The sequence below is a fragment of the Haliotis cracherodii genome, unplaced genomic scaffold (genome assembly GCF_022045235.1).
Source record: "Haliotis cracherodii isolate W230 unplaced genomic scaffold, xgHalCrac1.p SCAF_8, whole genome shotgun sequence".
NCBI lineage: Eukaryota > Metazoa > Mollusca > Gastropoda > Lepetellida > Haliotidae > Haliotis > Haliotis cracherodii.
This window is the reverse complement of record NW_027266341.1, coordinates 53579391-53701772: the sequence shown is the minus strand read 5'-3', so window position 1 is coordinate 53701772 and position 122382 is coordinate 53579391. Positions and strand designations below refer to the sequence as shown.

At 39.8% G+C, this 122382-nt stretch overlaps 6 protein-coding genes across 7 annotated transcripts; 2 read left to right on the top strand and 4 right to left on the bottom strand.

Annotated features, from left to right (window-relative positions):
- Positions 1-1169: 1169 nt before the first annotated feature.
- Positions 1170-28083, bottom strand: LOC139450145 (uncharacterized). Its single transcript, XM_071231811.1, has 4 exons — positions 28052-28083; positions 21490-22228; positions 3628-3838; positions 1170-3187 (listed from the first exon to the last, which is right to left on the bottom strand). The coding sequence occupies exons 2-4, from the start codon at positions 22221-22223 to the stop codon at positions 2390-2392; spliced, it is 1743 nt and encodes a 580-aa protein (XP_071087912.1). The 5' UTR covers positions 22224-22228; positions 28052-28083; the 3' UTR covers positions 1170-2389.
- Positions 28084-33682: 5599 nt separating this feature from the next.
- LOC139450009 (STAGA complex 65 subunit gamma-like) lies at positions 33683-56489 on the bottom strand. 2 transcript variants are annotated; one of them, XM_071231622.1, is made up of 10 exons: positions 56310-56489; positions 55315-55435; positions 53772-53890; positions 42410-42519; positions 40991-41112; positions 38992-39179; positions 37746-37837; positions 36439-36556; positions 35316-35468; positions 33683-34595 (listed from the first exon to the last, which is right to left on the bottom strand). In XM_071231622.1, the coding sequence occupies exons 1-10, from the start codon at positions 56462-56464 to the stop codon at positions 34586-34588; spliced, it is 1188 nt and encodes a 395-aa protein (XP_071087723.1). In that variant the 5' UTR covers positions 56465-56489; the 3' UTR covers positions 33683-34585. The 2 variants fall into 2 exon arrangements, with proteins under 2 accessions (XP_071087723.1, XP_071087724.1); XM_071231623.1 differs by having other exon boundaries at positions 53772-53887.
- A 197-nt stretch (positions 56490-56686) lies between these two features.
- LOC139449537 (tetratricopeptide repeat protein 29-like) lies at positions 56687-66959 on the top strand. The gene is made up of 10 exons (XM_071230975.1): positions 56687-56766; positions 58929-59139; positions 59475-59698; positions 61963-62148; positions 62399-62611; positions 63107-63192; positions 63308-63399; positions 64074-64197; positions 65089-65323; positions 66075-66959. Exons 2-10 carry the CDS (start codon positions 58931-58933, stop codon positions 66290-66292), a joined length of 1587 nt encoding a protein of 528 aa, XP_071087076.1. The 5' UTR covers positions 56687-56766; positions 58929-58930; the 3' UTR covers positions 66293-66959.
- A 795-nt stretch (positions 66960-67754) lies between these two features.
- LOC139451063 (protein ref(2)P-like) lies at positions 67755-86588 on the bottom strand. The gene is made up of 12 exons (XM_071232863.1): positions 86174-86588; positions 85040-85135; positions 83795-84021; positions 82632-82848; positions 82102-82404; positions 81498-81633; positions 73822-73876; positions 73427-73649; positions 71709-71804; positions 70666-70868; positions 70182-70362; positions 67755-69515 (listed from the first exon to the last, which is right to left on the bottom strand). The coding sequence occupies exons 1-12, from the start codon at positions 86346-86348 to the stop codon at positions 68581-68583; spliced, it is 2847 nt and encodes a 948-aa protein (XP_071088964.1). The 5' UTR covers positions 86349-86588; the 3' UTR covers positions 67755-68580.
- A 7842-nt stretch (positions 86589-94430) lies between these two features.
- Positions 94431-104835, top strand: LOC139449615 (sterol regulatory element-binding protein 1-like). Its single transcript, XM_071231089.1, has 17 exons — positions 94431-94550; positions 95349-96010; positions 96587-96940; positions 97403-97517; positions 97629-97739; positions 97933-98157; positions 98426-98610; positions 98944-99202; positions 99576-99742; positions 100541-100703; positions 100822-100912; positions 101748-101860; positions 102072-102198; positions 102589-102760; positions 103282-103458; positions 103633-103741; positions 104106-104835. Exons 1-17 carry the CDS (start codon positions 94442-94444, stop codon positions 104348-104350), a joined length of 3384 nt encoding a protein of 1127 aa, XP_071087190.1. The 5' UTR covers positions 94431-94441; the 3' UTR covers positions 104351-104835.
- Positions 104836-111483: 6648 nt separating this feature from the next.
- Positions 111484-120452, bottom strand: LOC139451062 (torsin-1A-like). Its single transcript, XM_071232862.1, has 5 exons — positions 120263-120452; positions 114671-114936; positions 112718-112893; positions 112373-112497; positions 111484-111707 (listed from the first exon to the last, which is right to left on the bottom strand). Exons 1-5 carry the CDS (start codon positions 120450-120452, stop codon positions 111484-111486), a joined length of 981 nt encoding a protein of 326 aa, XP_071088963.1.
- Between the last annotated feature and the right edge of the window lie 1930 nt (positions 120453-122382).

Here is a 122382-nt window from a genome sequence, read left to right as displayed (position 1 = left end):
AGATAAAATGCCCTTGTAATATTAAAACAGTTGGGAAATATGTACTAGCCCTGGCCTAGCTAACTGGTGTTAAGATCTAACCCTTAAAGTGATATAGAATCCATCTTTTTTCTGACAGTATCAAAGTAATAGATGTTACTTACTTTCACGAAAATACTTTTACTAATATTTCCCGTACAGTGCAAATGCCCATAATTTATCAGTCTACAAATTCTTAGCAAAAAGAAAAACAAAGTTCAGAATAATTTGTTTTAAAATGTATCAAGACTATTGGCTCTTCAAGGATTTTCAAGGAAAATTGTCGGAACGATGGAATACTACTCCCTGTACAACTAACTCCCGTGTCAAGCACTGTCTCTGGATTAGCTGAGTATTCTAAGTAATAAATATGCATATCTACGATAGTCTAAACCAAACGAAGAAAAAGTATGAGTGATCAACTATTTAATTCTCATGAAATCTATTTTTAATAAATATCTATGTACAATAAACTGAACACTAAGATGGCATCCATCGGTAATATACAAAACATGATGCGATGCTGGCACTCTGCAACTGATCAGTCGACAAGGCATAGACACGTTAAGGATGTCTGCTAATGACAATTTGTGTTAACTGCAGAACTAAAATTATGAATCGGTCCTTTAACAAAACCATTAGTGCAGCTGAGAATCAGTCAAAAGTCAATTCCTTAAAGTTTTGATGATAAAAAGTGACATAATTGTCATGAAAAGAATGTTTCTGCACATTACAAACTACAGCTACATAAATGTGGACAGTATTACACTTTTGCTAAAAAAGGAAAATCTAGAAATAATGATGTTATACAATTCAATGCACCCTTACCCCTTTTTTTCAAATTGAAACTTTGATAAAATCATATGGATATTAACATTACCTATCTCAGAAAAGAATATACTTCTGACTACAGAGAGCAGACATCCCCCAAAAAGCATTGGTTCTGATCATGTCAAGCACCACTTGAATCAGTAAAACATTCCTGCATAAAATCTTACTTCTGCTATTTGACAATACATTGATTAACACATCACAAGGAAGGTGGGTGGAACATGAATCATGCTACCAGTTTTCTCCATGACATTCATCTGCAATATTTGAGCATTGTATAGTTATATCAGACACTCCACGTTATCCACAAGTAAAATTACACCAAACAAGTTAGAATAACATGACAGGTATTGTTCAGTTAAACCTTGCCTGTACAAGTCAAATAATTTGTTGTATTCAGCGTCACTGGGCAGGAACTAAGATGAAATATGTTTAATTGATCATAGAGTTGTTAGGTGTGTTCATGATGATGAATTCATCCGAACATCTAATTTCAAAATTATTTACCTTTCCTTGGGGAGTGGGGAGAGACAAAAGGGTTGAGAGGAATGTAGGATGCGAGGACGTTCAGTGGGGTTTAATGTTACTAGCAGCATTACAGCAGAATCACAGCATGGGGATCAAGGGCTGGTTTCACACACTGTCTGGGAATCCAAACCAGGTTTTCGCTATGGCCAATGATTGCTAAAACAGTCTGGCTACTATGTCACCCTGATGTCACCAAGAAAGATCTGATGATAATAAACTAACATGTCAACACAAACAGTGATGAGTTCAGTGAAATTTTATACAGTTCTCAATTCAGGGATGAGGAAATTCAAGCACTTAAAGACTTATGGCAACAAAAATATCAAAATGTTATCATGGTTTCAAAACACTGAATTATAACCATGAAGATCTGTAATGATCTTCTCTGATGCGATACCACTCTGCATGAAGATCTGAAAACAGCACCAAAGGTTGCTTTAGGTGAAAGTGGAGAGAACTTTGACCACTCAACCTACCGGTAAATGAAGGATACATGTATTCTTGAGCCAATCAGATGTCATCTTTCTAAAACTATTTCTTGCAATCTTGGTTATTAAATTTTCATTTTATAACAAAAGAAAACCAAGAGAATACAAATATTCCTTCGATGGTACTCCCTTTAGGGTGAAGATGCAATGGTGCTCAGCAACATCACGGTGTGCAAAATATCCACAACAATAAAATGGTGCACCTTTATTATTCACATGTGTAACTTGCCCTTCACCTTCAGCTTCAAGATACAGCAATCAGATGTGCTGGTCTGTATTTTTTTCTCCCTCAAAAGGATTTACAGAAGCAATGATGCTGATTGGCTGATTAGAACGTACACCTGACTTGGTCTCAGATGGAGGTGTCCGCAGATCTTCAAAACTGGAGGTACTGTTATGAGTAAATGATCTAACAAGATCGTGACGTAAGATAAAAAGATCCATGGACTAAATCCGATCCGTGTCAGCACATCTACATCAAGGAAGAATGTATCATTTCAAATCACAGCATGGGTCTGAGGTGTTCATGTGAGATACTGCACCCGTTTTAAGTACTTGGCACGGATATCAGGGCTGTATTTGATGAAAGGTTTCAGTTCATCGGTGAGGGTGACCTTTCTGCCGTACGGCGACAGTCGGTTGTAGGACGGTTCACTCATACTGTCCACGTGTTCCATGTGACGTAAGCTGGCCCGGATCTGGTCCAGGGGAGGAAGATGATCGTACACGCTGTGGTGTGGATCTGGGCTGTTCATCGTCATCCGCTGGTTGCTATGGGAATACTGAGTCTGTGTACGGAGCAGCGGGGACATTGTATGCGCTGGTGTAAACTTGTCACCATTCACAGTGAGTTGAGGTTTCCTCAGCGCGGCTTGTTTCTGTTCACGTAACCTCTGCACTACCGATCCTTTTACAATTTTTTCTCGGTTGCATGCTGCTAGTTTTGCCTCTCGACTCGATGAGCTGGGTGGCCTCATCGCCAGGCTACCGGTCGCCTGTTGTTTTTCAACCCAGGCCAGGTTCTCTTGTTGACGAGGATTGAAGTTGGGTGTGCCCGGCCCACGATCGAACACAGTCATTTGTCGTTGTGTGATGGGTCGTCGAGTGACCGAACTACGCATGGATTCTCTTGTGTTGGAGCGTGAGGGTGGTGTCGAGGCAGGCCTGGCACTGGGTGTGTAACTAGAGACCCCGAGACGAGGGTCATACTTCGCCAGCTGAGCTGCTTGAACTGCATCACTGGGGTCAGTGGCCTTCCCCTTTGAAACTGATTTAATTGAGATCGGCTCAAAGTACACATTGCCATTGTAACCACGCCATGCCTGAAAGAGACAGTAAGATTATGTTTTTATTATTAATATTATTAATTAAACAAGAGTCATCAGAAAGATGACATATCCCCCCGGCAGCTGTCTGTAAAGTAACCACAAGTAAATGTGCAATTCTATATGTAATGAGTCAAGAATGTTCTTTAAGAAGCATACATTGTTTACCAACAAAAGATCCACCATGGTCGCATCCCACATGAAATGGTTAAACCATGTCATCGATCCCAATTGCATGGATCGATGCTCAGGATATGAATCACTGGATTGTCTGGTCCAGACTCGATTATTTACAGATTGTCGTCACATAGCTGGAATATTGCTGAGTTCGGGGTTAAACAACAAACCAACCAACCAACTAAAGGAATTCATTTTTGTATATGAAATCAAACCGCTCCCTATAAAATTAAGCTGATACTTTGTGATGGGTGATCTACCTTGAGGGGAGCCATGGGTGACGGCCGCCGCTGATGGATGTAGAAATACTCGGGCTGAGTGACCCCGAATGGAGGTTCCTCCACGCTGATCAGAGCAGACGGCATCGTGACGTCTGCTGGATTCTGGGTGACGCTGGTACAGCGGTTGGACATCAACGTCAAGGCGCGACGGAACACAGCTTCCCGCGTCTCAAGATTCCTTGTTGTGTCTCTGTAGGGAGAAATCATTATTTGTGTCACACGTAAACCAAGCTATTAAGATTATTTTCAATGACAAGTGGCAAAAAGAGATCAAAACAATGCCACACGCTTGTCAAGTATATTGAGGGATGCAGAAGTGCAAGGAAATCACCAGGCCCAGTCCTTCAGGAAAGTGGCGATTACATTTTTGTTGTCCATGGACAATAACAATTCTCTTGAATACAAGGTGGAATAGATAAACGCTGGTATTTAAAAAGGCAGAATACATCGGTACTTGCTTGTTTTTCTCACTGTAGTGCAAGTACTACCCTCCAAGAAAGGTACATGTTATCATTACAACAATTTCAGTTCTCGTAATGGAAGCAGGCACATCAATTTTACACTCAGTGCCAGATTTTCTCAGTTTAAAGAATGAAAAAACCCATCCATAGTTAGCCCAAGACTCTATATACTTAAGACTTCATTTGTTATTGGTACAATGGTTGCACTGATACCTCCATTTTCATGTCTGGAATTTGGACTCTTAAGAAACATTGGTAGTTTTCTCTCTAATCACATGAACAACTGTAAAACATCTCGTTCAACTTTCTTTAAAAAAACAAGCCATCATCTGAGTATTTACAATCTGACTACAACTCCCGTCATAGTGCTAGTAATCACGATAAACATGATTGTCCAATAAAGTATGATGACCGAAAACAAATGATCCAAAGATATATAAAGGCCCAGATAGATCCCTGTAGTTGTCTGTGTACCATCGACTGTTGAGGGGACAGTAACATCACCGTGATAATCATGGATTGGTTGGTTGGTTGGTTTGTTGTTTAACACGAACTAAGCAATATTGCAGCTATATGACGGCGGTCTGTAAATAATCAAGTCTGGACCAGACAATCCAGTGATTGATATCATGAGCATTGATCCATGCAATTGGGATCGATGACATGCATCAACCAAGTCAGCGAGCTGACCACCCGATCCCAATAGTCGCCTCTTACAACAAGCATAGTCCCCCTTTACGGCAAGCATGGGTTGCTGAAGACCAAATCTACCCCGGATCTTCACAGGTCCGATAATCATGGAACTTTAAACAGTTATGTAATAGGAACAAACATCAATTTGTTAAACCACACCTGGAACAGCAAATTCTAGATGTAAGAATTTTTCATTCATCTTCCAACAGTGGCCAAAATCAGTTGACATGATGATGGCAAAATAAAGTTGACCCATCTTATGACTCACCATTAGTTTCAATTGATCATTCTGTTACCTGTAGCTTCTTAGAAGGAAATATGGAAATATCCTCAACTTTATTTTTTACCTGTTTTGTTTTACGAAAATCGATTATATTCTTAATCTAAATGCCATGAGTTCATGGTTAATAGGATATTTGTTTGCTTAGGATCGGTTGGTCAGGCTTGCTGTCTTGGTTGATGCATGTCATTGTATCCCAATTACATGGTGGATGCTCATGATATCAATCACTGGATTGTCTGGTCTAGTCGATTATTTACAGACCGCCGTCATATAGTTGGAATATTGCAGAGTGTGGAGTTAAACATTCAAACAGGTTGAAACTCTGCCCCACAGGTGTCATTTGAGTTAAGGGAAAAGAGGGATATTGGTCAGGAGAGTTAGGGACACGAGTAAGTAATGCAAAACCCCATCTGCGGCATTAAACAACAAACACAAACAAAATCACTGGGGACCAATCCTAACCCGGGATTCAAACGGGCAACACGTAACCTTCCCAACGCTCCAGATCACCTGTGTATTTGTTTCACCTCTTGTCCCCCTGAGAGGATATCGAAGTCCATGTCATTCAAAGAATATATATGTCTCCTTCTCTTTTAATCGCAGAATATTTGTGATTTTAATTGTGGCTAATTTGAGTACAATCCAGTAATTGACGGTATGATGTAAATCCTTCTTGGGTCCATTCAGGTAGCCAAGGTACTGTAAGTCACCATGGTCCCTAGCATGGTGATCTACCTTCACCTGATGGTGATCAATAGCTCGTTTTTATATTGTGTTATGTTTAGTGAAATCTTTTTATGGTTACATACTATTTTCAAATATAAACTGTGATAGTCTAGTTACTTTACTGTCCATTGACACAGGTTTTTATAGTCCAAATATAATTTTTTTAATGTATAAGTTTCTCTCGTCATGATATGGCTGAAATATTGCCGATGTGACGTTAAATTTTAACTCACTTACTCACTCACTATTTCACTTCAGACAATTCAGACATGTTTCACTGCTGTGAGCTTATGCAACATGAGACACGTCAGGCAGCACAAAAACATGAAAATTAGAAGTCTTCTAAAACAGCAATTCAATTTTGAAAGGGGTATACCTTGTTGTGGAACTCACTGGTTAAAAAATACTGAATAGACTGGACCTAAGGTGAAAAAATATATTGACTACCCAAACAAAACTATCAATTCCCAATGTGAATGATAACATGCGAGTAAATATTAATTGCTCAAACAATTATCTAGAGTCTGCCTTCAAATATTACACAACATTTTTCATACACTTTACCTTCAAAATGTTCCAGGTATATTGTTAGTATCCAAAATCAACAAACATTCAGAGTAAAGTAGTCCCAAATCTTAAGTCAAACAATCAGCGGAGGTCCTGCCGAGATGTAGAACTGCCCATATCACCAGTGAGTTGCCTGGTACACTATCTCAAGTCTAGGAAGTATCCTAGCTACAGCACTGTACTCAGTCACAAGTGATAACCCACAGAATGCTGATAACCCCGGTCCGTCTCCTATCGATAACCTGTGTCCGTCTGCTGCCGATAACCAGAGTCTGTCTGGTGCCAATCCACTTTTATATACCCCAGACAGCTGCTTCAAACTCAAGCCATATATCACTTAATGTTCAGTCAATATTTTCACAACAACCTGAGTATCCTTCCTCATTGCCAGAAGAGTTACATAAGAGATCCTTGAGACCGTAGTGTCTCTTGACAACACTTTCCAAATTTGAATTCTATCAAAACATACGACGCTGTGGTCCAGGTTATCTCGACTGAACAAGTACGTCAATGCATGAATATAATTAAAATGAACGATGTCATAGATTTAAGGATCAGAGGGCTTGAAAACTAATATGTCAAAGATATTTTCTTATCTAAAGTAAATCTTAAATGTACTGGTACACTAAACTTTGAAGAAAGGTATTGTGATTCTTACCATTCCATTCAAGCTTATATCTACTTGTTTCGGTATACAGGTCATTTCACATGAACTAAGTGATTTTTCACTAGCTCAAGAGGACATGTGTGCCCATTCATTGAAGTCACTGCAACACACTGTGGAGAGTTGCATCCTTTGGGAATGATAGGTCACTTTTATCATTTTCAAAGAAGAAATGATCACATGGGTGTTAATGGTAATGTGTAGGGGTGGGTATTGGATATTTAAAGAGTTTCACAATATCTTACAATACACAAGACTGTATTGCGATACATATCACAATATATTGTAGAATTCAAAATTTTGATTGCACAAAACAAGATGCTTGAACAGCATCATGTTTACTCATTCAACAATCTCATTAAAATCCTTAGTTCTCACTACCGCACAACAAAGATCTGAGGACATCCCAGTAGGGGTCACGTCAGAACGACCTTTCATCCGACCAATCAGAGCGTCGTTTACCAGATCATGAAAGTGACAGTCGGAATGTGATTTCTAATCTTGCATCCTCGAAATCTTTAACACGGGTATTCCGAACGATAGTTACGGGTTTAAAGACTGAATCCATACAATCTAGACCATCTATTACCCATTTGAGAATGTTCTTTTGTTCAGGTTTCAAATGTTTAATCGAGAATTTGTCAACATATGTTTCAAAGCGTAGTCGCCAATTTGAAATTAGTGCCGTAAAGCACGAGAAAGCTGCCTTCTGATTGGTCATTCCATTGGCCGGTCAAAGTTCAAGCAACGTTGGCCCGTAATGGGATGTCCTCAGATCTTTGTTTAGCAGTAGCGAGGACTAAGATGTGATTTTAATGAGATTGCTCATTCCAAAAATATGTAAGGATGCACGCTCCGGGACAGTGATGACTTGGTGTTACACCACTGCCACAGAAGAACTCCAGAATGTAAACCTGCATTTTGGAACTACGGAAACATTTCGTACATGCATTTGGTGAGTGCATAACATTAAACACATGATAAAAGTCGCTATTTGAAATCACCCGCTATACCGAGCTTTAAGACATGATATTGTGATACAATTTACCGATATACCTGTAATACCGCACACCCTTAGTAATGAGACATACAGCATATAGAGTGAGGTCATAGTTTCAGTTCAAGGACACTTTATACAATATTGAAGGTCATGAAGATCCTAAACACACCACTTCGGTGACACCCACCACATGAGTACGGAGCTCGCGGTTTACTGTATCGCCTAAGACCACCAGTGTCCAACAGAAGAGATGATGACAGCAGAGCTCCACAGAGAGAGACCAATATCGATTCCACTGAGCTACACATCAAATGAGCTGTTGGGTAGCCTAGTGGATAAAGCGTTCGCTCGTCACACCAAAGACCCGGGTTTGATTCCAGATATGGATATAATGTGTGAAGCCCATTTCTGGTGTCCCCGGCTGTGATATTGCTGGAGTACTGCTAAAAGTGGTGTAAAACTATACTCACTCACTACACATAAACTTCACCAACTGTTCAGTCCATGTACAGCTTATCCTTCAGAGAGAAGCCCCCCACAGATATATAAACGCCTTTACACATCAACTACCAAGTGTCCAGTGTTGATCTGTCACACGAAGCTCCCTTCAGTGACACAATACACACCCAGTCATAGAGTCAGCTGTCGACACCGATACCATCACTGATCATATCACCTCAACACGAGGACCGTGGGATAAGTCCGAGCCGACCTCTCAATGCAACAATAAACATGGCGGTGATGAGAAGGATTATGACAGCTATGATAATTGATTACTACTTGTCCAGGTTATCCTTGTCAGTTTACTACAAGGTTGGGGATTTCGGGTAAGGATATAGGTCCTGAACAACCTATGCTTGTCACAAGAGGCGAATGATTGGAGTCATTTGGTGGTCAATCTCCGTTACCTGGTACATTGTGTGTCAACGTACCCCGATGGCGTGGATGGATGCTCATAATATCAGTCTCTGGATTGTCTAGTACAGACTCAATTAGAGGCCACCGTCAAAGAGCTGGAATATTACTGGAAGAGGCATAAAGCATTGCCAAAAACAGACAAAACTAAATGATTTGAGGAGACTTCAGGTGTACATTTATGATTATCATAACCATTTTTGCGGTTGAATCTTTCAAAATCTCAACGATAGAAACTAACAGTTTCAGTCCACTAGTCCTTATAATGATAATGAAAACCCTTAAAAATGGCAAATTTCTACTAGCCCTAAGGATACTTTAACTATTGGCCAGTTTGGTAAGGACTATTGTACTCGTGCCAATTTCTAACACAGAAGCTATTGCCTAAAAGGACAAAATGTACTTTCAACCCTTTGTTTTCTGAGTTTGGTGAAATTCATGGAAGAATTATATTGTTTTAAGTGAATTCACTCACCTCTCATGACAGCAGGACAACCCAGGCCAGTGTTGGGGACACGGGGAGACCTAGGGCTATATGATACTGTACCTATGATCTACTACGTTCTGTGTTGCTTACAACAGGCCTGTGTTGACACTTGAGTGTTATTTATTCAGTTAACAATCAACACCCACCTTAATAAATGTCACAGTAAACCTGCACGGCTGTTTAGCAGTGTTGTGCAAACACTGAATCTGGTAAGACTGTGACTAAATGTGATAACTACCGGTACCCACTTACAAAGGTAAACCATGTGGATGAGGGAGTCTTTACCATCCATTTGTGCCATTACCATTATTACTTTGTACTAAATAGATACAGACAGACCAACAGTGTTTATCTACATGCATCTGACTTCTTTAAGTGGCATTTAGAAGTTGGTGTGATGAAGTAAGACAAGTTCTATGGATGAACAACTTCTTTATTACAATTAGTGCGACGTTTTGGTGTAGATCCTAACACCTTTATCAAGCAAGTGATGGATAGTGCTAAACAACATAGGTATATATACTTATTAACATCAATGTTTATACACTAAATTGATTGATGGACACAGAGAGCTGATTAAGATAATTGGAAGCCAGTGGATGACTAATGGGACAGGGTAAACAACCACAGACGCTGATTGGGATGATTGGAAGCCAGTGAATAGGCTAATGCACACAGAGTTAGATACATGCATCTGTTTCAATATAATGTGTGAGTGAGTGAGTGAGTGAGTTAGTTTAACTCGATGTCGGAGGAAATCCAAGGGTGACAACATTGTTCATAGAACTCCGCTTTGAAGATTATTCCAGTTATATCATGGCCTGTTTTGGGAGGAAAGCCCGAAGTGATGCAGGTCTAAGATGTTTACCACTTTGGTGAAACCCATGAGCACGGGTATGGTGCTGACATAATCAAACCCATGATTATAGGTTTCTGGCATGCCTAAGGGACACAACTCTTCATAGCCAATTGAGGCACCTTAGACGACTGGGCACCAGTGCCCTCTCTAAAATATGAACACTAATCATAATACTTATGGAATGGTAGTTCGAAATTCTTGTACTCATTCTGTACTAGACCTGTGATATTTCTGGGTTAGAATTGGTCCCTAGCAACCTGTGCTGATCATTAACGTGACTTAATGGATCAGGCAGTCAGACTCAGTGACTTGGTTGATGGTTGCCAGCCTACCCTGATGGTGTGGAACGTTCGTCAAAATATCAATCTCTGGATTGTCTGATCCACCATGGCACAGCTAGAATATTGCTCAGTGTGGTTCTATTGGTTGGTTTGTTGTTTAACGCTGCACTCACCAATATTCCAGCTATATGATGGCGGTCTGTAAATAATCGAGTCTGGACCAGACAATCCAGTGATTGATATCATGAACATCGATCCCTGCAATTGGGACTGATGACATGCATCAACCAAGTCAGCGAGCCTGACCACCCGATCCTGTTAGTCGCCTTTTACGACAAGCATAGTCGCCTTTACGGCAAGCATGGGTTGCTGAAGACCTATTCTACCCCGGAATCTTTACGGGTCTCAGTGTGGTTCTAACAAACACACACATTCTGGAATGAAGAACACCCACTTTATGCCCTCAGCACGATATAGATAGCTGAACAAGTAATGTACACAAGCCATCATGCCTAACTAACTCCTTATTACAAGACCGCCTCCGTGGTCTAGTGGTAGACCGTCCGCCCGAAGAGCGGAAGGTCCGGCGTTCGATCCCCAGCCAGGTCATACCAAAAGAAGTTAAAAGATGGTACTTGTTGTTACCTTGGCACTCGGCATTAAGGGGCTAAAACAAGGACTGGTCGGCTCGGAGTCAGTATACTGTGTCTGAGTGGGATATTCATGTTAAACTGCGGCATGGTATCTCAGTGAGCTAGCACTATAAATTGGCATCAGTCCGGACTAGTACAAGCAGCCACACAAACACACACGTACATGCACGTCGCTATATAAGTGCAATAATCTTGGATGCGACGTTAAACCCCATTTCACCTCACCACCTCTCCTTATTACAAGCAACAGTTTAACAAATCAAAATCAACCTGGCATACCTTGAGATAAGATACATTCTTTCTAACATGGCAGAATAAATAAAAAACTTACATTGTCACAATCCTCCGACTCCTTCTGAGTAAAACTGACAAAAACGTCCTCACTTCAGAACGACCATAACAACCTTCCCACTCTCAGTCCTCCAGTCTACAATGGTCAACTCATACAAGAATATGTATGACCAAAACATATAAATAAAAAATCATCCTAATTTTATATAATCATGTAATTAAAATGAAAAAAACCCCAAAGGTTTGGTACATTTTCTGTGTAAAATAATCCTATAATTGAAATGTAGCAGGCAACTACATGTATACCCCACTATCAGGTTTCTGTCCACGGCATAGACTCTGCCATGTTATCACACTATCACTAGTTCACATACCACAGACACACACGGAGCAGTCCTTATCATGTTTATCCACCCTCATTTATTTACCTAGTCTCTGTATGTGTTTAACGCTTAAGAATAGGCGTCATTATCATGATTATGCAATATCTGGACCAATTTCAATAAGAAAATTCATATTTTTTTATTTCTCTCAAGTAGTTACAATCAACTGGCATTTTACCATGATCATGTTGAGAATCAGTCATTTGTACATAATTGGGGTGTCACAATACACACTTGCCTCAAAACTGAAAATAATGTAATTACAGTATTCGTATCAGATTTACCTGATAATTCTTCTCTGATAAGAAACTTTGGAGAGTCATTGTCAGATTTTTTAAACTCCATCATTGAGTTGTGATTCAAACAAGGAAATTACCATGTATGATAAGCATAATGCATTACAAATACCTTAGGTTGCTTTGAGGTTACCTGGGACCCCCATTCTATTGTCCCTAGGACTCACAAATAAAGCCAGGTATGTCTCTGGAAGCATCCTCATCATAACAGTAATTATCAATGTCTGAATGGAGCACTCGGATAATTCCAGCTATGTGACGACAACAACAAGTTGTAAATAACTGAGTCTTGTCCCAGACAAAACAGTGATTGATATGAGCAGCAATCCTGGCCATCAGGGTACAATGACATGCTGTCAACCAGGTCACCCATCCTGACAACACATTCAGTACATTTCGACTAGCATTCTATAGATCCCAGAGATTTATTCTAACTTCAAATCTCAATGGGGTAATTCGGAATGCAACAAACATGAAATTTCCAACACAAAAACATCCCATAGCTCCCCCCCACCCCCCTCCAAAATCAATATATCCAACATAGTAACACACTATGGCCTGATAACCAACATTTTCAACATAGTAACACACTATGGCCTGACAACCAATATTTCCAACCCAGTAACATACTGTGGCCTGACAACCAATATTTCCAACACAGTAACACACTGTGGCCTGACAACCAATATTTCCAACACAGTAACACACTGTGGCCTGACAACCAATATTTCCAACCCAGTAACACACTATGGCCTGACAACCAATATTTCCAACCCAGTAACACACTGTGGCCTGACAACCAATATTTCCAACCCAGTAACACACTGTGGCCTGACAACCAATATTTCCAACACAGTAGCTCACTGTGGCCTGACAACCAACATTTCCAACACAGTAACACACTGTGACCAGACAACCAATATTTCCAATACAGTAACACACTGTGGCCTGACAACCAATATTTCCAACACAGTAACACACTATGGCCTGACAACCAATATTTCCAACACAGTAACACACTGACCAGACAACCAATATTTCCAACACAGTAACACACTGTGACCAGACAACCAATATTTCCAACACAGTAACACACTGTGGCCTGACAACCAATATTTCCAACCCAGTAACACACTGTGGCCTGACAACCAATATTTCCAACCCAGTAGCTCACTGTGGCCTGATAACCAACATTTCCAACACAGTAACACACTGTGGCCTGACAACCAATATTTCCAATACAGTAACACACTGTGGCCTGACAACCAATATTTCCAACACAGTAACACACTATGGCCTGACAACCAATATTTCCAACACAGTAACACACTGACCAGACAACCAATATTTCCAACACAGTAACACACTGTGACCAGACAACCAATATTTCCAACACAGTAACACACTGTGGCCTGACAACCAATATTTCCAACACAGTAACACACTGTGACCTGACAACCAATATTTCCAACACAGTAACACACTGTGACCAGACAACCAATATTTCCAACACAGTAACACACTGTGACCTGACAACCAATATTTCCAACACAGTAACACACTGTGACCAGACAACCAATATTTCCAACACAGTAACACACTGTGACCAGACAACCAATATTTCCAACACAGTAACACACTGTGGCCTGACAACCAATATTTCCAACACAGTAACACACTGTGACCAGACAACCAATATTTCCAACACAGTAACACACTGTGACCAGACAACCAATATTTCCAACACAGTAACACACTGTGGCCTGACAACCAATATTTCCAACACAGTAACACACTGTGGCCTGACAACCAATATTTCCAACACAGTAACACACTATGGCCTGACAACCAATATTTCCAACACAGTAACACACTGTGACCAGACAACCAATATTTCCAACACAGTAACACACTGTGGCCTGACAACCAATATTTCCAACACAGTAACACACTGTGACCTGACAACCAATATTTCCAACACAGTAACACACTGTGACCAGACAACCAATATTTCCAACACAGTAACACACTGTGACCTGACAACCAATATTTCCAACACAGTAACACACTGTGACCAGACAACCAATATTTCCAACACAGTAACACACTGTGACCAGACAACCAATATTTCCAACACAGTAACACACTGTGGCCTGACAACCAATATTTCCAACACAGTAACACACTGTGACCAGACAACCAATATTTCCAACACAGTAACACACTGTGACCAGACAACCAATATTTCCAACACAGTAACACACTGTGACCAGACAACCAATATTTCCAACACAGTAACACACTGTGGCCTGACAACCAATATTTCCAACACAGTAACACACTGTGGCCTGACAACCAATATTTCCAACACAGTAACACACTGTGACCAGACAACCAATATTTCCAACACAGTAACACACTGTGACCAGACAACCAATATTTCCAACACAGTAACACACTGTGACCAGACAACCAATAGGAACACTTGTGATTTACTGCTGCATCATTAACCAACATTCACTCACTCATTCCAAGAGGGGAACACTTCAGGGACCTGTTGCCAGACAAGTATCTTCCATCTTCCCTGTCACACCTGGGTGTTGTTTCTGAACTCCCACAGGACTGTTTACTTGTGAGTCTACCAATGACGTATTGATTATAGAATATGGCCAGATTTGTTGTCACAACAACTCCCTAGTCCTCGTGCTCCACACAGCCGACAGATCAATGTAACGTCACTACTCCATCAATACAACCTTGACTCCGTATCACTGCCACTGCTACATTCCACAATACAGATCTATGTGTCTCGGTAATCACACACTTCATTCATCAATCCTACATAATCGCGGGACTTGAATTGGCGTCTGAGCACGGTGAGACTGAATTGAATGAGTATCTGAGCATGATAATACTGAATTGAATCAGAGTGTGAGACTGAATAGAATCAGAGTGTGAGACTCACTTGAATCAGAGTGTGAGACTGAATTGAGTCAGAGTGTGAGACTGAATTGAATCAGAGTGTGAGACTGAATTGAATCAGAGTGTGAGACTGAATTGAATCAGAGAGTGAGACTGAATTGAATCAGAGTGTGAGACTGAATTGAATCAGAGTGTGAGACTGAATTGAATCAGAGTGTGAGACTGAATAGAATCAGAGTGTGAGACTGAATTGAATCAGAGTGTGAGACTGAATTGAATCAGAGTGTAAGACTGAATTGAACAAGTATTTGTCACAAAGTGACGAAATGTCCCACACCATAGTACCAAATATGAAGACAATCCAGCGATTAGTTCTTGAGATATCGCGGCAACACCGTTTTCCAACTCCAAAAGCAGATTTGCCTGCTGTGACCTTGAAAATGGGGTCAAGGTCACCAAAACCGACTGGTGTCTGCGGAGTCTGTATATACACCATAGTTCCAAATATAAGGACAATCCAGTGTTTAGTTCTTGAGATATCGCGGCAACAAACAGGTGGGACGGACGTACGGATGTACGGACATACAGACGTACGTACGGACGATCGTGAATACTATATCAGAGAATGAGCATGGTGAGACTGAATTGAATCAGAGTGCGAGACTGAATTGAATCAGTGTTTGAGCATGGTGAGACTGAATTGAATCAGAATATGAGCATTGAATACTACAATTTGAATCAGCTTCTGGGAATTATGAGAATGTGAATTGAATCAGTGTCAATATGATAACCAATGTTATTTAGATACAAAATTGTAAACAGTCTGAAATACAGATTCCATTTTATAAAGATATGACACAACTTTGTTGTAATTTTAAGTTTATAAGAAGCATTACTTTGCATTTTGTTAACACTGTTTAAAGGTTATTCCCTGCTAAATTCTCCACTGCCTTGGCAGATTTTGAATAACATTTCTTCTTTTTCCTCCTGTTCTGTAAGAATATTTCAGTTTCAGGATGTTGATGAATAAGTCATTTAAGGAAACTGACCAAGCACCATGTCTCTTTCCAATTCATAATACTGTATTTGACGTAAAAAGCGCACAGGGCGCACTCAAGATTAGAAATAGGGGCGCTTATTAGAATATAATTTTGGTGAAAGGGTTGAAAGATTGTACATTTCGTGGTTTATGCTAACAGCCTGAAATGATACAAAAGAACAGTCTGTGCGTATTATACACGACAGATATATTTTTCAAGAATTTAATTGCCCATAACTAAGGGTGCATATAACACACGAGGGCATATTATACACGAATAAATAAGTCTTGTTTACATGGATCAATCGGAAGGGTTCTAATTGGGATTGTTCACAAGCCAATATATCAGCAAATATCGCCGTGGGTGCTTATTACGTCGAATACGGTACTTCAATTCTACCTTTCCACTCTGCTTTTAAAGACCACTCACACAAATTAAATGCTTTAGCAATAGCAACTTTATTGCTACCACTGGTCCAAAGGAACTGTTTAAACGTATAGAGGTATTAAAATAAGGATTGCCTCACCTAACCTACAAAATATAGTTTTGCAAACCTTAAATTCTTAAAATATTAATTCAACTTTTATTCACGACAAATAAAAAACAACAGTCTTGAATTTTTCATGTTTCACATTTTGATTTTGAATTTATTTTATTTTAATTTACTACTTACGTTCAGGCTACATGTCATTTTCTGTAGCCTTGGCATGTCACCGTGGATAATTCAAACTGCAAGAATTTAAAATAGGTCTGGCCTGACAAGGGTTTTATCAGCATATATGCCATATTGTCATTGATTTAGCAGTGGGAAGGGTTGAATGTCAACTGTAACTGATAAAAGCTGGCAAATGAGGCATGACAAATCTTCTGGTTCTCATAACCAGAATATGCCGAATAGCCAATTTGTTTACAAAATGTCAAAAGATTAACCTAGTCTGATAATCTTGTCCAGACTGGATTATTTACATGTCGGTGTCATATAACTCGAATATTGCTGGGTGTGGCAGTAAAACAAAAAAATATTTTGATATACATATTATAAAAACACCAAAAGTCCTTGAGTACCTGAGAGCGTATTCGCTTTTGACGACTGGCAGACGCCATTCAGAGAGTGGGCCTTCAAACACAACTTTCTTATCCATTTCCAAATGAAGCAATAGTCAGTGAAATATGTCTAGCACCACGAGGTCATGTCCTACAGATTAAACTCCATCAGAAACAGATACCCAGACACAGACACAGACACATCTGTCAGGAACGACACAAATGCTTCTGTTTGCAATGTTTGTAGCCCAACACAGACAAGGAATCTTCACAGCCTGCACTATTCCTTCTTAACAACATTTGTTACAGGCGAATAACTGGAATCTATTCATACATATTTGTCCAACTTTCAGCATTGTCGAGTCAGTAGTTTATAGTTCTGCCATGTCACCCATTTATATCCACGCTCATACAACTCCGCCAACTCTCTAAACCTTTACAAATCACTCCATTCATCTTTCATGTCTTTCCTGCAATTTCTATGGTAATCTAACGTTCACGGGTCTCTTCATTCTCACTGTGTTGTATAAAAGAATTACCGAGCTTCAAAGCTGTGATTTGTCAGCAGTCAGAATGCTTAATTTTCTTAGTTTCAAAGAAATGTTATTATGTATTACCATACATTGCATGAGGTATGACAATCTTTGAAGTGACTTCAGTGAGAAAACCATCCCGAACAAGCTACAGTTCTCATGACTTTAAGCCATATAGAAGAACTACTATTAATATATATGAGGCCTTGAAAGTACAATAGTCAATATGTCTTATTCACATTTTCACATGAAATGAAATATTAGAGTATTTCAACCATTGTTTGACTGCGATCATCAAATTTGGTAGACCTATTATTTAAACTACTGAAGTTATTTAGACTGAAATACCATTTTAATTGCAAAATATTAATATTTGACAATGATACGGCTATTTTATATGAGTCAACATTATCATGCCAGCATCAATTCTGTTTATTGCCTGCACCTTGAGTAAGTGGCATTAGAAATTGGCACTAGTCCTGTAGTCCTTGCCAAACTGCCCAATAGTTAAGGTGCCATAAGGACTAGTACAAATTTGCTCTTTGCAAGGGTTTCGCTATAGGTTATCATTATAAGGATTAGTTGACTAAAACTGTTAGTTTCTACTGCTGGAAGTGATTTGGAAATGTGTCTGAATTGTATAAATATATATATGATCAGGGAGAAAAGTCACCTCCGGTCAATGATAATTTCTTTTTCTTAAATAGATGTTTTTGGATGGAAACAAAAAGCAAGAGAAATTCCTTCTCACAAATTGTAATGGTTTCAGAATGTAACATGCTCGTGAGGTCTGTCATTTTGCAAATGTGCCTCACTAAATACAGCCATAATGCCAATGGTTCATTCTCCACTATGTGTGTTTATAACATAGTGGAAGCAAGATAAACTAAATTTCTTCCTGGATAGCTGTTTTGACCAGATGATTGACAAACATCACAAGTGAATCGATACAAAGAGTGTGTATCATACAGATGTTATTTAAAAAATAATAAATGATAAATTATTACCTCATTGTACTGTTTATCAGACACATATGCCCATGTTAAAGACAATAAAACTGAAATCAGTTATGAGAATTCAGTTAGACACAGAAAAATTTTGTTTCCGAAAAATATCTTTAATTGCAGGTTTTACATATATTAGGGCATTTGATGAATCAAGAATAAGTAACTATCTGTACTAGAGAGGTAAAAAAAAATAAAGGAGACCAAAAGGGCTTAGTATTTCTTAATGAGGAACTTCAGAAGAACTTATCAACAAACTGAAACAGGAAACAATCTCAGTAAAATTAGGTCTTAGTTCTCACTACTGTTAAACAAAGATCTTAGGACATCCCATTACGGGTCACAGTAGCAGTACCGAGAACTAAGATCTGATCTTAATGAGACTGAAACAGGAATGAGTTCATTGGCAACACATACTGCTCAGTTTACAAGCAACTTTTTGGTATTTCGGTGTCTGTTATTGTTTACTTATCTGAGAGTAAAATACTCATTGAATTAATACACACATTATTTCAAAATAATAATGATTGCAGTTCATACTGTGTGTTTTATGTTTAAGAAATGTTATTTGTGAGTGACATATAATATGTAAAGAGTATAAAAACACAGAAACAGATACGTTACCATAAATAACAGATAATGTAACAGATCATTTCAGACAGGCAGTTACTTCCTTTACAATGCATCAACAATCATACAAAGCATTTAGGGGCAGTCGGGTAGCCTAGTGGTTAATGTGTTCACTCGTCACACCGAAGACCTGGGTTCGATTCCCAACATGGGTACAATGTGTGAAGCCGATTTCTGGTGTCCCCCGCCGTGATATTGCTGGAATATTGCTAAAAGTGGCGTAAAACCATACTCACTCACTACGAAGCATTTACTTCTATTATTAAATGAGGAATAAATATCAGTGAGACCACTTTGGTAACGTTCTCGTGGTAATGTATCTACAGACACACATGACATTGATGAGAACTTATTACTTGTACAAGCCAAGGGTATGATGTACCAAGTGTTCGCAAGTCATGTCTGCTTTAGATACATTAGCACTGGGATGTGGAAGGAATCACTTTTGCCAAATGTGTGCCGTGTAGGGTAATGTTGCCAAATGTGTGCCGTGTAGGGTAACGTTGCCAAATGTGTGCTGTGTAGGGTAACGTTGCCAAATGTGTGCCGTGTAGGGTAACGTATCTGTTGCATATTTAAGTACCCAACTCAAGTTGCAAGCTTCAGCTGGCTTACTTCAAACTTTATGTTGTGACAAAGAGATATGTCTCAGGGTGGATTTGGGAAGTATACTCTACTCTACTGAAATAACATGAAATTTCACAGAATACATGCATTTTGTGTGGTATAACTGCTTCCTGAAAATCCTTATGACTTTAAATTAATGTTGCGGCCATAAAATGTCCGAGTCCTGCGATGGGATGGGATTCAAACCACGGACCTTCTGATCTGAGGTTGGATGCCTTGTCCACATGACCAATAGGTTAACTCCGTCAGCAAGCTGACAAGGTAAGGATGTCATCTGTGGGATGATTCCACATCCTGCTACATACTCCCCCATCAACAGAAGGCACGTCCCGGGCCGCATAGTAAGGTACTGAGGCTTATTTTGCTCATATATAATATGAATGTGCTCAGCCCCAGGTTGGGTGCCAATGTGGCGGCCATAAAGTTTCCGAGTCCCGTGATGAGATTCAAACCACGGACCTTGTGATCCGAGGTAGGACGCCTTGTCCACATGACCAAAGAGGTTAACCTCGTCAGCAAGCTGACAAAGTAAGGATGTCATCTGTAGGACGACTCCACGCCCTTATACATTAACATGGTATGAAAAACATATAAAACATCTCTATAAGAAGGACAAAATATTTTAGAAAGCCATTAAATTTGTCATCAATTATTCAGTGTATTAAGATTCTCTTACGAAAACAATCTGTGGAAATCTGACAGGGATAGAAATTCACCAAGAAAATCTACTAGCTCAAATAGTGATATAGCAATACCCCCCAAAATGGTTGAAATTGAACTAGCTCCGAGGATTTATTGATTGTATGTAGGCTTCAGTTATTCATAAACTCTACCACAGTGTATATTGTATAAAAGGCTACGTCTCGCTGTTGTGAGCTTGTGAGACGTATGACACACTTGGGGCAGCACATGAACAGCATCGAAGCAGATTTATGTCATAAAAGTCTCATTCGTTTAAAAAAATCTATATCCAAGGCAGTCAAAATATATTGAACACCGAAAGAAAACTAACAAATAACCAAAGTAAAGGACAACCTGTCTAAATACTCAATGGTTAAAAACTTTCGTTTGGAGATCTGGAGAATGAAGAGGTGGCGATGGTGACTTCTGTTCCTTATCAAATTGTAGAGAATCGGCCCAAAGTAATAGAAAGCAGATAGCACAGTGGGTTGTTGAAAAAGCTGTGCGTTATAAAAACTCTTAAATCAAGCAGATTTTCCCAACACCACTTTATCGTCCTCCAGGCCAGAGGAGCTATCCGTCTATGTAGGGCAAGGATATATCTAGGATTCCAAAGTAAGTGTCTATGGCAGAAAAATTGAAAGAAAAATATTTGTGATATTGTTTAAAACAGTATTTTTTAATTTTAAATTTTGAACTTTTACTGTCATTTGTTTCAGACTTGGGGCCGAATATCGGCCTCTGAGCAGGTGTAGATAAATCCCTTATGGTCTCTCAGAAATAATCAGGTCTCTCTCTTACCTTGACTCCAAATTCCTTATTTCCGCCGTCACATCTGTGTATGCGCTGATACTAGCCGGGGTGTTGACCTTCGCACGAGACAGCGGGGCATCGGTTTCACATCCACTAGTGGCTGGCCGCCTTCCATGTTGCGCAACATCCACAGTCATCACCCCATCCTCAACACAAGATGGCTGTGACAGTTCCTCAGCCTCATCTATATTGGACAAGGCTGATTCAATTCGACTTTTACGAGTGGATGTTGCAGATTTACTTCCTTTTCTGAGCATACTGTCTATCAGCTTTTCTTCCAGAATTTCTGGTTCAAGTTCAAGGTCAAGGTCAGCCACTGCTTCGTCAAGGTCAGATTCATCCTCATCTTCATACACCCCAAGGTCACACTCTTCCACACTCAACTCTGCACTGACCTCTGATTGGTTTTTGATAATATCTGATTGTCTGGCTGCAGTTTCCTCATAAACCTGTGATTCCGTAAGGCCCTTCTCGTCATTGTCAGTGGGTCTATTCTCATCATCAGGTAGCTCATCTTCAATTTCATTCATGTTGGCTGATTCTGATTGGTCAATATCCTGAATATTGGAATCTGATTGGGTTATCATGTTCATGTCTGGAGCTTGAGAATCCAATCTGTTTGCAGTAGCATTTTCCGAACCATTTTGAATAACTTTGGAGTCACCTTCATCTATGACCTTGACCTCAATTTCATCCCCATCCCTGCTTTTTCTATCATCCATGGTCCCTGTCATAAATAAAATCATGATTCCATTAATGAACAATTATGAAGCAGCTTCTGAAAAACATATTGAGAGAAAATGTTCAAAATACATACATAAATTCAACATGTAGAATCTGTTAATAAAAACACATAACCATATTTTCTTGAGACAGTGCACACTTTGTTCCAAAAAATACTGCCCGTGAAGATTCCAGGTTAGAATAGGTCTTCAGCAACCCATGCTTGCCATAAAAGGTGACTATGCTTGTCGTAAAAGGCGACTAACAGAATCGGGTGGTCAGACTCGCTGACTTGGTTGATACATGTCATCGATCCCAATTGCGTGATATCAATCACTGGATTGTCTGGTCCAGACTCGATTATTTACAGACCGCCGTCATATAGCTGGAATATTGCTGAGTGCGGCGTTAAACAACAAACCTACCAAAAAATACACTGCGTAGAGGGTGGGTACACATAACACACGCCCTGAAGAGTTTTGCTGTTTTTTCCCCCAACGCAAATCATTAAACAACAAAAAAACACAGAACATATATTGTTTTGGTGTACATACTTACAAAACCATATAGATCAATGTCTGTTGTAGGAGAGGTTTTATCATCTGCTTATAAACGACATGCAGTACTCCAGTGTGCCACCAGGGGGTGCTGTCGTGACAAAGTACTCCGTCAACTCACACTGTATTCAGCTTATCCTGTCCTGTATAGCACACAAGGGCCATACATCTCATCCTTCCCCTGTCTCGGAGATTACATGCATTATGCATGAATCTAGTGACCATGTTATGTGGACCTATACCTTTGCAAATCAATATGAAGTGCTAAGCATATACAGGGGTACAATGTGTGAAGCCCATTTGTGGAGTCCCCCGCCGTGATATTGCTGGAATATTGCTAAAAGCGGCGTAAAACCATACTCGCTTGCTCACTAAGCATATATCAGAGGTCCCTCTCTGGAAAACGTCTTGAGTTGAATTACCCATTAGTAAAACGGAACCCATTATGCAGCGATAAGGCCACACATTTTAATATTTTATCACATCAATTTTTCATAACCAATTAACTTGAAAAAATCCAAAAGAAAAAAACGTACATTTTAAAGTTTTATGATTTATTTTGTTTATTTGGCTTTGAGTTGTTAGGGTGTAGGTTTAGTGGGAATAAGTAAAACCTAATATTGTTCAGCAAGATGTTTAGCAATTTAAGAATTTTTAAATTAATATGTGGATTTATTTACTTGTTTTAAAGTTTGTTCTATTTACATGTATACATAAGAGGTTGGCAGAGAACAGGAACATCATACAATGCATTTAATGATTTATTATCAAAAGGTTAACATATGAAGTTGTATCTTTATATTTTCAATTAAAGTGGAGCAGCTTGAAATATAAGTCTATTTATATTTTATTCTCTGACTGTTGATTTTGGCTCCAAATGGTTGAATCTGAAAACAAAATCTTTTAAAAGTCTTGTAAACAGCCTTGTTGGTTATCAGAAACCAGTGAGGGATAGAAAGATTTTGTTTTCTTCCCCAAAGAACCCTTTGATTTAGATTTTTTATTAATTATGAAAATAGTGTATAGGCTATCAGCAAAAATAAACAACTTGTGGGAATTGGGTCAAACCTGATTTGGGTCACCTAAATCCTGGACCAATTGTCAATGCCTGTTATGTCTACCCTGACAAGTCAAGAATGTTAATGTTTATACATGTATAGACATTGAAAGAAGAAATATGTATGGAGAATATCAAAGGGGGAAATTTGAAAATTTGTGGCCTCAAAGATACTGCTCTGTAATGTGAGGTTTCAACATGTGTATGAAGAATATCATCGCCTGGAAGACATAACGTCAAGTTACAGACTGATAACTGCATTTGTACTTGAGACATCATCTGGAGATGTTTGACAGAGACACATCAAACAATGGAGAAAACTGAGAACCGAGCAGTGAGTGAGTGAGTGAGTGAGTGAGTGAGTGAGTGAGTTGGTTTAAACGCTGCTTTTAACATTATTCCAGTTATCGCACGGCGTGCAAGCTTAATGATGGAGGAAAGTCCAAAGTGATGAAGGTCTCAGACGTTAACCACTTCAGTGAAACCCTCAAGCACGGGTATGGTGCTGACAAACCTAGAAACATAACTGGGGCAAAGCGGGATTAGAACCAACAATCATAGGTTTCTGGACGCAACTCTGCACAGTGAATCACGGCGCCTAAGACGACAGACACCTTCATAAAAAGGACATGTCAACAATGCATACATGAAGAAACGAAAAGCATGTTGGGGACGACTGCTCTTCATATTCAAGTGTTAAATAGAAGCAAGGCAGAAGTAGCACAGAAGATGACCCTGGACTGGTCATCCTGAAGATGTCAAGTCTGACACTCAATTGGAGGCTCTCCACTGAATGGTTATGGCCGACCAATATGTTACAATTCAGAAGGTCACTGCCAAAATTGGGTCAGTTTGGGGTCAGAACAGACGTTGCAAATTGGCAAGAGGTCCACAAGATAGGTTCCCAGAATGCTACACCAGATCAGAAGCTGACACGACTGAACATATCCAGGAATCTTTAGACCAGTTATCAGCAGAATCCTATCATTTTCTATGCAAATTTTAACCTAGGATGAAACCTTGGTCCATCACTTTGATCTAGAGTCTAAACTTGTAAGCAAACAGTGAACCAAGTTGCATCTTGTCCACAACAGATGTACAAACGGATCGCATCAGTTGGCAATATGATAGCACGTTTCTTTGATAGCATCTCTCAACTGATGTAGTCCTGTGGCAGAGTATTGCCAATAGCCTGCTGTTGCATATAGCCAATAATGATTATCCCTTACTGTCCCAGAAGCCATGATATTGCCAACTGATGCTATCTGCTTATACATCTGTTGGCAATATCATAGCTTCTTACGGATGCAGGTTTTAAATATCATAAAAACCCTTGGACATGCTTTATCATACACATAATGTGTGAACAATTTTGATTCTGAACAATTTTCTTTGTGAGGCCTTGGACCACCTGATTTACACTTGTACATTACCTTTTGTATTTTACCGTCAACGTACCTACGTGTGGGAGTTTCAACAGGAAAGAGGTCCCCAGTAATAAATACTGGAGTGTCACAAGAAGGGATTAGATGGACCAATGATTGCTAAGCATGTTCAGGTCTTGGATGAGTGACCTGGCTGATTGCATGTCATGGTTCAACACTCACTACTATTCCAGGCCATATTACCTTATCTTGGGATCTATCTAGAATTCCACACCATATGCCTGTGGCATGCAAACTGGGAAAATAATAATAATAACATGATATAGGAAATTTTAATTCAGACTTGTTTTATAAAAGTTTTTTTAATAATCTTTTCCCGAAAATGTTGGAAAAAATAGTTTATCATCAGGTTTTACCCAAAACAAAAAAAATCATTCACTGTAGATGCTGGATGTTCTGAAAAATGAGGTGTTTGTAAATTTAGATGATTTTGGAAATTTAAGATAATTAGCGGTGTGTTTTGAACCACTGATTAAAATAAAATGTAAAAAAAGATTGATAATACAATACTTCATCAGTAAATACACCAGAGCTCCAGATAAGCTGCGTATCTGCATGAAATATGCATCAGAAATGCAGAAATAGGCAGTAAAATAAAATCCAAGCGTATCAAATACGCAACGAACATTACAGATAAGCTACAAAAATAAAACTTGTGCGTATCATCAAAATATTGTGAAGTAACCCTGTGTATTCGATTAGCAAATCAGCAAATTATTTTGAAATTATGAACGGGCATTCCGTCAACCTTGCCAAACTCCAAGATGACAGTTAAATCATGATCATTTGCCATCACACTTTCTTGTGGAAGTATCGTGGTATTTTTGAGTCCTATAAAGCTCTCGAACCCACACAACACCAGTTTGCAGGGACTAGATGAATAGTGTTTTTAAATATTTAACTTAAATACCCACATGTGTAAAAACTAGTGGGTAACAGAAATTTGAATACCCAGATAGAATTACTGATACCCAATGATTTTAAAATGCATGGGTAAAATACCCACAACACCAAAAGCTTATCTGGAGCTCTGTACACAATCAAATTTGACCCTGAAATGAGAATATTTTTTCCTATCCAGCCTCATTCATTCAAGCAGGTCACTCAAATCAAGGAGGGGATTAAAGATCTTTCGTGTCCATGAAGGATAGAAAAAAATTTGTTGTTAAATATTAGGTTTTCATTGAGCATGTTGAAAAAGGATCATTTGTAGGAAAGCTTTGTTCTGTCAAGGGTCTAATCAAGCACATATTGAATACATAGTATAAGGTGATTACATAAGGCGGACCACTGACACATATGTACACTATTGACTGATCATATCCCCAGGAGATTAAGTTATTAATGGATTATCAGCATGATCCCTTACACCTGCCCATACATGAGCCCTTGGGAAGTATTAGAGCTAACAGATCCGCCAGAGTGTTGGTTCAATACAATATGCCACTAATAGGTGTTACCTGTAGGAAATGCACTGATCTGCATTAACATACTGACCAACTGACCGCCAATACAAGTTATTTTTTGTATTAGTGCTGTGTAATATATCTTTGCTAAAAGTGCAAAGAAGTAAAAAAGAGAAAAGTTCGTAATTCTTTTTAAAGGGAGACTACTCTGGTTAATGCACTCATGGTGGTGGTGGTGGGGGTGGTGGGGGGGGGTGGTGGGGGTGGGGGGTGGGGGGGTGGGGGCAGTTGAGGGCAGTTGAAAAAAGTTTTATTTGAATCAAGTTGGGGACAAGTGATACTTGTACAAATATTTGCCCCCCCTGTCAAAAAAAGTTTACTAAGGCCTTGGGCACCCTCTCAGTATGGCACAAGTCACTAGTTACTATGTCTGAAATATACTTGACTGGGCATATGCTCAACACATGTTTATTACATGATGTATTATCATGATTATAGATGGGGTGGGATGGAAGTTGTTTTTTTGTTTTTTTTATACACTGTAATACTATCATCCGCGTACCAGATAAACATTTCATGTCATCCAGAATACCTCTTCACAGGGCTTGGCGTCCAGCGTACCAAACTTTTTGGTTTGGTTAGGTTTCTTGTTTTACGCCACACTCAGCAATATTCCAGCTATATGACGGCAGTCTGTAAATAATCGAGTCTGACCAGACAATCCAGTGATTGATATCATGAGCATTGATCCAGCAATTGGGATACGATGACATGCATCAACCAAGTAAGCGAGCCTGACCACCCAATCCTGTCACCTCTTACGACAGCATGATCGTTTCTTATGACAAGCATGGGTGGCTGAAGACCTATTCTAACCCCGACCTCGGATGGAAGTAATTAAAAATTTATGAGTCAACGACAACATGACAAGATCAGGGGAGGGTCCAACAAAAACAAAACATGTTGGGACGGTAATAAAAATAATGGACCAAATATGCTTTAACTGTTAAGGAGTTTTATATTATATTACATTCACACTTAGCATGGTCAAAATCTTCTGCAGTTTGCTTGATTTTGGACTGTAAAAAAAATGGACACGTTCTTAGGGTAGCCTAAGTTCGCCATTTCCCGCACGGTTAGTCATGTTAAAACTAAAGGGCATTGATATCAAGTCTGACTAAAATAAGTCCACGTCCATGTCAATAAGTCACTTGAAGTCAGTGTTATTTACACACAGCGATAACCACACATACTTCTTAGAAGTTGCCAATGTGTTATAAATGATCCAATTTACTCCATAGTATCGTAAACTCCACAAAGAAGTCGCCCGAGAGCTCTATATGCCAGGGTATCAAACTTTACCTCAGTTTGGGGGGATAGCGTTCCGTTCTGGATAACGGTATGTTGGTTAATGGACTGATAACCCCCCACTTTGTCAATCAATGACAAGCTCGCACCTGTTTCGATCCCTCTCGCTCACCTGAGTCGCGTGCAGGTCGCGGCGTCTTTGAAACACCGTCACCATCGGCATGCACTGTGCGCTAAACGCATGAATAACGGCACTTCGAGTGACAATGCGTGGAAAGTTGTATGTACCCACAAATAACTTACCCTGGCTGTCGTTAACCGCAGTTGTTTACTGTGGTGATATACCATAATGCAGTGCGAGTTTTTCCCGCCAAATTTCAAAGTGTCATGCCATTGATTTTTGGGCTAACTGGCATGCATGTATAAAACAAGTTTAAATTGATTTGTTTTTTTAATAAACCTGTAGTAAATGGTCTTTTCTTAAATAACGCGTACACCTACATTTACAGTTCGTGAATACTTCGTCGTCTATCGCCCATATAAAACATACGGAGCAATCGAAATATCGACAACTAAACACAAATGATATCGTTGGGTATTATGTAGGGACTGGAAATATTTTTTTATTTTTTTATTTTTTTGGGTGGGTGGTAGGGGAGATGTTCCATGTTTTAGGGGGTGTGTGCTCATGACGTTAATCACTGTAGTGTCGGAGATGAGGGGTCGGACCCCCCCCCCCCCCCCCACACACACACACACACACAAATCACACACACACAAGTCCCTTATAACACTTATGCAGACTCACTGCCGTCATATAGCTGAAATATTGCTGAGTGTGGCGTTAAACAACAAACAAACAAATATGCAGACTAACTCACCGTTGTAACTGTATTTCAGTTATGTCAAGTTTTAAGAAGCAGGAAAGACCAGAGTGAGTGAGTGAGTGAGTGAGTTGGGTTTAATCCCGCTTTGAGCATTATTTCCGTTGCAGGACATTGTGCCAGCAAATTTGATTTTAAATAAGTTTTTTTCGTTTTTGTGGTTGCTGTTGTTAACGCCGCACTCAACAATATTCCAGCTATGTCACTACAGTTTGAGCTCCGAGTCCAGGCAACCAAGTGAATGATATTATGTTTGAAATAGATGGTATGTCATCAATCATGTCGCCGAGATTGACCACTTGTCTGCTTAGTCACTGCTAACGACAAGCACGTGTATCTCGGGACACATGAAGATAGTTGATTAATAATATTCTAATTCAACTATACTGGTCTGGAATATGGTATAGGGCGGTTCGATGCACGTGTGGGTTTAGTGTGATTGAAATGTTTCGTTTTAGTGGTAGATTTTGGCCAGCATACATAATTCTTTTCTTTGATAGACTTGTCAATGACACCATACAGTGTCTGCAACGGTGTTTTGATGAAGCAGGTTTCATGTGTCCTTATTCTGTCATGATTTCATCGTACGAATGTTTTATGATAGTTTTATACCTACAAAACGACGAACATTGGGAAAATTAATGTGCAAGATGTGATTGTGACAAAGACAACTAACATCAGTCAGCTATATTCCAACCATACCACGTCGGGATATAAATATTTCACGTCTGGGCAGACACCCAGATGATCTACTAGTATCTATTATCTATAATGAACACATTAATTTGAAGTAAGGATAAGATATATAGATGAACAACTTTGTTATTACAATTAGGAGTGACGTTTCGGTGTAGGTTCTAACACCTTTATCAAACAAGTGATGTACAGAGTATGTTTGACAAGTATATATATACAGGTAGGAGGCAGTGTTTGATAGTATCGAGTAAATATCAGATGTACTTACACTGGTGTGGAGAAGCCTGTTATGTACACAAAAGGGTAGTAAACATATTGACCTGCGAAGTCAGTAAAAAAAACAAAAGGGTGCAGTGAGTAATATAAACAAAAGAATTATGACTGATTGGGGTCTTTGATGAGTTGATGGTAAGCCGTGGGTGACGGGCTCAACCATACTCTGTACATCACTTGCTTGATAACGGTGTTAGAACCTACACCGAAACGTCGCTCCTAATTGCAATAAAGAAGTTGTTCATCCATATATCTTATCCTTACTTAGTACTCCAACTTCTAAATGCCTCTCAAAGAACATTTATTTGAAGATACAATTCTGAACTTGTAATGCATTTCTGTAAGGTGGGCACTTGGGATCTGACGTCACCTATTGTGATATGACGTGATTGACGTCTTTACGTTACAATTATTTGGTTTGCTTAGTTCAAATTGTCATTTTTAACATACCAATAAGAAGCTGCTATCTCTATACCACTTCACTGGAGTCAGATGAAGTGGGGCATCACTTTTGAAACATCGTATACCTCTGCAGGAGATGTATCTGGTAATGATTCAGACAGGTCATAGCTGTTCAAATGCGATCACGTAACTTCTGTAAAAAGCGCATACCAATCGTTTTTGGAGTCGTCAGAAATCCTTTTATGAAGGATGTAATAGTAATTTATTCTCACTATGTTTGGGACAAGGATCTCTGTTGAAACATATAGATGAATAACATATCTTGCTGGAATAGTTAGCTATATAAAATGATTTCATCGTATACGGACATTTTGTGCTGCAATATGATATGCAGTATCAGTCCTTTGAAGAAATTTTTCGAAAACATGTTCAATTTCCACTACTCTGAACAATATTGATCCTAGCTAACATCACTTGGTATTTACGCTCGTACATTACATACAATTTATACATTTTCAATTTGAAATTTCTTCTTAAAATGGGGGCCACTGGTGGCCCAGTCGTCTAAAGCGCCACGATTCGCTGTGCAGAGTTGCGTCCCTTGGACATGCCAGGAACCTATGATCGTGAATTCGAATCCTGGTTCGCCCCGATTATGTTTCTATGTTTGTCAGCACCATACCCGTGCTCGTGGGTTTCACCGAAGTGGTAAATGTCTGATACCTGCATCACTTCGGGCTTTCCTCCCACATTTAACTGACACGCCGTGATATAACTTGAATACTGTTAAAAGCGGCGTTAAACCCAACTCACTCACTCTTCTTAAAATGTCGTTTAAATAAATATATTATCTGACTTGTTTGAGACAAATTCCAAAGGTTTCTATTGGATACCGGCCGACATTGTTTGTATACTACACACAGCTGTTTGCCATGCGTGACTGCGTCATATAGTTAAAATACTGTAAATGATTCCTTGTTTATTTTGCAATGGTATTTTTTTTTATCTCACGAGCAATTACTTTTAGTATTTGTCACTTCCAACTTGTTTTAAAACAGTAACTTTTTTTTAAACAGTGTGCTATGCAATTCGCATTCGCTTCCAGTCGTTTTGTCAGTATCACGGCATTGAAAACAAACGAACTGGTGTATGAAATTATTGGCGATACGTATAAAAAATGGAAAAGAGGTTCTTTATTGCATGAAAGTACACGTCTATTCAAGGCTTTGACGGTCTATACCAAATATTTGACAAATTAAACAAATGTCTGGTCGACTTTTGAGAGCAAGCTGAACCCGAAAACCGAAATTTAAGCACAATGTGGAAAAGGATCTAAGATTCACTGTAAATTTACGAACAAGGTAAAAATCGTCTACACAGGTTCAGATCTAGATAGATTCTTAAATAATATGTTTTTATTTATTAAATTAGAATGACAGATAGACCTGATCTTGGTCGACGATCTGCGACGTTTTTGTCATAGTCAAAGGGAGATAATTCAATCAATTTTATTTCCATGCGGGAAATTTTGTGGTCAAAGGGAAGTAACTAAGCTTTGGTAATTAGACTGTGCTCCTGTTGGGCTAGAAGCGCTAAGCTTCCAGCGCTTGCAGTGGAACCAGTTTACTTGGTAATTTCAAAGGTACAAACTCACTTCAGGGTCTACACTGCAACTTCAGACACTGCGTTGTACTTCATCAAAGGTAAATAATTTGTGTGCTATGCGCAAAACCCAACTAAGTTATGACGTCATTCGACCTTGCAAAAAGGGAGATAACCAGTAATTTCTAAGCTCCTTCTCAGTGCGTGAATGGGCTATCTTTGTGAGGAGCTTTCATTTCCAAATAGAACACGCAGAATTCCACAGGATGTGAGGAGTTTAAGTTAACACACTGTATGGAGCTCATACAAGGGACCTTACTCTTCTTAAGCATATAACACGATTATCTCCCTTAGACCATTAACTGCATTCTGCACTCTAATTCTGGACGTTTATTGGTGGAAATAAGTAACTTCATGGGACAGAACAAGGTCTTAGCTCGACTATATGTTGGGGTTTACATGTGTCCTGGCCCAGGCTCTCTTCACGGGGAGGTGTCCAGATCTCAACACTGCAGAATAAGCATGTTATTTAAATCAGTGTAAGGTAACAATTGTTTTTCCGTTTCTCATCTCTCACTGGTCCTCCATTATATATATCATGCCAACCCTGACAATGCTGGAAATTAGGGCTGGGACAAGTCCAAATTTACTACCCGGATACCCGATCCCCTATTACCCGACCCTACCCAGGTACCCACTACAGGTCTCAAGATGTCTGATTGGGAATTGTTTTACCGCAGCCCTGGCCAAAAAGTATTTAGATACATGTATCAAACGATCAGATCATGCATAAACTGAAATTGACTGAAGCTTTATCTTTACTCAAATATATATATACAAGTCCAAAGGAATGTGTGCTTCGTCAGAAAGAAATGAGAACATTAGCAACTTGTAGTGTAACCACTGAGCTATGGTGAGTTTTTGATATTAATCTGACTATAACCATATGGGTCTGGGTAGTCCTGTGGGTACCCAGGTCCTACTCAGGACCAACAGGACCCAAGTACCCGAGTTACTCGTCTCAGCCCTACTGGAAATAATAACAATTTTTCCGTTTCATACATAAATTTGCTGAAGAAATTTTGGTCCTGTCAGATCCTCTGTTGCTTTTTATTTTCAGAGCCCTACTATTTCCTTCATAACAGCTCTCAACTCGAATACAACTTGTTGTACTTTGACTATACCACAATAAGGTTCTCAACCAAACGTTGTTTTTTTATCTTTTTCTTCTGAATGCCCAGTCCCGAAGCTTGGCATCGAGTTGAGAAACGCCCTTAGTAATATAGGTGAGGTGAAATGGGTTTTCACCCCTCATAATAGATTATTGCATTTACATAGTGAGGTGCATGCATGTGTGTGTGGCTGCTTGTACTAGTCCAGACTAATGTCGGTTTTATAGTGCTAGCCCACTGAGATACCATGCCACAGTTTAACTTGTGTACCCTACTGAGACACAGCATAAGGACTCCGAGCCAGTCCTTGTTTCATATCACCTTATTGCCAAGGCCAGGCAGGGAAACAACAAGTATCATGTAGTATGACTGGGATCCAACCACCGACCCTCCCTCTAGCATGTCTAGGGCAGATGCTGTATCCCCTAGGCTACGGAGGTGGTCCCTAAATAATATAGATGACTTAACCAGAAATTAGTAAGTCTTTAAAAAACGCCAAACTTGATGAAATGAAAGTCATGTAATCCTGTAAGTTTGTGTGTTGGGTAATTGGCATGAGAGAGTGATGAAAAAGCCTTGTATTCCCCGTTATGCCAATGGAGTATTACACAATGGCACTTCCTCAAAATAACAAGCAGAAAATGTAATGGCCGGTACCTGTTTAATAGCAGTTGCTGCATACAACAAAATGAAGTAAATGAAACATTGAGTTACCTCCCTTCGTTTTGTCTGCATGTTTTACTTTTATAGTATTCTTACTTTGTTATTGCTATGCATAGGATACTTGATGGAAACCATGGAATCAGAAGAGATGCAATAACATGGCGAGATGGGGAATGACAATGATAACTTTGTTTTTTCTGTGAAGGAGATTTTGTGAAACAGTCAGTCCGTTCACAAGGGCAGATCCATATCTTTTTTTAAGTTAATATTTCTTTCACTGAGCAGGCCGAACCTATATAAACTCACTCACACTTTCTTATATCAAAAGTGCTGACCAGTAACCATGGTTACAGCATTGCCTCGATACCAGACTCTGAGTAGTCTATCATGGCTTATATTTTGATCATGGTATTCTCATCCTGGCAAACACTTTTCTCACAGACAAAAACGTATCAAACTTTTCTTATTCACATACAGTTTTCACATACAATATCATACTCTCTTTGCTTAACAAAGTCAAAACCTAGGACAAAAACCTCTTTATATATAAATATATATCAATATAGACCAAAGTTCTACTTTCCAGAAGTCTGTGGAAATGATGAATATCCTTCCAATGGAACCTTTCACTTCAATGTCAACACATATCTGTCACACTTCATGTTATCCTGACACACACAGTTGCCACCATCAATTCATTCCTCAGGTGGTCAGTGACACAAGGGAGATAACCCTGCACACCCACTGACACATCCATGTCCTGTATCTGAGCTGATGAAGCACCACACTGATGTCTCCGTGCTCGGGGTGATGGAGACGCTGCTGTCTGTGTTATGGTCCATGTCACTTCAACCATGCTTTCTTTCTATCAGCTATCTTCTCAGTCTCTCTTTTCCTCATCTCTTCCTGAAATACAAAACAAACACGACTATTTGAGTTAAATCTTCAGTAGATCAAAATAAAGCAAGGAAATACTGTTATTGTCCCTGTGGGGGATATAGGAACGGAGTGTCCGTCCGTCCATTTCTCAATGTGGACAAATTTTCTCAATAACAACTTTTGCCGATCCTTGCATTAAAATACTGTAAAGTTATATCATTGGGTGTGTCTTGACCGAATCACCGGTAGATTCCAAGAAAACGTGTGTACAGCTGATTGCTGTGTCCGGCTTAGTTTACGAGAAAATACACGAGGTAATCTTAATCCGTGTATATAAATCAATGCCTAGCTGAACAAAAAATACAATGTCCAAACATGTCTGGTGATTTTTTATCTCAAATTTCGAATTTGTACTGACAAAGTTTCTCATCACCCATTCGTTTGCCGGACTTCGCTGAAGGGGTGCGGTGTAATTTTTTTCTGCACATAATATTCAAATTTCTTTTTTTCAAAAATATTGAATCCACTAGAGGGGGGTGCGCATTATACATGGGTGCTCACTATACTCATGAAAATACAGTATTCAAGTTAGAGAAATGAAAGTTTACACATTGATGTAACTGGTCACAATCTCAAATGAGTTCGAAAATTGGTGTCGTACTTTCATTTTCAACAGAGTTATGTCCCTTGCTCCATGCTTTTCAACTGAGTGCATGCTGCGTGAAATGGGGACAAGTTGTTACTGACCTCTTCTTGGGCTTGCTTGGTTTGCTGGTGATGGAGGGTGGTGACAGGATGTCCGACACAGGGATGGAGCCAGGGTCGTTGTCATCACTCAGCTGGTCTGTCACAGTCTCCGATACACTCCCAACTTCCTCGTACCCATCCTCAGTCTTCACTCTGACACACAAGCATACAGTCAGTGCATGTCTCTGTCAGCAATACTACAGCTATGTCACAGCAATATACAATTATATATGAGTTAGTGAGTGAGTGAGTGAGGTTTTACGCCGCTTTTAGCAATATTCCAGCAATATCACGGTGGGGGACACCAGTAATGGGCTTCACACATTGTCCACGTCGGGAATCGAACCCGGGTCTTTGGCGTGATGAGCGATCGCCTTAACCACAAGGTTACCCGACCGCCCCAATTATATATGAAATAGGAAGGCCAGGTACACATGGTAGACACCTTCAGTTGAATCCAAATAGTCATTTGATATCACCCAGTCCAGATTTTCACTAGTCTCAGATTACACAAATATTACGTAGTTCACAAAGGGCAGTGAATGTGGCATGAGTAGCATGGTTTAGAAGTGAAATCTGTGAACGAATGACATGTCAAAGAGTTATTTCCCTTCCAATACTGAGTTTGAATGTTCTTAATTACTGAAGGGATGGAGTAGAAAGATGTGTTTATATGGATGAGAACTAGACTTTGTTCATTTCAAATATGAATGTTTTGTAACAAACTAAAAGCATAGATAAGGCTAAAATGTGTCAAAAAGGGTAAATTTAGAGGATTTTATGGAGTGTTTTTCAAGTACTTGAACATGAGCAAATCTTTGACCCAAACTGATTTTAATAGGAGATGTAGATAGAGTATAAACATATGGTAAAAATAAGAGATATAGATAGAGTATAAACATATGATAAAAAAAGCATGTTGTGTCACAGACCTGCTCAGTTCCATGTCAACCATTTCAATAATCTTAGCCACACTTGATTATTTTATGAGGTCGAAGTCCAATACTTCGGCCTAATGTCACCCATTGGAACATGTCAGAATATTTAGTATTCAGTATTTCACATTTTAGTATTTTGGGCCAATGAAGCAGACAAAAAGTCTAATACAAGAGCCGTTCCTTACTTGGCATCATTAGGATCTGATTTTCCCGCCATGGCCTGTGACCACTTGGACTCCACCTCTGTCGTCAGCCCCTCCGCCGTCTCCTGCTCCACAGTGATGGCAAACCCAGCAGCAAAACCTGCACACAATCCACAGCACAGTGAGTGAGAGTGGGTGAGTGAGTGAGTGAGCATGGTTTTACGCTGCTTTTAGCAATATTCCAGCTATATCACGGCTGGTGATCACCAGAAATGGGCTTCACACATTGTACCCATGTCGGGAATTGAGTGAGTGAGTGAGTGAGTGAGTGAGGGGGAGGGTGGGTGGGTGCATGAGTGAGTGAGTGAGAGAGTGGGTGGATGAGTGAGTGAGTAGGTGGGTGAGTGAGAGTGGGTGAGTGAGGGTGGTTTTACGCTGTTTTTTGCAATATTCCAGCAATATCACGGCTGGGGATCACCAGAAATGGGCTCCACACATTGTACCCATGTCGGGAATTGTGAGTGAGTGAGTGAGTGTGAGTGAGTGAGTGAGGGTGAGTGAGTGAGTGAGAGGGTGGGTGGATGAGTGAGTGAGAGAGAGAGTGGGTGAGTGAGTGAGTGAGGGTGGGTGGATGAGTGGGTGAGTGAGTGAGGGTGAGTGAGTGAGTGAGAAGGTGGGTGGGTGAATGAGTGAGAGAGAGTGGGTGGATGAGTGAGTGAGAGAGAGTGGGTGGGTGTGTGAGTGAGTGAGTTAGTGGGCGAGTGAGAGGGTGGGTGGGTGGGTGAGTGGGTGAGTGAGTGAGTCTTGTCAGAATTCAGTCACATCATGTGGGTAAGGCAGGGCTTACACATTTACCACTTTGGTGAAGTAAGGATATGGTGCTGACAAACCTACAAGCAAAATAAGCATGAATCTGGGATTCAATCCAATAATCACACCCAACAGTGCATAGTGAATTCCAGTGCCACCTGGTCTCATTTAGCATAGATCTTGAGCATAATTTCCTGTTCACACTGACTGACTAAATCAACTCTCTCATCCACTGGGATAGAATAATAACCTTCAGTGATGATGATGATAGTAGACATGGTGACTGTGTCGTCATGGCAACACTGAAGCATTATGGGGCAGTGAAGTCGGGTAGAAATGTATCTTGATCACTAGTCGTTATGATGTAAAGCTTCTTTGAATACCAAGACCCATTCTCACAAAACAATCATAGCGCCTCGACTCGAGTGAGTGAGTGATGTGGCTGCTAAATAAAACTTTATATGACATCCATTAGTTCAGAACTATATAAAGATTTGGCTGGTTGTGTGCGACATCATGGTGACCCCCCCAGACGGTACCTTCCAGCTGCAGCAGCTGCTCAGCTTCGTTCACCTCATCATTCTCATCCAGCGTGGGAAACTGGATTTCAGCACACGGCTCATCCTTGATTCTGGAAAATACATAAAAATATGTTCAAAGAAGATTCCCCTGTATCATATACACCGTGAACCAGGAATTGTGAATATAGCTTACTAAAAGTAGGCCATGTCGCAGTTTAACATGAATACCCCACTCAGACACAGTATACTGACTCCAAGCGGACCAGTCCTTGTTTTAGCCCTTTATTGCCGAGCACCAGACAGGGTAACAACAAGTACAATCTTTTTAATGTCTTTTTGTATGACATGGCTGGGGATCGAACCCCCAACTTTGCGCTCTCCAGGCAGACGCTCTACCACTGGACCACGGAGGCGGTCTAGAAAAGCATGAACAGCGCCTACCAAGAAACACTCGGCAAATGTTACTTCATCCCGACAACTTGGGATAAGGTGATAACAGTTACAAATTCAATGAATTGTACACTCATTCTGTGCTGCTGTTTCTCTAAGAAATACACTAGAAAATATGGACCGTCATGAAATTTACAGATTTTATAGGGGAGCCTCTTAAGATTCCTCACAGATTGTCTAGCAGTTTGCTTATAGGAGCAGGATGTATAAAATAGCGAATACAGTATATGTATTCCATGGTTGTAATATATTTGCTTAGAATGTTATGTGGAGGTCTCAAGTACAATAAAAACATGTCCTGGATGTTATACACTGATTCTTGGTTTGTCAGCACCCATGTTAGCAGGTTTACCGAGACGTGGGTAACATCCACAGACTGTCACAACGATAATGGTGATTTAACTGTCATAGTGTTAAAATTCACTCTCTTGCTCTCACAACCTGAAGGGAAGAAAAGGATTTAAAATGCTTTTCAGTTTAATGTTTCCCTTTTAATTTCTTATGGTTGGCAGATCAATAAACTCATTTACAAAACCATATGACCTAAAGGAAACGAACATCAGGTAAAGATGTCTTTCAATAATGTTTCAAATTCCTAAGCAGTCCTAAGTAGAAATTGGCACTAGTCCTGTAGTCCTTGCCAAACTGCCCAATAGTTAAGGTATCATAAGGACTATTAGAAATCTGCCCTTTTCAAGTGTTTGGCTAAATGTTCTCTTTATAAGGACTAGTGGACTAAAATTGTTAGTTTCTATCGCTGCTGACCGTGAAATCTCTAGAAATGCTATTTTGTTTTTTAAACTGTGTGATGTACCTGATGACATGGAAAGTGTCTGGCTGAGAATCCTTTGACTTTTGTTTGAGCTTCTCATATTCCGCCAACAGCCCGCGACATGTGTCCTGCATGTTCTGATGGTGTGCGATGACCCGTGTCTGGTAGAAGTCGTGTAGCGAAGTCACGCTTCCAATGCTCATCTCATGGAACACCTGCTCGACTATATCCTGAGATGTGTGAGGGAATATGGAACGTTATAGTCACAAAATAGACATACATCAGTCATTACGGATGAAGAGTTGATGTGAAAACCAGATCAATAAGCTTCTTGGAGTCTTCCAAGACAGGTTACTTGCAAACGATAAACATGACAGATTTGGTTGCTACTCATGTAGAAAACATTATGTATACTGAACAAACAAGTTAGTGATTATGAATGTTTTGAAGAAATTGTATACACGGACTTCACTACAAAAATAAATCCCCCAACATATTCATGATCCCGAATTTTCTTTGTTCTGTAAACTGAGGTCAAGAAACAATTCATAATATTATTTTTCTACTTGGTCTGACTGACGGAGTGCAGCTGTGAAAGCAGGTCCCTACACATTGAATCACCCATACTGGTTGAGTGCTGCTGTGTCTGCAGCTGATATTTACAGAGAATCCCCATACTGACTGAATATAGCTGTGTCTGCAGCTTATATTTACAGAGAATCCCCATACTGAGTGAATATAGCTATGTCTGCAGCTGATATTTACAGAGAATCCCTATACTGACTGAATATAGCTGTGTCTGCAGCTGATATTTACAGAGAATCCCCATACTGAGTGAATATAGATGTGTCTGCAGCTGATATTTACAGAGAATCCCCATACTGACTGAATATAGATGTGTCTGCAGCTGATATTCAAAGGGAATCCCCATACTGACTGAATATAGCTGTGTCTGCAGCTTATATTTACAGAGAATCCCCATACTGAGTGAATATAGCTGTGTCTGCAGCTGATAGTTACAGAGAATCCCCATACTGAGTGAATATAGCTGTGTCTGCAGCTTATTTTTACAGAGAATCCCCATACTGACTGAATATAGCTGTGTCTGCAGCTGATATTTACAGAGAATCCCCATACTGAGTGAATATAGCTGTGTCTGCAGCTGATATTTACAGAGAATCCCAAAACTGACTGAATATAGATGTGTCTGCAGCTGATACTTATAGGGAATCCCCATACTGAGTGAATATAGCTGTGTCTGCAGCTGATATTTACAGAGAATCCCCATACTGACTGAATATAGCTGTGTCTGCAGCTTATATTTACAGAGAATCCCCATACGGAGTGAATATAGCTGTGTCTGCAGCTGATAGTTACAGGGAATCCCCATATTGGTTGTGCAGCTGTGTCTGCAGCTGGTATTAACAGGGAATCCCAATTCTGACTGAATATATAGCTGTGTCTGCAGCTGATATTTACAGAGAATCCCCATACTGAGTGAATATAGCTGTGTCTGCAGCTTATATTTACAGAGAATCCCCATACTGAGTGAATATAGCTGTGTCTGCAGCTGATATTTACAGAGAATCCCCATACTGAGTGAATATAGCTGTGTCTGCAGCTGATATTTACAGAGAATCCCAAAACTGACTGAATATAGATGTCTCTGCAGCTGATACTTACAGGGAATCCCCATACTGACTGAATATAGCTGTGTCTGCAGCTTATATTTACAAGGAATCCCCATACGGAGTGAATATAGCTGTGTCTGCAGCTGATAGTTACAGGGAATCCCCATATTGGTTGTGCAGCTGTGTCTGCAGCTGGTATTAACAGGGAATCCCCATTCTGACTGAATATATAGCTGTGTCTGCAGCTGATATTTACAGGAAATCCCCATACTGAGTGAATATAGCTGTGTCTGCAGCAGATATTTACAGGGAATCCCCATATTGGTTAAGTGCAACTGTGTCTGCAGCTGATACTTACAGGGAATCCCCCATACTGGTTGAGTGCAGCTGTGTCTGCAGCTGATACTTACAGGGAATCCCCCATACTGGTTGAGTGCAGCTGTGTCTGCAGCTGCACGCAGGTGTTTTGTCATCTGGAGGTAATACTCATTCAGGATGTCAGTCAATGTCTCCAACACAGACTCAGGACAGGCTAAAAAAAAGAAGAAATTTCAGAACACTATCAACTGCACCAGTTTCCAGTTACATATCTGTCAATATTCATAAAATTCTCAAATTTTTAAAATGGGATGTTATCTATCATGCTCAATCAGGGCCAAGGTAATTACTTGTTGTTATCCCCAAAATACCCGAAGGCCATGAAAGGGAGGGGGAAATAAAATAACAGTCAGTACACTTTTCTTGTTGGGGTTAAATGGAGTTTTTTATTAAAATGTTTTGCTGGAGTTAATGGGAGGGAAAATCATAGTGCAAAAGTTAACAAATACAAATAGAATATTGACACCAAAGCAACAGTTTAGAAATCAATGATTAACAGAGTTCAAAATTAAGGAGGGACCTAGGGCCTTTAGTATTGCTTCTTTAGTAGCAATCAACATTTCATTTCAATGGAACCAAACACAGGAAATCATGCAGACCGCAAAGAATCGAGTGCACATGCACATGACATTGGGGTTATGACATGGACCCATTGATTTCCATGCTTAAATTCGAACACCAGCTAAGACCATGATTGTTACATGGCACTTCTCCCTTCTTTACCCAGGGGAACCTTCAAGACACACATAGTCGTAGCTGATGGAAAACTGATCAACTCAGCAGACAGAAAGGCCATTTCTTAATAAAGTAGATCTACTATCTAAATACTACATAATGGATGGCTTGATGAATTTTGTTTATCCCAATAATCAATGCTAGTTACTGACATGATGTATTGCTCCACGTGTCTCTGAGGCAAAGGAGTTAACTGACTATAACAGTGAAACTTCCACCCTTGCCGAACTAGGCGGGAATGTCTGGGTCGATCGTAGCGCCACTAGTGGCTATTTAGCTATTAGAGTTATGTCCCTTCTATGCCTCTCCTATTGACCAATCAGATTCCACCTCTCATGTCACTTGCATTTGCTTCCAACAAAATGGTGGCGCCCAGTCAAGACACTGATCAATAATCAGATCTAATTTGTGATAGAACGGGTCTTACATTGCGAAGTGCACTTAGATTAAAACATGAAATGATTTGGAAAATATCTGTTGACGCAGAGCTGGCGGTGCACTTGCTTTGCAAATCCTGCAGTCGACTGAAATCTGCATGACAGTTAACAAACCGGATGTTGATTTCGTCACGCGATTTTGATTGGACTATGCATAGACTCATAAGTCCAGCCAAAATGTAACTCCATAATACCAGCCTAGTTCGGCAAGGGTGGAAACTGGACATTTAAAATCAGGTAACTCCCTTGCCTCAGGAAGATGATCCCGCCAGTACTTACTATCAAATCCAACATGTGCACAGAGGGCAGCCACAGAGCGTCGGAGCAACTTCCTGTTTGTCACCTCATCTATCCTGGGAGGGGGCTGTCCCTTACCTTGGGCAAAGTCACTGCAGGGACAAAACTTTCTGTAAGTCATAATCCAGTTACCATGGTTACAATCAAGTAGGGGTGTCATTGACTGGAAATTTTAGTATTGTTTTATAGACTGAAAAGTATCACCATATATCAATTGATATGACTAATAATCGTAATTAATAATTTTGTTTGTGAAGATAGAGAACTTACTTATGTAGACCTGCAATTAATCAAACGCTAAATATGAACATGAGAACCATGGTTGATCCATTAAATGTTTCAGTTTGAATTTCTGCCTTCTCAACAATGGTAACCCTAATAAATGTAGGGGGCACGGGTGGCCCAGTTGTCTAAGGCGCCGTGATTTGCTGTGCAGAGTTGCGTCCCTTGGGCACGCCAGAAACCTATGATTGTGGGTTCGAATTCTGGTTCGCCCCAATTATGTTTCTAGGTTTATCAGCACCATACCCGTGTTCGTGGGTTTCACCAAAATGGTAAACGTCTGAGACCTGCATCACTTCGGGATTTCCTCCCACACTAACCTGACACGCCGTGATATAACTGGAATACTGTTAAAAGCGGTGTTAAACCAAACTCACTCACTCACTAATAAATGTAACCATTACATCAGAGGTGAATTATAAAGTTTGTACCTATATTATTATATTTGTATCAATATAGCATTGACATTAAATATTTACCGACACATCGATATCGTCATATACTATGGCATCCTTACAATCAAGTCACCTTGTCCAATGAAAAAAGAGCTAACAAACACAATCCACTTTTGTCTGGTTTAGGAAAATGTGCACTAAACAATGAAGTATGACTAAGCTAAGATGAAAATACTTTATTAGTTGTGTTTTGGGGTTGTCTGTTTTCGAAGTTAACCAACTCTCCTCCAGATGTATTACAGATCGTTGTCACAGTGCACTGGGTTATAACATATATTCAATCTTTTACTTAGCTACTGGGTATGTATAGGTCACAGTATGTGAACATAGATTAGTTTTGTTACCATTTATGGCCACAATAAGCAGTTTTTCTCCAAATCTGTTAAAACATACCCAAAAACATAACGAAAAAAAAAATAAAATTGAAAATCGCCAAAATTTATTTACTTATTATTGAATGAAATATTGAATGAAATTAATGAAATATATTACCATCATTAGTGCAGATATACAATGAACACTTTTCTTTATTGCCAGATAGTGTAACAACAGGATTAACTTCTGTAATTTAATGTGGATTTCATATATTTTGATCATGACGAGATGTAGGTAGGTTGGAGGTCTAGGTTATGTACCGGACATACCATTTTGATACAGATTTTGAGGATGAAGTTACCTCAGCTTAATTTTTTAAACAGCTTATTTATGTTCATATACAGTACTTTGGCATTCCAAAGAACATTCTGCATTGACTCAATATCAGACCATGTCACCATTACTACCAGGGCTCCAGAATCAGGAGTAGGTACTACTTATTATTTCAACAGACCGCCTCCATGGTCTAGTGGTAGAGCGTCCGCCCGGAGAGCGGAAGGTCCGGGGTTCGATCCTCGTCATACCAAGAGACGTTAAAAGATGGTACTTGTTGTTACCCTATCTGGCGCTTGGCATTAAGTGGCTAAAACAAGGACTGGTTGGCTCGGAGTATACTGTGTCTGAGTGGGGTATTCATGTTAAAACTGCGGCATGGTATCTCAGTGTGCTAGTCCTATAAATCGGCATGAGTCCCGACTAGTACAAGCAGCCACACACACACATGTGCATGCACGTCACCATATAAGTGCAATAATCTTGGACGTTAAACCCCATTTCACCTCACCTATTATTTCAATATAGGAGTACTGGCAAAACTAAAGTACTGAATGGGATTTAATGGATTTATCTTCTTTGAGTGGCATTTAGAAGTTGGAATGGTAACTAAGACAAAATTGTTATGGATGAGCAACTTCTTTATTACAATTGGGCGACGTTTCGGTGTAGATTCTAACACCGTTATCAAGCAAATGATGTACAAACTACTTACTTACTTACTTACTTTGGAGATTTAACGTGCGCTTTCCGACTGATGCGTATTTCGCACACGGGCCCGGCCAGGCCATTTAATGTGTTTCCGAAAGGGGCGAGGGTGGTCCGTGCAACCCAAGAGGGGGCTTTAGGGGTTGCTTATATAGAATTTGGGAATTTTGAGATTTGGAATAGATGCTGATGGGGTTGGGGAGGAGAACTAAGGGAGCTGGGTATGGTGGATGATTGTTTGTTTATGTGATTTTGATTTGGTAGGTTATTATGGTTTTAGATGCGTTTTATTAGTTCCGTTTTTATTAAGAATATGCCTAAGGCCTTGAAGTTTTCTAGTTTATTTTGTGGGTTTAGTATTGCTTCTAGAGTGAGAGCCTTGTTTAGATTGAGGGTGGTTTGTAATGCGGTTCGATGTGTTAGGTAGTGTGTGCAGTGGATGAGTGCGTGTTCTGGGGTTTCTGGTTGTTTGCAGTGTGGGCAGTTACCTGTAGTGTGTTTTTTAAAATTTTTTAGGTGGTTATTTAGGTTGGTGTGTCCTGTTTGGAGTTTAGTGATTACTCTGTCGATTTTTTTTGATGGATGGAGAATTTTTGGTTTGGTTAGTGGTTTGCTGAGCACTCTTTTGATTTTGCTATTTGAGTTTAGATATAGGTTATGCCATTTTTTTGTGATTTTTTGTTTGTTTACACTTTTAATTTCTGTTTTTGAGATGGGTAAGTTTAAGCTTATTTCTGGGATTTTAAGGGATAGTTTAGCTGCTTTATCGGCGTTTTCATTACCGTATATTCCTACGTGGGCGGGTATCCACAAGAAGGTTATTTGTTTGCCTGCTTTTGTTAGGTCGTTGGAGCTTTTAAGTATTTGATTTATTAATTTAGGTCGGTTTTTGGTATTTTTGTTTTGGAGGGCTTGTAGTCCACTTAGGGAGTCAGTAAGTATTAGGATTTTTTGGTTGTTTTTGGATTCTTGATTGTGGAGGGCTGAGGCCATGCCCATTAGTTCGGCCGTGAATATTGATTGGTTATTTGGGAGTCGGAAGGATTGTGTGGTTTTAGTTGGTTGTGTGGTATGGACTCCGAAACCCGTGTGTTTGGAGGTCGGATCTGAGGATCCGTCCGTGTAAATGTGACACCAATTTGGCCAATTTTTGTGTATGTATGCTAGTGTGGTAGTTTTAGCTATGTTTGGGTCGGTTTGTTTATTTATTTGGCTAGCTAGTGTTGTGTCTATTTTGGGTATTTTAAGTTTAGGGGTGAAGATATTTGATTGTTTGCAGTTTTGTTTAAGATTTTTAATTTGGTGTTCATTTAGGTAGTTTGTTATTCTTTGGGATATTGGGGTAAGTAAGGGGTGTTTACGAGCTAGAGCTTGGTTTTTAGGGCTGATGTTTTGGTTTAATAAGTTTTGGATGAGAGGGTTTGATTGGGACGCGGCCCAGAAATTTAAGCTTAGCTGTTCCCTGCGTAGACTTAGTGGCATTTCTCCTGTTAAGGCCTGAAGTGAGGTGTAGGAGGTGCCATGTTGGGTGCGTGTAATGAGTTTGAGAGCCTGATATTGTATTGAGTCAAGTTTTTTGGATAGAGAGTTGTTTAGGGTGTTGTATATGGCGCAGCCGTAGTCTAGTTTTGATCTAATTAGGGATATGTAGAGAGAGAGGAGAGTATCTTTGGAGGCTCCCCAGTTAGAGCCAGTTAGGCATCTTAGGGTGTTTAGGTCTTTACTGCATTTAGTTGTTAGGTTTTGGATGTGAGCATCCCAGGTGAGATGTTCATCGAAAATAAGTCCTAAAAATTTGGTTTGTTTTTGAAATTTGATTGTTTGGTTGTTTAGCTGGAGGATTGGGGAGGCGGGTTTCATGTTTTTATGTTTGAATACTATTCCTGTTGTTTTTTCTGAGTTAAGGGAGAAGTACAAACTAGGTATGAGCATGATATATATACATAACAATAGATAGATGTTTATATAACAGATAAGGTTGATGTTAAGGTGTTAATCCCATACCCATCAATCACTGTACACCAACCCTATCTCTTGTATAAACTTGTCTTATCATAACTACCTATCAATCAGTGTACATCAACCTTATTTGTTATATAAACATCTATCTATTGTCATGTGTATATATCATGCTCATGCATACCTAGTTTGTCGTACTCCAAGCGAGCAACACCTCCCAAGCCAGCACAGAGCATTGCCTGATAGCCAGCCCAGGAGAACTCCAACATCGGTAATTATCACGTTATCCTTTCAGCCTTATTCACATACTCTTAAAATCACTCTCAAATCGTTTGTTTGTTTGTTGTTTAACGCCGAAACCAGAAATATTCCAGCTATAATACAGCGGTCTGTAAAAAATCGAGTCTTGGCCAGACAATCAGTTGCAGTTTGTACCCCAAGCGAGCAACACTTCCCAAGCCAGCACAGAGCATTGCCTGATAGCCAGCCAAGGAAACTTCACCATCGGTAATTATCATCACGTTATCCTTTCATCCTTACTCTTATCACTTATCACTCTCACCAAATTAATCACAAAACCCCTAAATCCTTAAAAAAAACAACAACAACACTCAAACACACCCTTTAGTCTCAAACCAACACCTTACCCTCCCCCATCTCCTTAACACAGCACGCTCTCATTTCTATTCACTACCCACGCCCACCACTCAAACGCACCCTTTGACCCAACTCCTAAAAACAAAAAACACCTAATCCCCCCTTCTCCTAAACACAACGCACGCTTTTTCCTACTCACCACCCACGCCCACCACTCACCTATCACTCCACTCCTTCGACTAAATATTTCCTAATCCCAGCTTTCGCAGTTTGTACTCCAAGCTAGAAACACCTCTCCGCCATCCAAGCGCTCCAGCCACCAAGCCACCCGCACCCAGCCAAGCCTCCCAAGCCAGCACAGTACCCACTGTTAGCCAGCCCAAGTGCAAACCCTCGGTAACTATCACAACACACCCACACACACTAGTTCAAAACTACTCACACCCAAGCCAAGCTCAAACAATTAAAAACTTTAAAAACCCTTAGCCAAACAAACAAAAACCTAATAAAAAAAAAAACACTCCTAAACCCATCCGTTAATACATCTAAACACAGCTCACCAAACCTCCTCTCACCTGCCAAAGCACCCTCCTCCAAACACCCACACTCAACACCTCTAAACTCACCAAATCTCACTCACTTCCACCCAACCTCATCTACAACAACATGTCCGACGCACGTGTTATCATCCAGGCAGACATCCACCAACCCGACACCCCTACACCGGCCGAAGCACACAACGCTTCCAACCGGACACCCAACACCCTCATACCTCACGATTACGGCACAGAAACTCCAGCAGCTTCACCTCCCAAACCTGCCGAATCGCCTGCACCCATTACGAACCCTAAGAAACGGAGGCTGGACACTTCCAACACTACACCCGCATCACCCACCTTCCCAGCATCCATATTCACCTTCGCTCTGTACTTTTGCGCCGCCGGCCCCATAAACACCCTAAATAAAGTTCTCACAGCTAATAAAGTAGGCATTTGGTTCAAAAAACAAAAAATCAATTTCCATAAAATCAAAGAAGTAAATAAAGGATTCCAGATAATCTTCCCCGACCTACAATCCCTAAACGCAGCCAAAAAGATAACGCAAATCTTCCAATTTACAGTCACACATCAAACTCCAAACTGGCAGCTCTACACCAGAGGTGTAATTAGGGTTAACCCTAGAGAAACAGAAGGTGACTTAATAATGTACGCTAACGAAGCAAACGATAACACAGACACCTCCCCTCAACCCAAAATCACTAGCACTAGGAGGATAACTTCAAATAGGAATGGAAAGACCTCAAACACCCCTATCGTTATCGTCAACTTTCAAAAAACTGCTAAATATCCTGAAGCCCCAAAATTCATCTCTTTCGGCGCATCAACAAAACTAGAAGTAAAACCTTATATTAAACAGGTAAAACAATGCTCTAACTGCCTTCAATACAACCATACAGCAAACGGATGTAATTTTAAAAAAACCAAATGCAGGAAATGCGCCCAAACAGAATGCCCAGGGATTTGCGCACCATGGTGCATACACTGTAAAACAACAAACCACTCCTCACTCTCTAACAAATGCCCACACAGGCACACTCTCACACAACAGGACAACAGAAACATTAATATAGATACGGCCAAACACCAAACAAGAAAACTAACACAGCACACGAAACAACCACTCATACCCACACCGCAACCAAACATTCCCCGACATCTAAACTCCGCATGGGATGGTATCCTCCAGGAAGTACACCAAGCAATCACCACCCACACCCACTACCCACACCACCCCCAAACCTTCACCACCCCCAACCCTCTCACAACATCCACACCTGCACGCAAAACAAACCGCATTCCGCCCGCCATCACCCAACCTTCCACCACTCAGCCTACAGCCACCAGGGCAACAACAACCACACCCGAGCAGGCAAAACCCGAAAATCCAATCAGCAGCCAAGACACAGACACGCCCAGCACGCACACGCAAACACAACCAGAGACGCTACCAACCCCCATGGAGAGTGAGGAACTAAACAACGATAACTCAGACTATTACGAAGTAGAAACCGATGATGACGTAAACGAAATAACACGCTCAGCACCTAAAAGAACCAAAAAACTACAACGTAAACCCCAAACTCTCCCCAAAAACACGCTAAATAGTGTTACTCTCCTTCTAGCTTACATGCTAAAACAAATAAATCCAGATGCTAGCACTAAAGCCCTGCATAAAGTAGCATTCAAACTCAAACTCACCACCCAAAACTATAAAGACTTCAATACAGGTTACCAACTAATTATCTCAGATATATAAAATAATCCCATAAAACAACCAATCTCCAAACACTAAAAACCCAAATAATGGCAGGACTAAATATTTTTCAGTGGAATGCTGGCGGGCTTAACTCGCACAGCCACGAACTAAAAGCAAAATTTAAACTAAACAAAGGACCGCATGTAGCATGCATCCAAGAAACTAAATTCTCAAATAAATCAAAATTTAACTTAGCCAACTATAACATAGTCAGAACAGATCGTCCTAAAACCAAAACAACTAGAGCATCAGGAGGCTTAGCCATACTAATTAGAGAAGACTTAAACTATGAAGAGATCAAAATAAACACCCCAAACCTAGAAACCAACGGTATTCAAATCACCCTAAACAACAAAAAAATAAACATCATAAATATCTACCACTGGCATCAACAAAAAATCCAAGCAGAGGATCTAAACATACTTCAACAAATAGGCAAAAAGTCAACAATTTTCCTAGGAGACTTTAATGCCCACCACCCCTCCTGGGGCACGGGGGAAAAAATAGATAATCACGGTAAAATAATCTCTGAATGGATAGAGGCCAACGATTTCGTATTACTTAACAATAACCAACCAACCAGATATGATAAAAGCAATAGAGACATGTCGGCTATCGACCTAAGTATATGCACCTCAGACTTAGCCCAAAGCACTCAATGGGAAGTTCACGACGCCCCACTAGGAAGTGACCACTTCCCAATAAACATAACCATAGGAAATACCAACGTCCCCGACAAACCCGAAAACTCAGAACCCAAATTTAACTATAACCAGGCTAACTGGGATAAATTCCAAAATATCTGCAAACAAGCCAATCTAAACGAGATAGAACATAATGACCCAGAAACCTTCTGCAAAAACCTAACAGAATACATAATCACCTCAGCTAAAAATTCAATACCCTTTAGAAAAGCAAACAAATCAGGCAAACCCTCAGTACCCTGGTGGAACGAGGAAATAGAACAAACCAGACAAAAACGTAAAAAAGCCTTCAATAAAGCCAAACGCGACCATAACTACATACCTATAGCCCACAAACTAAACCATGAGGTCCAAAACCTAGTCAAAATAGCCAAAACCAGGGACTGGAAAAAATTTTGCGAGGGATTAAATAACCGCACAGATGCCAGGACGGTCTGGCGCAAAATTCATGCCATTAGAGGCCTAAAAAGACACAAAAAAACTCCTAATATAAATAACTCAACCAACCCCAGCGAAAAAGCAAATAACCTAGCTAAACACTTTTCGACCATCAGCAGTAACAAAAACTTCAGTGATAAATTCCAAACAAAACTCAAAACAGAATCCAAACCTACCAAAGAATTAAACGATAACCTAGAAATAAACCAACCCTTCACAATAGAAGAACTAAACTATGTACTCCAAAACAGGAAAAAGGGAACAGCCCCAGGACTAGACCTAACATCCTACCAAATAATCAAAAAACTCCCTCCCAAGCTACTCCAGTCACTACTCAAACTCTATAATCTAATCTACCTAAACGGCCAGGTACCAACCTCTTGGAAACAGGCTCTAGTTATCCCTATCCCTAAACCCGACAAACCTACAAACCAAGCTAACTCTTACAGGCCAATATCTCTGACCTCAAACTTATGTAAAGTAATGGAATCTATGACCAAAAATAGATTACAACACTACCTAACTCTAAACAACACCATAAATACAGACCAAAGCGGGTTCACTCCTGGCCGCTCAACTCTAGACAATCTCGCCCGGTTAGAACAGGAGATCAAAACAGGACAACTCAACAAACAATATACTACAGGCATCTTCTTTGACTTCTCAAAAGCATTCGACATGGTTTGGCACAACGGGCTAATTCAAAAACTTAAAAAAATAGGACTAAAGGACAAATCGTTAACTACATCCAGGACTTCCTAAATAACCGAAAAATCACAGTGGGTATAGACCAGGTTCTATCGGACCAGTGTCCCCTAGAAAACGGCACTCCCCAGGGCAGCATTCTTAGCCCAACACTCTTTAACATAATGATCAATGACCTCTTCGAGGGCCTATCCCCTAAAATTAAAACATCCAAATTCGCAGATGACGGAGCCCTCTGGATCCGCACAAAAAGTATGTCAACTTCCCAAAATCTACTCCAAAAATCCCTAAATAAAATACAGCAATGGGCAGACAAGTGGGGCTTCTCCCTAAACTCCGAAAAAACTACAGGAATAGTCTTCAAACACCGAAAAATGAAACACACCACCCCAAATCTTAAATTAAACAATAAACCAATTAAGTTCCAAAAACAAACCAAATTCCTAGGGCTAATCTTCGATCAACACCTAACATGGGAGGCCCACGTTAAAAACTTAACAACTAAATGCAGCAAAGATCTAAACGCACTAAGATGCCTCACCGGCTCCAACTGGGGGGCCTCCAAAGATACTCTACTCTCTCTCTACACATCACTAATTAGGTCTAAATTAGATTACGGATGTGCGATCTATGATACGCTTAGCAATAACCTAACCAAAAAACTAGACTCAATCCAATACCAAGCTCTTAAAATAGTCACACGTTCCCAACATGGCACCTCTCTCACTTCACTTCAGGCCTTAACAGGAGAAATACCACTAAACCTACGTAGGCAACACTTAACCCTTAATTTCTGGGCCTCGTCCCAATCAAACCAAAACCTCATAAACGAAAATATCCGCCCTCGTAACCAGGCTCTAACTAGGAAGCACCCTTTACTTACTCCAATATCTCAACGAATTTCAACTACCTAAACGAAAACCAAATAGATAACCTCCAACAAAACTGCAAACCATAAAATATATTTACCCCAAAACTAAAAATCCCCAAAATAGACACATCTCTGGCAAACTCAATAAACAAACAAACCGATCCAAACATAGCTAAATCCACCACACTAGCTTACATACACGAAAACTGGCCAAATTGGTGCCACATCTACACAGACGGATCTTCCGATCCGATCACAAATCGCACTGGTTTCGGAGTCCACATAGCACAACCAAATAGGAACACTCAATCTTATCGACTCCCAAACAACCAATCCATCTTCACTGCAGAGTTAATGGGCATAGCATCCGCCCTCCATAACCAACATGCTAAAAAAAATAAAAAAATCCTAATACTCACAGACTCACTAAGTGGACTACAGGCCCTCCAAAATAAAAACACCAAAAACCGCCCTAAACTCATTAACCAAATACTCAAAAGCGCAAATAACTTAACAGAGGCAGGCAAACAAATAGCATTTATCTGGATCCCAGCCCACGTAGGAATATATGGAAACGAAAACGCCGATCAAGCTGCCAAAAAATCCCTCAAAATTACTGAAATAAGCCTTAATCTACCAATATCTAAAGCAGAGATCAAAAGCATTAACAAACATAAAATCACCCAAAAATGGCATAAGACATACCTAAAAACAAACACACAGATAATCAAAATCCTCAAAAAACCTCTAACCAAACCTAAAATCCTCCATCCATCCAAGAAAATTGATAGAATAATCACCAAACTCCAAACAGGTCACACTAAACTAAACAGTCAACTCCTAAAAATAAAAAAACACGCAACCGGAAAATGCCCACACCTGGAAACAATAGAACATGCACTCTTACACTGCACGCACTACCAAACCCACCGAGCAACACTCCAAACAAATCTAAAACTAGATAAAGCCATAACCCTAGAATCAATCCTAAATCCACATAACAATATAGAAAAATTTAAAGCACTAGGCGTATACTTAACTAAAACCAATCTAATGATCCGCATCTAAAAACACTCAACCACACCACATAAACAAACAAACACACACCAACACACTCCCTTAGTACACTACCACACCCCTAGGCATGCATTCCAAATTTCAAAATCTCCAAAACTTATATAAGCAACCACTAAAACCCCCCTCTGGTTGCAACACCTTTATATTCCCTTCAAAACCACGCTAAATGGCCCGACCGGGCCCGTGTGCGAATTACGCTCCAGTCGGAAAGCGCACGTTAAATCTCCAAACGTAAGTAAGTAAGTAACCTAGTTTGTACATCATTTGCTTTATATCGGTGTTAGAATCTACACCGAAACGTCGCCCAATTGTAATAAAGAAGTTGCTCATCCATAACAATTTTATCTTAGTTGGATTTATCTTGCATTTCATTTTAGATATGCACCACATCAAGGCTCCTCTCGTGTAAACAGGTCAACAATAAATAATACTTCTTTCGTTGTACACGTATGTCTATTGCATAATGCGCACCTCCCTCTAGGGTATCACTGGACATGATGATTTACTGTTTAAATTGTATTTCCAGTTCTACTAGGCAATGTTTTATATGCAGAGATTATGATTACTGCGTGTCACGATGGTACCTGTTGAAGTCCCTCGCCATGAAGGGAATTGGTTTTTGAAGCTGATGTTTTTGTTCGGGTCCTTCAAACTCTGGGATGGATGGTGCTGTTGGAAATGTAATGTCCCCTTCACTGTTCTTCTGAAAATAACTTGAATGATAAAACAGTTGAAGTAGGAATCCCACACAAAGTGAAAAACTGTTTAACAAAACACATAGCCGAGAATAGCCGGACAAGTGGCTACAAAATTAGGGTCACAGTGAGTGAGTGAGTGAGTGAGTGAGTGAATATGGTTTTACGCCGCTTTTAGCAATATTCCAGCAATATCACGGCAGGGGACACCAGAAATGGGCTTCACACATTGTACCCATGTCGGGAATCGAACCCGGGTCTTCGGCGTGACGAGCGAACGCTTTAACCACTAGGCTACCCGACCACCCTTAGGGTCACAGATAAAAGTAAGAAACAGAATACAGTACTCAACCACAAGTGACGTAAGATTGCACATGCTCAAAGGCTGTTAAAAAATAGATATTGAGTTTGCCAATTGAAATGATTCTGGATATTGCATTTTCAAATGATTATGTAGAGATATTATTCAGTAGAACCAAATTATGAAATAGCAGCACAAAAATTATCTGTATCCTAGTGGATGTACTCTGTATTTTTGTGTGTCCAAATTCAATTCTTATGCATATAGAACGCAGGATTTCAGATCCGGTAAATCCCTGATTAGAATAATCATGTCAATTGACAGACAGATATTTCACAGACTATTCGTACCTACCATCAAAACAACACTACCTTCAATGAATAAGCATTTGGTTCATAATTCATTACTCATGTAAAGCAGACACTATGCATTTACAGAAGAATCTGTCCAATATGGACTTGTGTGATTGACAGTAATCCATTGTAGGCAGTGGTACGGATTGGTGAGGTTTTAGCAAGAGTTTCTTCCCTTGATGTCCAGATAAGAACATGCATGATAGAAGATAATATTCAAACACAAGTCACTTCCCTCTATCGAGGATGTTTACAATGCCCTGACAATACTGGTAATCTTTTTGTTTAAACGCATGTTTTGTGGAAAATATGAGCATTAACTTTGAGAAAGTGTACAAGTTGTAAACATAAATTGAAAATTATCATTAAATTTCGACATGTTAAATGGACATATATCATAAGTTAGGAAAGTATTTTTGATCAATTTTAAGTGAATAAAAGTGTTGACATTTCTTGCAAATGTAACTTCTCCCACATATCAGATCATGTTGATGTGATCTCACTTAACTGGCAAAGATTGTAAAAGGTTCCAAGTTACACAAGTTAGAACAATGCTTTCTTGGCAATACCCCATAATCATTCATAATTGATGAAAATAACCATGACAACTTCTTTATGGTCTTCTGTTCTTGTCTCAGTGTCTGTATCATTAGCATGATTAGTGAAAGCAGAGACTATATACAGATATATGGCATATGGTCTCTGGTGAAAGAGTTTTGGTAAATCATGTTGAATAAAGTACAGTCACTGTTAACTAGTTCATGTAGATTGGACTGACATTTTCTATTTGTTGTTGTTGGACACTGTGGATGAGGGGCCGCATCTTCTTTGCATGGTGTATCAGCTGTATTGTGTGAAGTGTTACAGGGTCCATCTGGAAGTGGTCTGCAGGTAGGGGGCTGTAAAGAAGAAATAGTTTGATACATCAGAGTTTTGTACTGTATTTATCTGCAGTTACTGTATTTCAAAATGTGTACATTGTTTTATATCATTTATTCTTCTGGGGGCTGTGGATTGCCCTATTAGAAAAATCTGCCAATTAGCACTATAGGATTTACAGCATACTCTGACTGACTAAAAATCACAAAATGTTTACACCAACTTTTCTGTTATCTCTGACAATACTTTTCTTCATCAAAACTGAACTTTGAATAAACAGTACAGGTTTGGGAGATTAAAGTGAGAGTAATCAGTTCTGTGTGTTTTTTTTTAAATTATGCATGAATTGAAATTATTTCTGAGTGTGATGTCACATGCCTGATTCAATTCTCAAATTATATTTAATAATGAGAGATGAGGGGATATGTTACTACAGTTGCTACTCTATTATGGATCTCATCATCAAATGCTTCAAGCCTACCAGCTCTGTGCTGATTGACCATGTTGACAGCAGATTTTGTGCACAGATATCGAGCCTCTGCCTGCAGGTGACTTATCTAGTACTGTATGATCATAAGGACCTTGACCAGTGCATATTGTATTTGAATGACAATTGACTGAGATAAAGAAGAAATCCGTCAAAATTGCACTCATACGTGAATACAATCATAAGTTTTAATGACAAGAGGAAAATATGGCTATTAACACGAAAAGGGCCACTACGTTTTCTTCCTCGGGAAGATATTTAATTTAGTTTGAAGGGACTGAATTGAAGATGTTTAAGATTCCAAGCAAGACGATGTCGTTCTCGCAGTAAACCTGAAGAACGGTTGCGGAAACCTCAAGCATGTAAGACAAATGTTTTCGAACATGTCGAGTAAGACAGGATCTTACTCGTTCGAAGGGGGATAATGTCGACTTGATGGTTGATGAAGTCTCGGTCCTTCAACTTCCATTGATCTTGGTTTGGTCATCTGCTCTCTTTCTAAAGCTATTATTCCAGAGTCAGCCTCTGGGACAGACGGAATCTCGCCCCAGTGAGTATTCATTTTCCTTCTTTCCCCAAACCGGAAGTTTACAACAAAGCCATGTTTGCAGCTACGGACATAATGATTGAAAGCTCAAATTCTGAATTAAACATAAGAAAATAAGCAGATATTTCATACATATATATGTTTTATTTATGAATGCGAAAAGGATTTGTTTAATGTCAAATGATTATATTAAGTACTTACTTTAGATCATGAGAATTATGTGCGGCATTGTGTTGTCAAGGCGATAGAAAACTAATGGCTGCCGTTTCACTCAAGTTAGTGTAAACATCACACGGTAGAGAGAGGACACATAAACAGTGAGTTTGATAGGATTTGATATGTGTGGCATAGTTAGCAGTTTTACTAAATCTTCATCATGTTGTACACGTATCCCCCGCATGTGAAAAGCCGAGTCATAATAGGACATTTGACCTTCTATCTGTTGTCATATTGTCCGACATTGACACCGTTTCAATGATGTTTGTTAATATCAAACAAGGGAACCGAATAACAATAAGAATTAGTTATATTCAACCCGATGTTGTGCTCAAGTATTAGTGTGAACTACGATGACCAGAAGAATTCGTAAATGTGGGACAAAAAAGGTTAATCACTGACTATAATAAATGACCTGTTTTGAACCATTGATGATAGGTTGGGGTCACCTAGTTGGGGGTGGCAGGTGATTCTTAATCTTTCTCTTGATGACTTCCCAAAATATTTGTCACGTTGCCCGTCCTTATATATTATACTGTAGGGTTACTAGATATCATATAATAATTTATTAATTAGTTTGGCGAAACCACATTATTGGTGGTTCGAGAAGGGCACTTACTCTGTTTGCCTTATCGAAAGTTCGAGGTGGGCCCATATTCGAAAGTAAACGCACTTGTCATTGAGAATATGTACTACGTAAACAAACCCGCATTTTGAACTGCTATTGTCTATGTGAAATAAGTATTATGACTTTTAATTGGATTCGAATGTGCAAATGCGAAGACACTACAGCAGAACTCACTTATACGAACATCGCAAAACTAGGTCTTGGGGTCATTAATATTCATGAGTTATTCCTTTTATGGAAAAACAAAAATTCTCGGGAAAAATTGAGGTAATAGGCTTGTATTATGTCTGAGTTCAAGTCAAGAGTTGACATATTTTCAGGCTTATATCGCCACCAACACCTATGGTTTAGATTGATGTGTTATACTGGAAGAAGTAGAATGAGTGGTATTGCCTCTGTGAATTTAATTTGTTTGTTGCTTTGTAACTATTTTTGCAAGAATATTGATGAAAGATTGTGGTTAGCTATGATGACGTTATTCAACTTCAAAGACTTTGTGTGCCTTTCGTGTGATTAACGTCACACTCAATAATTTACAAAGACATTTCCCATCAATATAACAAAATGAGAATAATATATAATGCTACATACTCATACAAAGTAATGACAAATGTGAGCCCACTGAATGACTTTGTCAACCCAATGAAGCCAAGCGATTTACAAATGTGGGCCCACCTGTTTCGATCACTATATGACAGAAGAAGTGGGCACACGTTTTAGAAAATGGTTATAAGTAAGCCAAGCTAATGAAGCTTAGCGATTTATAAAGGTGGTCGGACCCTTCCTGTTGCAATCACTATGACGGAAGAACATCTACCCACTAGGCGATATACAAATGTGGGCCCACTTGTTTCGATCACATATATATGACCCCATCTCAAAACTAGATAATATTTGTTGGTATCAAGGAGACATCTCTGTGAACAACTGAATGTAATAACTGTATTGTAACTCTAAAAAAATGTGATATGCGATACACACACATTTTAGTGGATATCTATATCTGCAATTTTGATGCTATGAAATATAGCAGCATGCAGAAAGTTGTCTATTTCAAAAAGCGCAAGCTAAGCAGAAACAATTGCTTCCATGCATTTGTATTGTTTAAGATGGCGATACTTGGAAATGTGACTATTAAATCACTTAAGAACCAAAATAAGTAGATATCATTTTTGAAACACTATCTGAAAATAAAAGTTGTACAGCATTAGAAACTGGCACTAGTCCTGGACCCTCTTGCACAAAGCGATCTTAGTGCTACGATGATCGTAACTCCCATACTCTAACATAGACTGAAGACAGTCGTAGCGCTAAGATCGCTTTGTGCAAGTGGGCCCTGTAGTCCTTGCCAATCTGACCAATAGTTAAGGTATCATAAGGACATGTAGAAATTTGCTCTTTTTGAGGGTTTTAATATATCTTATTATAAGGACTAGTGGACTAAAAATGTTAGTTTCTACCACTGTTGTAAAGATTGTGCATCAACCTCATCAGTTACATCCATCACCAGACTCCAGTTGTGCTACTTTGATTATAGTGGGTTTCAGAGATCAATATAGGTTAGAAGCATGTTGCAAGGAGTTTCATGTAAATTGTGTGTAACTTTAACATAACTTTATTTTTCTGCTGTTTAAGGTATGGCGGCCATTTTGCCGCCTATAAAGGGGGCTGTCCGGACCGGTAAGGGTCAGCAACAAACTGAGTATATTCCTAGCCCACCACGAACTGGTCAAGCATCTGGCCGGCTTGTACCACTTAAACATGGAAACAAGGAACAGCGCATGTTTGAACGTCGTATGCAGCTAAGAGCAGAACAACCTCCGCTGAATAAACAAGAAACATCTGTGTAAGTTGGTCTATTGTCATTTCTCAATAAGAAAATGGATGACAATTCTGACAGTAGTTGAGTTCTTTAATATTTGTGTATCTTGATGTACTTTGGCATTTGTCTTCTATGATAATCTTGGACAAATGTAAAGCTGATTAGTGTTATTTTGGGTTATAAATGGGTTAAGTGGATAATTGATTAATATTTCACTGCACATAAAGATTGAACAAGAGATAAATATTTCCAAAAATATTTCAATGTATATGTTTGGGCCATTTATATTTTGTCTTTTCCAGCATTCTCTGTCATTGTCTTCATGTTGTCATGATTTCATATTTCTTTTTAACCCCCAGATATCGCAACACTTACAAACATAACTTATGTCTGGACATGTTAGAGGAAGGATTCCACATGTCTTTCCGGGAGCTGTTTGCTCTGATAAAGCAACAAGAAGATGACCGCCAGAATGCTGGTCCGGAGTCGGTCATGTGGTCGCAAGTGATGCTGAAGGATGAACATGAAAAACTTGATATGCTGAAAATAAACCTTACAAAGTCTGAAGCTGCAGATAGGAAAGGTGTGTGATATTTAGTTTCTCTTTAACAACTGACTAATTTATTTCATTATTTCGCAGATGAGGCCTAAATTTTTGCACAACTGTCAAGTGGAAAGAAATTGTGAATTTTAAACTTATCCTGTCTCACACTATGCATTTCTTCCTTTTTCTTTCAATCCTTATGTGGAATTGTGCTTGAACAAGGTTTCCAGCTTCTAAAAACATTTCACCCGAACACATCCCAGCATCACCATGGTCCCACACAAACAAGTGTGTCACGCACTGGCCGAACCCAGTGATCTTTGTTGTGATTGTCACAGCCTTTGTGCTATGGACCACAGATGTTTCCAGTGTTCTCAACTCTCGAAGGAAGCTTTCCACATATATTTATGCAGATGCCATAAGCGTGCTATTGACTGCCGTTTGAAATCTAAGGATGAGGAGCAAGGGCCTTCCTCTACATTGAAGCAGCCTGCAGCCTCAGATGTCCGCACAGTCAATTCTAAGGACAGCTCGTCCACCCAAACTGAGTTGCTTATCTTCCACCGCTCCTCCACGTGATGTTCAAGTGGTCACCAACCTGACCACTCCATCACTGGACACAGTCGTTCCAGAGGCCCAACACTGACAGTACAAGTTCGCACTCTACTTCTACTATGGGATGAAAGAGCCGGAATTGCTCTCGCACCTCAGATACGGATTGTCTTGTTACATCAAAGGATCACTGTTTGAAAGATCGCCATTTGAGGGATCGTCGTTCTTTGGATAGATCATCCAAGGATTGACATGCGAGGGATCGACGTTTCAGAACTGCGGGTTGCCGTTTTCAGGATCAACACTCACAGTATTGACGTTTTAGGGATCGACCTTCTCAAGATTGAAGCTCTACTGATAGACCTCATGACAAAGCTGCTGATATGTCATGGAACTCTCCATTTCAACAGGATGATCTCTGTCCTTCTGAGGATGAATATTATACAGATTCTGTGGATAAATTATTGGGATGATAATGACAGGATTGTTCCCATTCTTACGACTCAGATTCACAGCGACATCACTATCAGCCTTTGTCCACAAATCACCAGTGACATAACGAGGACAGGAATTATCATCATGGCTGGGATCAGTACCCTGCTGCTATGGATAGATATTGTCACATGCCTAATTACCCTTTAATGCCAATTGGAAGATCATCATGGAGGGTTATTTTGTAAGTCTGACACTGTCTTCCCTTCCCACTATAAACCCTTCTTACTATCACAATGACATTTCAGTCACAGATGTTCAGGGTTTCCACCAATTTGGCCCCTTGGTCCTGGCACAACAGTTGACAACTGCACACCATCTTGTGGTTATGATTGATAGCTTGACGAAGTGTTGAAAGATATGCCAAGCTGGCTCATCCTGTTGTGTGAAGGAAATAGTGGTTTGGTCTGTCTTGTAGAACTGATTGACTGGAGACCCCTTCCAGATTGTTATAAGTTATATGCTGAATAGACCCCAATTCAAAGTATGTGGTAGTTCGTATAACGATGCCCTACAACACCTGTTATGGTGTCTTTTTACCAACTCACAAGTGTTATAGCATATATGATTGTATCACTGGTTAGCACCAGCTTCCTCGTGTACGTCTCACTGTTGAAGTCTATACAGGCTAGAATATCTGCGGTGGGATAAATGCAAAGTGTGAGATAGATAAGTTTTAAAATTTTTAAATTTTACATTAAATTGTATGTTTAAAGTACTCAAAATTTGTAAATTTTACATTAAATTGTATGTTTAAAGTACTCATCCTATCTCAAACGTTATATGCCTGTCCATCCATCCCCATGTCACACCTCCCCTAGCCTGTCAGCTCAAAGAAAGAGAATGATGTGGAAGGGGTAGTCAGGTGATCAAGTCATGTAAGGTCACAACGCACAAGATTACAGTGTGCGACCCATTTTTTTTTTAGGTGACTATGGTGATATTGGGATGTGTTCGGGCGAAATGTTTTCAGAGGTTTGAAAGTTCAAGCACATTTCCACACATATGGATCAAAAGAAGAAATGCATAGTGTGAGATAGGATAAACATTGTAAATATACAATTTAATTAAAAATTCGGGTGAATAAAACAATAGTGCTTTTTGGATTTTATTAACCACTTTCTATAAGTATAGGTCAGCGGAATCTGTCAGCCAATTTTTAAAACAATAAGTCTTGCCTAATATTGAAATGGTAAAAAAGGTTTGGAAAGCAAACTTGCAATTACAAAATGTGACCCTGTTTTTTCCCTTGACTATAGGTATCTATGCAGATGTGTATAAAGCCCGCTACCAGCTCGCTCAGTACTTTTCTTCAACTGGAGACAAATGGTTGGCAGATCATTTCTTCCTGACATGTCTGCAGACCAGCACCATGGTGGAAGATGATGGTGGTCGGACGAGGGCAGAAGCATTCTGCAACATGGGACTGGCACTCGAAGAAAGTGGTATGGGGATGTCGTCTCTATTAAAAGTAGTGTACAATCAATTAAATTAAGTCAATACAGAGGCCCTGCCCTATAGATCTTAAAGTTATGGATTTTTTTGCTGACAAATATTTATCTGCTCTTTCAGCATGGAGAGAACATGTTGTTTTAAGTAAGTCATGCGACTGTCACCCCAACAATATCTTGCTTTGATAGTTCAGGAAGTTCATTTATGGATCAACAGTTTCAATGTATGCATTGTCTTTGACAGGGGACTACTTGGATGCATCAGAACATCTAGAGGCCTACCATGCTCTGTCATCAGAGAACCATGGCTGGATGAAAGATAGTACTCTTACTTTCTACACCGATGCATGTGTTAACTTGTATCGTATTTACACCATGATTGGCCGGCGCATCGAGGACAGTGACCCTGAAGCTGCTCTCGATCTTCTCTTGAAGGCCCTCAACATGTCCAAAGACAGTGAGTGATTTACTAGCTTCAAACATCAAGATGGCCTTCTCTCAAGAAACACACTGTGTTCATATTTTATTGTTCCTCTAGCAGTGTCCAATGCTATACGTTAGTTCACATTTACACCTTATGTCAGATGTTGGAAAAGAATTGTCCTGATTATGAACTTTGGTCTGTCAGCACCATATGAGTGGGTTTTACCGAAATGGTACAGTCTGAGCCATATATAACATATTTATTTCCCCCTTTTGTGACAGGGGAAATGGTTGGCCCGGTAGTCTAAGACGATGCAATTCTCTGTGCAGAGTTGTGTCCCTTGGACCATCACTTTGGGCTTTCCTCCCACATTAAGCTGACATGCCATGATGTAACTGGAATACTGTTAAAAGCGGCGTTAAACCCAACTCATGTTGACTTCTTCTTTCCATACGGCCGTGATATTGCTGGAATATTGCTAAAAATGGTGTAAAACCATACTCACTCACTCACTCTTCTTTCCATTAGGTGAAGACAAGCATCTGGAGGGTGAGGCTGCCTACACTCTGGGTCTCGCATACGAGAGAGCTGGTGATGGAGAAACAGCACTATTGGTAAGTCTGGTGTCACACAGTTATCAAATGTCATGTATATAACTGTACTAAATATTTATAAATAGTCTGTACTTTTCACCAGAAGTTTAATCATTTTGATTATTTGTCATTACAGCATCTGAACAGCTTCCTGCGTACATGTCGTCAAGCAGAGGACCACGAAGGCATTGGGAGGGCATGTGATGCTATTGCTAAGGCTTATGCAAGGTGATAATTCCCCTCGGGATTTATGATTATACAATTACATATATAGACTTCATATTAGGGCAATACCTGCACAGTGAAGATCCGGGGTAGAATAGGTCTTCAGCAAACCATGCTTCTCGTTAGAGGCGACTAATGGGATCGGGTGGTCAGGCTCTCTGACTTGGCTGATATATGTCATGGTATCTAAATTTTGTGGATCGATGCTCATGATATCAATCACTGGATTGTCTGGCCCCGACTGGATTATTTACAGACCTCCGTCATATAGCTGGAATATTGCTGAGTATGGCGTTAAACAACAAACAAACAAACAAACAAACAAACAATACCTGTGTTTATGGACCCGCAATTTATTATTAATATTACCTTTACATGGGATGCGGTGGGGTAGCCTAGTAGTTAAAGTGTTTGCTCGTTATGCCGAAGACCCTGGTTTGATTCCCCACATGGGCAAAATGTGTGAAGCCTATTTCTGATGTCCCTGGCCGTGATAGTGCTGGAATATTACTAAAAGCAGCGTAAAACCATACTCACTCACTCACCTTAATATAGGCTAATGTAAGCAAGACATTCTGATGTAAAGGTATTCTTTTGTGAATGTTTGAGATGACATATAATGTGAGAGATATTGACAGGATACCTGATGCTTATTTTGTGTTTGTTTGTTCGTTCAGACAGGGCAAGGTTGATGAGAGCATAGAGTACCTGAAGCAGTTTGTGGATACAGCCGAGCAGAGCGGTCAGGAGACTGCGTTCAGTAAAGCATGTCACAATCTTGGCAGTGTCTTCAACTCACTGGTGAGTTACCTTCTGCATTTGTGATTCTGAGCAAATAGCTCAATAGCCGACAAAATTGAAGTTTGGATGGATACACTGTGCGACCTGGCTGATCATGTGTCAAAGTATGAGCACTTTGCTCATACTATCAACCACTGGTTTTCCTGACTCATTCTTGATTGTGTACAGCCATGAGATATTGATGTGTCATTTACACACTCTTTTCTTTATTGAAGTAACACAAAAAAGTATGCTCCAGTTTACATTGTCAAAAGCGTGCCAGACCAAAACACGGATTATTGATAAAAATCTGACCAACTGGATCAATTCTTAAAAGTGTGCCCTAGTGTGAAATCACTGCGCAGCAATGCACAGGCATGCAAAAAGCCTATGAATGGGTTTGAATCCAGATCCACCCTGATTCTTGTTTTGTAAACGCCATACTCTTGGCTGTACTCTTGCTGAAGTGACCAGTGAAGATCCGGGGAAGAATAGGTCTTCAGCAACCCATGCTTGCCGTAATTGGCGAAGGTGAAAACTTTGCCTCGGGAAGATGGTCGTAAGAGGCGACTAACAGTATCAGGTAGTCAGGCTCGCTGACTTGTTTGATACATGTCATCGACCAAAATTGTGTGGATCGATGCTCATGATATTAATCACTGGATTGTCTGGTGCAGACTCAATTATTTACAGACTGCCGTCATACAGCTGGAATATTGCTGAGTGCGGCGTTAAACAACAAACCAACCAATCTTGCCGAAGTGGTAAACATCTAACACCCAAATCATCTTTGTCTTTCCTCCCACAGCAAGCTGGTATGTCGTGAAAGAGCTGAAATATTGTTTAAAACAGTTGAAATATTGTTTAAAGCATAATCACTGGCTCATAAATGGTTATGATTTCTAACTACAGGGTCGTTATGATGAAGCAAGTGAGTACTTCAGCAAGGCATACAACATTTCCCGCTCTATGGGTGAAGCCAGTGCTATCCATGTTAACCGGGTGCAGTACGGCATCTCACTGGCACACCGGATGATGTCACGGTTTGCCAAGCATGTGGAGGAGGGGAATCGGTCGTGTATGGAGAGACTAACGGAGTGGAAGAGTGCCCGTGCCGATGACTTTGACAAACCCATGCCAGATCCAAGTGAGTCTCATTAGATATTGTGTAACCTTTGGATACTTAACACAGACAGCAGTGCAGAATTGAGCTGCATTTTGAAGTTGGCCGTGAATGTTCGTAATGATTGTTCTCTAGTTCAAGTTTTCAACAATTCATACTATTGTATGTCAGCACTGGAAAGTGTAATGCGGGTGTATAGAAGCTGTCAGGCTCTGTGTTACATATACTTAGCATGCTCAGGAAGACAATGTATTTTGTGCAAGATCAGACCACTTGTTTCTCTGGTGATGGTTATTAAAACAGAAAATGTTCATTTTCTTGCTTAGTCTTAATGGAGAAAATAAGTCATGATGTTTTTTTTTAGGGAAACAAAGAATATCTTGCACATCGATACTGATCAACATCAGTTTGACTATAGTTGACTTGCACTATCTTACACAGTTATAACAAAAGAAAATGTACCTTGTGTGTGAGCCTATGTCACAGCTCAGGGTACAGCTTCCAGACAATCAATTGTACACATCCAGAATATATGTCTTCAGTTTCACTGAGTTAGCAAAACTCATAGCAGATGATGTGAACAAACCAAGTTACTTCCCTTTACCCAATGCATTCGGCTGCATGAAATTTTTACCCCGCCTGGAGGCAGGCTACTGGTACCTGGAACATGATTGCCAGCTCTTTAACCAGAAGCTTAATCAGAAGCTAGTATATTAATGTAAGGTGAGATAAACTGTGATGGATCAGTACTGTATCCGACTACTGTATCCTCCAGATGCTGAGACTCCTGCTGAGGCTGTGAAGCTGCCTGCCATCGACAGTGCAGAAGAAGAAGAGGAAGACAAAAAACAGTCAGCTTTGGAGGAGGAGGAGGATGGGGAAGATGGGGAAGCACAGCCCGAGGGGGAGGTGCAGCCAGAGGGGGAGAAGGAGGTGACGCAAGCAAGCACCCTGACCACAACCACAGAAGACACTCAGAGCCTGGCAGAGTAGTTCGGGGTACAACACGTCATGATTGGAAGGGAGAGAAAGTATTCGCTATAACAAAACAAGGGGTGGTGATTTCAAATGATAGCATTTAATAGTGTGAGTTGAAAATTGGTGATTTTTATATCTATAAAGGGATACTACATGTACAAAAAAGTTTCTTTGTTTTTTTTTTATGAAAATGTTTTTAAAATATTGCTGCATTAAAATAGTATTATCCAGAAAATAAAACCAATCCACAAAAAGGGAATGACTTGTCAGGTTTGACCCTGAAACAGTTGTTGTTCTGGCAATGAGCATGCTTCTTAACAACACATGATCAATATGCATTGAAATGTTGTAAACTGTCGTTGCAAAAGAAAAACAAGTTTGAATATTCAGCATCTGTATTTCTAAATGGACACCAAATTTGTTCTAGAAGTCATTCCTGGACACGACCCACATTCTGTGATATAAGCTTAGCCTTGACTGATAGATGTCACTGCATAGAGTTCCAAAGTATTTTGTACATAGCTTTACTTGATTCCGTCCGGGTATACACTTGTTACGTTGTGTCTTACTTACTTCCGTATATATTGTCTTGGCATCACCAGCCATATCTGGATGTCTGATGGTGTGATTTATGTTACAGTGACAACCTCAATACCAGATAACCATCAATTGTCCAATAAAACCTGTGTTTTAAATATCTATGTTTGTCGGTTATTATTAGTTTTACGTCACCAATGGCCCTGATGTTGGTGATGATGTGGATTTGTGAGACATGCCGGTTATTGAAATTGGGGATACAAGTTGTCACAATGGCCATACTGTATTCGCTGTAATAAGCGCTCTAAACATTTAGAAAAATGACATGGGGATCCACATTCACAAGTCAAATTTGTTGTCAGACTGTGCTGTTTTCTGTAATGAAAACTGTAAAATACAGGACTGTAAATTTTCAGTGCGCTTGTAAAGATTACTCAGATTGGTCTAGAAGTTCATCAGGGGCACTTAATATGGCAAATATGGTACTACAGCGACTGTATGGATGGGCAACTGTCAGGGCAGATAACTCTCTGCAGTACCTTGGTTCATTTGTGTTGAGGATCACCCACTCACTGAAGAGGAGTAGTCTAAGGTCTCTCTCTCTCTCTCTCTCTCTCTCTCTCTCTCTCTCTCTCCTTTGCACATTGTACTAACATGGTGGATCATTGCTCATGCTATCAACCACTTGTTATTGACAAGGACTAGGGTGCCGTTGTCCAAAGCGATCTCAGTGCTAAGATGATCATAACTGCTATATTTTCTTAGCATAGATACACGAGTCATAACACTAAGGTTGTTTTGTACAACAGCACCCAGGCTCTTAATATTGACACATCACCTTGAATAGTTTCAATATTGTTGATCATGGCATAAACAACATCCATTCGCATGGTGTTAGCTACTTGACCTCATTCAAATTCAAGTACAACATTAGAGTTGGTGTTGATCATTAAGTTTATTGGGTCCTTTTGAATCTTAATTCCTATTAATACACAGGCAAGAGATCATCTTCATAATTAAACACATCAATATGTATATCACCTAGAGAACACATAGAGTCCAACATACAAACAACTATCACAGTAAATCATAAATACCAGAGTATGCTCAGTTTCTTAGCATATCTGTAAAAATATAGAACTATTCATAAACTCTTAAATATCACCATGTGGTATTGATTAGACTCGACATGCAAGATGGTTTACGAAAAGAACAAAATTGTTCTAATAAAGGAGACAAGCAAAAATTATTCACAGATACTAGGATCCAGGAAGTATTGTCAGGTTCATATTTGTTTTATCAGACTAAAGCATTTGTATACATTACATGTTCAGTAACTGACTTTTTTCACACAGGACAGAAAGCATGATCAGTCGTAATTATATACATGGTCTGGAAAACATGTAAGTAGTGATCATGATAAATACAAGTGCACAAGCTAGATATATTATTTATTTGGCCCCAAGTGCTTTGTGCCATCAATGTATTCATGCATGGTGTTTGTGTGAAAATGGAATTTGTTAACCGATTTTAACTAATCAGTATCAAGCATTCTTCAATGTAATAGTAAAATGGGTATAAACCTTCACATGATACCTACATGTAACCCACATAATCTGGGATGACAAATCCAAATCCTCTAAACTATTTACCCAGTGCTACCATATGTTTCAGCCTTAATCAGTGTGCATGCTGCCCAGTGTTAATAAACTATCTTGACAGGATCTAAGTACTGGGATTAAGAAATGCATGTTTACGTGTTCTGTTCAAGCCAGTCTGCATTCTGGTGGTGCTGAAACAGTGTTGCGTTGTTCAGGCTTGATGGTGTCAAGAACCTGCCCAATATCTCCATTCTTGGACTCTATGAGTTGCGTCAGCCAGCCACCTTCATTCTTGAAGCCCATAGCCAGCATCTGTTGCAAGGCCTCTCGGATACGGGGATCTGATGGGAGGGGGGTCTCCTCCACATCCTGCCCAGCAGAACGGTTCGTGTCGGTTGAGGAGTTGGTGTTAAGGGGCACGGGTCTGGTTTCAGAAGGGTTTGGTTCAGCAGCGGTCTCAGACTGACCTTCAGATCCAGGGACGTGGGGGTAGGGATATCCTTGGAAGTGGTGGGGTGGGGGGTATCCTGGAACATGGGGATGTGGGGGGTGTCCTGGGAAGTGGTGGTGTGGAGGGTGTCCGGGGAAGTCGTGGTGGGGAGGGTGTCCGGGGAAGTCGTGGTGTGGAGGGTGTCCTGGAAAAGGAGGTGGAGGGGGATGTCCTGGGAAGTTGAGATGAGGCTGATGATGCATGAAGGGTGGTGGCAGATGTCCAGGGTGGGTGTAGCCTGGCTGGCTGTGACCATGGAATGGGTGGAGACCAAATCCTGGAGGGTAGCCAGGCTGGGTTCCAGCTGATGCATGAGGGTAGCCAGGTCCAGGCTGGCCATCAACCACATCTGTCCTGGTGTGGGCAGTTGTCAGAAGTGTCCAGTCCTCACTGGTAGTGGGGCTTGTCGTTTCCTCCTCCTTGACCTGTGTCATTTCCTCTGGTTTTTGTACAGCTCCAGGGCCCTGGTAGCTTGAGGAGGAGGAGGTGGAGAAGGAGACAGAAGAAGAAGATACTCCATTCCTTGCTCCATCAGTTTCCTCAGGACCATCAACTGTTAGGTTCATGTCTTCTTCACCTTTCTTTGTAACCTTCAAATGAACTGCACCACCTAGAACAGACAGGATAATTTAAGTCATAAAGAATGAGTGAGTGAGTATGTTAATAACACCCCTTTGACAGTTTTTCAGTTATACCTCAGCTTCATTAGGAGGAAAGCCCTAAATGGTACAGGTCTCCGACGTCAGCAGCTATAATGAGCAGGGGTACTGACAAACTTTTGAAATATTCCCAGGACTCATCTGGATTGACCCCATGATCATAGGTTTCTGAAAACCCTAAACGGTACAGGTCTCAGACTTTTACATGGGGGGAAGAGTCGCGTCCCTTGGGCACGCCAGAAACCTATGATTGTTGGTTCGAATTCCGGTTCGCTCCGATTATGTTTCTAAGTTTGTCAGCACCATACCCGTGCTGGTGGGTTTCGATGAAGTGGTAAACATCTGAGACCTGCATCACTTGGGGCTTTCCTCCCACATTAAGCTGACACGCCTCAATACAACTGGAATACTGTTAAAAGCGGCTAATCTGGAATTTGACCCCATGATCATGCATGTTTCTGACATGCCGCAGGAAATTGCTATTGAAGAGAGTGTGTGTATGGGAATTCATTTTATGATCTGTAATCTCAAAAAATGATAGATATGTTATGATATGTTATTATGATACTCATATAGGAAATATTTTCATTTGCATCAACTATTTGAATGAAACTTACTGGAGGTGTCAAAGACTGCTGCCATTTCCTCATTCATGTTGGCCAGAAGTTCTTCTTCAGTTATCTCCCCCTCCTTTCCTTCACCTTCAGCAGCGGAAGAAACACCACTATTTGGGTGTCTACTCTGCCAGCGTCTCATGAAACGCTGCATCCACCGTCGAATATGAGGTGGAACAAGTGCCTGTAGAATCAACGTTGTATTGATGAATATAACATCCAAAGTAATATTTTGCAGGGGTCTTGTCCTTTGTCTTGATCACATCAGTTCAAGTGGTAGTTTGCATATGTAAGTGGTCACCTTAGAATCATTTGTCCCCCCGGGAGTTGAGTATAAAAACTAATCATTTGACTAACGTGATAATTGTATTCGACATGAGCATGCATTGTGTGAAATTATTATTATTATTATTATTATTATTATTATTATTAGAGACCATATACCGATGTATATGGTATATGGTTTCTGTTATTATGATATACTAACCCCAGGTTTGAGGTTGTCCCTCGGAGCCACAATCTTCCACATGTCATGGTGGCTGTGAACGCCATCCGCCTCGCAGCGAGAGCACAGGTCGTAGCTGGTGCAGTCACAACACTTGTAGCGCGCACCGGACACCGTCCCCAGACAGGCGTTGCAGATAACGTTGGGGTGGATCTGGCCGGGTGTGTGACGTCGATCACGGGGTACTGCAACCACAGCAAAAAAACAAATGATGACCAAACTAAATTTGGTAAAAGCTTAAAGCTGCATCAAAAAGATAGACCATTCCGATAGACAATATAACGGTAACTGTCAGTTGTATCACAGACGTTTGAATTCCTAAAGTACAGGACCTATTTCTCTTTCATGAGACACTATACACCTGTTTGGTGAGTGAGTTAATGCGCCTTTCAGGAATATTTCAGTTATATCACGGCAATGCGACAGAAGAAATCACTTCACGCATTCTACCCATGTGGGGAAGCGAACCCGGCCGCCGGAGTGACGAACAGATGATTTAACCATTAGGCTACCCCACAGGTCCACATAACTATGTTTGCCGTAAAAGGCGACTATGCTTGTCGTAAAAGGTGACTATGCTTGTCGTAAAAGGCGACTAACGGGATCGGGTGGTCAGGCTCGCTGACTTGGTTGATGCATGTCATTGATCCCAATTGCTTGGGTCGATGCTCATGATATCAATCACCTGATTGTCTGGTCCAGATTCGATTATTTACAGACCGCCGTCATATAGCTGAAATATTGTTGAGTGCGGCGTTAAACAACAAACCAATCAACCAACATAACTATGCAAGTGTCATTGCTCTTTATAAGGTAATTCATACAAACATTTCGCCAGATGCTAACAATAAGGTCTCTATGTAGTTGATATGCTGATCTCAAAACAAACCAAACCCCACCCGGCCCATCATGAAAATCAACATCGTTCCCTAGGTAAGGGAGTTAACTGACTATAAATGTCCATTTTACAGCCAGTTAACTCCCTTGCCTCGGGAAGATGGAAAATCAAGTGGTTACTCCCTTACCATTTATGTGGACACGTAGGACACCATCTGTAATGGTGCTGACGGCTTCTTGCAGCTCTGCATCAGTTGAGAAGGTCACAAGGTCGCCATCTCTGTCTGTAAAATAAACACATGAAAATATACAGCCTGTTCAGCTTGTCCCTTTAGGTAAATGAGTTTGACATATTTCCTAACGCTATGTACCTTCGCTTGCTGTGATAGACGATAAACGAAGACCAATACACTTTGGTGCATATACAAGCCTATCTTCCGCCTGCATGTGTACATAAAACACATTTTTTCCAAATTATTATGATTTACTTTTTGAGACTATTTTCCGTATATTTCTAAATATTTTATATTAAAAATAACGTCATGTCTCTCAACTGAGGACACATTTAAACTGTCTAACTTCCTGATATCGTATTCCTTGAGTGTAACCAGTAGATACCCCCGTGAAGATCCGGGTTACAATTGGGTCTTTATAAGACTTGTCGCATGTCACTAGATTGTCTGGTCCAGACCGCCGCCATGTAGCTGGAATATTGCTGAGTGCGGCGTTAAACAAGAAACAAACAAATCAGAAGATAAAAATTGTTAGTTTCTTCACATCCCTTGTTTGACCTATTTGTCCATTATAGCAACAAATATGTTTTATAATGACAAATAAAATACTATATTATGTCTCTGCGGACTATTACTTCCCTTAATCGTACACATGCGACTAGTCCTGCACCATGACCGTGGAATATATTTATTTTATGAAAAAATAATAATCTAGAAATGCATACAAAAGCAAGTCTAGCCAGCTCAAGCTAGCTCTATTCAGCATTGGGATTTTTTTAATTTTTAGAGTCAAGAAGGATATTGTGTAATATAAGATTTCAGAGACTAAATGTTAGTCTAACATGCGACCTACAACGACAAAATATATTCAAAATATTTTCATGAACCTCCGAATTTTAACTTGGATTATTTACTTAAACTTCCTACACACAGCATGGGACATATTTTGTAATATCTATCCGGGAATACAATATAATTTTGAAACAAATTTCGGGGTGATATGATATGATGTGCAGTGTTTACAGAGACTAGTATATCCTCTTTCTCTCCATCGAGTTGATTAACGGCCAAGTTTACATAAACACAAAACAGAAGCGTTCAATATAGCACAAACGTGCCAGCTAGTCACTTTCCAAATATAACTCCAGATCATGGTGACCTTGACAGCGTATTGATTGTGAAGGAACAGCTCGTCTCCAACAAGCAACAGACCTTGTGATAATGTCGATATTAACGACGCAATTACTAAACGTTCGGTCAGTATCGCAAACTGCTGTCTCTATACAAAATGCTAATATGCTAATATACACATATTTAACTGAAGTAATTTCCTGAAAATTCATGTATAATAATCACTTCGTTAAATCTACACCCTGATTGTTAAAACCATAACCTCGTATCATTTTTAAAGAAAACATATATTGTGTAGAATTTCAAGCGAATTTAGAATTACACATTGGCACTTGATAGTTGCAGTAAATGAGAATGTACAGTAAATTAATACGATTATTATGTATGGTTATAACTTATCCGATTAAAGATACATATACTTGTCTGACAATAGCCAATTAACCACAATATCTTTAAATAATACCAAACATGTTTACCTGCGGCTGGTGGTAATGATTTTATTGTAAAATATAAATGTTCGCAATTTAAAAAACCCGACTCACCTGTCCATTGTAAAGAGAAGTCCTTATTGTGCAGGGAAGGGAATGCTTCCTTTACTCTTTGCCGTACTAAATTAAAGGAGGTTACATCAGGGGGGACCCCGAACCGTCTTATCTCTGGTTGGGACCCCGCTTCTTTCGCCAAGTACGCTTTGATCGTGAGAGCCATCACTTGATTGTTCGTGGCTTGGTTGTCGGTAGTTATGATTGACGTGTCAGCGGTCTGCTTTTAAATACTCCTCGAGCAGATTTAGGTGACGTCAGCGTATAACGTATATTTATAGTAATAGAGGCAGTCCCTCCAGTGATTGAGTCAGGCCACGTGATTGTGTGTTGTGACGTCCCTTCTCAACTTTGACCTCTGGTGTCAACCAGTAGATTATCGCGTAGCAGGTCACGTGCAAGAAGGAAGCTTCGAGAGTAAACATGGTGATGTGTTTCATCGACGCACTCCTTGTGACAGATAGGGAAGTGTTGTAACTGTTTTCGTGAGTTACAAAGCGTGTCTTTTCCGTAGGACTTTTCGAAAACGTTTCGTCAGAAAAAAACTCCTCATAATGTATAGTTTTCAGTTTCATATGGAAATATTCATAGAAATCTTTATGATAATATTGAGTGAGTGAGTATGGTTTTACGCCGCTTTTAGCAATATTCCAGCAATATCACGGAGAATAATAAATAACATCCAAAACGGACCTATAAGATCTTTTCAATCTTTGAAGGACATCAAAATGTAATATCAATGCTTTCGGAAAAATATTTTTGTCATTTATTTTCTTGATAAATGTAATAGTATATATTTTATGCACGTATAAATCAGTGAGATGTATTAAACAAACCTATGACATGATTTCGATCTCTAAAGACCGATATTTAAATATAGACTCAATGCGACAATAATTGCATTGATGTGTTTAAATGAGATAATGGGTCCACTGAATTTTAATATTATAGATTCCTGTTTTATTTATAAGTTTTATCATAAAAACTGTGCTCCATTTTCGCGACCGGTCATTTCCGGGTCACTCCAATACCACAAAGGAATCGTGACTGTTAAGAGGAAATTAAGAACAGAAAATAAATATTTGCCGCAAAATTGTTTTATCAAAATATTACAGCAAGGTTATTTATGTTAAATCACGAAATTTTACTTTGGATCAGTTAAGAATAATTTCACACGAGACTTTATTTACGTAGATGTCCAATCTCATTAAAATCAGATCTTAGTTCTCGCTATTGCATGCTAGATCTGAGGACATCCCATTACGGGTCACGTCAAAACGATCTATCATCCGACCAATCAAAGCGTCGCTTACCAGATCGTGAAAGTGACAGTCGGAATGTGTTTTCTAATCATGCAACCTCGAAAACGTTAACATGGGGTATTCCGAACGACAGTCACGGCCCCTACGACTGATTCCGTCAACATTATTGTCTATCTCTCGCCTCCGTGGGATAAACATTTGAACGGAGGCGGCGTTGCGCAGTACGTGGAAAGCACTGCCATACAATCTCAGCAATATATTAGACATTCTGGAACGTTCGTTTGATCAGTTTTCAAAATTTTAATCGAGAACTGTGTCAACATATTTTTCAAGCGTATTCTGAAATGGAAGTCGCCAGGTTGAAACAAGTGCTTTAAGCTCGAGAAAGCTGCTTTCTAATTGGCTGATGTCGACTTCTTGTTAGTCATTTCAGTGGTCGGTCAAAATTCTTGACAGATCTTTCTGACGTGACCCGTAAAGGATATCTTTGAACATTATTTAGGAACTGGTAATTTATTATAGTGTGGCTGGGGGTCTTCATTTTCGGCACTTCCCGGCAGCGCTGTGCGTGCGCGCGTGTGTGTGCACGCGCGTGCGTGTGTGTGTCTTTGTGTCAATGTGTGTGTGTGAGAAAATTGTTTCAAACACTATTTTAAAATATAAATTTGAACATTATTAAGGGACTGGGAATGTATTATAGAATGGCTGGGGGTTTCATGTACCAGTATTTTATTCGGTGTGTGAAAAGATGTTGCAAAACATGGATCGAGGCTGGTTTCGGGGCGTGTGTCAACATATAATACTGTCCAAAGGGGTCATATAGGGATATTGTGGAAATACACAACCCTCTCCTTCTATGAGGATGTGTATAACGTGTATTGGTCTGAATTTGTCTGAAGATGTCTTACAGAACGTATCAGTGTAACCGGGTTTTCTTGGCTTTATCCATTATTTTAAACAGATGACACCAAGACGGCTACGGGGTGTGAGGCTTATGTTTATTGATAATCACGATAGACACCCCTATGTGTGGCACAAAGGTGTGAAACGTGACACCCTTCAAATGTCACCGTTCATGATATGTCCTTTAGAGGTGATCTACAAACACTGCCAGTGCAGTGCATAGTGAAGGTGGCAATATGGAGTTAGTCAGAGCAAGAAGGTAAAATTTGAATTTGGCCAATCACAGGATCGCTTGGGATGTGATTGATCAGTAGAGAACTGGACAAAGAATGTAGTAGGGCTTGGGTTGTGATTGATCACTGAGGCCTGGACTTAGAATGATGGGATAAAACAAACACACACCTCTGTTGAATAAAGTTCAACAGAAACAAAACTTGAAATAGATTTATTTACAAAAAGACTAAAATACAAATATATACACCTGCTACATCAGTATCAGTGTTGTTTATTCACAAAAGGTGTTAGGCCGTAGGCCTATTACACAGAACTATTTACAGAGAGAGGGAGAAAAAAGAATTACCACTATTTTACATATATATCCATATCCATACACATTCATACACATACACATGCATATATACAAATAAATATTTAGACTGTATGCAATGAACGAAGTCGAAAAGCTTTGTAAACGTAGACTGCTAGATTTCGTATGATTTTAAAGTTAGTGGATGACATAAGAGCATTAAATTTATTCTTAGAAGGAGTTGTAAAATATTTAGGAGGAATATATTCAGCTCTTAAATCACTATAAGCATTGCATATAAGCACAAAATGATATTCGTCCTCAATAAAATTCTGGTTACAAATCAAACACAGTCTCTGTTCTCTAATTTCCTTAATATATCGACCGGTCTCAATACGCAGCCGATGGGAGGAGCATCTCAACGTATTAAAAATAAGAATTGAAACAAATATAGCTTTTGTGCTCTTTACCCAAATTATGCTGGAATATCTTGTTATTTATATACACATACGATATGTATACGGTTTTTTTAAAGGGAAAGAACATTGTAAGTGTGACATTGTTTTATAGCCGAATACGCTTGAAACATGCATCACGTTTCCGTGTACGTAAAGTGCCGGCCAAAGAAAGTATACACTTGAAAACTGGATTTGACGAAACATTACAAACGTTATCAAAGTATTGAGGCTGAAAATAGTCCCCGAAACACCGTATCAAAAATATCACCATCCAATAAGCATCTCTTGTTTGTTTTATTTGAGCTACTATCAACCATTGGTGTATACTTGTCCGTCAGTTTAGTATCAGCAACCACACTGATGACAGCCACACGATCATGTTGGTTGTTGGTTGGTTTGTTGTTTAACGCCGCATTCAACAATATTCAAGCTATATGACGGCGGTCTGTAAATGATCGAGTCTGGAGCAGACAATCAGGTAATTGACATAATGAGCATCGATCCAGAAAGTAATTGTTCGCAGTTGACAATATTGTGTATATTGTCCTTGGTGACATGGAAACAACAAAGAAAGAATATAGTGTATTTTGTGAATATTCCATTTCACTTGTTTATTTTGATTGTCTATACTTTTCGCAATTCTTATCTGTTTGAAAACTGATCAGTCGCCTCTTACGATAAGCATTACATGTTAAAGATTGGTTCACCCCAGTTGTGACCAAACTACCAAACACCCACGGGGTCGGGTGGTCAGGCTCGCTGACAAACTTGGTGCATGTCATCGTGTACCAGTTGTGTAGATCGATGCTCATGATATCAATCACTGGAGTGTCTGGTCCAGACTCGATTATTTACAGACTACCGTCATATAACTGGAACATTGCTGAGTGCGGCATTGAACAACAAACAAACAGACAACTCTTACAAATGCGAGCATTAGTACAGGCTTGTAGCTGTTCGGGAAGTCCATTTCAATATAGCAGGCTTATGTAACACTCCGCGTTTTCAGTAGTCCAATCCAGAAGTCAGGATGTGAGTCAACTCTTTTGACTACTTTGAACACGGTTCGTCGAGTTGGTGGGAACTGACCACAAATAAGCACCAGAAGCAAAACACTTCCTGGTGTATGTTTCACTTACAATTTGTCTGTTCAGAACACACTAGATGATATTTATGATAACATAGTGTTAGTTTGAGAGTATTTCAGTTATATGGCATAGGTATTTAGCAATGTATATTTGATTTTGATTATTTGATTGCCCTGTGTGCAGCTGAGACATTGTCTGTGTGTAATGATTGCCCCGTGTGCAGCTGAGACATTGTCTGTGTGTAATGATTGCCCTGTGTGCAGCTGAGACATTGTCTGTGTGTAATGATTGCCCTGTGTGCAGCTGAGACATGTCTGCGTGTAATGATTAGCCTGTGTGCAGCTGAGACATTGTCTGTGTGTAATGATTGCCCTGTATGCAGCTGAGACATTGTCTGTGTGTAATGATTAGCCTGTGTGCAGCTGAGACATTGTCTGTGTGTAATGATTGCCCTGTGTGCAGCTGAGACATTGTCTGTGTGTAATGATTGCCCTGTGTGCAGCTGAGACATCGTCTGTGTGTAATGATTAGCCTGTGTGCAGCTGAGACATTGTCTGTGTGTAATGATTGCCCTGTGTGCAGCTGAGACATTGTCTGTGTGTAATGATTAGCCTGTGTGCAGCTGAGACATGTCTGTGTGTGTTATAATTGCCCTGCGTGCAGCTGAGACATTGTCTGTGTGTAATGATTGCCCCGTGTGCAGCTGAGACATTGTCTGTGTGTAATGATTGCCCCGTGTGCAGCTGAGACATTGTCTGTGTGTAATGATTGCCCTGTGTGCAGCTGAGACATTGTCTGTGTGTAATGATTAGCCTGTGTGCAGCTGAGACATCGTCTGTGTGTAATGACTGCCCTGTGTGCAGCTGAGACATTGTCTGTGTGTAATGATTGCCCTGTGTACAGCTGAGACATTGTCTGTGTGTAATGATTGCCCCGTGTGCAGCTGAGACATTGTCTGTGTGTAATGATTGCCCTGTGTGCAGCTGAGACATAGTCTATGTGTAATGATTAGCCTGTGTGCAGCTGAGACATCGTCTGTGTGTAATGATTGACCTGTGTGCAGCTGAGACATGTCTGTGTGTAATGATTGCCCTGTGTGCAGCTGAGACATGTCTGTGTGTAATGATTGCCCTGTGTGCAGCTGAGACATGTCTGTGTGTAATGATTGCCCTGTGTGCAGCTGAGACATGTCTGTGTGTAATGATTGCCCTATGTGCAGCTGAGACATTGTCTGTGTGTAATGATTGCCCTGTGTGCAGCTGAGACATTGTCTGTGTGTAATGATTGCCCTGTGTGCAGCTGAGACATTGTCTGTGTGTAATGATTGCCCTGTGTGCAGCTGAGACATTGTCTGTGTGTAATGATTGCCCTGTGTGCAGCTGAGACATGTCTGTGTGTAATGATTGCCCTGTGTGCAGCTGAGACATGTCTGTGTGTAATGATTGCCCTGTGTGCAGCTGAGACATTGTCTGTGTGTAATGATTGCCCTGTGTGCAGCTGAGACATTGTCTGTGTGTAATGATTGCCCTGTGTACCGCTGAGACATTGTCTGTGTGTAATGATTGCCCTGTGTGCAGCTGAGACATTGTCTGTGTGTAATGATTGCCCTGTGTACAGCTGAGACATTGTCTGTGTGTAATGATTGCCCTGTGTGCAGCTGAGACATTGTCTGTGTGTGATGGGGGTAATCATTGACTGCTAGATTGACATACATCCCCCATTACGAGTGCACTCAGAAATATTTGGGTTTTGATGACTTGAACTAAACCTGCTTTGAGGCAACTTACCTGAGCTTTGTCCTCTGTTAAAGTTTCCCAGACTCATTACCCAAAATATACATGTGGAGGGTGAGACAGATAGGTTTTAGCCTGCTTGTAGCAACATTCCAGCAATATCATGGCAGGGACCACCAGAAATAGGCTTCACACGTTGGACCCATGTTGGGAACTGAACCCAGCCCTGTAACAAGTCAGTGTTCCTCTACTGGGCTATCTCACCCCACACATGAGGAGGGAGGCTTCCTTAATACCATGATATAACTATATTGTACACAGGCCTGTAATGTGAGTAAAAAAACACTGTATATAACAACACAAAAGATATCTGTGAAATAATGAAAATGTTTAATTGCATTTTGTCAAAGTGAAAAACAACGTCCCATGGTTAGGAGAGTACAAAATGGTTTGTATATACAATATGTTCTCCAGCTTTCCATTTGTATAAAAAAATAATAAGATTAAATCACTCATACATACATATGTCTTCTTTAAAATATTATATACAGAAAGTACTTAAGAATCATGACTACACTAAAATAATCCCCCAAAATGTAATCTATTCAGGAAGTGACACTTCTCTTACATATGTTTGAAAATAGAAATATTGGTATCCACAAATGAACAAATGCATTCCTATTAATTTGACATGAAAAATAAAAAATAGAGAAATTCATGTTTTCTGACAAGTCCCTGTTTGAAATATACCCAATGGGGGGAGATATATTGTGTGCATAATATCACTTCCTTATGTACAAACCTAATTACTCTCCCTTCACATTGTCATATATTGATTATAACAATCACATATAGTGTAAACAACATAAGAAAATAAAAGTAACAATTGCCAGAGATCTCAACACCTCATTATGTGAAGTCAGCTATACTCATCTCCACTGGAATATTTAAAGCAAATCAAAATAATTCTCTTTGCTGTAATGTACAAAGATGGTCTCTTTGGTAATTGTGGGAATTATCCAAAACTAACCAACATCAATACTAATATTACAGTCCCCCCTACAAATAAATATTCTGCATCCAAATCTGTTAAATCATAGACAGGGGATTATCTAGGATTTGATAGAAACAGACTGGGAAAACTTAATTCAACATTTAATGCAATACTTTTAAGTAAAGCATTATTGGTCCTGTTACTTGTGACATACAAGTCAACTCGACCAAACCATCACATTAGTTGTAACTATATTAAAATACATTCTCATCACTTCCTGTATCTATGGAAACCAGATTGAAGATACAGATTTTTTTAATGGATGACAGAAATACTGAAAACACATTGCAGGAAATTAAACATATTGTTTTGTAGATACATGTTTAACCATACAAGGAATGTGTTACACATGTGTTAGTCTGCATCATTTACTGAGTACACTTCTGTCCAGATTAATGAGGTTTCAGTGTAGTCCACTGTCGGCAAGAAGTCATATCAGTAGGCATTCAAAGGAACATCCTTATGTACAGAAAGAGAGAGGTTTTACGCCAATGTTAGCCTTTCAGAACTAGTTGGTTTTTGTCAGATGTTTAATGCTAAAATTCAATAATAAATTAGGTTCCCCTATTTTTTCTCTCGTTTGTTAAAATAAATAAATATGGGGACCTTATTTCTTATTAAATTTTAGCATTAAACATCAGACAAATACAACCAGTTCTGCAGGGCAAACACCAATTTTAGGAATATTGCAGCAACAGCCTGTCAAGGGACGATGCCCAGATTTGCTGTCACAGGTTGTACACCTGTGGACTCCCAACTTGGGTTTATGCATTCCCTCTTTCCACAAGCCTACAAGACCTGTACAGCACTTACATAGGTAATGCAATTCAAAGTACATGACAATAAACACTGTGAGAAACCCAGGTACACTCAGCATAGTGAAGCAAGCATAAAGAAGAGTGACTGGTTTTAGTTTATTACAATCGTAATTAGTTCCCCCACATCATAAACTTGCATAAGTATTCCAACTCGCACTTGTATCACACTCTCAAAAGTTTATATCACACCGTTGTGACCCATGTTTCATCCTCTAGCCAATGAGATCACTCTCTGTTTGGTTTGATTGCATCCAGCACCTGGCTGATGTCTCCATTCTTGGCCTTGAGGAGACGGGAGAGCCAGCCTCCGTCGTCAGAGAATCCCATCAACAACATCTGCTGGAGAGCATCTGCAATACGTGCATCTGTGAATACAACAGAGAATCTAAACTTGCTGTCTCATAATGGTAAAAAATGAGGATCATATGGTGATATCAAATTTTCAATACCAACAACAGAATCTGTCAAATAATATTATGAAATCAATATCTAAAATATCTAATTCATAATTACTGTACAAGTTTGGAAACCAAAATAGTTTAATAGTTCATGTATTTTGCAGGGCCCTGTTGCACAAAGCCATCTTAGTGCTAAAATGAACGTAACTCCTATACTTTAACATAGGCTTACGATAGTCTTAGCGCAAAGATCACTTTTAGCAGAGGGGCCCAGATAAACCAGTCTACAATGAGTAAATGACATAAACCTGACACAAATCTGTCTGTTACATTAACATACAATGTATAAACAAAAATCTTCAGACCCCAGAAAAACCAATTCTTCTACACTGCAGATTAAAGATAGAACTGTTCTGACAAAAAAGCGTAACTCACCTGGATGACTTGCCTGGGGGGAAGGGTCTGCCGAGTCCCTGGGGGAGGCACTTGCAGAGTCGGAGAGCAGGGTCCAGCCATCACCTGATGTGTGTGGCTTCTCTTGGGAGTCTGTCTTAGTGGCCTCATCAGCTGGTTCTTTGTCGGAGTCCTTCTTATCGGCTCCTTCTGTTGATTGGTTACCTGGTTGCCCGGGGCACTGACCAAACATCTGGGCGAGATTTCTGAAGAACTGTTGACCTGCTTGGGGATTCACACCCTGGCGACGTCCATTGTGCTCAACATCAACGTCAACATCAATCCCTGAAAGTTTAGAATTTAATCAATTTAAACAAATAACAACTTACCCAAATATTTCAGAAACATCTAAATCTAATAATGCAAACATATTATAACGGAATATTCCATTGATTGCTGAGTGACATAAGCAATATTTACATTTTATCAATATTAATAGTGTTAACCAAATGATACAAATGATGAACTTGAAACTAAGGTGTAATTTTCCAAACAAGAAATTAACTCCATACCGAAAGGAGTAAGGAAAGCAGCAACAGATTGTCCAATATTTTTCAGATAGGCCTCCTCTGGAGTAGTCTCCCCCTTTTTGTCTGTATCAGTCTTGTTTTGTTCATCACCACCAGATGGAGCCTCTTCTTTGTTGGCGCCACATCCAGGATGTTGGTTTTGGAACTGGCTCATGAAGTGGTTCATCCACTGATGGCAGTGGGGTGGCACCATGAAGGGCTGTTCAGTGGAAATAACGAAGTGTGTGTCAAGGTTTCACTATCTATACAGAGCTCAGAACTAACAGGCTTCACAAGCTATACCAACATCAGCACTCAAACCAGGTCTCTGACATGACAAGAAATGCTTGAACAATTAAGCTAACCTGTTTCACCAGAACATTTGTATTAATTACAAGAAATAATAGCATCCTCATCATTGACATAACCGCCTTCTCAAAGTTTTGTGAAGTAGTATTACCAGAGACCATATAATCTATTATATGGTCTCTGGTATTACACAGCTATTGATGCAAGTTCCAGTAACTGAACCTTGGAAACTAAAGTTAATTCCTGTTTCTTATTGAATTGATGAAAGCCAAAACTTAATAAGTACGAAATGAGTCACACGTACATCCACATGTCTTGGGTGATGTATGTACAAAGTTCAATACAGAAATACTGATTATTCTTTGTCAGTTCACCTCCAGGACTGAACCTCACACAATCAATTGAGAGATTTTTATGACTTTCTTAAATCCAAACGTGAAAGAAACAAAATTGTGACTCGCTGACTTTTACACTGAGATCGAGAGGTATACACTTCTGTAGTGTTTTACATTGCACTTTCACTTTGTGATTTTGAATGAAGGAGTTACCTCCATTGGATCAGAAAATAAAGAGCATGGCTGAAGTATTGCCTCTCTCTGTTCAACCGAACATACATCGACATGCATCAACGTACAAATATAAAGTTAGTCCTTTTTCACAGAGCCTTCTACACAATGCATGAAGATTTTCATCATGCGACTGTTCATCTTTTCCATACACAAAAATATCGTCACTGATATTCACGACTCCTGGTAATCCATTGATTGCCTGTCGAATGCATTTGAGTAAATGTCTTGATGAAGTACTGTAAACTTATTTCAGCAATACTGAAAATTTATGAACAAAATAATGCTCACCATTCTGGCACCAGCACCACACGTGGCAGACTTTGGAGAGACAATCTTCCACATGTCATGTTGTGGGTGAGTGTTCTGTGCCTCGCACTGGCTGCACAAGTCGTAGTCCGGGCATACCAGACACTTGTACCTCACACCATACACAGCTCCTTCACAGCCGTCACAGATCACGTGAGGGTGCAGTTCCCCACTGCCACACTTCGGGCTTTGGCTCTGAGGGGCATGCTCTACAAACACCAGTTCAATAGATTAATCATACAGTGAAGTATTATCATAACAAATAAACAGGAACTGTAAGAACAAAACAGCACGGCAAAAGAAAATATACATCCATGTTTGATGGTGGATAAAAATAAAACAAACAGGAAATGTTATTTGATGGTAATGTATTTGATACGGGTATAATAGTTGTGTTTTGGACCTTAAAGAATGCAGTGTTTAGGGCCTGTTTTCAGGCTAGTAACATTTTGATAATGCCAAATCCAATTTTCAAGTGTATACCGGTACTTCATTTTGCTTGGCAGTTTAGTTTGCTTTATTGTCAGTTAATTAAATCATATTGGTTGTAAAATTAGTATTTGAAAAACATGAGTTTGTTACATGTATAAGTGTGTTTGATCTGCAGTCTTTAGAGTATGTGGCAGTTTATTATTACATCATTGTCTTGTTTCCCCATAAAATTATATTTGTAAAGTGTGGTTGGTTTCAGTATTTGTCTACACTGTAATAATCATCATACCAATACCATGAATTATATATATATCTCATAAAGTAAAAATAATATGCCCTCTGTGAAAGCTATCAATAAACAATAGTATATACTTGTAGTTTTCATGGATCACAATGACATCATAAACAACAATGTTGTAAAAAGGTCAAAAAGATTTACAATGCATTCTCTTTCATTCTTGATAAGATGATACACACTGTATCATATTTCAATGTTACATATAGCTTTACAGTGTAGACACAAGCATGATAATATCCACATTTATCGCATAGCTAAATCTAACACTGTCTTGAGCACATATAAATTGGACACAAATATTGACAATGGTGTAACGTTTGAAAGATATGTACAATAAAATATTTTCAACAAAAGAAGACCTCAACTCACGATGACTTTACACAAGACTGGAGGTTTTGGGTTCTTTACATTTTGAATAGAGGTGATTTCCCCCTGTTACAATTTCTCATAAATGGATATTTTATGCATGGACAATACCAATTTGGTGACAGACTCACTTTTAATGTGAATTCGGAAGACAGAATCTGTAACAAATCCCAGAGCCTCCAGAAGTTCCTCATCAGAAGAAAATGATACTAGGTCACCATCACTATCTGAAAGAACAAATAGATTAATTTCAAACTATTTCCTTGTCATTTATATAGATATTGTCAGCTCATGTTTTGTGATAAATCGAGCAACTGAGCCTAAAGTAGCTGCTTATCCAGTTTGCCACAAGTCCAGCTAGGGTGTTCCCAATTTTGTAGCACTTACAAAACTTCAAATAAACTTTAATACGAAGCCTAGAAGTTAAATTAACATACAAGGAAGAAATAAATAGTACATATAGTAACTGTACATGTTTACAACAAGTTCAATATTTATATGCACCATTTACAAAGACGTATCTTATTAGGTGTTTTTTGCTCATATGTCATTTACTCAGCAAAAAAACCAAATCAGATCAGTTGCTATCAGCTGACATCCACTGCCCACGTGTGTGCAATTTCTTTTGTAGAATAATGAAATGAAATATGTCATGGGTGACACAGAGGAATAAGGAAATGATTTACTCACACGGCTTTTCTGTTACCATGTTCCTAGTTATCTACTTTCAAATTAGGACAAATGTCACGGTTCAACTAAACTAGCTACTTATCTGTTTATTTTTTCTCTACGTCCATTTCCTATTTCACATGATTCAACTTAACAGTCTTCTGATGTCTAACTAATTTCTCAGTACTCTCCTCAAAAAGCTTATCTAGATGTGCAAATATTCACAAACATTTTCTAAAACAAACTTCTACAGTGACACACTAGAAACACAAAGGGTAATCCATGGTCTAGAATCACCATTTCATGAAAATCCTAACCAAGTACGTATTCTGGGCCGAATTGGTCTACTGTACCCCCCAACCCCTACTTGGACTGGCAGTTCAACTGAGCTGGCTGAGCTAGTGTGTCATCGTACCCCAGGCTGACGTTTCCCGACACTTGGGTTATTGAAATTTCTTACGGCTACTTACTAAATGCCCTTTTCTGATACAAATCCCAAATAATAAATATATTCACGAACTATCTTTTGAGAAAAAGATGGAGGTCACAGTTTTAATGAAGTGCGTAGAAGCGTCATAGATCCATATGCTATTTACCTTTCCAGTAGAGGTTAAAGTTTCCTCTGACAAGTCCGGGAAAGACTTCCGATATTTTCTTGAAGAGGTAGGTGAAGCTGGCAGAAGCATCAGACGGAACGCCGAAACGGCGAATCTCTGGTTGGCTTGAACTCTCTCGCTCCAGGGAGGCCTTGATGACAACCGAGTCAGACATGACAGCGAGTTTACTTCGGAAATTGCAGCGGCGATGTGTTGACGGCAGGTTCGCTGTTGTTTTCTAGCAGACGATGAGGTGGCTGTTGTTGTTTGCAGTTGAGTTTCCGTGTGTTCAGCGTCGTATGGCGTTGTCAGAAGGATAGATGCCCGCCTCACATCTACCCAGACTTTTATATAGATTGAGGCGCACTGACAATGTCAAAATTTATCAAAGTTGCAAGTAACGCTGATTTAGATTTGTTCAAATGTTGGTTCACTACGCAGCTTCCGGCGGAACGTAAACAAAATCTTCCTTTGTAATCGCTATAAATAGCTACACATCACCGTAAATCCTTCCTTCTGTTCGTTCAAGAACAGTCTAGATGGATTTCATCAGAGTGAAATTACCTGTAAATTGTTGCCTTTAGCGTATATTCATCTAGAAATAATAACATTTACCTGGAAAATATATTTTGATTATGGACTGGTCATTTATTATATAGGGGATGGGGTGGGTAGGGTTGGTTGGGTGGATGGGGGTGTTGTGATTAATTAAGAGGTGGTTGTTTTGAAAAAAAAATACACATCGAAAGGGTGGAGTCGTCAACATTTATCCAAACTATATGGGGTGGAGCTTTATTCCATTAACATAATTTTTTTAAAAACTTTTAACATTATTTAACGACTTGTAGCAGGGTGGGCACGGCAAGAAATGTTACATAAATTAATTATTTATTTTATTTTATCCATTATTTTGGGGGGTGGGGGTGGGGGGTGTAGAAGGAAGGGGGAGTCATGGTCCCAAGTGTATGATACGATTCTAAGACAGATAAGACCTAATAAACAATTTAATTGTCAATCGCTCAATTGAAAATCATTACCAAACACCTTGTCCAGTGCATGCTCAAAGGGAGGTAATCGGCGTTTTGTGATACGGTCCGTATATATTTTTACCATGAAACTATCATCTAATTAGTTAGTACTGAGAGAAGGAATAATAATAGCTCTAATATTCCAGCACTTGTTTTGACAGATGAAAACAGTCAATTTAAAAACAACTCACTATAATCTGCTTTAACCACAGTGGCGGAATCTACTTCACAAGTCCAATATCATTACTTTCATGTTTTAACAAGTCGCATGGGGTCACGTGGACCTATTCTGCCTTTGAATCCCCACTTAGTTTGGCTTAGTAGATAACATAATACAGGCTTTAAATGTTTTTGTTTGTTTGTTGTTTAAAACCGCACTCAACAATATTTCAGCTATATGACGGATGTCTGTAAATAATCGAGTCTGGACCAGACAATCCAGTGATTGACATCATGAGCATCGATCCACGCAATTGGGATCGATGACATGTATCATCAACCAAGTCAGCGAGCCTGACCACCCGATCCCGTTAGTCGCCTCTTACGACAAGCATAGTCACCTTTTACGGCAAGCATGGGTTGCTGAATTCTAACCCGGATCTTTACGGGTCACCTTCGTCTGAACATACTGGTGAGAAATGTTGCCTTGGAAATACGAAGAGTGTCACGTAGAAATTTTGAATGAATGACTAATAAAAATTTTAATGCTCAAGAACCGAACCCACCTTCATTTGAACGAAGCCTGATTTGTTTTATTGGGGACGCAAAAAAAGTATAAAATGTATACAAAAGCCCCAATAGTAAAATCCACTTCAGTGAGTGAGTTAGTGAGATTTTTACGCCGCTTTTAGCAAATTACCGCAATATCACGGCGTGGTACACCAGAATTGGGTTTGCATCAGTTCAGTGCTTGCCCCATGTGAATCTTCTTCCCAAGGCAAGGGAGTTAACTGACAATAAAAGTGGAAACTGGCCTGTTACAGTCAGTTAACTCCCTTTACTCAGGAGGTGAGGTGAAATTGGGTGTAACGTCGCGTCCAAGATTATTGCACTTATATGGTGACGTGCATGCACGTGTGTGTATGTGGCTGCTTGTACTACCATGCCGCAGTTTAACATGAATACCCAACTCAGTATACTGACTCCGAGCCGACCAGTCCTTGTTTTAGCCCCATAATGCCGAGCGCCAGACAGGGTAACAACAAGTACAATCTTTAAACATCTCTCGTTATGACGCGGCCGGGGATCGAACCCCGGACCTTCCGCTCACCGCGAGGACGCTCTACCCCTAGACCACGGAGGCGGTCCTTTCCTCAGGAACATGCAGGCGTGTATACACAGTGCTATGAAGAAATATTGAACAGTTTATGAGTAATGTTTCAGACAAGAGCCCTATCGTCCTTTGGACCAAAATCCAACTTGTAGCATTGGAAGCGTCAAACCACAAAAAAAAAATATATATATAAAATTAATATAAAAAAATAAAAATGAAAAAACAAAAAAGTTCTGAAAGGCACCTATCTTAGCAATTATCTGCTGTGCAAACACACTGTTAAGAAGATATGACTTTTTATGAGTGATGTTCCGGAATAGAGAGGCGAAGGACGAAGCCCCATACCCCACTTCAACATTCGTTTGTGCAGGGAGTAAGTAGGTATCTGAATAACATTGTATATTGTGGAATATATTGGATGATACAACGTCCCGTTCAATCAGGCGGCGTCTTCAACCCACGATAAGTGGATCCCGACGGCTAACTAAGGCACAGCGAGTTGTAAGGCCGGTCACGCCATAGTGATAACGTACGATAATGATAACGATACCTTGTTAAAAATCGCCATGAAACATTTATTTTAAGGTTGGGTCACACCACAGCGATAACTACATGGACATTTAGTTAATTATTTTTCGGCTGTAGACAGTTTCACCACATGCTGCTTATCATTGTGAAATACCGGGTTTGTGATCCAGTTTGTTTAAGTGAGTGTGTATGGTTTTACGCTGTTTTTAGCAATATTCTAAGGGTATCCAGGTGTGTTTAAAAGAATGAAATGAAAGAAAAACTTTATAAAGGTGTGCTGTATAATTCAGCACCAAAGAGAAATTGGGCACGAAAGCACATCGTTGCCTGTATTACAGATCTCAGTGTATATATCTAACAATCACCTCATTCTATCACCATCCTCTTCTCAGCTCTAACAGCCTATACTCGACTAGCAACTCTAGGAAGTTAGGAGACTTGGGGGTTCCCCAATACTCGAGGGCTCCCTGAAGTTACGAGAATTGAGGGTTCGGGGGTTCCAGTATGACATTATTTTTATTTAACGTACACATAACTTTATTTCAGGGATTCATTGTTAGACTAATTTACATCCTCTTAATGAGCTTGAGCAGGGTAACTCCGAATAATGGTATTACCTCCCTTAGACCACAAAATCGCTTCGGGTCAGATTATTCAGGAAGAGTATTGCCCAGGTTATGGGAACACTGAAAATACCTTTCTATATTCCCCGAGTAGCTTTGTGTCCATGATGCAACGTGAGAGGCATCATTGTGAAGACAACTCGTATTCTGATTTTACTGTGCAGAGTTGCGTTCAATTTGCGTGGCGGAAACGTAAGAATGAGGGTTTGAATTCCAGATTCGCCCTGAGTATGTTTCTATAAGTTTGTTAAATGAAACATTCACATTTCATCAAAGTGGTAAACGACGAAGACCGGCATCACTACGGGCTGTCTTCGAACACCAAGCTGACATAATATACCTAAAATACTATTGAAAGCGGCCTAAAACCAACTCTCACTGATTTCACTCTCACTCTGTTGTAGACGTTATTCCGTCCGACGCTTGTGCACACCTTCTGGTTCCATCAGTTGTGTTTCAGAGTTGTATGTAAACGGTCGGTAAAATTTCACTTATATATTTCGGCTTTTATCATACAGTAGAAAGAACAGAAACTGCCGAAGAATGAGTTGTAGTTGGGTTTAACCCTGTTTTGGAAAGTATATGTTAATATATTTAATATGAAGGCATATCAACTTAGTGCTGGGGGAACTCCTTGGTGACGTAGGTCGTATTTAAAGCATGAGAATTGGTGTTTGAAGACCAAGGATAATAATCAAGTGAATCTTGGATTCGAACACACATATGCGGATCCTGACACGGATCAAGCTCTCGTCTCCGTAGAGCACGGTAACTATATTGTTCTTCTTAAAGATACGGTAAATAAGGCCGTTTTGACTAGACAAGAGAACATATTACTCAGTGTTGTAATGTTGAATTTGAATCATAATATTTGCTCGAAAAAAGAGTTGCATATCATTTCAGCAATATCATTTCGGCCGTAATTATAGAATTGGTTCAATCACAATTTCCAGACCATTCTTAGCATGCTGAAAGTATTAAAATGCTCGAATATACATGAATTGTGGAGTATGTACCACACATTTTATAGACATGTTAATGGATGAGGTTGTGATGCCAAAAAAGGGCTGCATATGATATATGCACGCAGGGACAACTTCAAACACACGCTCACAAACATAACTCATCTAAGTCCCATACAAAGGGCTATACCTGTATGCCCATGCACTCGGGACCCAGTTGGGGGCTTGTACAAATGCGAATGGGTCCACAAAATAGGGCTCCCCTGTAAGGGCCCATTCCCCACCCCATAATATAACAATTCAGTGCGTGGGCCCAAACTATTTGTGTTGGCTTGGTTGCGGTGTTTTAGTCCACTGGGATATTAAACCCACAAGTACCCACAGACTTTAGAAACCAATATGAACTGTCGGGCAATTGAAACACTTCACACACTTTAAATTGGGTTTGACCAAGAAATTACATACATTTTCAAAATGTTAATAGGCTGAAAACAGTCGCCGAAAAACTGCAACCAAACTTCAAGCACAACTATGTAACCTGTATTAAATACATCACCGTCGAATATCCCTTTCTCGTTTGTTTAGCCACCATCAAACTTGGGTGTATACCTTCTTTTCTTCTGTAGTTTATATATCGAAGAAGTTTGTTAGTAACGTACATTTACAATATTTATTTGTCTCATCGGATTGAGCAGCAAAAGTATTTGATGTACTTCATTCCAATGCATTTTTAATTAAAAAGGTAAAATATGAAATACCGTCACTTATTTATACACTAGTCTGTCTTACAGACCCTGGTACAAATATATATCAAATACACCCATGCAAGTCTATAATGTTTGGCAAGTCTAGATTACTGCAGTATCAGGTCTGAAAATGAAGAGAGTCACTGGGCTCCCTTTTATTATATTTTTATTAAGATAACTGAACAACTGTTTTTTCTGTACGATATGTTCATTTCAGAGACTAGATGTTAGTCTAATTTATACACGTGTGGGGACTAATAGCTAGACAATCGTTCATTGTGATGGCTCCCCAGACCTTTGGCTGTGTTTGTACACCTGTCACCCCCATGTATTGCTGAACACAGCCTTCAAACCTTATCTCCAGGTTACAGTCACTTTGTTTATAAAATGACCACATCCTTATCAGATAACGTGGAGGGGCTGCTGATTTAGGGTTTTATTGGGTATGGTATGTTTTAAGTAGTTTCAGATTTTTCTGAATATAAACACGTTCATGAATGTGTGACAATGTATAAGAAAACGTCACCGATATCCCCAGCCCTTTTAAGTATGTATATAAAATCACAAAATGTATGTCATATACCTCATTATACCAAAAAGGATTAATCCTAAAGCATGAGCGTACAGCTGACATCATGATGCATGACTAAACCAAATAATTTCCTCAACTCTTTAAACGTTGATATAATACGTTTCATGATGTATGAATTGATGTATGCTCTTTTTAAAAACCAAAAAAAACCCCAAAACCCACTGCATTATGACCAAGTCTCTCTCTGTCAGGGCACGATGTCACATAATCAACCATGTCACAAGACTGACCTCCCGATCCATTTAGTCGCCTCTCAAAACAGGCCTAACTTGTTCGGGACTTATTTTAACCCGGAATAATCCCAACAGTTTGATGTATGTTTTCTGATGTGCATACACAGATTCATCAAGAATATTGAATGGTACATTCGTTATACTCCACAGAATGAAGCCCTCATTCGAGACTGAGGAAACTTGAACAACCAAAGGCATCAGTTCGGCACTTGTCTTGTGGGAATACATGGTTTTACATAAAACTGTTAAACAGTTTATGAATTATGCACCTGAAATTAGCCCCACCCACATTGCCCTGGAAACACAAAATAGGAAATTTAAATATTCCAGTGCCAGTCCAGTGTAGCCAAATGTTTATATGTTACAGTCAGTGGGTAAAATGTGAATTACCTTGGAAATGTTCAAAATGCCTGAATATTTCAGTTATTTTACAAACTGTCAAAAGTGTTATAAAAATATTAAGAAGTTCCAAAGGGCTTACAAATGTCACAAAAGAATAATTATCCTTGGATTAGAAGCCAAAAAATATACTGTCTGTTATTCTCTGTCCCAAAAATAAAACAAATATACATTGACTTTCGTTTTCTTTTAATCCTATCATTTTCAGCATCAAAATTGTTGGAATTGGTTATCATAATAAAATAATGGAAAGCTAATTCTAAAAGACTAACATAATTAGGTGTTTTGTAAATTGCTGAAGTGAAAACTTCTGTCAGTTTACACATTGACTGTAACATATACAAAGTTTCATAAAGAAATATTGGAGGATTTATAAATACACTCCGGAAACGACTGCGACGGCCTGTGACGGACGGACAGAACACTTTTCATTATCCGGTCAAAACTTTGTTTGGACAGGGGTATTTATACATCTGTGATGTAACTAAACATCATACTCACAGGTGGATCTTGGCCTATAATTGACAACACAGGCTTCTTTGGAGACTTTTCAATTGTGTTGCAATATGTAGAATGTATTCATAAATCTGAAATTGGATTGCTAAATTTCATATGTTGATGTTCAGTAGATCTTTAGTAGATACATTAATTGATGAGGGAGAAAGATTTTACGCCTATTTTAGCAACATTCCAACAGCTGCCATAAATTCCAGTTATAGTTACATTAGAATTACATGGCTGGGTCCGTAAACCACAACCAAAGTATAATTAGTCTGAAGTTACACCTTATGCAAGTTCATGCGTCACAGTACATGTGTCACAGTTATGTCCTTATGTATTGTATTATTTCCAGATAGACATGTTGTGTCATTTAATCATTATTTACACATATATACATTCATTTTTATGTTTATTTTAATAGTGTGAACTATTTTTCAGTAAACTTTGTTTTTACACAGGCAAAGAAATGGTGTCTAACGAACTTGTCCAAGACGACTGGTTAAAATAACAGTAGCCCCTGCTCCCAAACCTGTAAGATGGAACATTTTGCGTCATCTGTGGTGGGGGTGGGTGGGTGGTAGAGAGTTGGGGGAGTGGTCGTTTGAGTGTTTGATGATCACTTTGTTTTGGCACTAGCAGCTGGTCAGGTGGGAATTAGAGAAGGTATTTTTGAGTTGATGCGTATGTTCTCATTAATGTGAATAGTGTAGTTTTAACGGCTCTGTCTGTGCTGTAAAAATGACCTATTAATAAGGTCGATAGAGCTCTCTCTCTCTCTTGTAGGCAAATCGCTCCATTTCAAAATTATCCTTCTGGCACATATTATATGGCAAACAATATTTCAATTCATAAACATGCAATCGTTTCAACGTATTTGAAATCAATATACCTGATTAGTATGGAGTGGAAAAGATATATCTATCTAAAACCTATATACATTTCATTTGGTGGTGAGTTCAGTAATACTTGTGGATAATCTTTGCTAACATCCATGCTCAACCTCCCGCGTAAATATTAATTAAAAATTGTGATTTTGTTTTTTTTCCCCGAAGGCTAGTGTAGATGCAATGAAACGGGCACCTGCACGAATAATCCATGTATGGGTAACGTCACGTGACACAAGTAGAGACGGTAAACAATCAGCAAGTGACCTCAGTATGGCGCGTTGTAATGTTGTAACTGTTTCAGCTCTTTGCGCATGAGGTGTGACCGACCAGCGTTCCCAACATGTGAAGGAAAATCTATATATAGTGCGACCTACCTAATGTGAATACGTCGGGTCATCAGCATAATGGATGAAAGTGGGTGATGACGTAAAATCACCCGATCGCCTGCTTGCTGCCGATTGGCTCAAGTCTCGTGGTGAGATTCACTCACAACAAAATGGCCGACAACCTGAACTGGCCGATCGGTCTGGATAATTTGCCTGACCTAGGACCAGACTTATTGGCAACAAATGATCTTGAAAGTGGAGGACTGGGGAGCGTTGATGGTAGAGTATATTTTGACCAAATTTGAACTTTCTATCACTTTTCGTTCCAAAGATATCATGACATGTATCTTCACGTCTGAGCGCGGCGAAATCCACAATATTTTACTACGACAGTGATTAGCGTAGCGTATTCCTATGTTTTGAGCTCGAACAGGCATATGTCAGCGACATAGGTTCGTTTACTACTGCAAATCTCGTTAAGAATTATCATTAAGCTATTTCTTATCCTCCCACACGCTCGTCAAATTGTGCTGTCATGTACAGAGTAAAGCGTTACTTGGGCTCCTAGTGTTTTCGGCACCAAGTTGAGCGTGAATCCTCAGGACGAGAAAACCTCGGAAAATTGGAAGTAATTTTTCTTATTTATCATCAGAATGTCTGTGTGACTGTTGACTTAAAACGGGGTTTGATTTTGAGTTTTGAGTGTTCGAGTGAAAATGTTCTTCTTGTCCACCATTGTTTTCTGGAGTCCGTCTTCGAAATTCGAAAGAATCTTGTCAGTAAGGCGCATATAGGCCTATATGACCAGACAAGTCTGATGTGACAATTGCCCAGTGAAATCACAGAATCTGGAATAATCCTTAATCTCCCGTTCTCCAAAGAGATATCTGATAAGTGTATTTCATCATCTAATTTATGTAACAAGTTCATTTTACCATTTCTGGTGATCCGAAACATACCATTCAAATCTCCCCTTTGGATATGATTACATTCATTGCTTTAATATATGGACTGCAAAAACACATTCGACTCCATTTGAGTGAACAAATTTGGAATATTTGTCGTCTTACATTTCAGACATTCTGAAATATATCAATGGAGATAACCCAACAGGTGACCTATTTGACCTGCCATTGGTGAAGCAGGAACCAGAGACATTGATAGCTGAAACGCAACCAGTGTATGTGGAAGCACCAACAGCAGCAGCACCAACAACAGTTGAATTGGTGCAACCTGTACAAGCTGTTAAAAGTGAAACCCAGCTTGAATCAATTAGTGAACTGCTGAATCAAAATGCTCTCAAAACCTTGCTTGAGATTAATGACAACACATCGTTCGGCAGTCAGTTGCAGCAGGTTGCTGCTCGCATGCAGGCTATGCAGAAAGTACAGAGACTTGCACAGCAGCAGCGACAGCAGCAGCAACAACAACTTCAGCAACTACAGACACAGACGGTACAGATTCAGCCACAGGTGCAGATACAAACCCAGCCACAGGTGCAGATACAAACCCAGCCACAGGTGCAACAGCGTTCACCTCAGCAACAGCTGAAACTGATTTTGCAACAACCTTTGGTTACGACGACAACCCAGGCACAGCCTCGTACCCAGGTGCAGCAGTTAATACAACAAGCAGTGTCTTTGCAATCGGCACCTGCACCTGCTCCTGCACCTGCTCCAGCACCTGTACAGCAGACAACAACCAATGTCAGTCAGCTGAGTTTGCAGCAACTACAACAGGTTTGATATTCCTTCTCATTTATATGTCGGTCTTTGTTTATTACTGTACTGAAATGATGAAAACTCATAATCAACTTTAACTCTAAATCAGAAAAGAAAGATGTGTTTTTGTTTCAAGGCCATCTCCTAGTACATCAAAAGAGATTCGAATCGGTACAAAGACTTTCTTATGCTTGATTATCTCATACCTAAATGCCCAAAACACCTTAATTCGATTTTATGGCAATCTTCAAAAAATCGAATATCTGTTTCCGAAGTTGTTGGTATACATGAAAAAAATATCCTTAAATTTGTTCAGCATGTCAGTCATGTTCAGTCATATACCTCTTGCTAAGTGGTTGAAACATGCTATGCTAAGTACATGATCAAACAATATTCAACTTCAACAGTTCACGACTTGAATTTTAAAGGAAAAATATTCATGCTGAGAAATATGATCGAGGCACTGTTTTACTATGGTTTAAAGCATGCTATTAACATGATCAATAATAAGTTTATATTATTTAAAAAAAAATCACATTGATTCGAAATATTTGTCTTTATCCGAGTTGCTCACATAAAGTTTGTTTATTTTAGTTGCTGCTTCAGTCCCAAGTTTTGAAGACGACCACTGTGAGTGAACCAACACCAACTGTTGTGTCTATTTCTTCTCCGGTCACTACAATCAATAATGCGAACACTACTGTTAGCAGTGTAACATCATCACCCGTGCAGACGATAGTTGCTGGGGGCAACACCATACTCACCAGTATTCCTATCCAAGTTGTAGATGGTGACAAGGTACCCATCAACCGACTCAACACCATGCCAAAGAAAGCGCACAAGGGTGAAAAACGAACAGCACACAATGCCATTGAGAAGCGTTACAGACTTAGTATCAATGACAAGATTGTGGAGTTAAAAGATCTTGTAGCAGGAACAGAAGCAAAGGTAAGGCACACTTAGGCATGTTAAGAACATGAATTACCATGTATGTTGGTGAAATCATCATGATCAATGTTTTAATTTATGCTTTCCTTGGTCCTTGGCTAGTGAATAGTGGAGGAATTAAGACAGTGTATGAGCTTGGGCTAAACATGAAGTTGGTACTTGCATTTCAACATGTTCAAGTTTTTTATTTGATGACCAAATTGCATAAGTGACTTGTGTAATACAATAAAACATTATCTGTTTAAGATACTGGGATGCTACTATATGTAGAATGTATAAACATTACTACTGACACACCATGCACTACTGCTTCACTCAGAATGAAAACAAAGAATTCCTAGTTCTGAAGAGTGATATCAGTTGCCACACAAGACGAGTGGATGCAATGTTGTCTGTTGAAATCATTAGAGTAAGTCATTAGAAATTTCACTCTCTTATCAAATGTTTTTTACTTTGCTTCAGCTGAACAAATCTGCAATTTTACGGAAGGCGATTGATTTCATCCGATATCTGCAAAATAGCAACAACCGTCTAAAACAGGAGAATATGGCTCTCAGGATGGCTACCAGCAAACAAAGTAAGGAGTTCACTCTGTAATAAAAATTAGAGTGAGCATGCTTTATTTTGTTGAAGATTATTATTTATTGACAGTCCTATTACCATGATTACCTTTCTTATCTTGTTTTAGATCTGGAGGAGTTACTTGCAAGTACGAAGGAAGCAGGTGCATTCCCAATGACGCCCCCAGTGTCGGACAACTCGGAGCCTGATAGTCCTCTCTCCAATGACAGTATGATGGGTAAGGGCTTTGAAACTCCAAGCGTGAATTTTATCAGTCAAATTATAGTCATTGCCTTGTGATAATGCCAGTCATAGTCCCAATGCTGTGATTGGTGAAATAATCACCTGTGTTAAAAAACATGATAGGACTGATGACTTGCAAGAATAGATTTCTTTTGTATCAGTATGTAATGTTCTTATTTCTTTCACAGATGATTCAGGTGATGAAGAAGACAGTCAGTTTAGTATGACAAGTGGTATGCTGGATCGATCTCGTATGGTGCTCTGTGTGTTCATGCTTGGCGTTCTTGCTTTCAACCCATTCAATTCAATACTTGGGGGTAGCAGTAAAGTCAGTATGGAGGCACAAGTGGGGCTTGGACATGGAGCTAGTAGACATCTCAACTCACTTGGAAACTTTTCACAAGAATCCAGAGGTGGGTTTTCAAAATAAAGGAAGTATCTCATGAGATGTATCATTTATCTCAGAAATTAAGACACTAAGACACTAAGCTTCTGTTGAATTGGTTTGAACTTGGTTTTCTGTGTAACTAACCAGAAATATGTGACCTATGCTACAGTGGAAGTATCCTTTGATTTTTCAATGTGGAGCTCTCAAATGTGTCCATAAAAACAGATTTTGCCTGAATACATGCCTAACGACAGGTGGACTTTTTTCTGATGTCTGAAACTGATGTATTTCAGGTGGTTATGGAGGCTGGTTTGACTGGATGTTCCCGACACTCTTCCTATGGCTGATGAATGGTGTTATTGTTGCTGGTGTACTTGCAAAGTTACTGATCTATGGTGAACCTGTCACATGCAAGAACTCCAATGCATCAGTGTCCTTCTGGCGTCATCGGAAACAAGCTGATACCGATATCATGAGGGTAAGAGCTTTGAGGATTCATTTTGATGATTTTGATAGTGATGGCACAATTAACATGAGGGATTAAATTTGTGACCAAATTTGTTTTCTATTATGTATAGAGATTGTTCTCAATTACTGGCCAGCTCAGACATATTATGTTAATTACAGGGTTAACATGGATGGACATATTGAGTTGAATCCAACTGGACTACTGATACATTTTGGATAAGTACACATAAAATGACGGGAGTTATACATAATACAGGCTGTAGTTCCAGATTTTTACTTGTCTGTGGACCAGTCTTACCCGAAGAATGTCCCTCTTTCACTGACTTATCTCATCTTCTTCCAGGGAAGCTTTTCGGCTGCTTCCAACCAGTTGCGACAATGTCTACAGGCTCTTGGTCGACCTCTTCCTACTTCTAAGTTGGACATGCTGTCTGGTGTTGCCTGGCAGTTAGTTCGCCAGGGACTCCACCGTGTTTACCTGGGTCGTTGGCTGTCCAGCAAAGCTGCCGGTTGGAGGAACAACATCAAGAGTAGTGATGTGAAGGAATCTGCTCGGGATGCTGCTCTTGTCTTCCACAATCTCAACCAGCTTCATCTGTCAGGTTTGTTCTTTACCTATTCCGCTTGAATGTAAACCTGATTAAAAATTAACTGATTTGATTTCATATTTAACATCACTTTTATGTGTATGTTGTAACATGTGTAATGTTGGGACATAATATTTGTTCTTACTTGGATTTACATATAACAGAAAGTACTACTGGTATTTGTTAGTTTGGTTTTAATGCCGCATACAAAGAATATGAATATGAATACAAAGTCTGGTGCACAATTAGCCTGCTTATTATTTTATATTTACTCAGTATCTGTGTGTAATAAAATATCTGCTTTTAAAGATGCCAAAAGACTACGTAATCCAAGCAGATCAGATTGAAAACATTTTGACTCTTTGTGTATGAAGTTATTGCTGTTCAGGTGAATCTTGTGGTGGATCTCTCTGGGGTTTGAACCTGGCTCTGAGTGCAGTCAACACTGCAGAAGCAGCCAGAGAAGCTATGTCACGGACCAACCTGGTGGAGATATATGCTACAGCTGCTCTGCAAGTCAAGACTTCATTGCCAGAGAAAATGCACTTCCTTGCTGTGAGTATAGTCATTTCTGTAATATTAATATTGAAGTCCAACTTTCAATTGTCTGGGTGAAATAGGTTTTCCATAGAAATCATATTTTTAATATACATTATTTTTTACTTATCCTGCATTACTCCTCAAACGTAGTAATGCAGGATAAGTATACAAATGTAAAAAAATATTTAGATTTTACTAAGATTGATGAATGTGAGGAGTCCAAATTGTCTATCAGTATCTTGATCAGTATGAGGGGTAAAGGGATCCATGGGATATTTCTTTTTCTTGCATATGATGTATTCAAATATTCAAACAGTTACACTTTCATACTCGTTCACTGAGATGGGGGTAAGGGAGGGAGTCATGGTTGGCCCAGTCATACAAGGCACCACAATTTGATGTGCAGAGTTGTGTCCCCTTGGCATGCTAGAAATCTGTGATTTTGGGTTCTGATCTCAGTTCACCCCGATGATGTTTTGGGGTTTGTCAGCACCATACTCATTCTTGTGGGTTCCACCAAAGTGGTAAAGGTCTGAGACCTGCTTTACTTCAGGCTTTCCATTAAGCTGACAAGCCATGATATAGCTGGAATACTGTTCAAATCGGTGTTAAATCAAAATCACACATTCACTGAGCATGTTTGGATCTTGTGATTTGTTCTTAACTTCACAAGGGTCACATGTGGCTCAGTTGTCCAAGGCACCTCAACTGGCTGTACAGAGTTGCTTCCCTTGGGCATGCCAGAAGCCTTTGGTTGTGGTTGGGACAAAATTTTGTTCCTTGTAAATGAATGTTCTTTTCCATGTTTTACAGCGCTACTTCCTAAGTCGGGCCAGGCGAGTATGTGTGAAGTATGGAGATAGAGTTGGACCACATGTTCAGTGGTTGGCCCACCCAGAGGGACACCGTTTCTTTGTGGACTCCAAACTGAAAGTTGAATCGACCGACACATTTCTCTCAGCTCTTGACAGCCAAGGTAATTACATGTAAATGTTGATTTGCAAGTCTTCTAAAAGCACATCTAAAATGCAGAGCTTTACAATGAATATGCTGTGAATGAATAAGAGTCTAAAAGTTACAAATGTCTTTTTCAGTTGACCCCCTTGCTAAAGTTACACAGGCTTTCCGGGAGAACTTGTTGTCACAGGCCTTGTATTCCCTAGTTGCACCTGAACACCCGAACAGGTGAGAATAGAAACTTTGGTATTGTACTACTTTATACTTTGTTTAATGTTGCACTGAGTAATATTCTATCTGTATGAAGATGGTTTATAAATAATTAAGTCTGGACCAGACACTGCATTGATTGACATTATGAACATTGATTCACACATGTGGGATATGATGATACACAGCGGAAGAAACTAACAGTTTCAGTCCACTAGTCCTTATAATGATAACATATAACAAAACCCTTAAAAATGGCAAATTTCTACTAGTCCTTGTGATACCTTTACTATTGGGGAGTTTGGCCAGGACTACAGGACTAGTGCCAATTTCTAACCCTGATACACAGTCAATCTAGTCACCGAGTGTAACCATCCAATCCATTTAGTTGCCTCTTACGACATACTGTGGAACTATATTCTTTCCCGGAATCATCACAGGTCATACCTCGAGCAGGAGCATGACTTAAATGAAAAGTGATAACTGCTATGACTTTACCTCCATGGGGAATGGGTGGCATCTAAGTTGCCAGAAGTTGATTTTTAGCAGAGTTAATAAACCTTAGTCATGCCAGAAACCTATGCTCATTGGTTTTTTTAGTCATCAACTCAACCATGCTTGTGACTTTCACCAAAATGGTAAACATGTAACACATGCTCCTCTTTGGGATTTCCTTCAAAATTTGATGTACTGTGATATGACTGCAATGCTAAACCAAACTCACTCACTAACCCTCTTCATCTTCTACTATTGTAAAGTGATTTTGTGAAAATATTTTGAACATGGTGAAAGTATGTAGTATGTTAACTGATATTGAGATATCTGTTTATCAAATAATAATTGTTATTTCCAGGAAGGATTCCATGTCTGAAACAATGCAGTATGCACAGTTGTTGTGCAACTCTTCATGCACTAAAGATGGCCACCCCTCTGCTGCCATTGGAGAATTTGGTGTGAACAATGCTGGTGAGGAAACAAGTGTTTTTCTGAATAGCAAAAGAAAGATGGTTGTTACAAAATCTTGTGATATCTCTCTTAGAAAGAAATGCTACAAGTTAATATGACTGCCTTGTATATTTGACTGTGTTGCTATGATAATGTGACTAATATCATTCGGATTAGTTAAAATTTCCACTGATTTTGATCATAACATGTTAAGTATGTAACCTACTTTCAGATGAGGTTTCTCTCTGGTGGGCTGGCATCGTCAGTGTGGCCTTCTACTGGCTGAAGGGAGATGATGACAATGCCAAGGACTACTATAGTGTGCTTGATGTCTTCCCCAAGAAGCTGCAGGCAATTGAGTAAGTCCTTGTGATGTGACGTGTGTTATCGTGTATCATCGTGTATCTTAGTATAATGGGGCATAGGTTGGTGACCCAGTTGACAGGGGCCCTTGTGCTCTGTAGAGCAGAGTTGTGACCTTTGGGCTTTCTCTCAGACCCCAGCCATAATATGACTGAAATACTGTTCAAATTAGCCTAAATATAAGTCACAATCTTGGTGTCAGAATATTTATTTATCTGAAGTCCTGATTAATGATAATGTTTCATAGGCCATTTTCTTATAACTGTCTGTTTCAAAGCACAAATGAAATATTCTAGGTAGGATATGGATTGATTATCCAAAACGTCCTAATGTTTCTAATGTCTTGTGAAATATTACTTAATTAAACTGGTTTGTGTACTTCACAGTGATCCACTGCCAAGAGCTGTGATGTTTGCCTACAAAGCTAGAAAGAGCCTATTGGAGCAGAGAGAGAACTTTAACAGCAAGATGTGCATCAGGCAGTGTGACCGTGCAGGACGTTCGCTGCGGGAGAGTCTGAAACTTGTGTACCCACAACAGAAAGCTGGAGCTGTAAAGGTGAGCACCAGGCCCCTTCTCTCCTCTCCTCCCCACCCACCCACCCACCCACCCACCACCATGTAAACAACAAAGTGTATGTTTATAGCTGCTGAAAGCTGAAGATTCTGCTGGAGCTGGTCTTGAAGGAATCCAACATCCTTGTGTCTGTGGTGCATTGTAGTTGCATTGCATTAGGTAACAGTTATGCAATGCATCTGCAGTGCAAGCACAGCTGCAGGTTCAACATCAGGAGGTAGATGCTGAGGAAAGGAAACACTAATAATCAAGACACCACAATAAATTTGTGTCTTGTCAGAATTGCAACATGCAATGTGACTACAACATACAGTGTAATTGTTTGAGTGAGGTGTGAAATGTATATTTGAAATCCAGTAAAAATATGGTTAGTCTTTTTAATTATTCAAATATTTTTTGAGGAGCGAAACTAATTTTTTAGGGATCATTTCTATGTCATTTTCCTCAGCATCATAGAATGTTTAAGCAGAAAAATATTGATTTGGATTGATTTATCATTGCAGGCCATCCAACTGCTTACTTGTGATTGGTTGCTGACAACCCGGTCCCAAGTTTGGGAGATGACACACGATTGGCTGGGCACTACCAAGCCCGTCTCTCAAACAGAACTCATTGCCTTCCAGCAGGATCTGGCCAGTCTCCGCAAACTATCACAGAGCATGAAGACAGCTTTGCCAAAAGTAAGTAAACACTTTCGTAGACATGTTATGTAACATAATAAATTTTAGTGGAATTTCGCAAAACATTGCTGAGATTTGTTTCAAGGTACTTCAAGATCATTAAAACTTGCATTTTTAAATGGGTAATGTTTGTATGATAGCACCTACATTATTACTGACTGTGTTTGTGTCCAGGTGTTCCTGCACGAGGCAATGGCTCGAGTGATGGCTGGAGCCAGTCCTGCACGGACGCAGCAGCTGCTGGACAGGAGCATCCGGAGACGAGGTGCAAAAACTGCAACATGTAAGTATTATCATTTGATGTACCCATACAAGAGTGAAAGTACTGAAGCAGTCTTATGTTGATATCTAAGTACATGTTTAGCAAGTTTTACAAATTCTAATTGACTTCATACTCATTGGTTGGTCAGATCATTGCTTGTGCCTTACTTATGTAAGCTTTCATTGTGTAAAACCAAAATGGATTCGTGATGATTTTCTTTCATCAATTTTCATTTCATAGAGAATTTTTTTTTGAAATTGTTTACCATCTTCAGCTGTTGTTTACAGACGACATGTATTTAAAACATTTATGATAATGAAAGATCTACCAATAGACTACGGTCACATAACATTGCAGTACATGTGTGTCTTGTCTTGTCTTGCAGATTGTGATGACACATCAAACAGTGACATATCTGAGAGAGAACAGGCCTCTGCCCTGTTGTTAGCAGGACGCCATCTGCCTGATCCCCTTGTCAGCAGTGTTGGTGCCAGGGTTGGGATGGTCACTCAGGCCAGTCAGCTGTATGAAACCATTGGGGACAGAAAGTCAGTTCAGCTCTGTCGGAAAACGCTTCTTCAGATGGAAGAAAGTTCACACAAAAGCACAGATGTTGCAATAGAATGCTGAGAGTCCCATTTCATTTCATTGTAAATAATCTCTGACTTTGAACATAATTTCAAGCCTTACATAGTTAATTCTGTTTCTGTTTCAATTCTGTTTGTTTCGATTCTACAAGACTATTTTGTTCTGTAGGAATATTCAAGTTTGTTTGATTTTTTAATTTTGATCTGTTGACTGTTACTCATTTGTTGTTATTTGATATTGTCATATGTTATGTCAATAACCATGGAAAGATTAGACCTAAATTACATTGTTATGGAATTTCATTACTGGATATGTTGCTAAAAGTTTTGTCTCCTTTCGTAAATTGAAATGAACACTTACATTTACAGATGCATTTGAAGTTTGTCTCATCACATGTTTATGTAGTTTTGATACCATGTCATAGAAAAAAAGATTGTATATGCTGTACATAAGTATTATTTAAGATGAGGCAAGAATGTGAGGTGTGTGTGTGTGCGTGTATGTCAATAAATATTTTAACTCCTTAATATTGCACCTTGTGTTCTTTTCCCAGGGATGTGCTGTTATGATAATGGTTATATCCCAGTAATTTGAAACTGCATTGCTTTTAGGTTGTGTTGGATGTGTGAGGTGTGAAGTGGCGTTAAAGAGTATCACTTGCATAGCAGCGTTGTGCATGCGTTTGTCCTTGTGTGTACTTGTTCGGACTAAGGACGATTTTTATTGTGCTAGCCCACTGAGATACCACATCTAATTTGAACATAGATACCCCACCAAGAATACTAACTCTAGCACCAGGCAGGGAAACAACTGGTACCATCTTTTAACGTCTTGGTATAAAGGTGTAGGGGTTGGACACTCAGATCTCCTGGCAGCCGCCCTATCCACAAGACCATGGGCAGTCTTTGGCAGAATTTGACCAGGTCTGTTGGTGATTTTGCTCATGTCTACAAAATATTAAAGATTATTAAGAAGCCCCAATGTATAGGTGATGCTTGCAATTTTTGTCAATTTGAATAAGATAACACCTTATTATCCCGAAGGAAATTTGGGATTTATATCAGCACAAGGTCTAACATTATTGATAAACATAAAAATAAATAAGAACATCACAAACGTAATTAACATTAAATGTGGCACTAGCGAATAAATACTCAAATTAGTTATCACAAAACTCAGAACCTGGTAGTAGCTTGCATGAATAAATATTTTGGGCCGTTTGATCTTAATGTCGGCAGTCATAGTTGCTGGCCAGATCGAACCAGTACATGTTCCGAATATAAAACATTCGAGATGGCGCTTAAACCTTTATGTGCTATTTGGTGCTCACATTTACTGCCGATGTCCCGTAAAGTGTAAAGTGATGCCTGTGATTTTATTCGCCTTGTTACAGAGTATGAAGAGTATGTGTTTGTTGCGAACAGAAAGCCAGTGAAGTTAAAAGTCAGAATACTTAAAATAAATGTTCCATAAAACATGGACATGATGGCAGACAATTTGAAAGTGTCCCAGAAGACGAAGAAATACCTCTGTTGACCTTTGTTTTAATCCAATTGTCATAATTATTGATGAAGAGGTAATAGAAGTATATTATCAGCAACTGTTGGAATATATAATATAAGTTATCTTTCCAAAATTCTTTGACCTTTTCCTTTGTTTTCTTGACATTTAAAAAACATTGTTTACCGTTCACCAACATTCAAAATTAGAAATTTCATTTCTGTATTTTTGTTCTGAATCTTTGATACGACCTGCAAGCGCAGCTTCATCTGCAAATTTGGCGGTATCACAATTTACAAAACATCTTGTACAGTCATTGGTGTAAATTAATAAACTCAAACCTTGAGGGGCTCCTGTCGACGTGGGGATAAGAGATGAGCTGTTGCCGTTTACAGTGACGAACTGTGGCCTGTTTATAATAACATATTTGATCCATTTGACCAAATTAACGCCAAAGTTATTAAGCTTTTGCATAATTATCAGGCGCTGTAGGGTATTGAAAGTGGATGAAAAAATCGACCAATATTCTTAACATCCAATTTCCTATGACTGTTTTTGAAACAATGCATTGCTTGGACATCTTGGGGATGTCATTCCGCGTGCATCTCCTTTGTAGCCGAGAAAGATTTACTTAAGGTCAGTGAAACTTTAACATATCATCCTTTGGCTCGGGCCCAGATTGGAAAAGGTTGGTGACCTAATAGGCTAAATATAAAGTCAAGGTTGCAGTGAAGGTCATCAGTAAAGTATTGGTCGTTTTCACAGAAATGTCGTTTTCTAAAATTAGGTTTTAAGTCTTGTGCGGTTATATTATTTGAATATTTATGAGAAGTATTGCAATCTTAGATATCAGTGGCAGGACACGGTGACCCACTAAATGAATGACATATGCTCTACTTTTAGCCCACCTGACTCAACGTTTAGTGAGCTTATGTCGTGGCCTGTTTGTCCGTTGTTCGTCGTAAACATTTCAGAAGCCACTTGACCAATTAAACTGAAACTTCACATGCTTGTTTCCACCAATGATCGAAGCCCAGTTTGTTGAAGAGGTTTGAACCCGATAATATAAATCTATCAGCCATATTGAAACACCTCTATGGTCAGCTATTCAGCCATTTGCGTTTAAAATGTTATGAAGTCAGGTACATGTATTTAGTAGTGGGCTCAATATTATCTTTTTACTTTCTTTGCACTTAGACAATACCGAAAGTTGAAATTTCTTTTGGCTATTTTGTCGACAATCTTCCTTAAAAAATAAATTATATTTGGTACTTGTGTTATTGGTGAAGCTCAACACTGACATTACTTAAAACTTTACACTTTGACCATAGTCCTAAACTCTCAAAATGAATTTCCTTACACAAGAATCTCCACCCAAGTCACTGTACCAATGAATCTGAAACTTGACATGCTTGTCCCCACCTGAATGTGTTCAAGAAGTTCAAGACCAGTTGTATTCAATATTGCCGCAACAGCCTAATTGAAAACGTTATTTATGGCCATTCCTCTGTTACTTTTTACAAACTGTAATGAAAGTTGACATTGGTTTAGTTGTGGGATTCAACATTACATGTTCCATTTCCTCAATATTTTACATTTTGATTTGTTTAGATCATGCTGTTAAATTTTCTCATACACATATTTGGCCCTGTAAACGTCTCTGAAATTTTCCAGACTGAGGGAGCGGAACTTTGGCATGTTTGTTTATACTTACGACATGATATTTTGTTCAGTTCATCAGTCATTAGTGCTATTCTTTGGTATATGCAGAAAATGTTTGAATATCAAAGCTAACAGCAATGGTTACATATCCAGGTGAGTCATAGTGCAGTGGCACCTGGCGCATCCTATAGTGTTCATATTCTCGACAGCCCGTTGGTACCAGCAACTGATATTAAAGCTCAAATTCGTTTTCAAGGTCATGCAATCAAACTATTATTATTCACAAAACACAAGCAGACGAGTGTTCACTGTAGTTGGACGAATTGTGGTACACATCCGTAGTGTGGGCCACTGAAGTGGCAAGCGACCTTCACTGAAGGTCAAGGTCACTAGAATGGTGATTGTACGATATTTCTGCTTTGTGTACTGAATCAATGCCCTGTGTTATGATGTTTGTAAGAGTGAGTGAGTGAGTAAGTTGGGTTTTGTGCCGCTTTTAACAATATCCCAGCAAAATCACGGCAGGGGACACCAGAAATGGGCTTTACACATTGTACCCATGTTTGTAAGAGCTAGCACCAATGTTTCTAAATTGAATTAATCAAGCATGTGATTGGCTGAACTTGATGGTCAAGATAACTAAACAGAAAATTCATTCAACTTTCTTATGTTGGTCTATCCCAAATAGAAATAAAAGATCGTTTGGTCCTGATTTGTTGACTATGAAATATACGCAATGGTGACCAACACGTATCAAATTAACCACAACATTACTTTCTAGGCCTGTGTTGTGCACCATCCAAACATACATACACTATCACATGTACATGTGTAAATAGGGACCAACTAGGACTGTAAATGTGTCTTGTCGCAAGATGATTGTGATTGTTCTTGTTTCAGCCTCGCAGGATTTGCAATTGAACGTGACAACAATGCTCGGACAACGGAGTTGTCTCAAAACTATAAATAGGGTTATAGCCTGTGAAGTCTATAAAATCTGTATTGGTATTGTTTGGTGTTTATGATATTGTTAGAGACTGCCCACTCTCATTTGTTTAAAAAACACACGATTTTCCGATGGTTCATACTCGTATCTAATAAAATCTATTTGTAAAAGCCCCAGAACATTTCTACTTCTATTTCAAATATCTAGAGTAGCTGGTTTAAAACCAGCAGTGTATATGCAAGTGTTAATCGAAAGTGTGTGTTCTCGCGTAGAAAATCGTTCAGAATCAAACAGTTTCCCAGAATTTGGTCAATATAATCACATCTGACGTCATTATACTTGGTGCAGTGATGTCAAGATGTGTTATCCCTGTTATATAGATAGAAGTGTTTATCTTGGACCCCCACCCTGACAGCCCCGTGAAGATCTGGGGTAGAACCCATGCTTGCCATAAGAGACGACTATACTTCGTAAGAGGCGACTAAGGGGATCGGGTGGTCAGGCTCGCTGACTTGGTTGATGCATGTCATCTTACCCCAAGTGCATGGATCGATGCTCATGATGTCAATCACTGAATTGTCTGGTCCAGACTCTATTATTTACAGACCGCCGCCATATAGCTGAAATATTGCTGAGTGTGGCGTTAAACAACAAACAAACAAACAGGTTGAAACTTGTGAAGTGTGCAAGGGCATTTGGCATAAAACAGTAGCACACCTGTAGCGAGCTTTCTTCCACGTTTTTCCTTGATAGCTTCTCACAGTATTGTGCGTCATTAGTGCATGTGAGGCCAAATATTTCCACTTTTTGCTTTGAAGTTTTGACTCGGGATCAAAGTGATGGACCAAGGTTTCAACCTGGGTTACCATTCGATTAGACGTTTTATCAGGATTCTGAAAAAAAGGTTTCGGATATGTTCAGTTCAGCTTCTCATCTGGTGTCAATATTCTGGGTAGTCTACTTGCGGACGGCTTGCTCGTGTGGAATGTGCCAGATAAGATCGACTTTACTGACCAAAACAGATCCCAATAGTGTCCCCTATATGCTGAAATGTTAAACTAATTAGAAACCAATTCCTTCAAAGGCAGTACAGCAGTAGTTAGGCTCTGGACCTTTCAGTCATCCTGGTGGGCTTCGTCCTCGAATAAGTTAACTCCTTGGCCAGAACCTGTGTGTGGATTTACTTCAAATTTGGTGCCAAGGCGTCTTAGGGGTGTTTGCAGATCCGAGTTGAAAATGCTTGACCTTATTACCTTATATTCAAGTTCACGGGAAGCATTTACATTTAATCCGTGAAGATCGAGTGAGTGAGTGAGTGAGTATGGTTTTACGCCACTTTTAGCAATATTCCAGCAATATCACGGCGGGGGACACCAGAAATGGGCTTCACATATTGTACTCATGTCGGGAATCGAACCCGGGTCTTCGGCGTGACGAGCGAACGCTTTAACCACTAGGCTACCCGACTGCCCCTAGTCCGTGAAGATCCGGGTAGGACTTCAGCAACCCATGCCTACCATAAAAGGCGACTATACTTGTCGTAAGAGGCGACTAACGGGATCTGGTGGTCAGGCTCGCTGACTTGGTTGATGCATGTCATCATATCCCATTTGCGTATATCAATGCTCATAATGACAATCTCTGGATTGTCTGTCCCAGACTCAATTTTTCACAGGCCGCCATCGTATAGCTGGAATATTGCTGAGCGCGGCGTTCTACAACAAACTAACAAACAAAAGCATTTACATTTGTTTGTAAGAGAAATCGTGAATGGTATTTCTAAATACATATGGATGTGATTAATAACAAATAACTTTATTTCAGAAATCATTTAGCAAGAGAACATGATACTCAGTAGTTTTCATGTCTCATGTCATTTGAGGTCAAGGCCAATGTCACGAGATACACAAGGCAAAAGGTGAGCAGGGCTCACTAATACCCCCTCCCTTGACATCCAACATAAGCTGAAGAACAACTTTGATATTGGAGATATATTGTTGAGCCGGTTTCTCTTAAAAAGCACAATAATATAACATAGCAATGGCATGATTCAAAAGTAAAAAACATAAAAACACTATTATATTCAGAAAATCAACCCACGGAAGGAATTCTTTTGAATGTTCAACAGTTCATTAGTTCAATGGTACATTCGAAAGGGAAAGTAACATTTGACGCTGTTTCCACCACCCATATCTTAGCACTGCACCTCTCTTAGTTGAATAGAAAGTTTTCCCAACTAATAGATTGCATAATTTATTTGCAGGCCAACAGTATTTTTTCCCAGAAAATCAACCGACGGATGGACGGACGGACAGACGGAGTTCCTTGGTAGAACTGTATACCCCTCCCTTTTAGTCAGGGGTATAACAATAGTTATAAGTTCAAAACATGAAAAAGCAATATTTACTCAGATAATCCACTTATCGAAATTAAACTTTGCACTGCACATTTCCTAGTATAAAGGTATAAAGACTGTACCCCAAATTTCGAAAGAGTCCATGAAGTGGTTTTAATTATAGGTTTCACAAATGTTTGCAAAAAGAGGTGAAAATGAAAAATAGCTGTATTTTTGCAGAAAATGCAAATATTGAAATCAAAATTCTCCCTTCCCTATTGGTATAGAGAGTTCACCAAGTTTCAAAAGAATCTTTGCAGTAGGTGAGATATAGGTCGCACACCAAAAAATGTGATTCGAAGGACGGACGAAATTTCTTGGTATACTTAGATATCCCTGCTCTTTTAGGTCTGGGGTTTAAACGTGATTTTAGAAGTGTCTTCCTCTAAAACGCTAAAGGGGTAGCACTAGTCTATATGAATCTATAGTATATGTTAGATGTTTCGGGCATTGTTTCATATTGCCAATATGTCCTCAAAATGTTTGAATTTTGGTGCTGACAAACACTTTTATATGACTTTTGAAATTTTAAACTGTTGACATAACCAGTTGAGTACTATTTCTAATAATTTCGTAGCGGCTCTATTTGCATGCACATTGTGTATTTCAGTAAACTACGTTTATAACGAACACACTTATAACGAACTGAAATTAGTTATCCCTTTGAGTTCTTTAAAAGCTTATTTTGCAACCGATTACAGAGAAAACCTGCTCTCTTTCAGGCCAGAACAGGATTTCTTTCATAACACTTTCAACTGTATCATCGGTGACTAAGTAACCCCTAGCAACCATTCTGTCCTCGATGCATCTCCTCACGTGGGATTTCTCCAGTGGTAGGAAGGGGATGTATGCTGTTATCATGGGCCTGTAGACCATCTCACTGTTCCAAAGTTCATCTGAAACATATTTCACCAGTAAATACTTCACACTAGATTTAATCAGATTTAAATTAATCCCGTCTATTTATTATGTGAATTTAATTAATGTTTTGTCAAGTGCAAATGTTTTTAGAATTGTGAATGGTGGTTCTGAAGCTACTGCTTCCTCCTCCAGTAATTCAGTTACATCAATGTGACAGCTTGATATATAAATAAACACGACAAATCCCTGTCCATATTCATAAGAAATATCTGCTGAAAGCTGACCCGATTGTACGATTCCAACTGTATCATGAACATGTGTTTTTGAATCACTACCAAATAGTGATGATATCAGGTATTCGCGAAAAGATATCCTGCCACATCGGTGGCACCCATCACAAACACCTGCAAAGGCAATTGTTTACCTATAAATACACGGGAACATATAGACAAAATAGGGAATTGCATCGGACATATTTTTCTGATACGTCAAATTTGAAAAATATCCAACATTTTGAAAGCTTTACTGAAACAGGCAACCCTCAAATGAAGCAGATCGCAGGCATTTTCTGTTTCGTGAAACCTATCCGAGATTAAAAGCATTGAACATATTGGCATGCTACTGTTCCCAGATGACAGGTTATATGTTGTAAATACTTATATTAAAAATGTTGTAAAATTTATAATCAACTGAATTTTACTTTTTGTGCTTGTTGCAGTACGGAAAATGATGTTTATAACATCTGTCGGACTGATATCCTTCCGGGGGTAGCCGTTCCACCAATGTTGAAACGCATACTGTGTGATTTCATCTCCAGCTGTGGTACTGTAAGAAAAAAGAGCAACATGTCTCAAGCAAACACACACAACAAAACGTCCTATACCCTCTTGTTCTTTGGACACAGTGAAGGTTAAACATGCCTTTCTTTTATATGCCCGTTCTCTAATGTTTGAGGATCATTTCCCTCATGATCTTGCAAGATTTTCAACATAGAAATAGTCTCAATGTTTTCGTCACTTTCTTTCTTTTCCTGTTGGTGACTCACCTGAGAAAAATGTAGATGGCTTTGCGGTAGTTGACACCTCCAACCGTATAGTAGGAGTCGAGATAGGGCGCGATGGTGTCAATGAGACCTGGCGGCATCTTGTTCATCTCGGCAAATATAAATATAGAGCGAGGACAGCGGGCGATGTTGAACTCAATCCAAGCTCGCAACCTGTCCTGTAAAATGAATGACTACACCAGTAGGCGTCTCTCCAAATTTGGCACCATGGCCTCGGCTCCCATCTGTCACCCATCGAGCAGCAGGGGGAGCAAAACAGGACCAAAACTAAAATTACCTTTTACTTATAATTGTTACTTGACATGACATCTATTTTCGGACATGGGTATTGGTTGATTAAATAAAACATAAGATACTGAGAGGCAATGAAAACGCAATCAGCATTTTTTATCATAGAATAGTAACAGAGGAGAAAACAAAGTGATTAGTTATTGAAAAATGTTACTTAGCGTGATAATTGTCTTCTGTCGTCGTGTGTACAGACATGTTTGGTTGTGTGCACACCATCCTGAACAAAACGCCAAAACACATCTTCAGCTTGCGGTCCGAAATGCACGTGCACGACATGAATTTTGAATTGCATGCAAACAGTACACATTGCTCCCCTATAAGATCACATCATGATTTGAAACTGGTGTCCATATGCACCATGCCACGGTTAACCCAAGATCAGCAAAACCAGGCCATTGGAATGCTGTGAGCTGACACTCCACAGACTGACGCTGCACAACACTTTAATGTCCATCAATCAACTGTCAGTCTTCTCAGAAGGCGCTACCAAGTCACAGGCAGGGTGGAGGATCGGCCACGCCCAGGCGTTCAACGGGTGACAACAGAACGTCAGGATCGCTATATTGTCATGCAACACCTCCGACGTCGATTTCAGACAGCTGTACAGACTGCTAACAACACTATCGGAAGCAGAGGAAGATCCATCAGCAGTCGAACTGTGCGTCGACGTCTTGCTGCAGCAGGGATACGGTCACGTCGACCGTGCCAAGGTCAGATCTTAACGCATAATCACAGACTTCAACGACAGCGATGGGCTGCAGCAGGTGGGTTTCAAGACAACGTCGGTTGGAGGAATGTTGTTTTCTCTGATGAGTCTCGCTTTAACGTCTCTTTCCCAGATGGACGGCTCCGTGTGTACCGACGTCAAGGTGAACGTTATGTGCGACCTTGTGTTACTGAACGAGATCGCTTTGGTGGTGGAGGAGTAATGGTTTGGGGAGCCATAAATGCTGTGTTTAAGTCACAGCTTGTTATTGTGCAAGGTAACTTGACGGCACGACGTTACGTGGATACTGTTCTACAGCCAGTTCTTCTTCCTCTCTTAAGACAGCATGGTGGAAACCGGCTAGTGTTTCAGCATGACAATGCTAGGCCCCATACTGCCATCCTGACACGGAATTTTCTTCAGAGAAACAACGTGGAGATCATGCAGTGGCCCTCAAGGTCACCAGACATGAACCCAATTGAGCACCTGTGGGACGAACTTGGTAGGCGTGTGAGACGACAGCAGATTCCGCCCCGCAATGTTGCTGAGCTCACTCAGGCATTGCAGTATCACAGGAACGCAATCCCGGCTCATTTCATCCGTCGTTTATGTGATTCCATGCCAAGGCGTTTGCAAGCTTGTGTTCGTGCTCGAGGTGGACACACCAGATACTGAGGGTCTGTTCAATCTCTCTCATGTAAATGGGGTTGGAACTGATGATATTGGACACTGCTTTATGCAAAATTTCTCTATCGTGATCAGTCTTTGCTAATATACTTAATACAAGCTTTGAAATTTGCTTATGTTAATAAAATTCACGTTTTAAAATTGGATTTCGTTTTCAATGCCGCTCAGTATATTATTGTAACAAACATGAAAAGTTGTTGGTAGAAGGGGGAACTATATCTTTTGACCTGGAAAACATGTCCCCGATATACCTTATAGTATGGCACCCTTTCTTCATGTGGAAACTCTCTTGCCGCAGAGATGAGATGAACAAACTGGCTGCGCAACCCTTTTCTATAAAGGTGCTGTGCTATAATGTTGCTCACATAGTGCTTCCCAGTGCCAGTCCTGCCATGAAAGGAAAGAACCAGAGCCTTGTCAGGTTCAGCAGACTGGAGATGTCTTGCGATGAAGTACATCACACCTTCCTGTGCAAGATGTTGGCCATACAGCTTCTTGTTAAGATGATCTGACAGTCCTGAAGTATGTAGTTTTAGAATTGATCAAGAAAAGTATTTGCAAAGCCCAAGAAATATCTGCATACAACCACGCATTTTCAATCCAATGCCATTTAGATATTGATGTTGAATGAAGCTTGACTATGACCCTATAAACTGGATTAGAAGATAAAAACCATTAACTAGAGTTCTCTTTATCTTTTGTAAGTATTCTTGTCACTGCTCTTATCGAATGTGGAAGCTGCAATTAGACAAGACGACCCGGTTGTATCTACGACGGCACACAATAGTTGATACTGGTACTAGTAATGTTTATGCAGTGTAACGTCTAATTTTGCGTCGTCTGTTATGTGTCAGTGGAGATTGTTGAAAGTTTATTTGAAGGGATTGTTAGTAACAGAAATGATTGAAGCACTGGTACAATGCCGAGTGCTGTCGGAGGCAGTGAGTGAAAGTAATTTAGAGTTACCTCCGCTGGTTACGAAAATGGCAAACTTCTTTGATAGAAAGGTTCGAGATGGTAGAGTTTCTAGAGTGAATGAGTGAGTAAGTTGGGTTTAACGCCGCAGGTCTCAGACGTTTACTACTTTGGTGAAACCCACAAGCACGTGTATGGTGCTGACAAACCTAGAAACATAATCGGGGCGAACTGGGATTCGAAACCACAATCATAGGTTTCTGGCGTGCCCAAGGGACGCAACTCTGCACAGCGAATCGCGGCGCCTTAGACGACTGGGCCACCCGTGCGCCCACAGTTTTTAGAAGGATGGCCGTTTCTATATAAGAGCAAAAGGAGACCTTTGTTGACCTACCGTGCGTCTTATATACTTGCAAAACTTCCTGAAGCTTCCAACACTATTTCGGATAGAAGAACAGGGACAGGACTGTTTCAAGACATTCGACAGCTACAAATTCTGAACCTTTGGGAGTGTAAACCTAAAACTGTGTGTTTTAACAAAAAAATGTAATTGTTCATTTAGCTTGTTTGGCCATTTACTGATTTCATAGTTTAATTCTGTATGTACCGATTACTAGGGTGTGTGTGTGGGGGTGTGGGTGCGTGTGTGGGTGCGTGTGTGTGTGTGTGTTACATGGCATCTATTGACTTAAAGGACGCCTTCTGCACTGTGCCAGTTCGCCCTACTCACCAGACATATTTTTAAAACTTCCTATGGCAAGGAAATCTTTATCAATTCAAAGCTCTATACAATGGCATTAGCTGCATTACTTTGCCAACATTCTATGAGTTACTTTTCTCTGCTCAGATCATGTTGGCAAGAGACATTTGGGAATGGTGTTTGATACGAAATATCATAAGTGCATCTCATGTTCCGGGGAAAGATAGTGGTATAGCTCACAAGATTCAAGAGTCAAGATTCCTGGTCAAAGAGTTCTAAGCCTGACTAACTTTCAACTATTGGCCATAAAAAGGTGTAGTACATTGTTTGAGTAGTTCATTGCATGTGTATTTGGTCTGTTGAGGCAATTTGTATATTAGTGACAGACAGTTGAACGTGATAGGGGTCCAAATGGACAAGGAAATGGAAAAGAACGAGTACTGAACAGTCATCATGTTTTTGACTTCAGAGAAAAGTACTCCCCAAGAAATTCATGACCGCATGTCACAAGTGTATGGGGAAAAGGGCCCCAGCTTTTCCACTGTTAAACATTGGGCAGCTATGTTTAAGGCTGTGAGAACAAGACTTGACGTCCCTCAACTTCCATCAATAAAGATTCAATCAAGGAGATACTTATACTGTCAGACCATTGCTGAACTTAGCAACTCCATTGAAACTTCTTATTCATGAACACTTACAGATGAATAAGATGTCTACTCGTTGGTTTCATTCCCCCCCCCCCCTTAAAATTCTAACTCTGACATTGCCAGAGAACATTTAGAGATAATTGAAGATGATTTAGTCAAATTAAAAAAGAAATTAGTAACGGGTAATGTAACATGGATCTACCACCATGATCCCGAGTCAAAACGTCTATCAATGGAATGGCACAGAAGAAATTCAAGTCTTCAATTGTCAGTGAGTGAGTGAGTTTGGTTTTACGCCGCTTTTAGCAATATTCCAGCAATATCACGGCGGAGGACACCAGATATGGGCTTCACACATTGTACCCTTGTTGGGAATCAAATCCCGGTCTTCGGCGTGACGAGCGAATGCTTTAACCACTAGGCTACCTGACCGCCCCTCAATTGTCAGTGAAGAAAGTTATGGCCAGTGTATTCTGGGATGCAAAGGGTGTGATCATTATTGACAACTTAGGAAGTCAAAAGACCATTACCGTTGCCTACTATGTTGTTTGATTCATCACTTGAGCGATTTTATAAAAGAAAAGGAGCGAGGAATGCTGACTGGTGGAGTTCTCCTACTTCATGACAATGCCTCTTCTCACACCTCTCGACAGCTGTGCGACACAGAGGGTTCGAAGAGCTTCCTCACCCTCAATACTCACTACACCTTGCATCAAGTGATTTCCACTTGTTTCCTTAACTGACAGAAAACCTTTGTGGAAAGCGACAAAGATGACCTCAAAGCTAAGCTTCACTATCAAAGAGAAGTGTATTGAAAAGCAGGGAGATTATGATAAAAACATATTGACAATTGTTGGTTTTGTTTGTTAGGCTTAGAACATTTGAAGGATCAAGACTGCAGGATTTTGATTGCACACGATTTGGCGAACACAACCATGGTTCACCAGACTCCTGCAACTGCTCACCCATCAACCAATAATTTTCCTAACAGCCACACAGATCACCCGCCTGCCTCACGACGACAACTCCCAACAATATGGAGATTGCAGCATATCTTTTTTTCAGGTAATCTCTCACACAGAGTAGAGGTTCAGACAGCATGGCTAACATCATACTTCAATCCTGGTGCAAATCAACCCGAGGTCAATATGCAGCCTATATCAGGAGATGGATTAACTTTTCAATCAAGAGAATAACATTTTCAATCAAAGGGAAAGGGATACTCTGTGTCCCATGCTCTTATCATTCCTATACCAAAGCCTGGACGGGATCATCCAATTACCATCCAATATCATTAACTAGCTGGGTTTGTAAAACCATGGAGCGCATGGTCAACAATTAAAAATCTGGTACTTGGAGACCAAGAACCCCTCCTGAGTGACTTCCAGTGTGGTTTCCCCCCAAAACCAGAAGTACCATTGACCTTTTATTAAAATTTCCTGTGTCAACAAACAACATACTGTATCAATCCTTTTTGATCTCGAGAAGGCATATGGAACGTGGAAACATGGTATTTAAAAAGATTTGCATGAATTAGGATTGAGGGGCAGATTACCTCAGTTCATATCTAAATCTTTAAACAACAGACAATTTCAAGTACAAGTGGGCTCTACCCTGTCTGATCATTTCGATCAAGATCAGGGTGTCAATCAAGGCAGCAACTGTCACACTTTTCAGCATCAAAATAATAGTCTCACTATTAAACAAGAGTGTTGATGGCTCACTTTTTGTGGACGATTTTTAACATTTCTTGTCGAGAATATAAATACAATAGAAAGACAGCTACAGCTCTTTCTTAACAAAATTCTAAAATGGACCAACGGAAATGGCTTCAATTTTTCTAAATCCAAAACAAACTGTATTCACTTTCATCGTAAATATAAACCTCACAAGGATCTAGATTTATTTCTAGATGGTACTCCTATCAAGGTAGTAGAGGAGTCCAAATTCCTGGGCCTCATATTTGACCATCATCTCCCATTCTTACCACATATCAAATTGCTAAAGGCAAAGTGCCTGAAGGCTCTCGACTTGTTGTATAAGTCGTTTCAAGTTCCGAGTGGGGAGGGGACCCGACAACCCTCTTTCACTTGTACAGATCGTTAATACACCCCAAACTAGACTATGGTTCCATTGTCTATGGTGGAGTCTGCAAAAGAAATTTAGAAAAATTAGACACAATACACCACCAAGGACAAAGACTCTGCCTCGGAGCTTTTAGGACCTCTTTGTCAAACCTGTTTTTACCACCTGGATTCAAAATTCAACCACACATCACTGCAGCTGAAATAGATCTAATAATTATATCACCCTCCCAACTTCCTTGAGTTACTTGAAATAAATTGGTCTGTATAATAAATTTTAAAATATGTATGTGAATAGTTAATTGCTTGTTTTTAAATTTTGTTTGATACATTTATCAACAGAGTTTATCTAGGGCTCTGTTCAGGAGGTTAGGGTGCCGGAAGATAAATTTGTCCCGTCGTGTGACACGTGATTCCAATCGTGACTGATGTGGCTATCGTCTAAGTGTTTTGGACCAGTTCATTGCTGAGCGTTTTTTGGTGTCGGCTGGTATTGAGCACAACCACCATTGGCTAAAGTGATGACGTAAATCCTGCTGGGGTATCGTGCCGGATAAAAAGTCCCCATGATCCTAAGCGAGGTGGACTAGCTTTGGTTGCTGGTGGCCTATAGCCCGTGTTTTGAACTGTGTGATAATATTGGTATGCTCAAGTGTGTTTGAAGTATTTGTTTTTATATGTAACCTTGCATGTATGACTCACTGGTGAATGTATCAACTTTGGTCTCGTTGCTGTATGGCCGAAGTAATGTCGATGCGACGTAGAATTTTAGCTCACTCACTCTCTATGTGTGCCTGGTCCTGATTGGCATGTGCCTACTCGTCTTCCGTAAGCAAGGGAGTTATCTGACTATAAAAGTCCAGTTTCCACCCTTGTCGAACTAGGCTGGAATAATAGAGTTATATTTGCAAGGACAAACGAGTCTATGCATTAGTCTAATCAAAATCATGTAACGAAATCGACATCCGGTTCCAGAACAACATGGCGTGCAGGCTTAGGTCGATTTCAGTAATTGCATAGCACGTGTGTCGTCGGCGTCGACAGATATTCTCCAAATCTTTTCATGTTTTTAATCAGGGTGCTCAAGTGATTGCATGCACCTTGCGAGGTGAGACTCGTTTTATGACAATGAAGATCTTGATTATCAATTACATTGTCGTGACTGGGGGCCCCTATTTTGTTTGAAGTAAATGCAAGTGATATAAGACGTGGGATCGGATTGGTCAATAAGAGGGACATATGAGGGACATAACTCGTCATAGTCACTGGTGGCGCTACGATCGAGACACGAAATTCCGGCCTTGTTCAGTTTCCCGTCAGTTAACTCCAGTTTTACAGTAAGTTAACTTCTTTGCACGAATAAGATGGAGCCTTCTCAACAAGTTACAGTTTACAAACTAAAATATACATAGTTGTGTTTTCATCCGATGTCATTATATTTTTAGCGTATTTATATATTTTAATTGTTAGAAAACCCCTCTACAATGGGGAACCTACCTATGAGATCGTCGTGTATCCATCGATCATCACAAGTTTCAGCAAAGTAGCTTCTCACTGAGTCATAGTATCTTCCGGCGTATTCAGCTGTTAGTGTCATAACCTCGACGAAGTCAGCAAAGGGATCAGCACATACAGCTGAATGTACGCAACATGCGACAACGACACATGTCGCAGTTAATAGCTGCATACTTATGATCTTCTTCTCCGATTAAGGAGGTCCGTCAACTGGACTAATGTCTGTCAACCCTTTCAAGACCAAACGAGAATGTATTTTTTCAAAGAGAGTGTACTTTAGACGCGGACGTTTGTTATCTACCTTCAGTTGGTAGATACTGGTTAGATTGATGTATCTTGCTGACTTTTGTTGACAAGCGTTCGCGGATCAAGATTAGGGAGGCGTGTGTATCAATCAATGAAGTGGTGTGCACCTTCTTTGTTGGCGTGTAAACAGCATTTAACTAAATCATTTGGTGATAACATAACAATACATTGACTTTATTCTGGTCAACAAACACAATTTATTTCTCAATTATTTCCATTTATATTACAGCTTTTAAGTGCACGCCCTCTTTCAAATAGTTATGTTGTGCAACCTTTGACCTTTGTAGGGTATAAATGAAAAAATGATAAACATGCAGGTTTGTCCCTCTCTTGGAAGAGATTGATTTTGGTTTGCAAAAGACATATTTCTGGCACTGTTTCAGAAGATTTTATTTCACTTTTTAAAGGTACAAGCAAACAATTACTATTATTTTTCAGATCACCAATTGAACCAGTCAGTGTAAATTATTTGTCGTAAATCGCACAATCGTCACAGATGGTATCATGACAAGGAAGACAGACCACCATCATTGGGCAGATGGTCTAGCTCCTTGGCAGAAAAAAAGAAAATGGGTATCCATGATAACATTCTACAATTAACAAGACAGATCTATCTGATTCATCTTTTTCATACTAACATTAGGACATCATCTGAAACATGCCAAAAAAAAAATTAACAATGCAGATGCACAGATGAATAAACTGATGTTGCCAGCATGGGATATTTACCTGTTCAGATATATTTTCTAAGTCGTGGTTTGACACCAGACCAGATATTCCCACGGTACAGAGAGACGTCTGGTGGTCATATGCACATTAACTTTGTCCAAAGGCCTTCTTCCACAGAAATAAGTATGATTCATGAGTGAGAGAATATTAAGTCAGTAATGATTTACTCATGACAACTTCAAGAAGTCAGCCGTAATAATGCTTTGCTTCAAACCCAAGTAACATTACCACTGGATGCAAATATTCAGGTTCTAGTGACATGATCTCCAGGGTCTGGTGACCTCTTCGGGATCTAGTGACATGATCTCCAGGGTCTGGAGCCCTCTTCGGGATCTAGCGACATCATCTCCATGTTCTGGATCCCTCTTCAGGATCTAGTGACATGATCTCCAGGGTCTGGAGCCCACTTCAGGATCTAGTGACATCATCTTTAGGGTCTGGTGACCTCTATAGGATCTAGTGACATCATCTCCATGTTCTGGAGCCCTCTTCAGGATCTAGTGACATCATCTCCATGTTCTGGTGACCTCTTCAGGATCTAGTGACATCTTCTCCATGATCTGGGGCCCTCTTCAGGATCTAGTGACATCATCTCCAGAGTCTGGAGCCCTCTTCAGGATCTAGTGACATCATCTGCAGGGTCTGATGACCTCTTCAGGATCTAGTGACATCATCTCCATGTTCTGGAGCTCTCTTCGGGATCTAGTGACATCATATCCAGGGTCTGGAGCCCGCTTCAGGATCTAGTGACATCATCTCCAGGGTCTGGTGACCTCTTCAGGATCTAGTGACATCATCTCCAGGGTCTGGTGACCTCTTCAGGATCTAGTGACATCATCTCCATGTTCTGGAGCCCTCTTCGGGATCTAGGGACATCATCTCCAGGGTCTGGGTCCCTCTTCAGGATCTAGTGACATCATCTCCATGTTCTGGTGACCTCTTCAGGATCTAGTGACATCATCTCCATGTTCTGGTGACCTCTTCAGGATCTAGTGACATCATCTGCAGGGTCTGGAGCCCTCATCAGGATCTAGTGACATCATCTCCATGTTCTGGTGACCTCTTCA

Bases quoted from the DNA above. Each gene is read 5' to 3' on its own strand.
- LOC139450145 (XM_071231811.1), bottom strand. From the start codon at position 22,223: ATGGATGATAGAAAAAGCAGGGATGGGGATGAAATTGAGGTCAAGGTC. The intron at 3,839-21,489 runs GTAAGAGAGAGA...TTCTCCCTACAG, and splicing joins ATAAGGAATTTGGAGTCAAG to AGACACAACAAGGAATCTTG. The intron at 3,188-3,627 runs GTAGATCACCCA...TGTCTCTTTCAG, and splicing joins CACCCATGGCTCCCCTCAAG to GCATGGCGTGGTTACAATGG.
- LOC139450009 (XM_071231622.1), bottom strand. From the start codon at position 56,464: ATGAATACTCACTGGGGCGAGATTCCGTCTGTCCCAGAGGCTGACTCT. The intron at 55,436-56,309 runs GTAAGATCCTGT...TCTTCTTTACAG, and splicing joins CATTATCCCCCTTCGAACGA to CCCCCTACCTGCAGACCACT. The intron at 35,469-36,438 runs GTAAGGAACGGC...CTTGTGTGTCAG, and splicing joins TCAGATCCTAATGATGCCAA to AGTGAAGACTGAGGATGGGT.
- LOC139451062 (XM_071232862.1), bottom strand. From the start codon at position 120,452: ATGCAGCTATTAACTGCGACATGTGTCGTTGTCGCATGTTGCGTACAT. The intron at 114,937-120,262 runs GTAGGTTCCCCA...TACATACTTCAG, and splicing joins GATACACGACGATCTCATAG to GACTGTCAGATCATCTTAAC. The intron at 111,708-112,372 runs GTAAAATTCAGT...AATATGTTTCAG, and splicing joins TACTGCAACAAGCACAAAAA to ATGAACTTTGGAACAGTGAG.
- LOC139449615 (XM_071231089.1), top strand. From the start codon at position 94,442: ATGGCCGACAACCTGAACTGGCCGATCGGTCTGGATAATTTGCCTGAC. The intron at 98,611-98,943 runs GTAAGAGCTTTG...ATCTTCTTCCAG, and splicing joins CTGATACCGATATCATGAGG to GGAAGCTTTTCGGCTGCTTC. The intron at 100,913-101,747 runs GTGAGAATAGAA...TGTTATTTCCAG, and splicing joins GCACCTGAACACCCGAACAG to GAAGGATTCCATGTCTGAAA.
- LOC139451063 (XM_071232863.1), bottom strand. From the start codon at position 86,348: ATGTCTGACTCGGTTGTCATCAAGGCCTCCCTGGAGCGAGAGAGTTCA. The intron at 73,877-81,497 runs GTGATCTCATTG...ATCTGTCACAAG, and splicing joins GCAATCAAACCAAACAGAGA to GAGTGCGTCGATGAAACACA. The intron at 70,869-71,708 runs GTAAGGGAGTAA...CTGTGGTTGCAG, and splicing joins CCTACGTGTCCACATAAATG to TACCCCGTGATCGACGTCAC.
- LOC139449537 (XM_071230975.1), top strand. From the start codon at position 58,931: ATGGCGGCCATTTTGCCGCCTATAAAGGGGGCTGTCCGGACCGGTAAG. The intron at 59,140-59,474 runs GTAAGTTGGTCT...TTTAACCCCCAG, and splicing joins AATAAACAAGAAACATCTGT to ATATCGCAACACTTACAAAC. The intron at 59,699-61,962 runs GTGTGTGATATT...CCTTGACTATAG, and splicing joins TGAAGCTGCAGATAGGAAAG to GTATCTATGCAGATGTGTAT.